Source organism: Musa acuminata, chromosome BXJ1-6 (genome assembly GCF_036884655.1).
Source record: "Musa acuminata AAA Group cultivar baxijiao chromosome BXJ1-6, Cavendish_Baxijiao_AAA, whole genome shotgun sequence".
Classification (NCBI taxonomy): Eukaryota; Viridiplantae; Streptophyta; class Magnoliopsida; order Zingiberales; family Musaceae; genus Musa; species Musa acuminata.
Window position 1 is genome coordinate 4,786,452 of NC_088332.1, and position 117,812 is coordinate 4,904,263.

General features: G+C 37.2%; 9 protein-coding genes, 2 long non-coding RNA genes and 4 other non-coding genes across 28 annotated transcripts; 12 read left to right on the top strand and 3 right to left on the bottom strand.

The window, feature by feature from the left end:
- Nucleotides 1-8,421: 8,421 nt before the first annotated feature.
- On the top strand, nucleotides 8,422-8,494 carry TRNAR-UCU (transfer RNA arginine (anticodon UCU)). The gene has a single exon. It is a non-coding gene; the product is annotated as a tRNA-Arg (tRNA).
- Nucleotides 8,495-9,931: 1,437 nt separating this feature from the next.
- On the top strand, nucleotides 9,932-20,901 carry LOC135675759 (uncharacterized). 8 transcript variants are annotated; one of them, XR_010513991.1, is made up of 12 exons: nucleotides 9,932-10,285; nucleotides 10,471-12,920; nucleotides 13,005-13,115; nucleotides 13,204-13,308; nucleotides 13,393-13,545; nucleotides 15,651-15,814; nucleotides 15,925-16,072; nucleotides 16,451-16,573; nucleotides 16,658-16,745; nucleotides 20,080-20,269; nucleotides 20,372-20,476; nucleotides 20,558-20,901. XR_010513991.1 is itself a non-coding variant. In XM_065186246.1 (11 exons), exons 2-10 carry the CDS (start codon nucleotides 10,563-10,565, stop codon nucleotides 20,244-20,246), a joined length of 3,417 nt encoding a protein of 1,138 aa, XP_065042318.1. In that variant the 5' UTR covers nucleotides 9,932-10,285; nucleotides 10,471-10,562; the 3' UTR covers nucleotides 20,247-20,269; nucleotides 20,372-20,901. The 8 variants fall into 8 exon arrangements, 4 of the variants coding, with proteins under 4 accessions (XP_065042318.1, XP_065042316.1, XP_065042314.1 ...); XR_010513990.1 differs by having other exon boundaries at nucleotides 20,570-20,901; XR_010513989.1 differs by having other exon boundaries at nucleotides 9,933-10,285; nucleotides 20,080-20,264.
- Nucleotides 20,902-21,134: 233 nt separating this feature from the next.
- LOC135675760 (diacylglycerol kinase 7-like) lies at nucleotides 21,135-49,942 on the bottom strand. Of its 2 annotated transcripts, none has more exons than XM_065186247.1 (12): nucleotides 49,520-49,942; nucleotides 48,110-48,232; nucleotides 47,712-47,849; nucleotides 47,558-47,643; nucleotides 44,115-44,202; nucleotides 38,622-38,712; nucleotides 37,631-37,713; nucleotides 36,013-36,083; nucleotides 34,841-34,918; nucleotides 26,463-26,550; nucleotides 22,298-22,414; nucleotides 21,135-21,512 (listed from the first exon to the last, which is right to left on the bottom strand). In XM_065186247.1, exons 1-12 carry the CDS (start codon nucleotides 49,862-49,864, stop codon nucleotides 21,354-21,356), a joined length of 1,467 nt encoding a protein of 488 aa, XP_065042319.1. In that variant the 5' UTR covers nucleotides 49,865-49,942; the 3' UTR covers nucleotides 21,135-21,353. The 2 variants fall into 2 exon arrangements, with proteins under 2 accessions (XP_065042319.1, XP_065042320.1); XM_065186248.1 differs by having other exon boundaries at nucleotides 21,136-21,512; nucleotides 38,622-38,697; nucleotides 49,520-49,940.
- A 3,221-nt stretch (nucleotides 49,943-53,163) lies between these two features.
- Nucleotides 53,164-58,526, top strand: LOC103986905 (UDP-galactose/UDP-glucose transporter 7). The gene is made up of 7 exons (XM_009405052.3): nucleotides 53,164-53,403; nucleotides 54,069-54,174; nucleotides 54,267-54,512; nucleotides 55,911-56,021; nucleotides 56,176-56,334; nucleotides 57,749-57,892; nucleotides 57,985-58,526. The coding sequence occupies exons 1-7, from the start codon at nucleotides 53,363-53,365 to the stop codon at nucleotides 58,153-58,155; spliced, it is 978 nt and encodes a 325-aa protein (XP_009403327.2). The 5' UTR covers nucleotides 53,164-53,362; the 3' UTR covers nucleotides 58,156-58,526.
- Nucleotides 58,527-59,672: 1,146 nt separating this feature from the next.
- LOC135675384 (tetraspanin-15-like) lies at nucleotides 59,673-60,670 on the top strand. Its single transcript, XM_065185537.1, has 2 exons — nucleotides 59,673-60,269; nucleotides 60,347-60,670. Exons 1-2 carry the CDS (start codon nucleotides 59,673-59,675, stop codon nucleotides 60,668-60,670), a joined length of 921 nt encoding a protein of 306 aa, XP_065041609.1.
- Nucleotides 60,671-68,587: 7,917 nt separating this feature from the next.
- On the top strand, nucleotides 68,588-71,184 carry LOC135675761 (S-adenosylmethionine decarboxylase proenzyme-like). The gene is made up of 3 exons (XM_065186250.1): nucleotides 68,588-68,788; nucleotides 69,335-69,489; nucleotides 69,627-71,184. Exon 3 carries the CDS (start codon nucleotides 69,816-69,818, stop codon nucleotides 70,944-70,946), a length of 1,131 nt encoding a protein of 376 aa, XP_065042322.1. The 5' UTR covers nucleotides 68,588-68,788; nucleotides 69,335-69,489; nucleotides 69,627-69,815; the 3' UTR covers nucleotides 70,947-71,184.
- Nucleotides 71,185-72,081: 897 nt separating this feature from the next.
- Nucleotides 72,082-72,749, top strand: LOC103986908 (probable steroid-binding protein 3). Its single transcript, XM_009405055.3, has one exon. It carries the CDS (start codon nucleotides 72,239-72,241, stop codon nucleotides 72,539-72,541), a length of 303 nt encoding a protein of 100 aa, XP_009403330.2. The 5' UTR covers nucleotides 72,082-72,238; the 3' UTR covers nucleotides 72,542-72,749.
- Nucleotides 72,750-74,665: 1,916 nt separating this feature from the next.
- LOC103986909 (uncharacterized) lies at nucleotides 74,666-77,952 on the top strand. 2 transcript variants are annotated; one of them, XR_010513993.1, is made up of 4 exons: nucleotides 74,691-75,403; nucleotides 75,804-76,055; nucleotides 77,187-77,357; nucleotides 77,455-77,952. It is a non-coding gene; the product is annotated as an uncharacterized LOC103986909 (long non-coding RNA). The 2 variants fall into 2 exon arrangements; XR_010513992.1 differs by lacking the exons at nucleotides 77,187-77,357; nucleotides 77,455-77,952 and having other exon boundaries at nucleotides 74,666-75,403; nucleotides 75,804-76,172.
- A 3,000-nt stretch (nucleotides 77,953-80,952) lies between these two features.
- Nucleotides 80,953-89,102, top strand: LOC103986910 (probable protein phosphatase 2C 11). 2 transcript variants are annotated; one of them, XM_009405057.3, is made up of 12 exons: nucleotides 80,953-81,201; nucleotides 82,045-82,084; nucleotides 82,177-82,294; nucleotides 83,009-83,072; nucleotides 84,841-84,949; nucleotides 85,117-85,270; nucleotides 86,952-87,077; nucleotides 87,195-87,318; nucleotides 87,399-87,475; nucleotides 87,600-87,652; nucleotides 88,354-88,408; nucleotides 88,697-89,102. In XM_009405057.3, the coding sequence occupies exons 3-12, from the start codon at nucleotides 82,178-82,180 to the stop codon at nucleotides 88,838-88,840; spliced, it is 1,023 nt and encodes a 340-aa protein (XP_009403332.2). In that variant the 5' UTR covers nucleotides 80,953-81,201; nucleotides 82,045-82,084; nucleotide 82,177; the 3' UTR covers nucleotides 88,841-89,102. The 2 variants fall into 2 exon arrangements, with proteins under 2 accessions (XP_009403332.2, XP_065042323.1); XM_065186251.1 differs by having other exon boundaries at nucleotides 80,953-81,196.
- Nucleotides 89,103-89,650: 548 nt separating this feature from the next.
- Nucleotides 89,651-91,300, top strand: LOC135581705 (uncharacterized protein At5g64816-like). Of its 3 annotated transcripts, none has more exons than XM_065186252.1 (2): nucleotides 89,651-89,811; nucleotides 90,801-91,300. In XM_065186252.1, exon 2 carries the CDS (start codon nucleotides 90,828-90,830, stop codon nucleotides 91,221-91,223), a length of 396 nt encoding a protein of 131 aa, XP_065042324.1. In that variant the 5' UTR covers nucleotides 89,651-89,811; nucleotides 90,801-90,827; the 3' UTR covers nucleotides 91,224-91,300. The 3 variants fall into 3 exon arrangements, with proteins under 3 accessions (XP_065042324.1, XP_065042326.1, XP_065042325.1); XM_065186254.1 differs by having other exon boundaries at nucleotides 89,656-89,811; nucleotides 90,795-91,300; XM_065186253.1 differs by having other exon boundaries at nucleotides 89,668-89,811; nucleotides 90,753-91,300.
- Nucleotides 91,301-94,568: 3,268 nt separating this feature from the next.
- On the bottom strand, nucleotides 94,569-94,642 carry TRNAI-AAU (transfer RNA isoleucine (anticodon AAU)). The gene has a single exon. It is a non-coding gene; the product is annotated as a tRNA-Ile (tRNA).
- An 864-nt stretch (nucleotides 94,643-95,506) lies between these two features.
- Nucleotides 95,507-101,478, bottom strand: LOC135675762 (stromal cell-derived factor 2-like protein). 2 transcript variants are annotated; one of them, XR_010513994.1, is made up of 7 exons: nucleotides 101,267-101,478; nucleotides 101,038-101,178; nucleotides 97,838-97,978; nucleotides 96,457-96,506; nucleotides 96,243-96,372; nucleotides 95,905-96,041; nucleotides 95,507-95,636 (listed from the first exon to the last, which is right to left on the bottom strand). XR_010513994.1 is itself a non-coding variant. In XM_065186256.1 (6 exons), exons 1-6 carry the CDS (start codon nucleotides 101,363-101,365, stop codon nucleotides 95,958-95,960), a joined length of 645 nt encoding a protein of 214 aa, XP_065042328.1. In that variant the 5' UTR covers nucleotides 101,366-101,478; the 3' UTR covers nucleotides 95,741-95,957. The 2 variants fall into 2 exon arrangements, 1 of the variants encoding a protein (XP_065042328.1); XM_065186256.1 differs by lacking the exon at nucleotides 95,507-95,636 and having other exon boundaries at nucleotides 95,741-96,041.
- A 1,493-nt stretch (nucleotides 101,479-102,971) lies between these two features.
- On the top strand, nucleotides 102,972-108,568 carry LOC135677642 (uncharacterized). Its single transcript, XR_010514721.1, has 3 exons — nucleotides 102,972-103,122; nucleotides 103,218-103,289; nucleotides 108,473-108,568. It is a non-coding gene; the product is annotated as an uncharacterized LOC135677642 (long non-coding RNA).
- A 1,677-nt stretch (nucleotides 108,569-110,245) lies between these two features.
- Nucleotides 110,246-110,319, top strand: TRNAI-AAU (transfer RNA isoleucine (anticodon AAU)). Its single transcript has one exon. It is a non-coding gene; the product is annotated as a tRNA-Ile (tRNA).
- Nucleotides 110,320-112,069: 1,750 nt separating this feature from the next.
- TRNAI-AAU (transfer RNA isoleucine (anticodon AAU)) lies at nucleotides 112,070-112,143 on the top strand. The gene has a single exon. It is a non-coding gene; the product is annotated as a tRNA-Ile (tRNA).
- Nucleotides 112,144-117,812: the final 5,669 nt, after the last annotated feature.

Sequence of the window (117,812 nt, forward strand, 5' to 3'; positions counted from 1 at the left end):
CAGCACTAACAAGATTCATTGAGCTGATGAATTGTGATACTTCATTTTGGTTCTGGAGCTGACTTTTCAGAACAGAGAAGAATCCAGTATGATCCTTGAAAGGGAAACAGTCTTGCTTACAATTCTAAACTTCACGCAGACTATTTCAGGTTGTTTGAGTCGACAAGAAGGTACAAATTATATATTTTATCCTCTAAATACTTGACAAACAAATTATTTCTATGACAGTTCTATTGACTGAGTAGGAAGGTTGAAGTTATCCTGCCAAAGAACACAGCCAACACAATGGCTTTTTCTACAAAGATAATCCAATCTTATTAGATTCATTTTTAAGTTCATACGATAAGATTCCAATGCTGAACTTAAAGTAAATCAGATACACCACCGCGGCCTAAGCTTCGATCACTAATCTAACCAATGGAACAATTGATTTATAAAATAGCATACCATAATATTTTTCTTTCTTTATCATCATTTCTCTTTTTTCTAATTCCTCTCTCTCTCTCTCTCTCTCTCTCTCTCTAGTATCCTTTTTTATTGTTCTTCTCTCCTTTTTCCTTTTTGGATTGAAGAAAAAGGAGAATTCTTATGTTTCCTCTGTTGGATGTCAGAAAGAAATCAATAAACATCAACAAAAAGGCTGCATGTGAAGAACTTGCCATATGAATCAGAAAACTGTAAAGTTCATATCCAATTTGTATTAAATTACATAAAAGAATCAATAAAACTTATGAAAAACAAATTATACTCACATACTTTTGCACACAAAAAAAAGAAAGAAAGAAAGAAAAAAAAACAAAAACAAAATTGGAAGGATGAAAGCCATTACTCTTCCATTGCCAATCACTGCACATAATCAATCCGAAATCGTCCTCTCCAAGCTCTTCTCCTTGCAGTATCTTAGCTCGAGAGAGACCTGCCTTTCCATCTGCAGCCGGCGGTAGAAGCTCTCGATGAACCTTTCCGCCCTCTGATCGACGTCTTCCCCGCAGGACGCGGCGTCGCTGGTCGACCTCAAGATCCCCGACACCGTCGGGCTCAGGCTCGTCGTCCTCGACACCGGCGAGCTCAAGCTCGCCGTCCTCGAGAGCGAGAACGACGAGCCGGCGTCGTAGTAGTCCTCGGTGCAGTCGAGCAAGCTCGGCCTGGCGGCGCGGAAGCTCAGCGGACGAGGCCCGAGCGGCGATCTCTTGAGGCGGGAGACGACGATCCACTTGGTGGCGTCGAAGGACAGCAGGAAGCTTACCCTCTGAATCGCCCCTCGGAAGCGGGCCAGTAGTGGAGTTCTCTTCTCGGCAGCCATGGATGAGGTGTCAGGTGATGAGGATGTGCATTGAAGTGCTTGTGGTTGGTAGCTTATAGATGCATCTAGGCGAAGGGAAGAAGAAGCTTCATGGGGCATGACAGACGTGTGTCGAAGGTCTCCAAAGATGGAGTCAAAGATTTCGCATGTCATTGGATGAAGTACGCAAACTACGATAAGATTAATACTCCAATAAAATATGAATAAAATATTTTATTTATAATCACTCAAGTCTTTTAATTGTTTTGGTCTTAAACATCTAATTATCTTAGGAAAATTCATAATTAGAGGATATGGATGGCATGATTGGGAGTCTATATCTTATAAGAATGACTGTTCAACGTGCCAATATATGTTCCTGGGCAACATGGCATTGGTCAAACTTAGGCAGGCTTCAATTCATCATGCTGCCTTAACGCGGCTATTCCATGGACCAAGTCATGGTTTCTTCTTTCCCTTGAAAACTATGGAAATAGTGGATTTGCTCCTACAAATTTTAGTGTTGTAGGGCTAACATTCATCCAAAAATAGTCATCAATTATTAGTTTAAATTTAAAACTAATATTTAAAATATATAATTTTTTTTTTTTTTATCGATTTAGAACTTGAACATCTACTTGAATAATAGCTTCTAACCATTTCCAATATCATATTTATAAAAAATAAATCATAAATTTATTATTCATAATTTATTAAAAAATATTTTTGAATTCATATCTTATTTGTATAATACTAAATATTTTTTAATAAAAAAATATTTTCTTAGTAGAGCTACAAGTAACAAAAAGTCTTCTCCTTCCGAGCCTTACATTTATTACAAAGTAGTATGTTACTATGGAAATAAATATAGAATAAAAATACATTAGCAACCATATATACTGATAAAATCTTCAAAAAAATATAAAAATAATCTTCAACACTCTTGAAATATATATATATATATATATATATATTTATATATATATATATATTTATATATAATTTAATATGAAACGATAACGTATCAATTCATTATGAAACTCATGTGTGAGAAAAATAATAATTATTATTATGTAATAAATAAAATTATACATTAGTTATATGTAACACATTTAGATGACATACATAATAGTCATATAATAAAGACGTATATCAAACCCGATAGTACATTATGCCAATAGCAAATGGAGAAATATACTTTTCGTGATAGATTCCTTCCGACAACAGATAGAAAAAATCCTTATCGCACTTCCAATAATAGATGGAGTGGTATCCATCACCCACTGGGGGCATATTCCTCCCAACAACATGTGAAGGAACTATCTAACTACTAGTATGACAACCCTATAATCCCCGAAGGGAATAACCCTATTTGTCCTCTACTTAGATATATAATCAACTATGATTATTTATTTATGTTTATCTATTTATTCATGCATGCATCCAAGAAGTAGTATGATAAATTATTATGAAAGGTCTTGATGCATGACCTACTAAACCATCTTTATTGGTAACTATAGACTATGATTGGCTCGTAGCTTTTTTAATATATTATACTTTCAATGTGGACCGCTTAACCTAATCACTTATACTACTTGCTAATAATCAAATCAATAGTATCATTTTAATATGAAAAATAGAAAAAAATCATTAATTATTTTCAAATAACACCTATAGATAAAGCTTTTAATTCATCGAATCATAAATATATGTGACATCAATCTCTTAGTAGTCCTCAATCAATGAAAATATTAATTTGAATAGCCCAATTGATTTGAATCAAACTCAATTCAATTGGGACCTAACAGAATCAACCTCAAATCCTTATAGAATTAGTCTATAATTATCCTAAATTGGTCTAATTTAGATTAATTAATTTTAATTATATTAAATGATCTTGAACTAGTTAAGTTAATTTGGAATCACTCTAAACTAGCTTAAATGGATCAAACATATTCAATTCAATCAACTAAGAAGCTCAAACCAATAAAATAAAAGGAAATTAAACTATATCATATAGTGCTAGCTTAGATCGAACCGACCCACCTAAGCCTCGGATGAGTCATGCATGCCGCAGATGCATATCCTATATAATAGGTTGGGCTGAGGTACAATGGGCTGGATAGAGTGGCGATAATGCGTCTAGTATCAATCACATAGTTAGTTGGGCCTAGCTTCGTGGGTTGTTCACTCACGAATTGAGCTGAGCCTTACCACTAAATTAGGTCACATTTGGCTTATGGGTTGGGTCGTACCTAACCACATGTATTCAGTCATGTTTGACTACATGGGCTCGGTTATGCTTAGCCGCATGGGCTAAGCGCGCTTGATCATATGAGCTGGGTCACATTTGACCATATAGGTTGTATTATACCTAGCTGCATGGGTTGGGTCATACTTAGCCATATAGGCTAAGTAATGCCTAACCATATGGGTTGGACCATACTTGGTCATATGGGTTGGTCGTACCTAACCACATGTATTCAGTCATGTTTGACTACATAGGCTGGGTTGTGCTTGGCCACATGGGCTAAGTGCGTTTGATCATATGAGCTAAGTTACATTTGACCATATATGTTGTATTATACCTAGCTGCATGGGTTGGGTCAGGCCTAGTCACATAGGTTGGGTCATACTTAGCCATATAGGCTAAGTAATATCTAACCACATGGGTTGGACCATACTTGGTCACATGGGTTGGTCATTTCTAACCACATGGGTTGAGTCATGTATGGTCATATAGTCTATATCATGCCTAAGCATATGGGTTGGATAATACCTAACCATTTATGCTAAGTTATGCCAGACCATATATGCTAACTCATACCTAACCACATAGCCTTGGTTATGCCTGATCACATTATCATGGACTTAGTTAGTTTTCCCTAAGTAAAGTAGTACCCATATATGTTTATCCACAAATAGTCAACCTCCATAAAACCTCTTATGGTTCCTTAAGGATTTGCAAAAGATAAGATAGATTAGAGAAAATGTTTAACTCAAAATCTCACAAGTAGACACTTCAACAAATACTTGATAGACAATATAAATTATAAATATAGACTTTATAAACTCTGAATAATCACGTAATAAAGAATCCAAAGTAATCGGTCACAATCAAAAGTCCCTATAATTGCCCACATAATATTACTGTGGAGCAAGGTAGCGAACCAACCTAGACACTACCCCAAAGGCCCATTCAATCATATACCACTTAGGTAACTCTAAGGTGTTGTATCGACTGACACTATACATTACTCTATGAACCTAGAAAACCCCCAAAATGATTACCTATATAGTATGTTTTTAGGTTATCTTGTCTTTGCACAATGACCGTATATAACTTATATTTACAAGACTAATAAGATTTTTAAAACCAACCAAAATGGGGCTATTAAGTATACTGCAAACTCTTTCCATAATGTGTAAAGTATAAACAAAATCGAAAGACACTAACATATACAAAAATTATATCAAACACTTTTTTATATAAATTTATCTATAACATTCTCTCTCACTTCTTCCTTTGACATCTTTATTGAAGCCTTTGTGGACACTATACCTATTTACCTTTACCGAGTCTTCAATCTTCTACTCCAATTGTAATTGCGGCTCTTAGCTCCTAGTTGCTCTCCAATGTAGTTATTAAGTAGTCGAATTTTGATCTACCAACGCTACTTTAACTTGTCAATGATTTACTTTAGTTTAGGGTCGTGTTACTCACCGAAATGGAGCTCACAATAACTCGTAATCATATATAGAAGACATTTTTTTATGGTATCATGACATTCACTTCTTAAATCTATAGTCTTTCTTGTCATCATGTTACTCACTAAAGTAGAATTCTTAGTAACTCCCGATTGTTCCTTTGTACAATCAAATCTCTCAAGAGGCCTTCCTCATATGTGTCGTATTATCTCAAATTATTTCACCATGATCCGCTACACTATATCGCCATATCTCTATTATATTTTAATTTTTATGAGATGAATTCGGACCGTGATATCTTCATATGTGGCCTCTGCTAACACATTACAAAGTCTTCGCTACCTCCGATTGTGTTCACTACTTTGGCAATCAACCTTCGTCAACCTACCCTCAAGCCATATATAGACGAAGCATAGCTCTAGGACATTCCTTTACCTATCAGCTTTTGAAGTCTATCGACCTCGCTAAAATTGATGCATAATTATTTGGATCCTAGGCCCATATCCTAAGTATAACCTCCATTATGTATAGTTTTCTTTGTGGTAACTCGAATTATAACACTGTGGTATATTCTTAAAGAGTACTTGTGAGATCTCGAGTTAAATATTTCTTTTAACCTGTCTTCTCTTTTATAGGTTCTTAAATGATTATAAAAGATTTCAGGAAGGCCTACCCTTTACGGACAAACACGTAAGGGTGCTACACGACTTAGGAAATGAGTATAGACTTCGCAGGTTAACGATTATATGACAAAGAGTCCAAGGTGGTTTATCATGATTAAAGTCCTCACAAATGCCTGCGTGATACTACTGTGAAACATGACAATGAAACCACCCTAGATACTATCCCAGAGGTATATCTAATCATATGTCACTCGAGTAGCTCCAAAATGTTGTATTAGCTAACACTCTGTACCACTCTATGGATCTAGAAAACCCTCTACTTGTATGACTTATTTTAAAAAATTTTGCCTCGACAACTATAAGCTCCCACATGCTATGTAATGCATAAACAAAATTAAAAGATACGGATATATACAAACATTATATCGAATACCCTTTGTATATATTTATCTGTGACGATATGGGCTAGACCATACCTGATCACATGGGTTGAATTATATTTAACTACATAAGCTGGATCATACCTAGTCACATGGGATGTGTTATACTTAACCACATGAGTTGTACTTGACCACATAGGCTGGTTTGGCCAATCAACTTAACTAAGGTCATAGCTCAATTTGACCCTTCTTATTAAATTAGATTTTAATATTTTTAGAAATATAATATATTATAAAATCATAATTAAATTAGATTTTAATGATTATAAAATATAATCTATTTTTTATAAATTAAATAATTTAGATTCATGATTTTAAATTTAAAACTAATTAAATCATAAAAATTTATATATAATTTCTTAAGATATAAATATACCTAATTAAATAAATTAATAATATTATTAAATTAACTAATCATTTTAATATCATAATATAATGATAACTACTTATTAATCATAAAATTTTAAAATTAAAATATTATTTTGTATCATACAAATTATAACAATTCTAATATCAAAAATTTTAAAATAGAAATAAAAATTGATAATGAAGAATCTTGCCTCTTTTATACTCTCCTCAATTCTCTAGCTTGATAAAGAATGAGTTTTTGTTTTGGGGTGGGCGGGCGGAGGGAGTAGGAGAAGATTAGATCTCCAAAAAATAATAATAATAATAATAATAATAATAATTTATTTTTTATTTTAATTTATTTTTATTTTATTTTCACATATAAAGGTCAAATTATAAGATTTATTTCTTATGGATCATACAAAAAAAGAAATTTACATTTTTTTACTTTCTTAAAATCACATCACTCATTAGGAAATAAATAAATTAATAATTTAATTAATGGATAAAATTTTTAAATTATCCACATATTAAGAAAATCGATTTTAATTATTTCTTTAACTATACTAAACAAACAAAGAAATTAATAATTTAAATAAAGGAACATATATTTTATGATAATTTAATATATATTAAAGGAGGAAAATAATTGTTGATTACAATATAAATACTCATTGTAGCTTCTATTGGCTTGGTGAATTGATTCTATCAAATAGGTTAAATGTGTCCTTATAAGACTGCGACTGGTGTTGTGTAATCAGTAAAAACATCATTACAAACATGAAAAATTCCTTGTTATGCAATGAAGGCTGTTAACATTAGTAATAAGAACAAAGAATTATGGACTTGAATGAATTGGCCAGTGAGCCATAAAATATTAAAGATTCAAACAGTTTACCAACTGACAATTTGAATTAGACAGTGAAAAAGGAAAATTATCAACATGATAAAATTAAAAGTAAAATTAAAATCCACGTTTTTGAGAAAGCTTATCACAACAAAATACTTTGTATTTTCCCATCTCCTTTTGTGCTTGTCTTTTTTTTCTTCCAAGTGTTCAGTACTTGTGCTGAAAGAGAAACACCATCAACTGCATAAAAAGCCTGCCAATCAACCACATGTATTAGAAGAAAATAGGATTCATGTTGAAAACACATGATAATTCAAATTCTATGTAGGAATTTTGACAAGTAAACACCACCAACAAAAGAGCAAGTGAAACATTGTTCTTACTGGTGAATCCTCTGGTTTTGATGCTGTGTGAACTGTGGATGACAAGCATCTCTGAACTTTCCTGCATCATGTCTCTGTACATCCAAGACATGCCCACAGATTTGGATTGCCATATCCAATCTTGACCAACTACAAGTTGAAGAAGAGATTGACTACAGAAGCACAGTAAACTCTGTGGATAAAAAGGATTAACCAAAAGCAACCTAAGCTACTATGTCAAGGCAGCACTGAATTCAGCTAAACAGAATCATTTGTCTTGAATTATTATTCTCAACCAACATTCCTGGGAAAACCATTTGCTCTGCTACTAGAAAGAACTATTCATATATATCAGAGAAGATGAGAAGAATGGTGGAAGTCTCACTACCCTCCTATGAGACTTCCTATATCTCATCTGGATAAATCTAAAAATATGTGATATTTGATCAAGCCTATTTTTAGTGGTTTATTTGTTATAATATTAAAATCAAATTTACTTGGTACATATAGCTAAAATTTCAATATGGTATACATGCTGAAGATGATGAATTATACTAATAAAGAGAGTAAAAAAAAATTGAGTAAAAATTTGACTGATCATTACGAATAAGTCAGATGGTATATATTGGACTTATGCTGATTGGGATGTAAGCCTTCCTTGATATCAAGTCTAATTTCAATTAGCTTCCTACCTTTGTGGGTTTGTACTAATTTCACCATATCATCTTTCTTGTTTATTAAGTGGGTAGCTAACATTTATTATTTTAATTATGTATATATATATATATAAAGAGAACAAACCATATCAGCGCCTGTGGCCTAATGGATAAGGCGTCTGACTTCTAATCAGACGATTGTGGGTTCGAGTCCCACTAGGCGTGAATTTATTTTCATTAAGTTTCACCTTTTAATAATATTCCTTTTTTTATTTCTTTTCAATTATTTAAAAGGAGTTTGGAAGTCATCTTTAATTTTGGAGCCTTTCTCTTTTAACCACTAATTTCCAACAATTTTGAACTTTGTCCAAATTTGAGGTCTTCTCATTGACCAAACATTTAAAATTAGACATATTTAACTGTTTATTTAATAGTTTAATAATAATTGATGATGATGATGATGACCACCAAACATTCTTTGAATTGTTTGATGCAAGTGTCATGGTCTTCGTTTACGATGGGTGGTGGACCTCCCCATTGTATAATGTTTGGGGTTGACCTCCACATTATCAATCTTCAACGTTGACCTCCAATAATGTGTATTGTCCTCTAATGTCTTAATTGTCGATGAATCAAACTTTAATGCTGGTATTTGACATGTCAGAATGGTCAATGGAGAGTCAAAAGTTTGACAGATCCTCTGAATGTAAATATATAAAAATAATCGATGAACATAATAAAAAATATTTTAAACTCACTTGGAATATTGTGATGTTTTATATGTACGTATATATCATATATAAATATTTAAAGAAAGATATTTGAAAATATCGAGCTAATCAATTCAATATGATCTGAACTCATAAAAGATTATCCGATCTGTCTCTAAGATGAAAATGTCAAACTCTCAAAATATCATCAGTACTCTCTTTGATATTTATATTAGTAAGTTGAAAAGTATATTAATGTATACATAAATAGTATAAAAAGGTGATCTCTCGTATTGATGATGACCTTTTATATCATCGTAAATGAACATAATATTTCATAGAATATTCTACAAGAAAACAACCTATAACCTTCTTCGATAATTTTCATATAAGCGACAACGATAATAACATAATCATTTATCTTGAATCTTAATCCATGCGAACGTACGGGTGGACAGTGATATTCGTATTCTCTATCAATCTCAGATATCACATGGTGGATGACTAATGACTAAAGTATATACTCCTTATATAGTATATTAAATTTTAGAGAGGTAAATATGCGCTCAAACGATATCATATAATTATTATACGCTCTACGTTAAAGAAGGATAGTACGATTATTTTTTTAATTAAATAAAATAAAAAAAAATCAGATCAACAACCTACAAAAAAAACAAACGGAATGATCTACACATAACGGAATGCACACGATTGTATCTCAGAGACAAATGCAAGCGTACACGCTACATATACGCTTCGATTGTACGTCAGTGATAATTAATTACGTTGATGGCGTGGCACCTGATGGACGACTCTACGTGACGTCGGTACGGACGGTGCATGAGCGCCGCATAGATATGGCCCACGTCGCGCGCGACGTCGTCCCCACCGGGCGGGCCCCGCCCCGCGTGATCTCTGCGAGGAGCCCCCTCCGCTTCATATGACGGCATTTATTGGCGAGGCGAGCGCCTCTCGATCGTCCTCGGGCGGGGCGAGAGGAGATATCGAGAGCGGAGGAGCGGGAGATCGCCCTCCTGTCGGACTCATCGCAAAGCGCCACGCGGCGTTCCTCGGCATCAAGGGTGGCCGCCGCAGCAGCATCCGCAGGCGACAGAGACGGGAGCGACGCGGTTCGTTCGCGTAACCCCCGTTCGTCGTCCTCCCCTTCTTTTCCTCGAAAATTTCTACGATTTCTCTCGCACCTCATCTCTCTGCCTGAAAGAAAGAAAATAGATTCGAGGAGGAAGAATAGATCGAGAGAGGAAACCGCGTTCGATTTTTGATCGGGAATTTTCACCGAAAGGTAAAGATATGATCTCACGATGGTTTTACCTTCTTCTCTTCTTGATTTTTATTTCCTGTTTTTGAGAGGAGAATTTTAATACCGATTTCCGATCTTTTGTGGGGTGAAATTCTGAGATTTTAGTGGATTTCTTATTAAATTCCAATAAAAAGTTCTTATTATGATGAAATAAGGTTTATTAATAGGTGTGAATCCATTATTTCGGAAGACCGGGCACTAGGGCAGACGCCTGACGATTATCGCAATCTTAATCCGGCGCATTCAGTGGTCGCCGGAGATGGAACTCGGCGCTACCGCCGTCGCGGCGGCGGATGATTCTTCCCCTCGTGTCAAGTTACTATGCAGCTTCGGCGGGAGCATCCTTCCCCGCCCGCTCGACGGGCGGCTCCGCTACGTCGGCGGAGAGAACCGAATTTTGACCGTTCCTCGCGACGTCTCGTACGAGGACCTCTTGGCTCGGATCCGGGAGCTCTTCGATGCGGTATCCATCATCAAGTACCAGCAGCCTGAAGAGGACCTCGACGCCTTGGTTTCGGTCGTGAACGACGATGACGTGATGAACATGATGGAGGAGTATGACAAGCTCAGCGCCACGGGTGATGGCGTCATGCGACTGAGGATCTTCCTCTTCTCGCACTATCCGGATCTTGATGTGGCTGGTGCCACTACTCACTTCGATAATGATGAGCGGGAGACTGAGCGGAGGTACATCGATGCCCTCAACAGCCTCTCCGACAACAAGTCCCCGTCTCCCCCTGATACCTCCGACCATTACTTGGGGCATCCAGGCATCGACGGGGGAATCCTCCACGGTCAACTTAATTTGCATCACATTGCAATCCCTCACCCATCTCACGTGCAAAGGTATGGTGAAATGGATGCTCCTTATAGCCCTGCTTTTTTCTCCCCAGGACGGCATGCTGTCAATGATCCACAGGAATTCCCATCTTCACCGTCGTCGGCAATATTTCACCTTGGGGCTGGGGAGTTAAGTGATAGGATTGCGGATGAGTATCTTAGGCAGGCAGGGGGACACCAACTATGTCAGTTTGACCATCAGTCTCCACCAACTATGGAAAATGTGATGTGGCTTCCTGCAGGGGCCATTATTCAGGAAAACTCTGGATTTCCAACTAATTTGGCCCATGCGCAAAATGTGATTGAGAGCAATAGGATCTGTGAGCATTGCCATATGACTTTCCAGAGAAGCCACACGACTGTATCAGATGCACGTTTCGTTGACACACGCTGGAAGCATGGACAGCCTTACATGGAGCAACCAAACATGATGAATGAATATGTGGGGCAATTTCCAAATTCATCAGCTGAGTGTTTTGGTGGCAGGGATCCATGCATGGTAAACCAAGACATGAAGATAGACCATGGTATCTGTGTCAAAGAACAGAATGAGCCTCACCATCCTTTCTATAATGAGTATGACCAGGGACGGGCGATACACAACCATCAGTTTCCTCAGAGACTTGAAGATTTGCGGATCCATCACAGCGGAACTGGGAGGGTGAATGAGCACTACATCATTGATGGCACTATGATGAATGTTCCATTTTCTCATGGAAATGTTAATGATGTCCATTCATTCCCTTCTAATTGCATTGGTCATGACAATGGGGATTATCTTCGACATGGTACTAATATTGGAAATGAAGTATTGCTTTCTCAACAGACAGTTGGAGGTGGTACCGGCACAAATGCACCTGGATTTGAAGACACTGAAGTTCAATATCATAATCAGCCTTTGGCATATGGAGTAGAGAGTCCTTGCCAAGCCTCAAACAATTTGCATCCGATTCAATCTTTATGGAGAAACAGACAGGCTCCTTCTCGTCCTGGAACATCATATGAACCCTCCAACATGATGATGCCAAATGGTGCGCCTGATTCAGGTTTTATAAGATATATGCAGGAGGGAAGTCCAACGTTGCCATATGTTCGGGTTGAGGACCAAATTCCAAATGCCCTGTCAAGCCAGAACAATAGTATTCCACAGAGGATGCTTGGCCTCGATGAATCTGCTGCCTCAGATTATCTTAATCGCTATGGTCCTATACAAAATCCTAATGTCACTGGTCAGGATGGTATGTTCTCAATTGCACATGATTATCCTGGTGAAATTAATGGTAAAGTTCCTACTGAAGCGGTACCTCTTGTGCACACACCTCCATACCCCGTTGAGAAAGAACTGATTGTTTCTTCTGCTTTCGCGATCAACCATCCCACTGTAATGGCTTCTAACCGAAGTGTCCAGTTGCAAGTTGCAGCAGAGATAAATTTGACCATTGATGGGCAGAAAATAAGGCATGAGGTTTCAAAGAAACCTGATGAACACAGAATCCTTTCTCCTACACGTAGACAAAATCTAGAATTTGCTAAAAATGGACCGCAGCTTTCTGAAGTGGAAGGGCACCCAAGGAAATCTTTTGATGCCGACATTAATGTTTCTCATAGAGATCGCAATATGTCTGAGGAGAACTTGAATTTCTTACCTGAGTTGATTGCTTCTGTAAAGAAAGCAGTATTAGAAGGTGCTGAGGAGGCTGTAGCCAAGGTCCAATCAAATTCTTGTTTAGATATTTATTCTCCTCTCGTTGAGAAAGAATCATTATGTGAACATGAGGTGACTTTGGTTTTGAACATTTTGTGACTGCTTCATTCTCAAAGTTGGTTGGTTAGACTTGTTGCTCTTTGCTTGTACTTGCAGAATGTCTATGCCGATGTTCAACCTGACTCCAAAGCAATTGATGAACATGAACAAATTTGTAAAACTGACCCCAGGACAGATGAAACAGAAGCTCTAACTAAAGGGTTACAGGTGCCCTTTAGTTAACATGCTTATTTTTGCCTTAATCTGTTAAATTTCTTCATATCTTGTTCTTATTGATATATTCTTCTATTTGCAGAATTCAGATGTTCAACTTGACCCGGAAGGAAATAGCGAACATGATAAACTTTGTAAAATTGAGCCCACAACAGCTGAAGCTGAAGCTTTGGCAAAAGGGTTGCAGGTGTCTTTTAGTTAGAAATTTTCTTCTTGCCTTATCCTGCCGAATTTCTTCACATCTTTACTTGAGCCTAAAATCTTTCTTCAGACAATAAAAAATGATGATCTGGAAGAAATTAGGGAGCTCGGTTCAGGCACATTTGGTTCTGTCTACTATGGCAAATGGAGAGGTTCTGATGTGGCTATAAAAAGAATAAAAGCTAGTTGTTTTGCAGGGAGGCCATCCGAGAGAGAACGCCTGGTAGTTTCTACTCTTTTACATCAAAATTTCATTATATTTGTTGGTTATATAGGTCTTGCGTGAGCAATATCCATACCGAATATAAGAGATCTGCCATTACAGAAAAGATTTTCATCCCTTTTTATGTTGTATTTTAACGGTATTTTTAGGTTTTCCCTCCATCCAATCAACTGATTGTAAATGTAACTATGCCTTTTTAGCAAATATCACCCCACTTCTATTGATGGTGGATCCAGTGCTTAATTGCTCTTGGAAATGTTCTATTGATAGAAACTTTGTGGGTTTGCCTATTGTTGCTGTCGATTTAACTAAGGTGTGAATTAAAAAATTATGGGTAAATCACTCACAAATCACTGTATCATGAAAGCTTGGCATAGCTCTGCTGTTTAAAGAAGTTAAACCGGAATGGTATGATCTCGTTCCAGTGAGTAGTATATGGTTATATTGACTTAGTGAATATATTTTGATGAGAGATAAATGCATGAAACCAGTAGAAACATAGTTTCATATCAAATGCTACACAAATGTTTTATTTTAGCAATAAAAAGGACCCTTTGAATCAACAAATAGATTGTCAACTGAATCAAATATCTTGAACTCACAGCTTGAGTTTTGACTTGATATGCATCATTAGGATCGACAACAACAATTATTAAATAACAAGCCTGATTTTTAGACCATTTCAATTGTATAGATGTTAGGTAACCAGATTGTAGTTTGGGTCTAGAATTTAAATAAATTGTGTATAGTCTCATTCTTTTGAATCGTGATCTAGGTATCCAAGCAGACAAGGTTCCATCCAATTTAAAATCTAGGGAGGGTCAATGTAAACAATTTTACCATTCAAATAGGCTATTTTCATGAATCAAACCTTAGTTATCTAGTTCAAAGGAGTAAGCTTAGCTTGGCACCAATGGTCACCCTCATAGAGTCTTGATTTAGTTTTCTTTTTTTTCTTTCCCTTTTTTTTGTTATACCTGGTAATCATTCAGTCATTTTTGACAATGTTGATAGTCATTTTTAATTATATTGGTTTTAAGTATTTTAATTCTTGATAGCATGGTTTAGGAAAGATTTTAGTCAGTAGCATTTTGAGTCTGGAGAGCTCTATATGTCTCTTTATGTGAATTAGGTAAGTTATTCATTGCATGCTGCATCAATTGGTATCAAATCATCCATGCTGGGCTTTTGCTACGCCTTTTTAGTCGATTTAAATACCACAATTCCGTGGTGAAAATTTCTGCATGCAACATGGCTACAAAATTTTATGCAATCCTAGAGGGAACACCTACAATGGCAAGAACAACTTCTAGGATGTTTTACTGTTGAAGAGATTGCAGAAACTGAGCATAATTGGATTTCTGGTGAATTAAAGCAGGATCATTGGTGCATATACATGGCATTTATTATCCAAGTCATGTCCTGCCACAATCCCACTACCAGATGGATGATCTTCCTAACCCTTGTCTCAGATGAACCGATTTCTATTGCCAAATAAAAGCTGTCATTTTGTGTTAAGTCTATGCTATGTAAGCACGTATTTGAAAATTGACTCTATGTAGTAAAAGATCTAGACGACATCATGAAGTCTTCATTCAGATAGGACCCATTTGTCTCATCATGTTTTTTTACTTATTATGTTTTTGCTAAAGCCACATAAGCATGAAGAGAGATTTTGATGCCTTATTTCTGCAAGTCATTTCTACTAATTTATTTAAGACTATATCATTCAATTGATACAAGGACTACCTCATTTTCATTTGGTCTCTAAATTCTTGCCATGACTGACCATTTTCTGTGCAACTTGAATAAGAAATGAATCTCTTTCCACATTGTCTTTGCCATACTTTTATGGTATACAATTTAGAAAAGGAATGATATGTGTTCTATGCTGCATTCACTGTAATCTTTGTGCCGGTCTCTCGGACATTCATGTTTATCCATGTTTTAGTCAATGTTTTAAGCTTTTACCAAAATCTGTAGAAGCCTCCTTTTTTGCTTTTGCTTTGAAGGTGAAGAATCTACAGGCCTAATTTCGTATGGAATTTTCTGCAAATGTATATGCAGTTGGTGAATCTGATTGAATCCTATTATTGCTTTTGCAGATAGCAGATTTCTGGAAAGAGGCTCTAATAATGAGTTGCTTACATCATCCCAACGTTGTTTCTTTTTATGGTGTAGTTCGTGATGGCCCTGGTGGCAGTTTAGCGACGGTAACAGAATTTATGGTCAATGGATCTCTTAAACAATTTCTGCAAAAGAAGGACAGGTATATTTTTGTATCAATTGTTCCAATAAGTTCCAAATTGTCATGTGAACTGCAAACTTTAGACAGAAATCATGAGAAGCTTCTGATCTCAAGCATTTTCTGTTGAACAGAACCATTGACCGCCGTAAAAGACTAATAATAGCCATGGACGTTGCATTTGGGATGGAGTATTTGCATGGAAAGAACATAGTTCATTTTGATCTCAAGTGTGAGAATTTATTAGTTAACATGCGAGATCCACATCGTCCTATTTGTAAGGTAAGAAACCTTTCTCGATAAGTCCCCTTGCCCCTTATTTTGCGAGAATCAGAAAGATCCTTTTTTTCAAGTTTAAATTTGTTCATTTGGAATCTGGGTTCTTCTATCTTCTACTTAAGGAATCTTTTTGGCAGGCTAAGTTATAAATGTGTGATGTAACTCAATTAAAAGGGGCAAATTGTTTGTATGATGCACCCCTTAGTCTGTCTTGATCACCTAGGTTATCTTCAAGTAAGGTCTTGTATATAACAGGTGCCATCACATTGGTTGCTGCTTGAGTTTTAGCTAATTTAATTACTAGTCGCTACAATTTTTCTAATAAGATCACGTTCTGATTTATAATCATGTGACTAGTACTAATCATTTCTGTACTGTCAGATTGGAGATCTTGGTTTATCAAAAGTAAAGCAGCATACATTGGTGTCAGGTGGTCTTCGGGGAACTTTACCATGGATGGCACCGGAACTTTTGAGTGGAAAAAGTAATATGGTGTCTGAAAAGGTAAGATTTCTTATACAAGTCTAGTAAAGCAAATGTTTTCTCATCCCTCCTGTTACTAAAATTTTTTTGGTTCATATGTGGTAGATTGACGTTTACTCATTTGGAATTGTGATGTGGGAGCTGCTTACCGGGGAAGAGCCTTATGCTGACATGCGTTGTGCTTCGATCATAGGTACTACTTTTAGCATTTAATTTATTATATTTTACAGCAACATCATAATTTTTTTTATCATAGTTGTTATTTGGTCACAATAGTGGTTATTAAGAATTGTAATGAGTTCATATTGGTTGGGTAAGGTTGTCATTCTTATTTACATTTTTTTGCATTTTAGGTAAACAAGATTACGAGACATGTTTAAATATTTGATTGACGGGTCATGGTTTCAAATACCAACTTGTATGGTGCATATAGACTATTATTTACCGGTTCATTGAAGGACCAGTATTGGTTGGCATTTAATTTTTTAATATTTTCTTCGGTTCATATCTGGAGGTAGGGTCAGAATACTGCTTGATGAACTGGTACTTACCAGTCCAATAGATATCCGAAACTGGTCCTGGATCGAGATTTAAAACCTTGGTAAGGGTAGTTTTGTTTATTAGTCACATGAGCATCATAAATCTCTTGCTATGTTAGTTGGAGGCCAACGTCAGAAAGGAGTATGACCAAAGACTCATTTCATGAGATTAATAATACTGAACAACATACCCAGATTGTATGACTATATTGAATATATGAATTTAGAGTCTGAATCATGTTTATGCTTCTCCACGAAACTTGGTTTTTATAGTGTCAGATATGGTTAATAACTTTGTTGGCAGATAAAATATGATCTCATTTAAAATTCCTCCTTGGATGATGCTCTGGTGCATCTAAAGTTTGGTGAGCTACCAAATGTGCTAAAAGTTATAGAGAACATGTTTAATATTTAGTATATTAAATCCATAGGTCCCAGAAGCCGAATCAGGATTGGTATTGAGATTGAGATTGTCAGTGATGATACAATTGGGATCCATTGGATTCCGTCCATTGGATTAGAATCATTTAAGAACAGGAGCCAAGGGTCATGCTAGACAGGAGGCAACAGGCAATGACAGGAGAGAACAGATGATGAATGGACAGTGAGTGAGTGTCAAGTTCTCAGTGAGCACACATGTGACAGGCACGATAGGATAATCAATCAATTGATATAAAGACCAAATTAACTAATCTCTTCTTTGCTCCTCTCCACCGGGTCTCTATTTTTCCATTCTCATTTGATCATCAACTTTCTATTCTTTTCTACTTTTTTTCTCTTTTGCTTAATTTTTTTTATTTCTCATTTCTGCGTTTGATAATGTTGGCACCCCACCATGTTGGATGATAAGATTGTCAGATTTGAACTTGCATCACTGGAATCAACTATCTTTTTTTTTCCCTGTAATTCACTGATCTCGATGGATTAGGACCGATAATGATCAATTTTAATTATGCTCAATTTATGATTTTATCCAAGAAACGGGGATTATTTCTCTGACCAGGTGGGAATAATCCCAATTCAAATCAGCCAGTCATGCAGCCAAATTTTAAGTCCATGATAAAATAATCGAAGTTGTAAAACATGTTCAAATTGAATTTGTCTGAGTTTTAGTTGGTGTGGTGTTGTTTCTCTCTATATAAGTAGAACCTTTGTTCACTGCAGAAATTACGTGTGGTTTTGTTAAATATTTAGCATGCTTTGCATTGCGAGGGGGATGTATAGAAAGCATCAGAGATTACTGCATAGATCATAGGTGCATCTAGTGACAGGGAAAATCTTACTAAATAATTAGAGATATATATGATGGTCGACGAGTGATAGGGCCCTTAACCAAGGTTTGAAGCCTCGGTCTGGTACCAATTTAAACACATTGTTGGACCAGTATGGTATTGTTATACCACGTGATAGATGAACCTATACCGCTTGGTATCACTAAGAAAAGTAATAAATGAACATCGGCAGATAGTTATATGGTTTGGTGATGGTCCTTGATTATATCAATAAATGCCGATTGGTACATATTGGTCCAAACAGTATCTGAAACCTTGTCCTCAACAAACTTAAAGTAGGAAAACATTTCATCTAGTGATCCCCACAGATGAAATTAAAGCTTGAGCTTTTCTGTTGCTTGTTCAAGTTAAATGTTGCGTTGCTTGTTTGGGGTATGATAGCACATCATTTTTACATCTTACCAAATTTCTGTACTAATTTTACGGTGTTTGTCATAAGCAAGTGATTAGTTTTACTCTGAATTCGAAATATTAAAATTCTTTCGCTTGTTGTCTTCCATGTTCTCTGGTATGCCTGTAAGTTTGCAAATTCATGAAGTACATTCATTGTCAATTTACAGTTTACAATATTTATAGAGATGAATTGATTTGTCATGCATAATTCTTTGAAAGTGTTCTTTTTGTGTCTCCTTGCTTATCTTTGTATTCTCTTTCTATATATATCGTTTACAAAGTTCAGTCCTAATTGTTTATACAATGATGACCAAGGTCTGTCTTACTGAAGCATACCGCCCGTACCGGTCCGACAGGTTACTGGTACGTGGACCGCTCGGTACCGCTACAGTGCTACAGTATTATACTGTAGCACTGCTACAGTATAAGAATATAAAATTGTTCGGTATACTGGTACCGTACCATATCGAGCCCGGGTCGAAATGCTGGTATGGTACGGTACGGCGAACCTTGATGATGACTATAATTGACTATGGTTATATTTCTTTGTCATTTAACTTGATATCTGTCGTTGCTTGTTTTGACTTAAGATCCTTCAAACACAACCAATTAATGTAATGTTTAGTGTCCCATGTGGTTGTGAACTGAATACTGTCTTCAATCTAGAGTTACCTGAGGATTAGAGAAGTAATGTTAGGATAAACATTTAAGATCTCGTGTCACAACCAATCAGTAACCAGATATGGATCAATGTATTGACACTCAGGGTCAACAGTGTTCATACTGGAGAGAAAGAGGAAGATAAGAGGGGAGGGGTAGACCAAAAAAAAGGAGGAAGATGACGAAGCAGCAATGAGGCATATTGGTAGGTGGAGGCAATGACCTGGATGAGGAATTGATGGACAGTGTGGCAGGGTGCAAGAAGAAGAAACAACTACATGGTGGAGAGGAGTCAAGAGTTGGAAGAGAGTAAGAAAGAGAGAGACTTAATGTGAGAAAAACAAGTGAAAATTAAAGTGTTCAAGTGGCAAATGACCTAAATGAGAGAGACTTCATGTGTCAAGTAATCATCCAAGGCATGAAATTATTTTAAGTGGGTCCAGAGCATGAGTGACGCAAATGTAAACATTTTGGGAAGCTTTCAAAGGTCAACTCTGAGTGAAGATTAATTTCAGGTGCACATATTATGAGTTGCAGCATATAAATTGCTCATTTTTGTGTTTATCTGTTTGTGACATTTTCTATTCACTTAGGAGCTAAGGGTCACACCTAAGATATGTTTTGATTGTTTTGTTCTTTCCAGGGGGCATTGTGAACAACTCCATACGACCTAAAATTCCTTCCTGGTGTGATCCCGAATGGAAGTCCTTGATGGAGAGTTGTTGGTCTTCTGATCCGGCATTGAGGCCATCGTTCTCTGAGATATCGCAGAAGTTGAGAAAAATGGCTGCAGCGATAAATTTGAAATGATGCGACATTTCAACTGGAGTAAAGTTTAATTCTTCTTTCTCTACAACTTCATCCCTTTCTTGTCGATAAATAAAATGAAAACATACGCACTACATTCTGAAGTGCTTGTACCATGAAACATACAGGTTCTTGGAGGATGGATCCTCGGGCTATAATCCCTCAAACTATACCTTCATATCATAGTGTACAGCGATCTCTCTCAAACCAAGGACATGAAGCTTGTCAAAAATGTAAGCAAAATTTTGCCTGCACACTCATAATTATCACCATGTATCAACTTTTTTGCAAAGGGTGCTTCTTAGGATGTATAGTTTTCTTTGCAGGTTCCCATCGTATCGAGCAGCGGACGACCTTTACCACCTCCCTAGTCGAGGGTGTGTCATTTTGTGTGGCCCTTTGGGGTGGAGATGATATGAAATTTATGTAAATAAATTTTTGTAGTCATACTACTGTTTAATCCACGCGTGGATGATGTCTTAAGCCTCGATAAGCAATTTTGTTGACAGGATGTCGATGAATAAGGAATGTCATTCTGTGTATCAGTCGATGCTTAACATAAGGAATGTCATTCGTGTATATCGGCCAATGCTTAACATGCCGATGAAGAAACCACAATCTTGTTCTTGCTTTGCTTTCTAAATTGATTTTTTGTCAATCTATGTGATGCATAAAAACACTAAATGAGATTGATCTCATAGGGTGATCTTTGGTTTCTTTGTCTTGTATTCCTCCCTCATTCTACGAGCCACAAGTAGAAGAATAAGCAGTACACTAATTTTAAGTGTGCTCATTCCACCCTCTGGTAACGAACAAGAAGGGTGCATGAAATGAAAATGGTTGGTTTTTGGCAGTTAACATAAATAAATAATGGGGAGATATGGACATATTGAAGCCATTGTTTGTGTTTGCTTGAAGTGAAAAGAAATCATTTGAAGGCTGAAATCGAGAGTTCGTACACATCATCATTTGCATTACTAACATGAATTAATTTAAGCAATCAGATACTTTTTTTTTTTTTGAGAAAATATTGATAACGAGCATTGGAAAGAAAATTATGGAAGGCACGCCATTGGAACTTATGGGCTTCACAGGATATGCTCATCGGCATCATTTTCCACTTATTATGCGTGACTGAAAAGGAGTGCTCTCTATTATCACAAAGGTTGGGTACTCTTTACTTATTGGTTGTTTCCATGGCTCTCCATCCATTTGCATATAAGCTTCCTTCGAGTCACCACCTTTGAGTCTCAACTTTACTGCAGCAGCCTGCAAGCAGCAATTGACTTGAGTTTAATTTTCGCTAATTTGATGGCTAGAATCCTAACAATACAAGTTCATCTTCATTGTCTAATTAAAAGAGAAGAGAGAGAGAGAGAGAGAGAGAGAGAAAGCAGCACATGATGTTGTTGAAATAAGCCAGCTGACAAAATTCTCTGCTTCATTGTCACGTCAATATAAGTCCAAGAGTATGGAAGAGTCTGTATGAACCCAGCTGTTCAAGGAAGAGACTGGAAGTACAAGAACATAATCTGCACCTCGATCCCAAGAAAGTTTGATAGGCCCAAAAAAAGAAATTGACCTGGGAGGAAACTGATAGGCTACTCCAGTTTGCCATGTGTTTCCTTTAACATTCTCATCTCTGTGCCCTCTAAGCTACATGGTGCGACTAAACTAAACAAGATAGCAATTTGCTTTCATCACATCATATATTTTTAGCACATTGGTTAAAGGATAGATAACTAAATACAAAAATATTTTATGCACCTGTTATAGCTAAGAGGTTTCACTATCTTGTTTTATATACTAATGACTTGTGTCATCTGGATCATGCTGTTTTCTGAGATCAAAATTTTCCATGTTAATTTCTTCGAAGAGAAGCTCCCTATCGAATTAGATGATGGACTAGCAAGTGGCAACGTGTGCATCATGAGTTTCATCCTTTCATATGTATACTAGGGGATTTCACTCGGAAAAGAAAATATTCCATACCAACAGATTTGGGTTCAAATAGAACTTATCAATGAGGTTAAGTTCAAATATAACAATGGTACCTGAGCAATATGCATGGCAGGACTAAGTTCAGCCATGACACAGCAAGCATGCCATGCGTGCTTTAACCCAAATATCTCAAGCAACCCATCATCCGGATGAGCTTCATAAAAACTTTTCTGAGAAAGTAGACCATAAAAATATTAGTAAGAATTCCCATAAGAAATATACATCAGTGCAAATATTCAGATACAACAAGTACAAGGCTTCTGTAAATTTTTAGAACATGTTGGTCAAAGGTTCAGATAAGACTCCCTTTCCCCTCCGCTCTCCCCTCTTTCATTCAATTTTTTATTAATATATTTATGCCAGTTTAAAAATAAATCTAAAATATGAATATTTGCAGTCAATGATTGAAGCAGCACAAATTTCTTTACTGACATATGGAATACTTTTTTATAAAGAATACTTCCTATACCGTTATCAAGCGTAGACAAGTAAAATGATGTCTTTCATGCTCATGCATTAGTTTTAAAGTCCAAAATCATGGTCTCAAGGCTCAAACAATTCTTGTTATCTCCACAGTGGTGAGGTCAGAAATGACTGACAATAGACAGGTAGTGCTAAAACTTGGGGGTAATATAGTCCCTACACAGGGGCCAACCTATCCAACTTCCCAGCATCAAAATACATTGGAGGCATGGATGATTAAACTTGAAAGGAATTGGCAAGCTCTAATGGGAGTTGGAACAGAATAATTGATCAATTTACAGCCAGTACAAAGGGGGTATTCAAGTCTACCAAAGCAGCCTATGAAGCATTGATTTGATAGAATGAGAGTGAACAAAATGAGAGGGAAAAAGAGAGGGGTTGAGAGAATGAGAGTGAGGGCAGATTTGAGGGGTTTTGGGACCCTTATTACAGGCTCTCAGAGGCCCCCCTAGTGGCTAGTTGGGTAGCCTCATCTCCAGGTAAGTTTGCCTGTACCATCGGTAAGCTTGGTACAGGGCCTACGCTGGGCGGGAACCAGCCTGGTACCAGTTTGTACCATGTATATCAACCCAGCTGGTATATCGTGCTCTGTGTACCAGTTCCTGCCGGAGCGGTAAAAACTAATTAGAAACACTAAAGAAGTACAGGCCCAGTACCTATCACAATTTGATACTAATTACAAACAACAGAAAACAGTGTATCCTAAAAGAATATGTTATTTTTAGTGTATAATACTTCAAATACTTAAACGGAAGTACTCTACGCATCATGCATATATCATAACCAGCAAATATCCAATACAAATATGGCAACAGGCTCAGTATTCTTGTCCCATGTGAGGCAAGTCAGAATCAGATAAGGCAGTCAAAGGCTACTAAAGAAAATTAACAAGAAGATGGCACAGACTTAGAGGCCAGCCAATTGCTCTCTATGGCCCTAGTCATTAGTTAATCAAGCTCATTTGCAGTTCGAAGGCCGGTCCTCAAAGCATACTAAAAAAAATAAAAAGAAAATAGTTATTGGCACAGATTTGGAGGCCAGATAGTTGCTCTCTAAGGCCCTAGCCACTAGTTAGTCAAGCTCATTTTCAGTTTGAAGGGTTAAATTTTTCCAACAATTATTAAATATTCATATCCAAAAACATCATTTTGTATCCAAAAGGAGGACTAATGCAAAGAAACTTAGAGCTTCCAAATGGGCTATTTCCATTGATGAATCAGCATAGAACTTATGGTCCAATGTATAATATCAATACAAGGCATTATTAACATTAGATTTATTTGACTCTATGAAGAAAAATAACATATTGTGTTGGCATAGCCATCTTGGGGATCCCTCAAGTGCATGTTCATCTTTTACTACCAAAAACATAAATGCTAGTCTCATCCAATGTTCAGTAGACTTGACCAAAGACCAGTACCTAAAACTGTATTTAGTTCAACACAACCCTCCTAAAAGTTACATATTTCAAGGGAATCAGATATTCAGATGTAAGCAACATCACCGGCACCCACCCACACACAAAATGTTTCTGCATTTTTAACAGATCCAAATTTTCTTTTGGCTTACAATGTTATGGTAAACACTACCACAAATGAAAATCGTATAGTAACCCATACAATTTGGAATAAATGCCAAAAGCCACTACTGCAGGAATGATCTAACAATCTAATTAGCATGACCCCATTCACAAATTTCCCAACTAATCTTTATCTTAACTGAATTAAATCTTTGAACAGCCTAGATTGACCAAAATTCCTAAACCCTTCATCGAGTAAAATATTTTATCTTCCTCTCCTTTTCACTCATCCTACCTGGTCTCACCTCTTTTCTCATCTCTGATAGTCCTGGGAAGTTTGTTCTTTGTTTCCCCCCTAATCATCCTTCATGACTTATGCCTAAACTGCTATGGACCATAAACCCATCAGTATGTATTGGTGTGAAATTATGAATAACATCTTGGTATGCATACCACAATTCCCAGGCTAAATCTCCAGCATTTCAGCCAATTTTACAGCACACAGCTCAAGAAAAATAATTTCAGCCATCGCACATGTGCTTGTTTTTCTGGTCCAATTATCTAGTATAAGACTTCCCACTAGTTTTCTTACTTTTTTTTTATTCCACCAACAGCCATCTGTGATCTGTTCCAGTGCACCAAATTACTCCAACTGATACTGGGATAGTCCAATATTATAATCACTGGCTTGAAGATCTATGAATTAAAATGACTGAAGTTCTTGCTATAAATATTTTTCTTTACCACTACTTTTCTTATTTTTATTTTATTTCCCCCAACAGCCACCTGTGATATCTACCAGTGCACCAAATTACTCCAACTCAGTGATTTAAAAAGCGCTAAGCGCCAAAAGGCGCCAAGGTCCAAAAACGCCCGAGGCGCTAGGCGCTCGCCCGAGCGAAGCGAGGCGCTAAAATATAAAAATATATAATATAATTAATAAAATAATATAAAAATATAAAAATATATAATATAATTAATAAAAATTAATAATATTAAAATTAAAATAATATATTATTAATCTATTAATAATATTAAAAATTAATCATTTTAAATAAACTTAATAATATTAACATTTAACAGTATACAATATACGTATACTGTTAAAAGGAAGTGTAAAGGGGTGCTGAGCCTGCTGATTGAGAAAAGAGGAAGCGGTAGCGGCGAGCGGCGACAGCGGGAGTGGGAGCGGGAGCGGCGAGCAGCGGGAGGCGGGAGCGGCGAGCAGCGGGAGGCGCGAGCGGCGACAGCGGCGAGCAGCGAGAGGTGCGAGCGGCAGCGTTTGCGAGCGACGACAGTGGCGAGCGGCGACAGTGGCGAGCAGCGGGATCGGTAGCGGCGAGGGTTAAGGTTAGGGTTCGTTTGTCACTTATATCAGTTTTAGTTGGTTCGATTGAACCAACTAACCATCATAGATCGAACCAGGACCGAGCCAAACCTAAAATCTTGGTTCGGTCGCCTTAGTTTCAGGCGCTTGCCCGAAGCGCCCAGCGCCTGAAGTGCGTCGCTTGGGAGATTAGTGAGGCGCTCGGGCCTCGCCTCGCCTCGCCTGAGCGCCTAGGCGAGCGCCCGAGCGCCTTTTTAAATCGCTGCTCCAACTAATACCTGACAAGGTCCAATATCTTAATTATTGGCTTGAAGATCTATAAATAAAAAGGAGAGAAATTCTTGACAGGATATTCTAAAACATTATTTCGAACACCTTTTCATTTTAAGATATTACAAGGAAAGAATTGGAGTAATTCAAGCATGAATTACAATTACCGATATATTTATAAAACAAATTCCAATTGTTCTTCCCGGAATAGCTTAATTTCTACATGCACGGAAAGCAATATACTCAACGTCTAAATTTTTTTTGGAGCCGTCCTTACCAAAATCATCAATCCATTTTAGTCTTAAAGCATGTTTAAAACCTCGTGGAGCAACTTCATCATATTTAAGCAATGAAACATTGCTAGGTTCAATACATCTTTCATCTATTCTTATTACGTTGCACCTTGCATTTGCCACTGTAATTCACATATCTATTGCAATGCCATATTGGAAACTTGGGACCACACTCAAGCCCACATTATTAATTAAAATAAAAAAGAGAACATCAGATAGAGTTAAAGGTAAAGCTAGCTTGATCTTTTGGGATTTTGAAATAATTAAATAATCTAAGAAACCAATCCAGCAATTAGAAAAATCTCATTAATAAAAGTAGTGCAAACCTTCTCAAGGTACTCAGGTGTAGGGTATCCCCATGGATGTCCTCCTCCTGCATAATTGTCAAGATTCAGAAGAACAATGGCCCTAACACTGCATCCAAAGAACACATTATGGAATTATTCTTGCAAAGAAGAATAAAAAGTAAGTTATGTTAGACAAGAGATATACAACATTCTATCAGATTATTCTTTTATGTTCAACTTATTTCTGACTATAAAATATAGGGTAAATCAGACAGAAAAACTGTGGGTCTTTAAACCATTCCCAAGATTTTCAAATTATGGATAATGAAATGTTGCACTCAAGAATTTCAAAAATTAATCTGCTTAATCAGGTATTGGAAGATTTTAGACTAACTGGAAATTCTAGTTGATATGAAGGTGACAATTCATGAGGCAAATCCCAAGATCGTTATTATGGAAGGCTGCTATAAAGCCAATTGTATTGATGTGCAAGTACCTAATACCACATAGATAGACTAAATTCCGTAAACATGGTTAGAAATGATCAATAGTGGACTTAGTCGACTAAATTGCATATTCGATGGCTGCTTAAAATTTTAAATCCAACACCAAAGTTGATGATGCCACTACTGATGATGGCTGTTTAAAACTTCTTAAAACCAACATGCATGGAAAATCACTGCCCGTCAAAAAGAGAGAATTTAGAAATGACATGGATAGTGCTTTCGCTCCTAAAAAGTGGTGCTCCTTGGAAAGTCATCAAGGGCAATGCCAACATCCATGGCAAATCACCACCTGTCAAAAAGAGAGAATTTACAAATGACATGGACAGTATTTTCGCTCCCCGTAGAAATTGGTGCTCCTTGGAAAGCATCAAGGGAAGCGCTAAGAAGTTGGTGCTCCTATTCCGATTTGTAATTTGGATGCCAACTCACTTCACCAATCGTAAATAGGCTATGTTTGCAAATTGGATGCCTTCGTATGGCTCAGACTCTTTCCAGCTTAAACCCGAGTCACTTTGCCTCTAGGTCTGCTATGAAGTCATGTGGCTGCTATGTTCACCAATGCGTGAGTCGCATTCTCACTAAATCTGACGCCTGTGAACATCAGCTGGTTGCATGTGCCTTCGGCTCTTTTGGTGTTATATTTGATTGCTCCCTCACTTGCACATGCAATGCATTCAGCAATTGCACCATCAATGCAAGGTGCACTTGAACCCGTTGTGATGAAATTTTGTTGCTGCTAAATTTCAACAAACTCAAGCTTAAAGATACAGTCTTCTTCTCTGGCCTCTGCTTAGGCTTCTTGTAGACTTGAGCATGGTAATGATATAGGTGCAAAAAGTGAGCATGGTAATGATGCAACTGATTCTTCATATTACGGCTCTTAATAATTGGGCCATGAATCAATTGATGAGAGCTCTTGAAGGAACAAATAGAAATATTCAAGTTAATGTAGTGGAATTTGCAGGGTCATTTAATCCCAAGGAATATTATGATTGGATTGCCTCTTTGGAAGTACTCTTTGAATGGAAAAATCTTAATGAGGTTCAAAAGGTGCAGTTTGTGGCAACAAAACTAAAAGGATATGCTCTGATTTCATGGCATTAATATCAACAAAGACATGAGCAAATAAGTGTTCTACGGGTTAACATATGGGCTAAAATGAAACTAAAATTATATGAGAAATTTCTCCCTTTGGATTATCCTCAAACTCTTTATTGACAATTCCACCAATTACACCAGAAGAATAATCAATCTGTATTTGATTATATTGAGCAATTCTGTAAGCTAATGCTAATGAGCCAAATTAGCTTGAATGAAAATGATGATAAACTTGTGGCTAGAAACAAAAGTAGGCTGAAATTCAACTTGCATGGTGAACTTTTGATGCACTCCATTTGCTCTCTTGAGGAGTCTTATCAAATGAAACTTAAGGTTAAAGAGAAAAGTAAATGGGGTCTATGCAAAAAGGTCGAAAACTCTAGAACTACAAAGGAGAAAATGATCTTTTAAGGGAAGAAGGGTACAACATCTGAACATCCAAACCCACATGTTGGGGGAGGAAATAAAAATTAGCAAAAGGGCGATTCTTCTTCAAGTACTAAGTTTTCAGATGTGGTGAAGCTGGCCAACATTCTTATGAGTGTCCTAGAAAGAAAACTAAAGTTATTGTGGAAGAGGAGCCTAATGAAGAGGATAATGAGCCCAACTATGACGAGGAATATGAAGATATCATTGAAGAAAAAAGCTGTGAGCCAGGTTTTGAGGGTGAAAATCTTGTTATTCAATGTATCATGATTGTCCAAGAAGATGATCAAGGGCTTAGAAATAATATTTTCAGGACATATGCTTGTCATATGGAAAGAAATATCTTCTAATGATTGATTCAGGTAGTGTAGAGAATACGGTTTCAAAGCTTATGGTGGACAAACTAAAGCTTGCATCCATACATCATTCAAAGCCATATAAGGTTTCATGTTCAAGAAGGGTGGAGAGATCTCGATGTCTCAAAGGTGCAAGATCAAATTCTCTATTGGGAGGTACAAAGATGAAATTTATTTTGATGTACTTTATTTTGATGTACTTATGGACGTATGTCATTTACTTCTTGGTAAGCCATGCCAATTTGATCAAAATGCACACTATAATAGGAGAAAGAACACTTATTCTCTAATCAGAGATGGAGTGAAGTTATTTTTGTAATCACATCAAATATTTAAGTTAGGAATTAATTTTTTCCTTACATGCCATTGTAATTTAAGGAAATCTTAATCTATTTCCTTGTTTGTTAATACGAATTAGGAAATAACTATTAATCATTCCAAATAGGGTGATATCATATTTGTTAGTATATTAAATAAAAATAATTTATATTAAATAAATACGAAAATTAAAATAAATTTCTTTTAATGGAGGCTCACTTCCTCCTATTTAAGGGGAGGGATTTCTCTCCTTCGTTCCTCATCTAGTCGAGCCTAGTAGCAGGAAAAACAAGGAGTTATACCCTGCTGACGAGAGGTAGGTTTCCCTACCTTTCTTGAAAATAAAAGTTTTATTTTTTATTTTAATTCTTTAAATATTAAAAGTTTTATAGTTTAAAAAATATTTATTAATTCTTTAAATGTCAAAATTTTTATTATTGCATTAAAGTCTATCAATTGAAGTTTTTATAATGTTCTTTGACCCATGTTTAAGGTTTTTATTTTTAGAGTTAAACATATTAAAAATTTAAATATTTTATGTATTAAATATATGATATTTCTTGATATTATAATTTATCTTTAATCTTATCTGGATTAGAATTTCTGTTAGATTAAAACATGTTATCTAAAATTTTGATATTCTTTTATCTGAAATTTAAAATATGCTATTCTGAATGATTCAAAATTTATTTGACTAGAATATGTTGAAATTATACATGTGTTAGAAAGTATGATTTCTATTTGAATTTAGAAGGTTATTTTCTTATATTAAAGCTTATCTCTCAATTTATCTTTTAATGTGTTATTATGCTTTTGTTTATATAATTGTTAGTAAATATGTGTTGTGGTATGAAATTAGATATAAATTTAATTGAAATTGCTCACAGGTCAGGCCCAACCCATAAGTCAGGCCACAGCCCACTGGCCAGGCCCAGCCCGTAGGCTAGGCCCAACCCACGGATCAGGCCTTGGCCCGTAGGCTAACCCAGCTCAACCATCATGGGCGGTCACATGTGATACACATGACCAGTCCATGGGCCAAGGCCGGGCCAGCCTTGTATAATGCATGCCTAGTCATGTATAATGCACATGACCAGTAGATGGACTGGCCCAATCTAACCCAATATTGCTATTGGATTTGAGCTCAAATATTGATTGAACTAAACTAGGCTTGATTAGTCTAGATCGATTTAGGGTGATTCCGAATTGATTGACTTATTAAAGTCAGTTTAACCGAAATTAAACATAATCTAGTCCAAATTATACTAGTCTAGGGTGATTTCAGACCAGTTAAATGAGGATAAAAGATCGGTTCAGTTAGGTTATAGTAAATTGAGTTCAATTGGATTGATTGAACTAGGGTTCAAGTCAATTGAAGGCTAATTTGTATTATTTGATATTGATGATATTTGAAAAAGATATTTTAAATGTGTTATTTCATCCCGATATGGACATGACCAGTGTGAGATGATGTTATTTCCCTACCGAGAGCAGGTAGTTTGATTCCCTTCGGGGATTAACGGGCCGTCAGACGTGGCGACTGGACGGTTCCTCTATCCACTGTTGGGAGGAACGTGTCCTCACTTTGGCGGGTGAGGGATACCACTCCATCCGCTGTTGGGAGTGCGATATGAGTTTGCCTCCATCCGCTGTTGGGAGAACACAAACTCATCCCGTAGGATACAACCTCTCCATCCGTTGTTGGGGGAGTGCTCCTTCGGGTATTTGATATACGCCAATGGGATGATTGAATTTTGATCATGTATTCATTTTGAGTTGACTTTTGGGGTTCCTACTCAGCGTTGCTGAATTTTTTTTGTTTTTTATTTTCAGAGCAACCTCCCTCTAGCACTAAATCGGGTTCCAATGGAGAGCGGACCTTCCTCTACCGCTACGTAGAGCCGCTAGGATGATTCTTGAAGTTAACATCACTATGTTTACTTTTATATTTGTGATTTGATCAATAAATGAATTGTAATAAAGGTTTATAAATGATGAATAAAGTGATGTTTATCTACTTGGCCTAAATATATGGAAAGATATTAAAAAAAAAATTTCGGGATGTGATAATTTTTGCAGCCATTAAGGGGAGCTCCTACCACTGTACAGTATAAAAATTCAATTGGTTTGATAACTTACAAAGACGGTAGGCAATCCTACATGGAAGGGAATGTTGCTTATGCATTCGTGGCTAAGGGAGATGACCAAGAGGGAGCCAAGGAGATTATAAAAGAAGTGAAAAGTATGTTGGCCTAGCTAGAAGGGTTGGCTATTAATGACCTTCCAACTGGTTTACCCCCTCTTCGTGATATCCAACATCAGATTGATTTCATTTCAGGTGCTACATTTCCTAACCTTCCTTATTATCGTATATCACTAGAAGAACATGTGGAATTACAAAGACAAGTAGAGAGTTTACTATCTAAAAAACTGTTTAAAGAATCACTTAGTCCTTATATTATGCCTGCTCTTTTAATACCTAAAAAGGATGGATGGAGGATGTGCATTGATAGCAAGGTTTTTAATTTCGATGTGTACCGCCCGGTACAGGCAGTACGTACATCATCTAGAGGACTTAAGAAATATGTTCAAGATGCTCCATGAAAACCAGTTGTGCATCAGTCTCAAAAATAATGTTTCATGACTGATAAAGTTGTATTTTCAAGCTATGTGGTCATGTGGCTTACAAATAGATGAGGAAAAGGTGAAGGCTATTCTTGATTGGCCTACACCAAAAAATTTCAGCACCATTGTCGTTCTCATGGTGAATGTCTTGAAGAACAAAAAAGTTTATATGGATCAACAAAGCTGAAGAAAGTTTCAAATTGTTGAAGAAAAGGCTTGTAGAAGCACTAGTATTAGCATTGCCCAACTTCTCTAAGACTTTTCAAGTGGAGTGTGATGCTTCTAGCGTTGGAATAAGGGCTATCCTACTGCAAGAGAGAGCAATTGTTTATTTCAGAGAGAAACTAAATGATGCCAAGTTGAAATATTCAACATATGACAAAGAGTTGTATGCGGAAATTCAAGTCTTGCGGCATTGGGAAGGTTGTCTTATTGGAGTAGAGTTTGTTCTTTATTCAGACCATCAAGCTTTAAGGTTCCTCATGGCACAAAAGAAGCTTAATACTCAGGATGCAGGATTGGTTGCTTACTTGGAAAAATTCAGCTTTGTTCTGAATCATAAGGCTGGTTCATCTAACAAGTTAGTCGATGCCCTGTGCAGGAAGTACAGTTTGTTGATCACTCTTTCTTATGAGATTGTCGGATTTGATCTTATACCAGAAAATTATACAGCTGACCCTTTCTTCTCTAAAGTCTTACAAGAGTTGGATGAGGAAAAAAATAGTAACTACATACTCATGAATAGCTATCTTTTAAAAGGAAGTCAGCTCTGCTTACCAGGAGGCTCTTTACGAGTATTTGTCATGAAAGAACTGCATGATGGTAAGCTTGGAGGACATTTTGGGCGAGACAAAACAAAAGTGATTGTTAAAGAAAGGTACTTTAGCCTAGGATGAAACAGGATGGTTCACTTTGTGCAAAGATGTTATATTTGTCAAAGGGCCAAAAGAGTGCAAAATACTAGTTTATACCAGCCCCTTCCTATTCCTAATGCTCCCTGGGAAGATGTTTCAATGGATTTTGTTCTTGGTTTGCCTAAAACACAGCATGGGTATGATTGCATCTTGGTGGTTGTTGATAGATTCTCAAAGATGGGTCACTTCCTACCTTGCAGAAATTCTCCTGATGCCTCACATGTGGCCAATTTATTCTTCAAAAAAGTGATTCGTTTGCATGGAGTTCCAAGGTCCATCACTTCGGATCGTGTTGTGCGATTTGTGAGTCACTTTCAAAAGATGCTATGAAAACTTTTGGGTACTAAACTGCAGTTTTCTAGTACCTACCATCCATAAACAAATGGCCAAACCGAAGTGGTGAATCACTCTCTTGGGAATTTGTTGGGAAGCTTGGTTGGTGACAATCCTAAAAGATGGGAGTTCATTCTTTCTTAAGCTGAATTTGCCTACAAAAGGCTCTTTTAACAGATCAACAAAGAAAGCTCCATTTGAAGTGGTTTATGGCAGAAACCTCAATCAAGTTCTAGACTTAAAGTCTTATTTACAAATCAGTCACATGTTAGCATGGATGCAAAAGAGTTTGCTGCCCACATTAAGATCATTCATGATCAAGTTCGTGAACAATTGAGGCAAACTTCCCAACTCTACAAGTCCAAGGCAGATGTGCATAGAAAGCATAAAGAATTTTAAGAAGGTGATATTGTCATGGTTTATCTTCAAGAAGAAAGACTTCCTTTTGGGACATAGTAAACTTAAGAAAAGGAAGTTTGGACCATGTCGAGTTTCAAAAAAACTCAGGCCAAATACTTACTGCTTGGAGCTACCGAATAGGTTGGTAATCAGTCCAATTTTTAATGTAACTTGAGTCCATTCTATGGGAATGAGGACAATTTTATCATAGAACCGAGTGAACTTGCCACCAAGTCTATGAGCTCTACAAGAGAAGCCCTTGATGTATTGGATGTTTGAAGTATTACAACAAGGCATGGCTCTTATGCTCAGTACCTAGTATATTTCAATGGAAAATCAGTTCTGAAGATGCATGGATTTCAGCTCAAGAACTCAAGAAGATTGATGAGGCACTTTAGAAGGAGCTGACTATGGATTCTAAGTCGAATTTTTCTCAAGCCGAGGAGAATGATGCAGGAGCATAATCTAATTTTATATTACTGCCAATTAACTATGTTTTAGAGTCTTATTGTTATGTGTTCTTTTATCCTGTAGTCACTTTATTGCTTTCATTAAGAGTCTTCTAGTAAGTAGTGTATTGACTACTTGGGAACTTGTGTTTTCGTTGGGATGTGTTTGTCATTATTGTAGAAACTCAAGGGCCTCCTTTGAAAAACATATACTTCCTATGGGAATGAAGGAATGCAGTTTGTTTTACTTCTCTAAAGATCTATGTATCCTTCTTAGCAAGCTTGCTTGGATTGAATTTTCCAATCAAACTTTTGGCTTGGTCGCATTGAGTGGCATTTGTTGCCCCCAGTTGAGCGGCATCCCAGGACATATCCTTATGGGTCAAAGTCTTTAGATTTTGGCCAAAAATTCACATGCCTTGGCCGGCATCGCTCTTAGACCTCACCTTTGCTCTGCCCTTCTCCTTAGGCTCGAACAAAGTTGTAAAGGCATTGAGTGCCTCCTTTTGTTGTGGGCATTCCGTCATTGCATGATTATATTCTAGTATATATTAAGTAATTATTATAATTTAAGTCAACAAATTATAGCACTAAGTGTTTCACTAAGCAACTTCTCTTGTTATTATTCTTTCCAATATCATGTTGGATATTTATATACAGTATAATCAACCCACAGGTACAGTCACCTTGTGGGTGGATCATGACAATAGAAGTAGAACAACAGATGATACAAAATAGCTGCCAATTATGATTGTAATGTGTGGTTCTCCAACATATTTGTGTTAATTTGAAGCAATTTCCCAGCATATTTATGTTAATTTGAAACTTTTTTTTAAAAAAGGAAAACAACTAATTTGAAACAATTTTTTCATGAAAAAAAGGAAAACAAGTCCAAAGCAAATTATAAAAAAAAATGCATCTGCTGAAATTTTCTAGCTAAATATGATTGAGATGACTCTCATAATAAAGTAGCAGTTGTTAAAGTAAACTTGCCTTGGAGGAACTATGATTTCCTTCCACGTTTTCTTGTTGGCCCTTTTAATATAAAGAGATAGAATGCTGTCAAGTCCCCTGCATTTGAACTCCAAATCAACAGACTGAACTTTTTGTGAACTTCTCTATTTAGATAGTGATTGGCATACATAAAAGAACAAACTATACATAAGGAGACCTTTATCCAATAATCATGAGATCAAAGGCCAATACTCACCAAGCTAAATTATTAAGAGAGCAAGAAGTGTGGCGCAACAGTTGAAAAAAAGTAATTGAAAAAATTATAAACATGAACTGCCTGAACTCGTCCATTATCTTTAAGCTAAGCACCTCCAGCTCCATTAGAAATTATGTTTGTTCATGTCCTGGCCTCTAAACAAGCAATTAATATATTACTCACTGTAATATAGGTTGTCCTGATGTGTCAAAAACAATTTCAAGTAACTGCACCTATCTAATAACTATATTATGCATATAAGCGTAACATCCATGATGATCAGATGATGCCATTAATATTAGCAAAAAACAACAATATAATTAAATTTAAACAACAAAATTATCAGAGCTTCCACATTGAGACATTGAATGATATTTTACTTATTGTCTTATTTACCTGAAAATCAGCAATAAAAAATGAACGACAATGTAGGTCAACCTTAACCAAACTGGAAACTTGGCAAGTCAAACTAAGATATACACTGGTGATGAGGATTAGAGGAATTGGTTGGAGTGGTTCAAAAGCCATAAGCCATGATGTAAAAGCAATAGGGCTTCACATAAGTCTATATTTTTACTAGTTAATAACAGCATCAATGCTGCAAAGAAAAATGGTCAGTTCTTTAGTCAGGAAAGTCATGCTTAGATCAAACTAACATATTACATTGCAGAAAAGCTGTAGGTTGGTCCATCGATGACCTTTATATAACTCAAGAACAACGTTCCCAATTATATAACTTCAAATTTAAGCATCCAGGTGAAACTTTAATCAATTTGACTTCTTTCTTCTAACAATATAAATGTAAATCTAGGTGCTTGTCTAGTTCCCAAGTTGGACATTCCATGATTATATGATAACTAAAGTAGCACAAATTTAATTATTTTTCCCCTGTACCAAAGAAAACCAGAAATTCAGGAAAGTAAACAATTATGACCGACAAGCATGACAGGCTAACCTTAATCCTGGGGTTTTCAGACATGGTGTACAGAACCATCCCTGTTTGCAGCTATACCCAGTGTAAATTAACTATAAAAGAAAAGAGTTAAATGATAATATACACAATTAATAAAACCAATGTCTGAGAAAATTTGAAGAGTACTGCCAAAAACGTCAAATGAGTAATATCTGGATATATAACATAAAATGGCAAATGAAGGAGACATTAATCAATTATTAAAATAGAAAATCAGTTAATAAGGAAACTAAACGTATATTATTAAAGCAGAAGAACTATGTCCCTCAGCAAGTGATTGCACCTGGTATTGGGTGCAACTTGCAAATCGTGGGCTGTAGGAACCATGAAACCTAGATATATTCACGCCAAAATTATGCTTTTTTTCCCAAAGGTGAGAACTAAGCTAATCTAATACAAGAATATCATCAGTTGCAATGAAAATTTGACTGGTAGGTCTTCGACTTTAAATATTCTACAGTTGTAAAAGAACCTTAAATCATGCACCAAACTTGCATCTCAAAAACAATGACATCTTGATTAAATAAGGCATCTTCTAGGTGATAACTTTTAACCAAAAAGAAATTATTTGGGTGATGTGAAAAAAAAAATCATTATTAAGTCCATCTAGAGGTTACATTCGCCCTAATTGTCAAATCACAAAACTTTGACTATCTGTTGAGGATAGGTGGAGCGAAAGCATCAAATTACAATGAGGCTCACAGGGCAACATGTGACAGCAGAAAAATGAGAACACAGCACACAGAGTCAAGCTGCCTACTATTAATTTAGCAGAAGATTATTCTGAAAATGCAACTGTGATGTATACTTATCTGTGAGACTTTGGGAGAAACAATCTCAGGAAGTCTATAGAATAAATGGGTTAGCGGTCACAATATTTGACCTCAGCAAGAATACTGATCTCCTTATCTATTGTTCCTTGTCCTTGTAACACTTCACACTGCTTGAGGCACTGAACTCCAAAAAGAATCAAGCTTTCAAGGTTTAAAGTCTCAATAGAAACTTTAAAAGGTTTTATTCATACAGACAACAAAGCCATAGAGTCTCAACTATTTGGGCTCGGCTAGAAGGTTTCATACAACAATTAGAAAAATCTATTCTGTGTTCAATTGATTGATAGCAAAAGAAAAACTTAATCTTGAGTTATGAGATATCTAACATAAGCTATTTTGGTTGAGACATTCCATTTACATAGTCCTAGAAAACTAGAAGTTTTGAAATCCTGGAGAAAAACTCAAAGGAAAGTCATTTCTTTCAATCATAGTTCATTATTCCACATTAATAACAAATACATTAACTAGAATGAATCAGAATGTAAAATAAACAATATATCGTGCTTAAAATGATCAGATTTTTTTTCCTGACTACTTACAGCTTCCAAATTTTATAATGTGAACCAACAAATAAAATGCAACAAAGTAACAAATAAAAGTTGCAAACTAGAATGTAGAAATTGTATCCTATTTTCTTGACCAAACACCTAATTTTCTATTTTTTTGTTAGTTTTTGGATGAACTATTATAAAAAACCACCATAACAACAGTTATTCTTTCTGGCTAAGCTACTGATTATGGATAATAAAGAGAAACTACGATCATACTTTATTTAAAGTAGGACCCTGGGCAATGTATGGTTTATCCTGCCGTAGATGGTGGAAGCCATATGCAATTTGAGCATCCATTCCTATATTCCAAAAGAATTAAGAATAAGGATATTTAAGCATAAAATAGTGGAAGAAAACACAATTGCAAGAAAAAAATTGACCATGAAAGTTTATGACAAGATTAAATAAAATTCATCAGTCTTTAGTATATCCCTTGTTTCTGGTTCATGATAGCTTTCTGCATAATTACTTCAGGTAATGCCATCGTCCATGCTTTAAATTTGGAACCAAGGTCAAGAAAAAGGAAGGAAAGACCAAACAAGACATTGTCAAAAGTCGAGAATTAAAGAAGATAATAATACCATGGTATGCAGTACCGAATGGTACTGCCCGGTACAGGTGGTATGTATTGGTCCAACGGCATACCGGTACACGGACCGCCTAGTACCGCTACAGTACTATAGTATTATACTGTAGCAGTGCTACAGTGCTATAATAATAAAGAAAATATATATAATTATTCGGTACACTAGGGTGTACCGTTCGGTTCGCCCTGGTGTACCGCTTGATACATCAATACCGTACCGTATCGAGTCAATCTCGAAACACCGGTACGGTACGGTACTACATACCTTGGATAATACTAGAGAAAGATAAACCCTAGAAAGGATGAATTATGAAGAATAAAAAAGTTGTAGATAGCTAGGGGTCTTCCAAACAAGCAAAGTGGAGATTCAAGTTCAAATAAATCATTTTGCAACAAATGACTCGGTCGTTAAACCTTAAAATGACCAAAAGAAAAGTTAGGGTTGGCCCAAATGCCAAAATAATCCAATGTGTAGACTGATGTATTTCATGGATAAAGAATATTAAATTGAATTGCTAGGATTGAATCCAAAAAGATAAAAAAACCAAAGAATAGCATAAAAATGTTAATAAAGCAATCAGATAGTTTAGGGGAAATATTGTAATAGCCTACAGAGCATACCAATACTAAAGTAGTTGTAGAAGACTCCTTCAGAGAAAGATTTAGTTTCAGGCAATTCAACTTGTATTTCCTCATCCTGCAACAAGGTTGACTTCCGCATAGCACCATATATAGCATAATCAAGTAGAAAAATTAAAGTTACTCAATTAGCTTTAACTAAGGACAGAAACTGCAAATTGAAACCAGATGTATCTTAAACATAATGCAAGTCATTATCTTCTTTTTCATGATGCAAGACCTGTTTGAATTATTCTTCTTTTGAAGTTTAGATTGTTATTTGCAAATTTATAAGTTGTCATATGGCAACATCTACTATGGTCCTACATCGGTTACCAAGATTGCCCAAGGAGAACAAGAAGAAAAGAAAACCAAATAAAAGATGGAAGGAGACAAGTCTTAGGTCTGGTTGAAGATTTATGGAACAGGAAAGGAAAAGGGAAAGCAAAAAATCCTAGTTTTGATTGAAGATTTCACTCCTACATAGAAGTTTCTTCTTGAATAAAGAATATACAGGGATGTCTATCAATTCATTTTTAATGACAAAGGAAATTATTTACTAAAACAAATATGGAAATACCTTTCTTGAAGGAGAGAAGAAATCATTGGTACATCTCAATTTATGGGATATAAATTTATTGAATTTATTCCACCTTAATTTGTATTTTTATTACCTACTGTCCTAAACTCAATTTACCTATATCATGAGGCACCCTAGAACCCTTGCGACATCCATTCGTATAAAGGGTCAATTGACATGCAACGCTATCACTATCACTACTGTCGTCGTTCGCTGATGGGAGGAACTCCATCGTCATGAGAAACGCAGTGGGGAAAGGACTTCTACGTTAGGGCACTCGTGAGTGGTGGTTTCTATGATAGATACCTCGTTCAATCGAACCAGATAAGTGTTTTGGTTCGACTCAGGCTCAACCTAGCTTGAGTTGAACCAGGCAGGTGCCCAGCCCGCCCAACACCTAGGCCATGCCTGAGTCAAGTTGCCCACCCAGCCCAATAGGCGAGCACTCAGGCCTCGCTTCGCCTTGCCTAGGCGAGCAGCCGGGCACCCGGTAATTTCACTGATGCGATCCCCAAAGAACAATAAAATAGAGAAGTTGATTAATTTCGAAAATGAGCAACAAACAAATCCTAAAGTTTCGAATAAAATCCAATAATAAAGCAATTTAACAAACACTTGAAAGGCAAGAAAAAATAGAACCTTAAACAAATAAAAAGCCATCCACAAGTCCAACAACGATCACTCAATCGGATTCCACATCTCTTGACAAGTCTATGCTCCATTTGCATACAAGCTTGTTTTCATCCAAACTGATCATTGACACTACCCCAGAGGTCACTGTGCCACCCAAGGGTTCTAAGGGTCTTAGATGGCAGACACTCCACATTGTAGGGTAGCCTATTTGAAAACAGGCTGCTACATATGGAATCGAGGTTGTTTAGGCCCATTCGGCTCGATTATAGTAAATCACTGTGCAACCCTATGAATAGCCTTGGACTGCTAAAACTAAGGAAAAACACATAAAAACTAAGCAAAACACAAAGTAAGGAAGCTATATAAGGAAACAAAAGCAAAAAACAATGAATAGTCCATTGATTAAAGTGTTATAGGTATATTGTCCATGACATTCTCTCACACTTAAATTGTCGTCACCCTCATTGATGCCCTTTTTATGTCATACGATATCTTTTGGCTCTCAATTAACTTCAATTGTAGGAAGTTTGTGCCACTTTACTAAGTACTCAATCTATTTTACTTTGTTTGGTAGCTTTGTCTTGTAGGCCGCTAGGATGACTTTGACTCACCTTTCATATGACACTCGTGTTGGGCTTGTCGAGCTGAAATGTTCTTGGAGGCATCTTGTAGATCCAAGTGGTAGGTTGGGAACTGCAGCTTGTAAGAAAATGTTTACGCTGTCAATGATACCAAAAGGTCCTTCGTATCTTTGTACTAGTCCTCAGTGCACTTTATGCCAAAAGAAGTGAATAGATGCTGGTTGGCGCTTTACCAACATCTTGTGGCCAACTTTGAATTCTTGAGGCCACCTCTTCCTAAATCCACTCAATTTTTCATCTTATTAGTTGTCATCTCCAAGTATGCTCACATAATATATGCATTTCGATGTTATTCCATTGCAAAGTGATATACAAACAGACTACTTCTAATGTACATGATAATCGAGGTATGAGGAGTTGATGGCTAATGTCCAATGATGATGTTAAAAGGGCTCTTGTTTGATACAAAGCTCGGTTGCTAACTATAGGAGAATTGAGATATGTCTAAGAGTTCTACACAATTGCGCTGATTGGCACTCACATAATGCCTAAGATATTGCTTCAAGAGGGGTTTATGTTTTCAATTTGGTTATCCGTCTAGCAATAGGCTCGTGAAGAAGTATAGCTCGCTACCTCCTTCAGGGAGCCATATGAACCACACAACTCAATCATTGATCATGTTGTGTGGAACTCCATAATGCTTCACCACATTCGTCATTAAACGCTTCGACGCCTCCTCTAAGGAGTGTTGGAGTGCAAAAATAAATATTGCATACCTGAAGAATTGGTCATCTACCACTTGTCTGATGTATCATCCCGTCCCCTATCATTGGCAAGCTCGATATAAAGTCCCGTCATATACTCTCTCACGACCTCTCTAGTACACTCACAGGATTTTGTTGCTCCACATTATCATGTTGGCACATAAAGCTAGTCTGTACTCATTATTCAACATCAACCCCCATTTTTCACCAATAACTTTCTCCATTAGAGTTAAAATTTCTATGCATGTCCAACTCAATTGCCCCAAAAATAGGATTTTTATTTGATCAAAGTGGCACTTCTCCCTCTTTACAAACAAAGCATTCTCTAAGAATATTGAAAATTGTTCGAAGGTGTTGGATGTGCTCCTCCATAGATGACAATGTCCTCCAGATTGACAACCATGAACTTATCCAAGTATTCCTTGAATATTTAAGTCTTCAAAGTGCTTAACGTGGTTGGAACATTCATTAAACCAAAAGGAATCATCAGGAACACGAATTCTCCATACCTAGTTATGCATGTCATTTTGGCTTTACGACCTTCAGCAATCTGCACCTACCAATATCCAGATCACAGGTCGAGTGTTGAGAAGTATTGGCTTTGGCCCAATCGATAAAACAAGCCCGCAACAAGTTTGCCCAATTGATTAAACAAGTCAACTGATTAAACTAGCAAGCAATTCACAATGATGAGGAGGTCATTGCTACCATATTAATAAATTAGTGACATACTATTTAATAGTATCAAATATCATGGGAGAATTTCACACATGGTTGCGACAAACATGCAATATCGATTTATATTTTCATCATATTGAGGACCTCAACCCACCCACTATGGAATCATGCCAATCATTTTAGTGGTAGGAACAGGGATATAATCTTATTATAGAACCATTTATTGTAATTAATTGCTTAAATGAATCTTAATTTGTTTGTACATGACAAAGAATTCTTTATATACCATCTTTGCTCCTATTTCGACATGCATGTCAATGCTATATATATTGTTCTATAGATTTAAACCACTTGAATTATATGAATCTTGTTTTTATTTATCATTAAAAGGTAGGAAACAACGATACAATAAGGGTTTTTTTTAAGTTTTGAATGGCTAAAACCTTAAATAAGTCATGTCGTGATGTATGCCAACGAACCATATGTTAGGATTCTGGGGTACTAAACACATATCAGTTTGATCCTGAACCTACACAGGTTTGGTACCGGAAACTATAAGTCATGGTTAAGATAATGACAATGAATTTAAAAATATTTTCTTATAATTATGTTTGAGTGGTGCAAGACCATAACTCTATTATAAGAAGTGTGTTTCCATTTTCCATGTATTGTCACGAACGATCATCGTGCACCCACAACAACTCCGTTCACCGAACCATTCGTCACTCTAATCTACATGTACAGCTGCTTGGCAGTATGTTTTGGCTTGGTTTTAAGTCCTTTTGCTTGTAAAAATGTAAGTTCGGACAAGTTGCAGCGCTACAGTACGACTATTCACCGAACCGAGCAAAACAGCCTCAAAACAGCTCCGTTTTCGTATGCCATGGGCTGATTTTTGCAGCCCGTTGCTGCACGCGAAACTTCAACCATCTCAGCACCCTAAAGCCACCCGAGTGGCACAGGGCTGGATGGGGCTTCAGTATAGTGTCGGGCGTTGAACACTCTTTCGCAAGTTCGCACGTTACCTTGACGGGAACTTGTTGTCGCGCCCGGCACTCGGTGAGCAGCTGTTTGTGGACTTGTAGCTATTCGTTCAACCTTCTAAAGTCCTTGTTTTCCCCCTCTCCCTCTTTTCTCTTGTGCACGCAAGGTGCTCGCTGAATTGCTTGTAAAGCTTCCCCTTTTCGCGAGACGTTGAGACTTGTCCGTCGCTTGTTCTTCGAACTAATCAACTTTCTCTTTTACAGGTCCTTCAGGACCTGCGAGAGGTTGCAAGTGGGCTGATCTTTATAGACGCAAATCGCAAGAGCGAAGCCCAACTTAGGTAACGCAAGCTAAATTCGCGTCTTTGCCACAAGGGTGCCTCGCGACTTAAGAAATGCAAGCTAAGTTCGAGTCTTTGCCACAAGGGTGCCTCATGCCTTTGGCAATTCTAACTAAGGCCGTGACAGTATGGGGTTTGGATTCTTCATTATAAGCATTAATATTTGAATCAAAACAAGTGTCATGGTTATTTTTGTTTCCATTTACCTTTTTTAAAATCTTATATTTCTTTGTACATCTATTAAATCTTATAAAAACTATTTTCATAGTCCATCAATGGTTTCATCCTACACAATATCTATATTTTTTTATCATAAATTTGAAGAAACACCATGTTTATAAAGAAGCATTGGAGCTCTTCTTATAAGCATGTCCTGAATATTTTTTTTCACTTTTAACATATTCAGCTATATAAGCATCTTCACTAGGACTGAGTTAAAACTTACAACACCAGAAAAACTAACTACAAAAGCGTTCCAATCTGTGACATGAGTTTCTGATTTAACATTAACGAATTTTCATAGTGATAAAGAAGTAATAACCCATCAATGGAGATTGTCCATAGAGAAAGTTTGTTGTCTGATGTGAACCTCTGGCATCAGATTGGTGGCCACTTGCCTATTACTGTCTTAAATTTTATTCCAGAATATTATGTTGAACCTAACTTCAATTATTGTATCAGTGACAAGAAAGCATCATGGCAACCAAGAATTATCATGCCCATACATTGGAATCTTTTATGTTGCATTACATTGTCTTGTAATATTAATGTCCTTCGTAACATCATCCAAGATACTTGTATATAGTTATGTTTTATGTCATTTGTAGGCTGCTGGCATGAGTTTTCATTTATCAAGAGAATTGTACAATATAAATTCACAAGAGAAGATACCATAAATGCAAATTAGCTGCAATAAGCTCTTATTCAACATCATACCTGAGTTAGATCATAATTTTGCAAAGTGTTAAGCAAAGATGACCGATTTCTTTCTTTTGTTTCATGCATCATGAGTATAACACGCCAACTGCAAAAAGATAATTGAAAACTTGCATAACAAAAGTTTCTCAAGAAAGATTGGAAGCAAAGAACTAGATTACTAGGCTTGTTTAATATTTTGATATTCTATTATCTATACAAGGTCTGCAATTTCGTACAATACCGGAGTTTCGACGTTCGCTCGGTACGGTACGAAACTGTATACCAAGCGGTATACCGTTCGGAATATTGCTCGGTATATGTACATATATATATACATATATATATATAACTCGGCAACGTCGCCGAAGCGACGTCGCCTCTCTCTTCTCCCAGGCGGGAGCGACGTCGCCTCGTTTATATATATATATAAATTAATATATATATAAGATTATATATATTTATATTTTTTATTTAAAAGGCGACGTCGCATCGCCTCGACGACGTCGCCTTTTCCTTCCCCACGCAGGGCGACATCGCCTCGTTTATTTAAATATATAAATATATATATATATAATCATATATATATATATATATAATCTGAAAAAGGCAACGTCGCGTCGCATCACCTCGGCAACATCGCCAAACGTCACCTTTTTCTAAAATATTTATATATAAATATATATATATATTATTTTATTATTTTTTTCGTTCCGTTCGATAGCGGGCGGTTCGCGTACCAGTATGCCGTCGGACCGGTACATACCGCTCGTACCGGGCGGTATTATTCGGTATTGCCTACCTTGATTCTATATGCTGCAGGGAAGTCATCTTGGGGAGGCTGTCTGCTTGAATAGCATGGATGTTATTATAGATAGTGAACTGAAAAAGGAATTGCACAAAAGTTGTTAAAAAACCTAAAGAACTAAAGGTACTATTACAAATAAATGCAGATGAACCTAACATAGATCAGGATCTCTGATTTATAATATAATCCCAATAACATGACTAAATACCTAAATACTCTTAGCAAGTGGTCCATGTCTATGATTGCATGCACAAAGTGTTACCCGAAATGCGTCATTTATTCACCGACAATAATTAGCAAGCAAAAGAGACTAGACTATAGCCAACTGCAAGCAACAAGGATATCAAATGATGAATTGTTTTGAACATATCAAGTGCTACTTCCATGACAACACTCGGTCATCATTGATTCTGAACTATATCACATATGTGTCGAGAAGTGCATTTTTTAAATGTTTTCAAGGCATTAAAACATTTGTTTAGTTTTTCTCAGCTCCCAACCTGACTTTTGAAACTCCAGCTTAATATATTCTGAACCTGAACCATTTTTCATTTCTATTTTGTTTTCTTTTATCCATGCTTTTATGATGCCTCTCTTGTACTTGCCATATAGGCAAGATCAGTGATTTAAAAAGGCGCTCGGGCGAGGCGAGGCGAGGCCCGAGCGCCTCGCTTCACTTCCAGGCGGTGCGCTTCAAAGAGGCGTCGCTTGGGCGCTCACCCGAGCCCAGGCGCTAGGCGCTTCGGGCGAGCACCTAAAGACAAGATGACAAGCAATGTCATTTCTCACGCCATCTCTATCACACTTCTCCATGGTAGCTTTAGACTTAAAACTTCTACATACTACTGGCAGAAATGAGTTGATAAGAAATGTTCATCAAATCAGAGTTAGAGAGGTGAGGAAAATGTATGCCAGAGGAGATATCTATGGTTCTATTTCGGTTGAATGAAGTTTCTTGAATTGTGTGTCAATTTTTTTTCTATCCATGTAGGAGAAAACAGCCCCATAGAAGTGGAAGACCATCTTCAAGACGAAGCACCATCCGAAAAATCTGTGGAGATAATCAAAAGTGATAGCATTCAACGGTTTAATTTCTACCAAGTATATAAGTTTAATTTGAAGGTTGTGGCAAGGGATGCCCCTATTAGCTTATGTGGCTTGATAAGGAGCAAGTAGCAATTAGTGCAGGGTTAACTTTGAAAATATTTTTTTCTTCACGCAAGAAAATTTTGTATAACATGGTCTTAATGACCACTTCACGTACTGGCAATACAACCAGAACCAAGGTATATAGTTTTAAATGATACCGTACAGTACGAGTGGTATGTACCAGTCAGACAGTAAATCGGTATACGAATCGCTTGCTACCGGACAGTATTTTTTATTTATAAATTATATATATATATATATATATATAGGCGATGTCGCCTCGTTTTACTACGACATCGCACATTTTTCTAAAATTTTTATATATAATATATATAAATATACAAATAAATAGATATATAAATAAAAGATTAAAATATTATAAATAAAAGATTATATATATATATATCGGCGACGTCATCTCGTTTTTTTTAGTGATGTCGCCCCACCTGAGGATACCTATAACATTTTTACATTTAAATTTTCTAGTATACCTATAACATTTTTACATTTAAATTTTCTAGTATACTAAATTTTAAATCCAGTGCTATCAATTTCTTTAAATTATTTCCCTAGTCACTTAGTCACCCTAAGGTAAATAGTGTTAGTTCATCTTCTAATCGTTGTATCTACCGATTCTAGTCTTTATCCTTAAAGTGCCTCTATTCCTAGTGCTAACCTAATCCTTTATTCTTGAGCTAATTTCTTTACTTGCATTAGCCTAAAACAATACAAGAACCCTTATCTATCTTGCACCACAACCAATTGTCAATGTGATGGGGCTCTTCCGAAGGACTTCCTAGCCCATTTTTCACACTTCACTGCACCTAAGTGGTAAAGGTGTCTCACGTCACTTCAATTGTACCTATATTAAAGGTGGTTAAGATTCATGTTTATGAAATCTTAATTTTATCCTAGTTGGTAGTGAGCTAACACAACCCTCCAACTTTTTTATTCGACTCAGGAACTCGTACTACAAATGTTGGTTGTTTAGGAACCAAATTCACTAAAGTCCTGAAGCACCAAACACAAGTTGGTTCATCTTTTAACAGCAAGGGAAAAAGAACAACCAACACGTATCACAACAAATGGCTCTCAAGAAATACTCTTTTTGACAAGCATAATAGAAGATGGCTTGGTAAATGATGATCCCACCAATGCTGCGAAAAGTCAACGTACACAAACTTTCTCTCGCAAGTAGAGATATTGTTCTAGTGACTTGAACCCTACTCTAGTGACCAAGGGGAAATGTTTTATCCAGTTATGGTCCCTATTATCCGTAATGTCAACTTATAGTGAAGAATAAAAATGATTTCAATATCAATCATCAGCCAAATTCTATGCATAATTTCTAGCTCCTTTTTATGATGGGTCAACCATATAATGATACTTTTAAGTAAAGAAATCAAGAGATCAGGCAAATGTGGCTATGTTACTAAATGACAAGCTTAGGTGTCAATGAGATAGCTCATATTAACAATATTATGATTAAGATAGAGCTCATGCTCACCTATCAAGGTGTTTAACACCATTTGAAACCGCCTTATGAAGAAACTGTTTGAATGCTGACCTCCATGCAAAAGGAATTGAACCACCCTACAAATATATCCATATAAATTACTGTTATCTCTATGAAACTGCAACAATCAAATTAAGCTCTTTACCCAACCAAAACTCCTTGAAAGATCATTTCCTGTTCCAAGTGGAAAAATGCCAGTTGGAGGAATTGGCTTTTTATTATGTACAGAAAGTTCTACCAAGCTTTTCAATACCAAACTTACGGTACCATCACCTCCTGCAACCTGTGCAACAAAATAATTAATTCATAAGAACATGTAACTATTAACAATAACCCACCAAATGGAGAAAATATTATGAAACCAGACAAGGGAAAAGAATGGTTGACTACCACATAAGTCTAAACTAAATTAGCGTCAGTAGCAAAGGATATTCTTCACAAAGATTTATGATGGTAAGAACTCAAAGCGAGCATGAATGGACAAGATGGCCCACATTAGAAAGCATAAAAATACTATAATGTTATCAGTTCCACTAAACATACCATGATTTTTAAGTTTTGACGAATGGCCTCTGCACACTTGTCACCTTGGCTAGCCAAGTTTTCTAAGCAAGTCAAACCATGCTGAACAAAGTGAGAAGGCTTTGTAGCTAAAAGATCAAAGACCTGAAATAAATGAGAGAAAGAATTAGAGCCAACGTAATTCAATTAGCTAAGGTCCATTTCCAGATAAAAATTTTCCTATAACTACAGGAAGTTCACGAAAAATATGTAACTATCAAGAAAGATCCTGATTAGATACTCCGAATTAATCCTGAATTGACTGGAACAATTTTCCAAAACCTACTCTGGAATAAACCACCCTGTGCTGCATACTGCAACAATAGTGTCATCCAACTTCCACCACTAGAACAAATGAGAATCAGAATATATTTGATGCACTCATGTCAACTACAGATTTTTCATGGTCTATTATAAACTGGCACAAACCTCCTTCCAGCAAAGCACAGCAGTAAAGCAACATCCTAGTAGGAACCTATTGGAAGGTCCGTTTTCCTTGACTTGGATGATATTAAACAAAGAACCACAAATTACAAGCAAAGAACCTTATTGCTAGTCAAATCACAAATCACAAACTATCTTAGATCTCTAAATACCAGATTAAACAAAAGAATAACATAATACACTTAAAGTCATCACAATTAGCATCACAAGTTCACAAATCTAATTTCATAGTTCGTTTTTTCCTTCTTTTTTTCTCGAAATTGACAGGTCAAGAAAGGACATCATACTGAATATTCAACAGAACATAGAGATATGGATGAGTCAAGGAAAAAAGCTATCTTATACAAAGCAGGAAGAATAAAGGAAAAGGGAGCTATCTTATAAGACAGGCTGATCATCTAGGTGGTAGTAGATGCCTTCTCTTAGATAGGAGACAAAATTCTCCTGAAGAATGTAAGCAGCAAAAAATCAAAACAACCACGTAACTTTCGAGATCTTTTCTGTGACGAAAGCACCAAACAAACTTTGAGTATAACAGCCTTTACCTGAATTTAAATTTCCCATGTTTAGCCATTATAATTTATGTTTTCGACCTCCAGAAATGCAAAGTGCGTCTACCACAGATAGTTTGCTGCTATACAAACATTGCGAAATATAATGTTCAACAAAAGCAAGACGAGCCAAAATTGTCACCAAAAAAGAAAGATTTTTAAACCTTCAAAGTAATGCTTAAAGCTCGATCAAGAAACGCAACCGACAGACTAACATCAGGAATTTTATTGTGCATCAGAAGGAATTTAAAAAAACGAAAGGTCACTTCAGAAACTCACTACGTGAACCGAAAAAACACTAAGCTGGCTTCGATATAAGACTTCAAGAATCTAAATATTTGAAGAAATGCAGTAGAAAGTACAGGAGGAGAAAGAGGGAGGCGGTTTCTATCTTGACCTGTCCCTTGCTTATGAATTGTTGAAGCTGGCGCATCATCTGCTGGCCGCGGTGTTCGCAACTGCAGAAGTCCACGAACACCACCAGCGGCGCCTTCGGCACCTCCGAACTGCCACTGGGCTCTGCGCCTGAGGAGGGGGCCACGATGGTGGCGTCCCTTCTATCGATGGCGTCTTCCATCGCCTTGCAGAGGTACTCAGGAATCAAGATGTCCCGCCTCAGCTTCTCCTCGTCGATCTTGATTTTTCTGGGGATCCCGCACCTCTGGATCGAGTCCCACCGTGACGACTTCACCGTCGCCTCCGCTTCGTCCTCCGGCGCCATCCCCACCTTCGATTTCGACATCGCTACCTTTCGCTCGCTCCATGCCACTATTTACGCACTCGCGTCCGGTCTTCCCCAAGAAAGCGAAGCACACGAAGCCGAGAGGAAGAGGAAGGAATAACTCTGGCGAAAGGGTCGACAGACCGAGCCTTCGGCATCCTTATTTTTCGAATTCATAATAGTTTATTTATTCTTACCCTTTTTCTTTTGTCTTCCCATTTGCTTTATTAGAATTAAATATATGACACGACAACTGCGAGGAGCGCGGGAAGGGGAGGAATTAAATATATTAATTGCTTTATTTGAATTAAATATATTACCTTACCCTGCGCAACCTACCCGAACCTGTACCACCGTAGTGGATGGACCCCACATTTGACTCTTTGAAGCTGCGGACCCCACATTTGACTCCTCGATGTAGAGTCAGAAATATATACAGCTATTAATCGCTGAATTATTATAAAATTAGGAAAAACAAAATTATCCCTCTAAATCAATTATAAACCCTAAAAGCTTATAGTTAATCTCTTTTCCTTTCATAAATTAGTAATCTGATATAGGTGGAAATTATTGGGGGGACCAAACTATATTATTCTCAAAAATCTACAAAAACTATAAACCACAATAGCAAATAGTGAGATATCCACGTCATTCAGCACTATTTTATTTTTTATATAAATATTTATTTTAACATAACTGTTTGTATTTAAAAAAAAATTATAATACAAAGATATAATTGTTTAACAGATTCATCCATATTATCAAATAAATATGTATTTTTCTTTTGGAAAATAAAATTAAAAAAAAATAATCAATCTACTTTAGTATTTCTTTCAAACTAAATTCTTTTGATCATCGATTGGGTTGATTTTTATGGTCCTATATTTAACAATTTTTGAATTGCTTTTTATTGTGGATCATCAAAATAATCAAAAATACTATGTTTTGAAATCTTAATCTGATATTTGATTGTTGATTTGAATTACATAAATAGAAGGAATGCTCACTTTCAATAGTTATAATATACAATAATCAAAATTTAAATTATTATTATTATTTAAGTTGTCATCCATATCAGCCTATGTGAGAAATTATTGTGGCAAGGCTTGTGATTCTTTACGTGCTGTCTTGAGGCAATAATCGATAGAAAGTAATAAAGTGGAGATTGCATCTGTGGAATTTTACTTTTGTTTATTGCTTACTTTCTTTAATGGCCATCACAATTGAGTTTTAAACTTTAAATTAAAGAATAAAGTTCATCATACTTTTAAACTTAAGGAAGGACAAGTATATTTCAAAATGAGATATTGTGGAACTCTAATATCGTGTAAATCACATTAGTGTTAGTTTCTAAATCGTTCGTCAATTCGAATTATGAAGACACACTAAATAGAGCTCCTCATTAATCATAAAATTTTAGTCGTAAATATTAAAACTTGCCATCAAAATATGATTTATTGAGGATATTATCATTAATTTCTTAACAATAACAAATATTTATCACTAAAACATATTCACTTAATTATTTAAGTGTATGAATTTGATAATAATATTATCATGAATATTTTAGATTTTGTGATGACAACTTATTATTGTGACAAATGATATTTTAATCGACGGTCATTATTATTGTTATCACTAAGACTAATATAAGTGACAAATCATATTTTTTATTATTTTTTATTTAAAAAAATATTTGAGTTTGGTTTAAATATATATTGAATTTAAATGAATGAACAATTTGGACAGTAGATTAAAACTAATATCAGTGAATTTTTCATGATATGCTAACTATTAATAATTAGATATGAATACTAAGAGTATTTATAATTTAATAGTTCCCACCTTGAATATGCTAAGAAATAGTTTGATGATTGTTGCATAACACATATAAAAATTATTAGTTCATCCTAGAATTCATGTATCTTTTTATTTTTTAGAGATCAAGACATGATAAATGTAACAACTTATCCCCCTCTTAAGCCGCACCAAATAAGATAAGATCTATCTCTTACCGAACGGGTCATAACTATAAAATATATCACATGTAGTCACATATAAAAATAGTGCTAAAAATTAGATAAAATTATATTTTTTATTCTCACAATCCAAAAATATTAATTTCATAAAAGAGTAAAAAAGATTCGCTATCCTCCATTCAACTTCGTCCTCTCATTCAGTTTCGCTATCCTCCTAAATGACTTATCTAATAATGATGTCAATGGCGATTCTTATCTCTTGTACCTAATAACGATCCTTATCTAACGATCATGTCAATGGCAATTCTTATCCTCCTCTCGAGCTTCGCTACCCTCCTGGATGGCCTACTAACTATGGAATCAGTAGTAATCCTCATCTCCTACACCATCTCATTTCTCCTGCTGCTGCGCTATTCTACCCAATGCATCTAGTTTCATGCAAATCCAATGACTTTCTACACTCTATATATATATATATAAACCTTCGAAGAGACAATGATTTGTTGTATTTCAAGATGCTCAGCTATTTTGAAGTCTATAGAAAATAAAAGGATATATATATTTTTAGAGATTCTAAAAGGGTTATCACATGCATCATATTAGGAAATACTATAATTACATACTTTAATATAATTTATCATGATCCGATTGGCCAATTAATTTTATTGATCTTAAATTATTAATAATATATCCCTGTATTTTTATATATAATATCAAACCGGAGTACTATGGTGAGCTCATCGACTCGCATGTCGATATATTTGACCACGAGGTCAAAAGTCAAAAGAGGACGTAGCAATTCATCCGCGGCGACTCCGCTGACTTGCTTGAACTATGGACGACTGCTATGGAACGGCTGATTCTTTCTCGGCCACCGGCCCACTCCTCTTTGCCTCACCGGCGCTGATAAACTCGGCCCACACAAATCACTTTGCCGAGGGTCGACGAGGCGGGTAACACCGGAGATTTCCGGCAACGAAATAGGGACCCAGGAATAAGATCTTACCGCGCCGCCGCCGTCAAACAAGTCCCTGAATTATTATACCTTTATTCTGATAAAATTACGCATATGCCCCTCCTGAGTTGGGGAAATAAATTTGAATTTAACATATATCCTGTAAAATCGAAGCACATCGATGCATATTACAGTATATATATATATATATATATATATATATATATATATATATATATATATATATATATATATATATATATATATAAAATCACGTATTATCCAGAGAAGCACATGAGGGATGTATGTGGAATATTGATATCATTAGGGGTATTTCATTTAACTCGAAGGATGGATATGTAAAAGGGCCTATGTATGGGTTCGCATCGTGGAACCGACGGGTGGATCCAGAAACCACGCCATTTGTTCCCTCTCTGTTCGCCTCCGCTCCTCCTCTTCTTCACCGACTGGCTTCTCCCCTCCTCTTATTCTCCTTTTCCAGCCCTAACCCTAACCGTGCACAACCAAGGGCGCAATCAACGATCTCGTGTTTCACTCTTCAAGGTCTCCTCAATTGGGATCGCCATGGAAGGCAGGGTTGACCTGGAACCCACTCCCTTCTTGAGGTAATCTGACTCACCTCTTAGTTTGATTCTTATACCGCATAGTTGAAGAATTTAAGCGAGATCTGGGACACTACGGTCCGGGAAACACAAAGGAAATGGATTTTCTGTTTTTATGAGTGAATTAGCATAGATTAAAGGCTCGGTGACGATTAGGAACAGAAAATTGCACCTCTGTGTCATGAATTACGCCAAGCTGGTGGCTTTGTGTCGGTCGGGCAACGAATTATATTTAGTGCAACATTTAGCATGGTAATGCTAATAAATGTGTCCATCGTACCGAACTTATTGCAAACGCGAGAAAGATGTAAAGCGAGCTTTATTACGTTCCTAAAGGTGTTATTTTGCGCACCTGGTTATGAGATATAGACTAACTGCTGCAAATATGTGAGACGCGAAAACTACCTGTTGATTGTTATTATAGCCTGAAGAAGCTTTAATGAGTGAAGTTTCTTAATCAGCAACCCAGAATCTAGTATCACACTAAGGGATAAGTTTGGTTGAGAGAGTATTTCTATGTAAAGTCGATGCACTTAACCTGAGCACACACTGTCCCGCTCCTCTTGGATTTACATCTTTCTTTAATATTTTAGCATAACTGCTAATAATAGATGAATGTGATGTAATTCCTTATAGCTTTCTTTCTTATTTTGCTATTTACGCTGCAGCTTGTTTGCTGCCTTTTCCTATGGAATAGCATCCATGGCTATGGTTTTCATCAATAAGGCAGTTTTAATGCAGTATGCATACTCTATGACTCTTCTTACTTTACAGGTATGTTATAGATCTTGAGCATATGTTATATTTTTATTGCGGTAAGGCTCTGGTGTTTTCTCTTGCTTATATTTATTTATACACTGTATTAGCAATTGGCTACAACCCTTCTCATACACTTTGGCAAAGTTATGGGGTATACAAAAGCCAAAGCAGTGAACATGCCAACAGCTAAGAAACTTCTTCCAGTGTCAGTGTTCTACAATGCAAATGTGGCATTTGCTTTGGCAAGCTTGAAGGGAGTCAATATTCCAATGTACATTGCATTGAAGAGGCTCACACCACTTGCAGTATTGGTGTTTGGATTTTTCAGAGGAAAGAGTAGGCCCTCAACTCAGGTAACAAGTCTATGATTGATTGCCCTTGGAGGTTAAGTTGGATGTCTTTTTGTTACTATTATTCTATGATGTATGTTTCTCTTAATTTTGGCAACAATCATAGTGCATATCTAGCAAATTTTAGTCATGATGAAGTATGCTAGTATTCCCTACTATGGGTTTGTCTCGTTCAGGCTTAGTGGTAGAATCTCTTTCGTAACTTGGTGTATGCCTTGCTTATTTCATTGGCTCTAGTTTATGCTTGCTTATTATTGAATCAAACTTTAATTAACTGACTAGTCTAAGTTAAAGAGTATTTTGACTTGAATCTAAAGCTTATCATTGTGATCAGGTAATCCAACTTCTCTGGAATTGATTTGGTTGAAATTAATTTATTGATTGAGAAATTTAATACCCAAGGTACAGGATGCGAACTATATAATAGTCAAATAATAGTTAAACTAATAAGTTACCGGGGATCAGCCGCACATTCATTATGATGAATATCTCAAAATATCTGTGCATATATTATTTTACTTTAATACATTACCTGGTAGTTTGTCTTGGTTCCAGAGCTTCTTTGTTCGTTTTTTCATTCTTTTTAGATCGCCTTCTTTCAAATGTTTTCTTCTGAGTTTTTTTATATATTATCTTTTTCAATGAAAGATGATAAAATGGGTCTTTCTTTGTGTCTCTCTGTTTTCACATTTTGTTGTGCTATAAGTCATTTGCTTAAATACACACTACTCTCTCTCTCTCTCTCTCTCTCTCCCCTCCGTGTGTCTCTCTCCCTCTCTTGCAAAAGGAGACAAATTTGAATATGGAACTGTGTGATAGTGATCCTATATTTCAAATTGGTGATTGGTCAGAGAGTGAAGGCATCGATTTAATTGTAAATAAATGATGAAGAGTGAGCATCTTTTGACACAAAATAGTTACCTTTTTTCTTAATACCAATCTCTTTCTTTCTGCTTCTTCCTGAGAAGTGCTTTTTTATGTTCTTTAATCCCATTCTACTTTTTACCACTAATTTTTTTGTACTTCATTGCATAACTTGTGGTGTTAAACTTTTATCTGTATGAGAATTATGCCGAAGAGGAGAGAGCAAATTAGTTATGGTTCGCGGGCAAAGATAGTCTAGCCTTTGTACTGGTTAATTTGCCGATGATACTAAAATTAATGGAAACAAGCATGCTTTCATGTTTCTGTTTCAGTTGAAGGAATGCTAGAGTTATATTTACAGAAAGATAGTGATAAATACCATTGTTTCTGAAGAAAAATAATGTATTCAGACTGTTTCAAATTAATTTCATGGAGTTCATTATAATTGTCTGTTTGCAGAATATGGAACTCTTCTGCAAATTAGCAGTTCAGTATTACTTAAGTTTCTTACTATCGATGTTTTTAAGCAATTTTCAGGTATCACTTTCTGTCATATTTACAGCCATAGGAGTCGTCATTGCGGCACTTGGAGATTTCTCGTTTGATCTCCATGGATACACCATGGCACTTACCTCCGTTTTCTTCCAGGTAAACAAACATATTCCATGTTCTCCTTACCATATTTGGGAAAGTTTAATCATTGGAGTTCACTTGAAACTATTGCTGATGTCACATACTTGTTTTTAGCTGTCCTAGCTTTTTGCCCCAGTTTTGTGAAATTAACATATAGTTATAATTGTAGACTATGTATCTAGTGCTTGTGGAGAAATCTGGTGCCGAGGAGGGACTTTCTTCAGTTGAGATAATGTTCTATAATTCCTTGCTGTCCCTACCTTTTCTGTTGTTTCTCATCATAGCAACAGGAGAATTTCCACACTCTGTTGCAGTTTTGTCCGGAAAGGTCAGGATCAGCACCCTACTTATTAGGGTTTTTGTAAATTATACTTTTGCTTATGTTGCTTTCCCCTATTGTTTTTGACATGTAACAATATTTATCTGTTGGGATTTTGTAAGTTATACTTATGCATGTGTTGCTTTTACTAATCAACTTTTATCTGCATATGGTGACTTTATGCGTAGACTATGCTTCACTGCATTCTGGCCAGAATATGCATATTGTGTTCATAACACTAAAATAGAAGGTAAGCCTTAACTTATGAATAATACACACGAAGTCATGACTTTATAGACTGATGTTTAATGAGCATGATGTATATAATAATAAGTTAATAACCAATCTGATAAAAACTGAAAAATTAATAATTGGTGAGTAAAACTAGAACAAATTAAAGTGCATGACGTGGTAAAGTTTGTGTGATACAAAATAAATGAACTTAATCTAAGATGCAACCAAAGTTAAATTAATAATGCACACAAGATGATCTATTTTATATGCTGAAATGATGTAGTGCTCCTAGAGCATAATGGATATAATAATAACGCATAATGGGAAAATATTGAAAAAATTGATATCTGGTGCATAAAATTAGAACAAAAATAAAATGCATGATCCAATTTTGTGATCTGTGTAGACCTCATAGGAAATATTCACATAGGTAGTGCTGTGTAGAATTCGATGCAATATATAGTTTTAAATGCAACAGGTGTCTAAAAGTGCACTACAACTTATAAAATGCCACTATGAGGTATCATAAGAAAAAGAAACATTAATGTTGGGAATGTGGAATCATAAACTAGACTATATGACGAGTGTAGTCAATAGAATTTAAAGCACAATAAGCACAAAAGCTTCATAAAGAAATAAAGCAGAGGAGTATTCATAACAAGATACTTTTACAGACTATTTCATAAATTGATTGATAATCATGGGATATAGTAGATAAATTTAAGAGAGACTTATCAGGACATGGGTAGACTTTACAATAAGATTTTTCAATCCTTTAGTGACATAATTGCTCCTTTTATAGCTGAAGTTTGGCACCAATGTCAGAGTACTCTTTTACAACTTCGGTATCCACAGTTAGATTCACGTAAACAACCTTTACATTGCTAGTTAGGATGCGTACATTGATCTGCATCTAAAATATCTGGCTTCTAAAGAAATATAAAAACCTTGCAGTGAACACTTCAAACAAGTATCAGTTTGTGACGTAATTATAGAACCATGGATCATTTATGAATTTTTTACTTAGCCAAATGACTTTTCAGATGGTTCTTCAAAATCAAATGTCCTGAATTAAATATCGGTGATATATGTGGCTCTTTTATAATCCAGTATTTTATCAAATAATCATTATTCATGTTTGCTTTCATTCTTTATGTGTTGGGAAACTGATGCAATTTTAACATGACAGGCATATTCTTTCGCATTCTTAGTGATTCTGGTCATATCATTGATAATGGGCATTGTCTTGAACTACACAATGTTCTTGTGCACTATTGTTAACTCTGCTCTAACAACTACAATCGTTGGAGTTCTCAAGGGTGTTGGGTCCACAGTAAGTATACTTTCTCAATTTCTTATCTTCTATTTCTGGATGAGTAAATACTACACTTGTTTGAGGTTTACTCTCTGTATATCTCCTCCCAGACCCTTGGTTTCGTCCTGTTGGGTGGTGTGCAAGTACATGCTTTGAACGTGACTGGGTTGGTCATCAATACAGCTGGTGGTGTGTGGTATTCATATGCCAAGTATCAGCAAAAGAAGAAAATACCACGGAAAGTTCTATCTGAAGAGGAACAATTAAAAAACACAAATTGAAATAGATCCATTGAATGCTTATCAATCTTCTGTGCCACTCGGTACCTGCTGTAAAGAAACTTTGCAGCAAGAAACACATCCAAAAGAAAATGATGATTGCACACTCCCATGAAATAGGCTGATGGAGGACCGTCCAAATTATTATTTGATTTTAATAGGAGGGACCAGAATGGTCTTTCTAATTATTTCAAGTATTGCTTTCTTTAATATCACAGAAAGAAGTTTTTATTTCCAACAGTATTTTCAGTTGTTCCCCAGGCAGACAACATGAACTGCATCAGTGCTGAAAATAACAGTTAAATGTAAGCATTTTCATTTGTCTCAAAAAACAGTGTAGCCATTCTGTGATATGATTTTCTCCTTCACTGCTATGGATCCTTTATTTTCCATGAATCTTCAATCTGCAGCTGTATTGAAAAAAAGAAATCATTATTAGAATACTGTAACAAAATATTAACCTGGCAATGCAGCATATGGGTCTCATATTTCCTTGCTTGCTGTTGTCTTAAATTTGAGAAGGCAGTATGTGTTCCTTATAAGGTGATAGATATGGTTCCTGAGGTGTTCAAGTTTCTCCTTGTGAAATTTGTGAAGTTACTGAAGAAGGGTATGCTGCCATGGTGTACTTTCTACCACCTTTTAACTGAGTTGGGCATCTTAGCTCTTGTTGCATTCAAAATGTCATTTCAATCCTTGTATGGCTGTCTGCATCTCATTATAGATGAAACCATGATTTTAATGGTCTGCGCAAATTCTTGGAGGTCGATGCTTCCCAAGTTGAATGGTGTGCATGTTCTTCGACAACTTATTGGAAGCAATCCAATTCGGGTGGTGACGATCTTTCCTTGTTCTCAGATAAGGAAGAAAATATAGATTCACAACTCCAAAAAACCTTGACGACATGGTTCTTTATTTCATTGATCTTACAAAGAACTCATTTTAGTCCCTTAAACCAATTTGTTTCTATGTTTCTTTTTGAATAATTATTCGACTGCTCGTATTTTTTGACTATAAATATCAAAATTATATGCTTAATTTATCTTATATGCATATATATATACTTAATTAAAAAAATCTTATGCTTAATAAAATGATATTATCATTTTGTGTTGTAAGCGTAATATTTGTTTCGCACACGTTGTCTTCGTCCTCACAGGTTCTTTCGCACTCGTTGTCTTCATATGGGGAGAGAGAGAGAGAGAGAGACGTCTGGAAACTGAGGGAGGTCAAGATCTGGGCCGTCCAATTTGAATGAGCGACGGCTTCACGGAGACTGTTTCTGCTCGATCGAGGGAGAGAGAGTTAGCGGACTGCGCATGCATGCTGCGACGTACGTGAAATCTACAAGAGAACACACAAGAAACACTCGACTTCTCCCTGTTTGTTAGAAATCCTTAGAGATCTCAGGAAGAATATTAGGTAACCAACTCCAGCACTGAATCCATCTCCACCTACTTATATCCCACTTTGTCTTCCTCCTCTCGACTTGCACTCCTCTCTCCTTCTCCTACTACTTCATGGCCTCCGAGGCTCCCAGCGACGCCCCTCCTCCGCCTGCAGCTCCCAAGTCGCTCCCTGATCCACCACCCCCTGCTCCGCCTCCTCCCCTGCCGCCTCCTCCTCCTCCTCCTCCTCCTCCCTCGAGCAGCATGAAGAGAGCTCTCGGGCCCCTCGCCATCGTCGCCTACCTCCTCACCCTCCCGCTGCTCGCCTTCGGCATCTGGCTCGTCAGCACCCACGACTACGACTGCGAGGACCTCCTGCGTGCGCCCAACGTGCGCGTCGCCGTCGGCGTCGGCCTGCTGCTCAGCCTGCTCATCAGCAACTTCGTGGTGTACTATGGCGCCAAGGTGCTGATGCCCGGCCACATGGTGCTCTCGGTGGTGCTCGTCATGATGCTCACCGCGGGGCTGTCCCTCGTCGGCTTGTACGAGATGGAGGCCCGAGGCCTGCCCGAGACGCCGCTGTGGCTCCGCAACCGACTTCTCGACGTTGACACCTGGAACGACGTCAAGACCTGCCTCTACGACGACATGATCTGCCAAGACCTGACATATCGAACCATCCAAATGACTTCGAACGATTTCAACATGATGAAATTATCCACCATCGAGGTAATCTTTCAATCTCGTATATCTTGGATCGCACAATTATTCCAACTCATGTTCATCGGTTCTTGCTGGCTGAAAAGTCGGGATGCTGCAAGCCATCGGCTGTGTGCGGAATGGAGTACGTGAACGCCACCAACTGGAGAGTGGTGAGGAACCGCACGAGGGAGAGCACACCACTGACAAATCCAACCGCATCATTTGCCTCCTTCAATGACTGCCGTGCTTGGAACAATCAACCCAACGTGCTTTGCTACGACTGCCAATCATGCAAGGTTGCGTTCTTGAAGGTGATCACCTCCAGGTGGAGGAAAGTTGGTGCGTTTCTCATCGTCATGTCCATGCTATTTCTTGTCGTCCATGTCATGCGCTTCATCGTCTTGCTGTTGGAGAGGTACAAATCTTAGACGCTGTGATCGTAGTAGGTGTTGGAGGCTCTTTCGCTTGCTTCCCCACTTCCATGAAACTTGTGCTGGTTAGTCTTAGGTGTTGTCTCTTAGTTTGGTCCTCTAAGAAGTTGATCGAGCTGTAGCTACTGATATCTTCCTCAATAACGGATATAGTACTACTTCTCGTGTTGATTTAGATATTTTCCTTCGTCTTGCTTCAGAATGTGCAATAATCTCATCTATGGAGAACTACATGGAGAAACCTAATTCTGATATAAAAATGAGAAACCGAACACAAATGATTTTGCAATAAATATTATCTCGAAAATTATAAATATCAATAAAGATCTTAATAGTTCATTATAAGATGTTGGGCTCGAATTGCTCATATCAGTGATGCCCATCAGCCCACGGCATCACAGGGTTGCTATGAACACCATCCACCACTGTGTTTAGCCTCAATTTATCATGAATATTTCTGGTTCATATCATGTAATAGAATAGGAGAAGTAGACTTATTTGGGTGGTGCCAAAGCCTTTGAAAGTTGGTGCAAGCTTCCAAGTTGCTCTTGAATGCTTCCATATGAAGACCCCATTCCATCTCTTCTTTCTTATACCAGGTTTTGTGGAGCCTACGACTGTGAGAGGCTGAGTTGCTTGCTTCTCATCCATCGTTCGATCTTAACTCTGGTTTGGGAAAGAAAGCTACCTTGGAGAAGAGATGTATCTGTGAACTAGTGAAGATAAGGAAGGTTGGAAAGCTTGTATATCCATCACACACTGCTGTATTTTACACACCACCACCACCACCTGAAAAAACAATCTGATTAAGAGTGCAAGTTGCAGGAAGAACAGATCGAATCATGCTTGTCTGAATTCTCTCGATCACAGTCGCAATGACATCATAAATATATCAGAATCTCCTCCATATGCTTTGAAGGGAAAGAACACATCTTATCTTCTTCCCTTGCTGTCATGATAATTTAAGAACATGAATCAGTGTGTTTTATGACAGACCAAAGGTTAAAGATGGATTTATCATTTGTGATTTAGTTTAGGTTTCTGGACTAATCAGCCCATGGTTTCTCCAACCTTCCCTCAGCATATTCCACCTGCAACTTGTGAATAGATGGAAAGAGCATCATATATTATTGATCATGGAAGGCAATGCACACTGACAAAATCTAATTATGAATAGCTGACAAAGGTGCAAGCAAACAGATGCACACAATGGGGACAAAGCCCAAACATCAGGGTCAACAAATAGAGGTAGCTTTTAGTGCAAGCAGCATTCAGATAAGAACACAATGGTTCATGCTATAAACAAATGGAGGCTTCTCTTCAGTGCTTGCTGCCATGGTTGAATGAGAACCAGAGAGAAGGCTTCACTCTTTTCTTTGTTTTCTTGGGTGGTGGACATCCATGTAGATCCATCCAAATGGATCCAACTCTCTCACTTCACATGTTTTCAGATCAATATTATAATCATCATGATCAGAAGATGCAAATTTGGCTTGTGTACATTGAGTCAACCAGAGGACCACATGCCCATGTTTCCTTCCTTGTGTCTAGTGTCAAAGGATCTACGCATAGATAGTATAGGGAAAGTGATATTTTTGGAGTGTGTTTTGACCAATTAATTGCAAGATTATTGTATTCGATGTGATCTTTTAACACTCTCTTCTATGGAAAAAATAAAAACGAAGACAAGGAGAAGAACATAAAAGCTTAATCCACTCATTAGTAATCACCCAATAAAAAATTGTTTGATAACTAATAGAAAATTCTATTGCTAGTTTTCTTTTATTGCATAAAATGCTTAAACTAATCGAATCATATCTCAAAACAAGATTATGTCTGCAATGCGACAAAGCATACACCTAATAAGACAATGACAAATCCATTAGGTCAAAGGTAGTTGCTGTATATGATGATCTCGATCTATGAAGTAGGAGGGAGACATGTATATATTGATGCAATTAATATAGCCATCCTCCTTAAGAGACAATGTCAAGCTCTCCTTTCGTCACCTCGTCGATACAAGAATTTAATATCGTACCTCATTTTTATAACCCTAATGTTGTCTTACCAACGTAGATATCGAAAGATATATATCAAAAGCAAAATGTCACTGTAACCTTCAAATATAAAAATTTATATTAATATACCAATAAAAAAAAGGAAAAGAACAACTTATAATCTTACATGCCAACGTTCAGAACTTATAAAATGACAAATAAAATTTTTATTATTTAAATATTATTCATGTGAGCTAATAGAATTTTATATGGGATAGATTAGATGGCAATCAATATGAAAGGATTTTTTGAAAGTATATTTTTATTTAGAAAAGGATAGTTTGTAATTAAACCAAATTTAATGAGAAATAATTGAGGAATTGTTTAGTTATTATTGGCATGCAATATTAGGCGCAAAACATGGCAATTGTCAGCACGTGCGGAGCGTCTCCTTAGAACCAAATAATTGGGGGGGTGGGGCGGGGAAGTCGCCGCAGGACGCGCACGTATGAGACGCATCCTTTTACCTGCTGCAAAAGGCTGCAAAGATTCGGGTTCACGAGGGCGCAGAATCCGATCCTTTTCGGGGTGAGCTGTGATGCGACCCGCGCGAGAAGGTAAGACCTCGGAACCCTCACCCCTCTCTCCCTCTCCGTCCCAATCAAGGACGAAGAAGAAGAGCGAAGCCCCTCTCTCTCTCTCTCTCTCTCTCTCTCTCTCTCTCTTGTTTGCTTCTTTGAAGCCGCCCGTGTACTCCTCCTGCTGGCTTAGCTGTCTTCCATCGTCTCGTTTCTGCTCTCCATCGATCCCACCAACGCGACTCAGTGCGTGATGCCTTCTTTCTCCGTGCTGAGGAGGCTTCGCGCATCTCCGTGACGTGCAGACAAGGTGCTCGCTATATTGCCTCCCCCACAGATGCCAATGCCCGTACCTCATGGTCGGGCTCACTTACTTACTGGCAACGTGGCAGCTAACCAAAAAAAGAAGAATAAGAAAAAGAGCTGCTTTACATTCTGATTTAAATCAATTGAAAAATAGGCTCCGTAGACGAACCGATGGAATAACATAAGAGGCTTTTCATATTTATCCTTATTATATATATATATATATATATACACACGTTTGTCTCTTTAAAATTTAATATTATTATATAGTCAAATTACATCATTAACTCAACGTCATAAAATTGGTTCGCGTTGACCTTAGGATAATGTTCGAAATGAAAAGATAGTTAAGGATTCAAAGATTAGACAAATTTTTTTTTCGAAAAATGAAAAATATACGTATCTCATATTGGTAAATTTTTTTCTTATTTCATATCTTGTTTATTACAAAATATTGCGTTAAGGTTTATCCGCAAAATCTGAAGTTCATGTTAGACATCAAAAGTCTGTCAATAAATTGTCTAGTAAGTTTAAGATAAAAATATACCAATAAGATTATTTATATAATCATCAATTTAACAAGAAAATATACTTTATTAATGTCTAACAAACTCTTTCTCGTTTTGATAGTTGTGATGACGAATAAATAGATACTTATTATATTTCAAATTTTGATTGATCGAAAATAATAGTCATATCAATATCTTTATAAATAACCTTACTATATACATTATATATATATATATATATATATATATATATATATATATATATATATATATATTCTATATTTCTTACGAGAGAATGTCACATAATTTGTGGAGATGATGGCTACGTTGTCTTTAACGAGCAGCAGTGGACATCACCCGATTTCGGGACGCTAACGTCCTTTTCAGCATATATCTCATCAACATCATGCTCAGGATTTGAGCTCTAATCGTTCTCAATTCATATGATAAGATCAGCTACCGTCACTATAAACTTCGAACACCACCAAAATATACTCAGAAAGCCTTGAATAAGATCATTTAGTTTTATATTGGTTGAGGAGTATGGGTCATAAGTCCGGTCAGATCTCCCCTACCCTCAAAGGTACCTTTTAGAGCTCACATACTTTGAAAGGATAAAACCGTACAAGTACGTTCATCGTTCAAAACGAATAATTCCTCGTGAGCCTACGAGCTACACCAATGACCGACCGACTAAATGATCCCTTATTAGATTGGTACTAGAGGTAGGGCCCAAGATCTGCACCTCGGTCAAGCACACTCACTCCCGAGCCGTGATAAAACTAATTTATTAACTAAAAGAGGGAAAATATGAGAGGACACAAGGCAAGGAGTTTTTGCATCAAATTGATAATTACAGAACTAATATTACATAAATCAGTCTCTCCAAATATATTTTGGTTCTGAACTTATAAAATGAATGCTAAGCTTCTCACAAGCATTTTATGCTCGTAATAAATAAATAAACAATACTAATTTATTTGAATGAAATATATAGTTCCTCATTTGAATGAAATAGTTAACTTTTCATAATATATCTCTTGCCGGAAGCAAGACTTCCTCAGATCAGTGACTTTGCATCTCCCTACTGACTCTCAGTAACGCATGTACACTAATCCTTAGATTTGTGTGTCCTCTCTAATTGATCTCGATGGCACAGTTCGAAATCCTGACGATGGATCTAAATATAGCAAGATATATAAACTAAAATCCCTTCTCTAAATCTTATGACCTCTTTGAGCCTTCTCTGACGATAAATTTTGCCTAGAAATCTGATGATAGATATGCAATAATACGCGAGGAATATGATATTCTATTTTACAATACCATATAGACTCTTATACCATCTACCCTTACACAAAATATTATCGGGTATAATAAGTTTTTCAAATTAAACGAAACCCAGATAGATCTATCACTAAATATAAAGTACGTCTAGTGGTTAAAGGATTTTATCAATGATCAGTGTTTGACTTCATAGAAACTTTCAGTCTAGTTGTTAAACTGATGACAATTTTACTTATCTTGAGTTTTACTTTTACTAACATTGTCACGTATGATAATTGAGTGTTAATAATATTTTATTTTAAGAAGTTTTAATTAAAAAGATTTTTATGTAGTAGCCTTGATTTCATTCATTTTTAATATTGTAATTATGTCTATAAACTTTGAAAAGGTTTTTTATAGACTTTGTCATGCTTCCAAGAGTCTAGTATACTAAACTTTACTCTTTTTTTTTATGTTAATCAATTTTATTAACTCTAAATTTTACGATCATTTATTCCAATAATGATAAAAGAGATATAATATATACTTATCGATAATATAGATGTTATCATCATCTCATGCCATAATTCCCTAGAGATTAAGTAATTTATCAAGTAATTATGATAGGTTGATTCTCTAACGAAGAACTAGGTAAACAATTTTCTAGGTGTAGAGGCAGTAATCATATCTTATAATTGTTTTCTCTCTTAAAAGAAATACATTCAAGATCTATTATCAAAGATAAATATGTAAAATGTTAAAAAAATTATTACTCCACTCTTCTCTACTGGAATTTTATATTGATAACTCTATTATGAATCTCGCACGACGTCGATAAACACTTGATTCTCTATAGTGCTTACCTTTTACTTGATGAGATATTTTCTTTGTAATCAATAAATTATCATAATTCATGCATCGACCCTTCATCATTCATTAGCTTATGCTATAAAATATATTATCTGATATCTTAAAACGACTCTAAATCATAAACTTATTCTTTATAAATACACATCACGTTATTTGTATGCTTTTGTTGATATTTATTGGGCTAGCAATACTAATGATAGAGCATCTATTGTGACATATATTATCTTTTTGGAACAAACTTGATATGTTAGAATTTCAATAAGCAAAACACAAATCATAAGATTGACCACAAAAGTTGAGTACTAAGTTATCATCATTATTATTATAAAACTCAATTGGGTCATCAACTTAGTATATGAACCTAGCATCACCTCATAATCTACTCCAACATATATTATGATAATATCGATGAAACTTGTCTATTTCCCAACCCAATGTTTCACTCTCATATGAAACGTATTGTCATTGATTTATACTTTCTCAAAGATCAAACTATAAGATGTAAGCTATATGTATCTCAGCCCATATATTTGACCAATACCACATTCATACTCCTTCACAATACTCATTTTATAATTAGCATCCATGACAAAAGCTCAATTTTATGAGGTGTGATAGAGGATCATGAAAGCAAATTAATAATAAAAAATTTGACTAGCAATTTTGTATTCCTAATATGTCATGATTCTTAAGCATTCCATAATTTGAGGATCAATCACTATGATACATATGAGGGTACTCTCCCTCTTTAAACCTGTATAAATATACGGTTCCCCACATCAATAAAACAATAACTCTTTAGAACATATCTCTTTAGTCCTCTTTTGTTCAAAGTTTTTTTTGAGACAAATCGAGACTTGATATACCATGCTCAATCAACCAAAGTCACCATATCATCATGATTGAGAGATGAAAATGTTCCTCTTTCTAGTGGTATTCTCTCGCCAATATATAAACAACAAGAGCTTCTCATGTATGATTCAGGATAATTTCAATCCTTGCATAAAATCTCGAACAAACTTAATAACAAAGTGATTGTGCCAAGTATGCTCCCACCATTAATTTTATACCCGACGACTATGATGCAAGAGACTCATAAGAGAAATCATCTTAAAGGAACATCCATCCAAAGATTCCATTCTCAAAACGAGAAGACATTCAAAAGGTTTGCTCAATCAACTTGAACACGTGACATGAATCAAGATTTGATTCTGCGAGGATCTTCAAGAAGTTTGCTGGATCAACTCAACACCGATTTTAACACTAACATAATATATTTAAAATAAAATTTTAAACTCTTATTTGAGCTTGTAATTTTATTCTTATGAGATTTTGTTGTCATTTAAGCTCCCATCCACCGAAAGACGAAGTTGCATATACATTTGCCATCAAGTTTTACATAAGTAAACTCGTAATTTCTTAATAATGTTTGGTTAGTTATGATAAGGCATATTTTGGATCCAAGACACTCGATGTAACATGTCATGTCAGAATCCGTACCAAAACGTTGCTCGATACATCTTGTCTCGGGAATCCCGAGCCATGCTGACTAATCAGTCACGGTATATTTGTTCATCAACAAGCCACATCCAACGTTTTTGGTCATTGTGATTTACCTAAAATGCTACTTCTAATTCGATCACCTTCCACCAGTCTTATACTACCATAATAATTGATTATATTTGATGAATTGAATCCGCACAACCCAATGCGAGTGAATCCTCTGGTTCAAATTTAAGACCAATAATTAATACCCATCGATGGTTCCAAGCAATTCCCCAATAGACTCTCCTCTCCTATCAAAAGATTCGCTAACAAATATTTAAATCGTAAATTAACATAATTCATCCTTTAATAATCATATATTAACAGAAATTATCATTAGTGGACTCTATCAACATCGCAAAACCGCATGTGAACTAATTACCGTTGCTTTTCCCGGAAGTTGTACACGGCAACTTCCACATACGTTACCCTCACAAATACCGGGGCCCTTATTGTGGGACCCTTTTATCTTTCCATTGGTCGAACGAGTACTTCTTAGCGGTACAAGTAAAGAGTGACGAAAGCGTCGTTCTGTTTTGCTCTTTATCACGTGAGCCGGAGCTGACGCGGAAAAGGATCGTACTCGGCATCCAATTCCATTTCACCCGACGTTATACCTTCACGTTCAGTAGACCGATGTATGTTGCCACAGCGGGACCCAAAACATTTTGGAATCGTGGCGGAAAAGGAAATCGGGTAATCCGAAACTGGGTACGAAAGGCTAGTGTAGGTAACCGATTAGAATTAGGGGACGGGAGATCACAGCTGGCCCTAATTCCCGTAACACGCGGCTGCATTCCAAAATCACCCACACAAGGAAGAGAGCGCTTCCACCCGTCCGTCTTCCTCCGCTCTCCTATTTAAAGCCCGTGCGCTTCTTCCTCCACGCATCTGCTCGGCGCCGCTTCCTTTGGGATCCCCTGGTCTCTCCATCTCCACATACCTTCCCTGGTTTCCTGCAACAAGAATACTAGTCTTGCCTTTTAACGGATAATACAGAACAGATCGCTCGCCGCTGCCGCAGCCTCTTCTTGCCTTCAAATTGTACGTTTTCTTGCAATAGAAGAGACAACCTTTTTTTCCCTTTAGATCTTGTTCTTTAATCATGGAAACAAATATGACCGGCGTTGTTTCCTATGCTGCAACGCTTTCTTGCTGGTGTTTCTTTGAACGTGGTTTGGCACGGCTTGATTCTTTTGTTATTTGTATATGGATATCGAGAATTTTGTGGGATGGTTCCCCTCTTTTGGATTCTATTTTGCTTTATTTGTGTTTGAAACAGGTTCATTGGAGAGATTCTTCGTTCTCTGGATTGCCGTCCGCTGTTGTTTACCAGATTCTAATCTCGGAACGAGTTCTCGTTCGTTTCTATATATCTTTAATGTTATTTTTCTTATTTCGGGATTCTATTTTTCCTCTGGTTTATCTTCCGTTCGTTCGCCATTTTTTTTTTAATTTTATTTTGTTTGTATAATGTTTTGTTAGTTTATGCTCTGATTTCTTTCATCTTTTTTGGGCCGAAAAATCTCCTTTTCGAGCTTTATTTCCTGTCGCTCATAAGAAATTGTGGTTTTGTTTCTCTTGCTGCAGAAGGTGTGGATGAATTAATGGAGTCTAAAGGCGGGAAGAAGAAGTCTAGCAGTAGTAGTAGTTCATTACACTACGAAGCTCCCCTCGGCTACAGCATCGAAGACGTTCGACCGCACGGTGGAATCAAGAAGTTTCAGTCCGCTGCGTACTCCAACGTAAGAACAACAGCCAGAATGAAAAAAAGATTGAATCTTTTGCGTTGTTTCGGCTGTTTTCATGTCAATTCAAATGTTTTTTCGTTGTGTCTTTGTTACATTTTTCTGATTTGTTGCATCACTTTGATCTTTTGCAGTGCGTGAGGAAGCCATCCTGATAGCCCTTCATGCCCTCTTCCGTAGAGTAGGATTTCCGTGCATTCTGTGTTGTTTCTCTTGCGTTTACCAGTCTTTGGCTAGCTGCTTTCTGATAACCGAAACTCTCTCGTTCTCTCTTCTTGTCTCCCACTGCAATCAACCCTCACCGTTGTTCTTGCACTCACTCAATGGCATTCTTGATGGATGATTCCGCGGCCCCTCCCCTGGTTTCGCCAATTGGGTTCGAGGGGTACGAGAAACGACTAGAGATTACCTTCTCTGATGCTTGTGTCTTTTTGGATCCCCGTGGCCGGGGACTGCGTGCCCTCTCTCGGGCGCAGTTAGATTCCATTCTGGATCTGGCACTGTGCACCATCGTATCTCAGCTCTCGAACAAGGATTTCGATTCCTATGTCCTCTCTGAGTCGAGTCTTTTTGTGTACCCCTACAAGATCATTCTAAAGACGTGTGGGACAACAAAGCTCCTTCTTTCTATTCCTAGGATCCTTGAGCTTGCAGCAGAGTTATCTCTTTCTGTTCACTCTGCAAAGTACTCGCGCGGGACGTTCATTTTCCCGGGCGCTCAGCCATCTCCACACCGCAGCTTCTCGGAAGAAGTCTCTGTCCTGAATGGCTTCTTTGGCAGCCTCAAGTCTGGGGGTAATGCTTTTGTGATTGGTGATGCATCGATGCCGAGCCGGAAGTGGCACGTATACCATGCTACCGAGAAGCCCGAGGCGCCTATGATTACTCTGGAGATGTGCATGACCGGACTGGACCCTGAACGAGCATCAATCTTCTTCAAGAACTCGGTCGACGGCCACGTTTCTTCTGCCAAGGAGATGACAAAGCTCTCGGGAATCTCTGATATTATCCCGGAGATGGAGATATGCGACTTTGATTTCGAGCCCTGTGGGTACTCGATGAACGGGATGCACGGCCCAGCATTCTCTACTGTCCATGTGACACCGGAGGACGGCTTCAGCTACGCCAGCTACGAAGCCATGGGGTTCAACCCCGACTCCTTGTCGTATCATGACCTGATCGAAAGGGTCCTCAGTTGCTTCGGCCCATCTGAGTTCTCTGTCGCAACCACTGTTCTAGGAGGAGGCTCCACTTGGGCGAACAAGGTCGATATCTATGGCTACAGCTGTGACAACATGGTGGAGCAGGAGCTGCCAGGTGGTGGGCTGTTGGTGTACCAGACCTTTGCTGCGTCCTCTGTGACTCCAATGTCACCTAGGTCGATCCTGAATAACTGGCAAGGAAAAGACGACAATGGGTTCTCCTCGGAGGGTGAGGTGGTGATGGACGACTGAGGAGAAGATGAGAACGTGGGGATGATTACGAGAAATCTCGCTGATCTTTGGTCAGTTGACAATGGCTTTTAAAGCAAAGCAGCCTGCCAGGCTAGTAGTAATATTTGCTTGTGTTATATGCTTTTGTTTTAGCTCAGAATAAATGTTCTACGTGGCTTGCTGTGTCTGCCACAATGAGCAGTGCTATGCTATCTTGGTGTTGGAAATTCTGATAAAAAAGCTTTCGAACTTGGAATTCTGATGTGTGATGTTTACTTGTTTGTGTGCTGTGTGGCATTGAGTAGTCCCTTCTCTCGGCTTCGTGATATGGGGAGATGCTTGTGAATCCACGTTCAACGACAAGGGTGGCGTCCGTGGAACAGGCGATTAGGCAAGAGCCATGGATTCTGGATGTCGCCATTTGACGTTGGACTGATGTGCCACTCGCTCCATGCTTCCTTCGGCAACCTCATCCGCTGCTACAGTATGTTTTATCGAACACTGCTCCCTGGAGAAGTTGCCATCAAGCATTCCCCCACCCAATAAAAGTGACCAAAGAGAGCGTTGGGTTGACTCTCCTGAATGTGTTTAAGACTGTCTGTATACGTTTGCTTTTATTACATACATAATAGATGAGACAGACATGCGCATGGCTGAATTCTCACCGAAAGTGGCGATGACTTTGACATAAATGAGATGGAAATCCACAAGGGTGGAATCTTCTCTCTCTGCGTGTGTTCTACGGTCCTGAAATAAATGGCTGCGTTGCTGATATTGAAATGAAATGGATGTTGAAGATGGATGGATTCTTCTTGAATCCAATCTTTGCCTTCTTCCATACACCTAATTCTGATCCTGATGACTGGTAGGATTGCTGTGGTTGTAAGGATTTTGATGTGCTTTCCAACCCAATTATGACCGACCAATATCTTGTGATCATAGGCGTTTATTGTTGCTCTCCACAGCCAGTTGCTAATGTATTGCAGGTTGTAAAGATAAATTTGGTAGCCATACAATGAATTCATTGCTGAATATATATATATATATATATATATATATATATATATATATATATATATATGGTGTTATACCACGTGCACATCACGTGATTGTTGGGTACCAAAGGAAACCCTAGAACAGATGGATTCCCACCAACCTTCCGAACCAGGTGCGTTCGCGTCGCCACCCGCCCTCGCATCCAATCCCCGTCTCACAATAAACAAAAAAGAGGAGGAAAAGGAAAAGAAAACAAGCAGCCTCTTTCTTCTCTTCCACTCTCGCGCAGGTCCACGAGCTTATTTCTTCGCTCAGAAATGGAGCTAACGGCGCAGCAGCTGAGGGGTTTTGATGGCTCGGACGAGAGCAAGCCCATCTACGTCGCCATCCGCGGCGCCATCTACGATGTCTCCTCCGGCAAGGGCTTCTACGGTCCCGGCGGCCCCTACGCGGTCTTTGCCGGCCGCGAGGCCAGCCGTGCCCTCGCCAAGATGAGCAAGAGCGAGGAAGACGTCTGCGGCGACCTCGACGGCCTCTCTGACAAGGAGCTCGGTGTCCTCGCCGACTGGGAGAACAAGTTCCAAGCCAAGTACCCGGTCGTCGGCCGCCTCGCCTCTTAGATAACCAACCCAACCCTCCCCTTCCCTCTCTGTCGCTTGTCGTAAAAAATCTGAACTTTATGCCGTTTACAGGTTAGATCTGTTGGGTCCTCTGTGAATCCAACTAAATAAGTGTTGATTGTCTGAGGGTGTGGTTAGATGCTATGATTGCTTCTTGAATCCCTCAAGTTTATCTACGCGTGCACTAAAAATGGGAACTTTATGCTTATTGAACTGTGTTTGTTTGTGCGTGAAGTAGGTAAAATGCTTAATTATCTAGATGGTGTCATGCCACTTTAAAAACAAACCACTCTAATCCATAAATTCAACCAAGTTAAGTGAAGAATTTGTGAGGATTTACTAAGATTTGCCTCTTCAATCCCTCAGGTATATCACTGTATGCACTAGAAAATTAAAACACCTAATGATAATTGAGCTTGATTTGTGCGGCTATATGTGGCTGTCAGGTTCAGTGTAATCAAGTTAATGGGTGAAGAGTCATTGAACTTAGCTAGACCTTACCATGCTTCTTTGTTCCTGAGTAAAACATCAGAACCAAGTTTTGACTGGAGCCCTCGTGCACAATTTTCACTGGATTTGTTATGAAACAAATAAATGTGTTCTGTGGTTTTGTTGTTATATGCTTGCCAATTCTACTAGTCTATGATTCAACGATAACAACTACAAGATGTCGTAAGTATTTGGGGTTGCCACATTGATCTTTTTAGGCCATTGAGTTTTGTATTTAGTGACAATCTTGGTTAAATCAGTAAGTATGTAAATCATTATTTGAAGTTTTTGTAAAACTCTCTTAGCTGTTTTACCTCTTCTACATGTTCTTGCATCAACAATACTAATTGACATTCTTTGTCTAACTACATGTTTTACCTAATTGTTTTTTTGGCAAAACTAACAGATGACTACATAAGCAAAGTTTATAACTGAAATGAAGGTTCTTATATTTAATGAGTTATTATTAGATACCATTAGTTCTGGTTCAGAATATGTACTTGTCATCGTTCTTGTTGATGATTTAGCTCTTCTACCTTAATTTTTTTTTCTTTCCTCTTGCTTTGTTGGTTGCAAATGGAATCATAAGGAGGTAATTAAGTCTAAATTTTATCTTTCAGCTTTCCGATCAATTTTCATTTGATTTTTCTGGATTTATGTCTGTCAAAAGTAGGTTGTTCGGAAGTCCTTCCGAGATCATGGATTCGGCATTGACTGTTATATTTTTCATGGTTGTTTCAGAATTGTCTTGTTACTGCTTGCCAACAAAAGCATACTCTACTCAGCTACATGTCCTATGGTAGCTTCTAAAAGCTCAAAAGTATTGTAGAAAATTTTAATCAGAGTACTTAAACATGACATATTCCTTTTAGTTTTTTGTCAATGGACTCTGTTTTAGATGCTTTCCATCTTTAAAGCTTTAATTCTCTGTTTTGGATGATACTTGTCATTTTTAAGTATGGTCTTCGCCACATGGATTGTTAAAATGAATGTGATGCTTTGTTTCGATGGATATAATTCATTCTCTCGTTGTCTCTTTATCTGATAAATCATGGCTCTTTTTTCTATTTTCATGCAGATGAACCTTTTATTTGATTGGTCTTTTGGTCTCTTTGCATCTTTTTCATAAGTCACTGAATACATTATGTTAAAACTGTTCAGTTCCTGATACTTGAAACCTTAAAGATTTAAATAAGCCTCTATTAATGAGAACCATCAGCAAAAGCCAGATTTATCAGATTTACAACTTCGAGCAAAATTTTCTATGTCCAAATAGAAGACACAGGTCTGTATGGTGGCCTCAACCAGAAAGGGATCTTCCAAATTCCTTCTCTCTAAAGATTGTAAATTTGGTGGTGTTTGTCAAAAATTGTTTGCTGCAGTGTTTACTTGTGATGAGGAAGTGGAAACAGCTGCTCATCTGATACTCCAGTGTAGACTTGCAAGAGATACTTGGCAAAGCCTGTGCCTGACTACACTCTTCGTTGCAAGCCTGTGCCTGACTTCAGTAGGCTTTCCCTTATAAAAAGCTGTTCTGTAGACTTCTTGGTTATTGTTTACTGTGTGAGCCTGCTGGTTTTCATGGTTGAAAAGAACGCAAGAAGATTTTGTCAGGTTCTTCTTTGAAGGTAAGTTGAGATCAGTAGCTTGTGTTTCTCTCTCCAGGTGCAAGCAAGGTCATGCATGATTTGCTTCTCCTTTTTACATTTGTTTAAGCAAGGTCTTGTAAATTCTTCTGATTCCTTCTCCTTGATCTACTTCCTTAGCATAAAATGTGTTCAAATACATAATAATTTCTTGTGGGATCATATAATTTCTCTCCTTTAGGACTAAATCATATACATTGGTCCTTTCTACACTTTGCATTAATGAAATATTCTACACAAAACCCTTTTTTTTGTATTATAAAGTGTAATCAACAAACTCAAAAATCAAAGGAATAATGAGCAGTCCAAGTTGCAAGTTTTAGGTCTTGTGGGATCCACTTTGCGGGGGCTACGTCACCCTGGAAATGTGTCGGGGTGGTTCGGTCGAGCTAATTAGCGGTGCAATCATCCGTTAAAATGCGCGCAAAGAAGACTTATCGCGGACTCACGTGCAATAAGCACACCGGCTCTACGTTTCGGTCTTCCTCCACTACGCGGGTTCTCCCTCTCGTGTCGTCGATTCCTGGTGGGAGGATTAGGGTTAGGAGAGAGATAGAGAGAGTGGGGGATCGTGATGGCTCGGTTGCCGAATCAAGACGAGCTCCGGACTTGTTCCGGCTGCTCAGGTGCGGCGTCGGCGGCGGTGAAGTTGGAGACCGAGGATCCTTTGGATGACGAGCTCGGCCGTCTTAGCAAGAAGTTTAAGACCGTGGCCCGTCATCAACAGGTAGCGCCGATCAATCTTTGTTTGACTTCATCGTTTTATGGTTCGACCTCACGTTCTCTGTCCGTTCTCTAACCAACTAGAAGGGCAAAAGGACGTTTTTTTGTGTCACAATAGTTGGTTATATTTGGTTTGCTGTTCTAATTACAAACTAGGAACTATTTGGATAGAGCTCAATGGCAGAAAGAGAATCATGTAGCTAATAGTTGGGATATTACTACTAGTTGTTGTTGTTGTTCTAATCATGAGAGGTAGGCTTTATTAATTTTGTTCTATTCATTTTATTTATTGATGAGCACATATTGTAGAAGAGACTCTCTTTGTTGCAATCGTTATTTTTGCTTTGTACTGTGCAGAGTTTGTAAAGTTGGTAGCGTAGGTTTCTGATGTTTGTTTCTTGCAGGACGCGATGTGTAACTTGCTTGATGAACTTAGTCCTTTGGGCCTACATCTTAGGAAGAGCCCATCTTTGGTTGATTTGATTCAGATGGGGCTTTCTCAAACAAATTCTTCTGCTGCATCTTGTGGCTCAACTTTGAGAGCTTGGGAGGTGGAAGGAAGAAAGAACTGATGTCAGCACCTGTTTCTAGCACAACTGAAAAGATGAAAGCCTCAAATTTTCCTTTATCACTTTTGAGGATTGCTACATGGGGAGGTGAGAAATTATGTTGCTCATGTAATTATTGTTCGATTTGTCTTTCAATTTCCTTTTCATGTTTGATGCCGTTTGGAAAGGTATCATATTCAATAATGCAAAGACAAATTTCTGTCACTGCTTCTCGTCATCTGATTGATGTGATTGATTGTTCTTGGTTGTCCCATGTATTCTGACTACACCACATGGTGAATGCTTGCTCTAATTTATTTCCATGTGATAATTGATCTGAGGGCTAAGAATCAGTGTATGTTTGCTAATCTTTGTATTATTGTTTATGAGTTTTGGTGTAAACTGAATGCTTTAGATTCTCAATCGTATCTTCGATGGTAACTTGGATTTAGCTGTTAAGGAAAGAAGAAGGAGCTAACTTTCTTCTAGATTTTCAGCAGATTCTGTGCATCAACTGCACAATATCAAAGTTACTCTTCATTGCATTGGGTAGATTTGTGGCATGACTAATTTGATGGCTGTTGTGAACAGCGTATATCAAAAATATGAAAGGTGATTTAGTGGCAAAATGCTACTTCGTCAGACAAAATCATGTTTGGGAAGTTCTGAAGGCAGTCTCATGAGCAAGATGGAATTCCAGTGGTCAGACATTACTGATCTTAAGGCAACATGCCTTGAAAATGGGCTTGGAAGTTTGGATATAGTGATAAAATTTATTGCTCCGAGAAGTGTTTAATTTCTGACATGTTGTCTATTAACAAGCATATGGAGTTATCATTCAGTTGGCAAGACCACCTCTATTCTTCAGGGAGATTGATCCCCAACCTAGGAAGCATACATTGTGGCAGCCAACTCAAGATTTCACCAGTGGGCAAGCAAGCATACATAGGTGTAACTTAAAATTTCTTTTGCTGACTGACAAGCTTTTCTATTTTTTGTAATGTTGAAGTTTCATGATATATTATGTGGATCAGAATGCAATTATTAACAGAGCTTGTTTTCTAAAGTATTGAAAATTTTCCTGCACGAGGCATTTTGTTCAATGTTCTCATGGCTCACGAAGCAAAATTTTTGAGAAGATTATCCAATGTGATCCACGTCTAAATTCTTTGAGTGAACAATCAAACATAATTCTGGAACCTCCTCATGTTAAACCTCAATACTTTATATCTGAGGCAGGCTTTTCTGTACTGCCCGAGTCGGTATAGTATGGGCTGTACATACCAGTTCGATGGGCAACCAAGATGTGAACCGCCCTGTAGGTCCTATGAGTTTCTGTAAATGCTTGCTACAACGAGGCTTCCAGTTGCAATAAAGTACACTAGGCATTACTTCAGCAGACAGGACCAGGTAATGCAGGATATAATTTGGTCTACTGCATGAGACAGATGCGATATTTAAAGTTAATTCTTGAGTTTATGTTTTTTACTGAACTTTGCTGTTTCAGTATTTGAGTCTTGGACAATGGAAGAAAATGCTTTCAAGGGGGTAGAAGGAAGATGAACCTGATTATTCACCATATGATGAATCAGTTGAAAGAAAGCCACTTATGCCAAGGAATGACTCATTTGGCGAGCTTCTAATTCTTCATCGCATAGCGTCGATGCCCCAGTTCTTGTTCAGTATCCAAGAAGATGCAGAGGGTGGATACCTTTAGCCCATCTTCGAAACTTGTGCATATTATCATCTCCTCTCGGCAATACTCATATTTGATGAGCTCTGGCACAGATCAAGAATATGCAGTTACAGATTTCTCATCTTAGCATGACTCAGGCCAGACTCATAGTGCAGGTATTGTTTTATGACCCTTGTAATTACTACAGCAAATCCTCACTATGTTAAAGAGAAGTCTATACTCCTTTTCACGCTGATGTTGCTACTGAAACATTCTTTGTAGTGAGAAATTGATGATGATAATGAAATTGGATTTCACACTCATTCTTCCTATTCTTTTGTAAAGGCTTTGTTTTTACATTGAACTCTTTGCTTTGATACTCTACATGCTTTTCCTTCACATTAATCACAAGCTTATGCTTCTTTATTTGGATATGATCTTTCATCAATGCCCAAATTCAGCAGGTAAATTGTTTATTTCCTGTTGTGATGATATCATCAATATAAAAATGAAGTTTTTTTTTCTTCTTTTAATCACTACTAGATATTGAGGATATTATATTACAGTTGCTGAAGTAAAGATTTGGTCGAGTTCAAAGCTCATGTATACTGATAAAAAAATATTTATATTCCCTAGAATTTTTAAATCTAATCGGTGCTGGCCTCCATTTTAACTTAGTTCACCATTTTTTTCTCTTATGGAAATTGGTGACAATATTTGCATTGTTCATTGACATAGCTTAATCATGTAGTGGTATCCAATCTCATTTTGCAGCATTAGAAGTTGCTACCAATGGTTAAGCAAATGGATATGAAATGTGTATCAAATGTAAGTTTCTAAAGTTTAGGCAGAAAAAGATGGATATGAAATGAATCTGAGATGAGAAAGAAATGTAGCAAACTAAAGAGAAGTGTATTGTAAGCTTCTAAAAGGATGTCATGCAGCTCTGTGTTCTCTTTTATAGGTCTTCTTCTCAAACGTTGAGATACTTTTGTTCTTGAGGAGTCATAGCATCAATTTCATTATTCTTCTTCCTTTTTTTTCTCTAATTACTTATTATTTTCTCCCGAGAGAACTGTTTTTGGTGTTTAAAGAAGCACATCTATTATTTGCTTCAACTCAATAATGTTATTACATAATTTCAAGAAATATTTTTTATCTATTATTTGCTTTCACATAACAAAAGCATGTCGTACTTTCCTACTTATTTCAGATCGATAATGCAAAATCTCTAATCGAATCAACAACATTCAGATCTTTTTTATTATGTTCTTTTTCATTTTTTTTCCTCGTACTATTAATATTAATTTCTATATCCATAGGTCTTTCATGAATATAATGTTTAAATCAAATCAAATTAAATATATATTAGGTAAAAAAGGACAAAAAAAAAAGAAAGGAAGAACTTTCATGAACATAACTGATAGGACACATCTTGGGAACCCACCACTATTCACGATCACATAAGCATCTAGGACAGCACGCCTCAGTCAACACTATTCCCGCGAAGGTAGCGCAGGCGCTAACCCAACACAGCATCCACCAAGTACGACATCATCCCGCAAAGGTCGGGACGGCACCGGTCGTACACAGCGCCGTTCCGCAAAGGTCGGGACAGCGTCGTCCTGCAAAGGCTGGGACGACACCGACCATGCACAACGTCATCCTGCAAAAATCGAGACGGTGCCAACGAAGTACAGCGCCGACGATAATAAACAGCTCAGGTACGATAGATTCCCTTGAGGGGAAGATAAAAACTCCTGAAGGGGTCTTTCAACAGGAGTTTTCTCTCCGGTCACTTAACGCTAATAAGATCTTCGGAGGGATCAAAGTTGGGAGCCCCTTCCTGACCCTGACTTGTGTGTAGGAATCGGAGTCCGAAGAGTAAGCGGTCAGCCCCAGGGAGCCCCCGACTTGGAAGCCAAAGCTCAAACCCGACCCATCAGAGATAGACGATCTTGCACATCCGGAATCGAACCAAACCGTGCAAGCTCGCTCTGCGTAAAGGATCACTAACGTTCAAATCAAATCAAATATACGTTAGGCAGGAAAAGGACGAAAAAAAAGAAGAAACGACGAAGAAAAGGTTGGGAATAAGTGTCATGTCCCGCTCACCGTTCATGTCTCATTGTGAGTCACGATTTGATGCCGACAGGGACGAGCACTCGACACGAAGGGGCCGAGAAAAGTGTGGGATCGACACAAATACAAAACACTTAAAAGACTCGTGACTTGAAGCACTTCTCTTACGAGATTTGTCCTCACCAAAGGGTGACATTTATTACACCTTCTTGCAGGAAAACTATGTTGATATCCGTGCATCATCCCAATCGACTCAAACGCACGTCTCGATCCATGTTCCTAAATCAGGAACCTTATCATCTCCATCCACGTAAAATATCGATACGTGTTCAGAGCTCATTCATTAATTCTGCCAATTATCATTCAAACAAGAACTTGCGTATGGCGTGTACACGTCTTCTTTTCTGAGTCATTTATTATATCAATTTGATCGATTACTTATCATGATTTGATTTGATGAAATAATTTACTAATTAGATCGAACCATTGACCAAGTTTAGTAGATTCCTCTGATCCTTATAAGTCCATTAAATTATATAAATTAATGATACTAAATCAGATATTATATATTATACATAAACAAATTATTTCCAAGTGATTTGCTACACTTAGACTGCACCAAAATAAATAAATAAATAAATAAATAAATACACCTTTAGTGAACTAGAAGTGCATCACAACCCACGTCAACAATCGTGTCTCAGGGGTTACTCACACCTCGCCGAATGCGCAGCTGCCACATCATCCGTAGAGTTATCACGGGTGACTTAGTCTCTTATTTCTCTTGTCGCCACGGTGGCGGATAAGCCTTGAGTGCTCGACAAGTTGAAAGTAGGAGAACATAAAGAATTCCGACGGCCGTCCGCATAAGTCAACGGGAAGAGAGAAAAAATAATGTGGCGAATTTCGAAAAAAAAAACAAAAAAATCTATTATTTTCATAATTCTCTAATAACTTATATGGTACCTAAATATCTTTAATTCGATAGCTAAAACCACCTATTATTTTTTCTTTCCTTTCTTTTTTCTTTTTTTTATGGATCGATTCATGAATCGATCTAATTATAATATTTTCAATAGTACCTTATATTATTTTTTAACATTAAATTATAATATTTTTTTATATATTACTAAAAACATTATAATTAAATCAGTTCAGACCATAAAAAAGTCCTTATGCGCAATTCTCCTAATATAATTAATATAATATAATATAATATAATATATAATTCGTCGGTGGACTTCACATTCCTCAATTTCTCCGCTGCTCTATTTACTCCAACCTTTTCCTCCCCTTTCCGCGCCGAATCGTTTGGGTCCCCAAAACCCTCTTCGCCGTTCTCATCCCCACCGCTACCACTTTTCGTGACTACATCTCGATCGCATCTCCTCAACTTTACTTCCCTCGGTTGTTCTGGGAATCGGTTCTTCGCTGGTCGCCGCGGTCGCACTCCTCCGCCAGATCTCCTCCTTCCGTTAAGTGTATGCAACTGGTTAGGTATATTCTGCTCCTCCCTATTTATTGTCGGTTGTATGTCTCTTCTGGATATTCTTGGTGTAGGTAGCTACTGCCGCTGAGCTGTACGAACGGGACTTCATGATGAAGTTTTTCTTGATGTTGTTGTATGTGGTGGCGCTGTGGTTAAAAAATTTTTGCACAAGTAATGTTTCTGTGGCTGTCAAATGTGGTCGATTGAATGGTCTTTTGCAATGGTGCATATTGGAGTTTGTGTTTCTGATGGTTTATTTAGATAAAAGTAAAGAAAAATGTCGGCTTTTGTGTCATTTACCTGTAATTAGTTATCTATATAGAACTAGCCTTCTACTGCGACATTTTTGAGCTGACTAACATGAATGGTCGCGAATCTTAGTGTCCTTTGTTTCTGTAAGGTTGATATTAATGTCTTTGATTGTATATTCGAACTTGTTCTTTTGTATCACATAAATAGAAAGATAAGGCGAAACAGATAGCAGAAGGAAAAACACTCGTAAACATCAACCGATCGAAGTCTATATTTATCCATGAGAGATCATTGCTATCCTGTATGACGATTAAGCACACATGAAATATGCAATTCTGTTTTAAGCAAAGACTGTAGAATGTATAGTAAGTCAATACCTTAAGCAATGCTTTGTTTAGTCCTCTGTGTTTGGCGCGTGGCTACCCTGTTTATTGAGGTTGTAGGCCTGATATGTGTTCTTGACCTCTATATGGGATTGTACTACACATCTCCTAAGTGTCAATATACCTGAAAGTTCACTGTTTGTTGAATTATTGTCTTATCTATGCTGACTTGATCTTCACCGCCATTGGTGATTTCTTTTTTATCTTTTTCTGCAGTAGCTAGAAATTGTCTTGAGAGAAGTCACCCTGGAATCAGGTAAAAATATTGGCATGGTGTGATTCTTTTATATTGTTTTTTCTGTGATGCTCTATTGACATTAACTTTTATTGGACTTACCTGTCATGCAGCATGGGTATCTACCTAAGCAGTCCAAAAACTGAGAAATTTTCTGAAGATGGTGCCAATGCCAGGCTTAGGTTTGGTTTGTCATCTATGCAAGGATGGCGTGCAACTATGGAAGATGCGGTAAGTTATTTAGGGTTATGTTAGGAGTTTATTTGCAATAGCCGCCATTATGAGCTATGTATTCTAACATGCCAATTTAAATATTGAGTTATATTTTCTGCATTACTTCTTTGCATGTGCAGATATCGGTCAATTAATTGTATGATGTTCCACTTCAGAATGTTTTTTATCAAACGTTCAGTTTCGTTCTATCTGTTTCTTGTCCTATGCAAAACGTTCATTGTTTTCAGCTTTTCATATTTTGGAAATCAACCTTTGCAAATATTAACCAAAGTGTCATTCACATTAGTTTTGGCAGTTTCCACAGGTAAGTTTATATTAACTCTTGCTTACATTTATATCGTAGTAATTATCAAATATCACAAATAGTTGCTGTGTGCCAGCGGAAACTTACAGTTAAATGTGCCCTTCAAAAAGTATGGAATTTTGGTGCTAGAGTCTAAACTAACATGTATTTTATAACTATACTTCATATAAAAAGTACGAGAAACTTAACAAACTTGGTAAGAAATTGTTTGAAACTAGCTCACCTGGTTGTGTGCATGAGAAGGATAATAAGTTAATGAGTTTTTGTTGATGCAATTATAGAGTATTTTGCTCACTTGATTGGTAAGAATGTGTGTCTCCCCCTATCTTCACACCATTGGTGAGACATCAGTTCATATTTTGATATGCTATGTTGCACACTTATTTCTCTAACACTGCATGTCCCAGCATGCTGCTGTGCCGGATCTTGACAATTGCACATCATTCTTTGGCGTTTATGATGGTCATGGAGGTACTGATTTCAATTATGCTCTTATCAATTTTCTTAATGTTTGTTTGTTTTGCCATTACTGCATCCAGTATATGTCTTTGGTCTCCAAGCCTGATTCGGGTGAGAAATGTGCTTGAACACATACATAATGTGCTTGAACATTAATGTGCTTGAACACATACATAAATGAAAGGAAGAAAAAACCATGATGTAGATGGCCACAAAAATGAAAATGCCTTGTATATGGTGAAATCATGAATATCTGATAATATAATGTGTTTCCTTGGCTGCTAAATGAGAGGATGAATTTTTGTTTTTCTGGTGAAAGTTTTGCACAACTCAAATAGTCGAGCTGGTACTATTAATGACATGAAAGATGGAAAACGTGGCTGGTTTCTCCCATCCAGTTATAAAAGGATTTCTTTTATTGCCCTGACACGTCAAGGAGAACTTGGCTTATCATATGCCCTGCCCCCAGGCTAAGCTTGGTGAATATATTATTTCCAATTCTTTTTGGAAAGATACATGGGTTCATATGCTCCATCTTTTTAAGGGTGAGAGTTTTATCTTTGGTCGGGACCTTATGGTTTCTTGTTGTTGTTATGTTGGCATTGTCATTGTTGTCTTTGCCATAGTTTTCTTTGAGAATTGGGTTTAGTCATCTTGAACCTGATTATTAATTGGGTTAAATTGGTTTAATGGTTTCATGTTCCTGAATCCCATATAAACTGATTTATGAATGGGGTTGTTTATCTCCACCTTTCGATGACCCAAAACCATATAAGCCAAACTTGAGTTTCTAATCTCTTGTTGATTTTCAGGTTGTGTCAAAAATTGCCACCCCTGCCTCTGTGTTTCATACTTCAATGAAACAAAGACTTCCTAGCTCGTTCTCAGAAATAAAATGAAATATATATAAAACAATATATAATTTTGTCGTGCTCTACCCGACTGGTCCTTCGTGTCTATTAATTTCTAAATAGGGATGAATTGCCACCTTTACAATTAACGAAGTCTGAATATTCATGCTTTTTTTAGTTCCCTATTATAGGCAAGAAAGCTTTCACTGATAGATAAGTATAGTGTTTGTTCTCCGTGCATATGAACACCAATGATTTGCCGTCTCTACAATTTTGTGAACATCGGTATGTGATGCTGTTGTCCATATCATAGATTGTATTTTCTGTATTGTCCACTACGTCTGGTGAAAGGAACGCAATGTCATACAAAATTAATTTTGGGCATTTAACATAGCTATAGTAGAAATGCTTGACAAATATGGTCTATAAATCAATAAATTGTAGTTACAAGGATTAGTAATCATGGTACTGCTTGTATTGAAAAATTGGCTAAACTAAATTGTTATTACTTACAACTTTATCAGAATAATTGCTTATATTTACTTTAGAGAGCTCAAACTTGACTGAAAATGCACATCTGTAATCCAATTCACTATTATTGCTTCACTTTTCTTTACATTTGAGACACTGGTGACATTTTCTGACATAATTGAATCCTCTATACAAGAGCCTAGATGACCTGAAAACTAATAGAATTTGTCTACACAAACAGTTCCTTCTATGTTAAGGTTGTGATTGTCAGACTCATATTGTCCTGTTTCTTGGTGCGTGTTGTTGTATTTTCCTCACTACAAGATATGATTTTCTATACTAGAGTTGATTTGTACAGTGACTCTGCTTCACCACTTGTTTTCCTTGTCTTTTTTATCTCAGATGTAGTAATATTGCAACTATTAACCAATTCTTACTGAGGTAATATGTTGTTTCAGGAAAAGTAGTAGCCAAATTCTGTGCAAAATACCTGCACGCTGAAATTCTCAAGTGTGAGCCTCAGTTGGGTGGTGATTTATCTGCTTCAGTACAAAAAGCATTTTTAAGGTAACATATAATGCTACGTCTTCCAATATCTGTAGTTTTGAGTTGAGATCAAAAATTCAGTTTTAGGCCACATATGGTATGTCATAAAGCATGTAATGTGACAAGAGAACTGAATAGATTAATTAATGTATTAATTTGTCATACATATGATTCTTGTTTTGATTCAGGATGGATGAGATGATGAAAGGACAGAGAGGATGGAGGGAATTAGCTGTACTGGGGGACAAAATGGACAAGTTCACAGGTTTAATTGAAGGATTGATATGGTCCCCAAGGGGTGGTTATTCCAGTGAACATTTAGATGAATGGGCATATGAGGAGGTGATATATTACTCTGATGATCTTCTTTAAGTTTGTTCAAGATGTTATATTGTTTCATTTAATATGCTGGGGATGCCATATCTTGAATACTTTGCTTGTTTTGTGTTTTGAAGGAATGTCTTTTAATTATGTGGGTCTGAAGTTCCTTTTGTGCTGTAATATATGTGTCGAATGAAGAATCCAAAAAAAGTACACTGTGGAGTTTGTGAAGGCATTTTTCTTTGTCATCCATCTTAGTTGTATTTTATATAATGGTTGAATTGTTCTCAGGGAAGCCAAAGTTTCAAGAATTTTTTTTTAATCCCGAAATGAGCTGTTGAAGCTATAAAAGGATGGGAAAGTATTTTAGGAGATTTTGGCTGAAGCCAACAACTTTTCAACAGTAGTTTGATTTGTTTGAGCTGTCTCAGCAGTTGACTAAGTGTTTTACAATGTTTAGGGTCTTGGTTGTCAAGGAATTGTATGACATGTTTTTCGGATGAAAATTTAAAATGTTGTGCTGTTGTTGAAGATAGAAATACAAACTTTGAGAAACGAGGGGCAGTACATTGGGAAGAGAGATAAAAGGAGTGAAAGAACAGAGAAAGAGATTGAGAGATAATTGAGCTCTAATTTTCCCACGATATGTCACACCTCAAACTGACTTCTGTGGTTTGTGATATTGCTGTAGGTCACTTGTCTGGGTTTGGCCTCTCCTAAAATTGAACATGTCCATTAAAGTTGTGCCTTTGGCCTATGATTCACTTGGTCTAAGTGTCTGATGAGTCCTTGTTCATCAGATTTCCCTGTTTGGAAGTTGGTTGCTTTTATATGTCCAGTATAAGTGAGAAGCACAAGATTATGCATTTACTTATTTCACATGAAATTTCTGAATTTCGTTTGGACAGAGATTTTATAAAGCTAAAATATTGTGACGGTAAAGATGTAGAAATGAGATGCTTCGTAGAACATACATTTTAGAAAAAAGGTCTATGTCTGTATTGCAAACCCAGATTTGTCGGGTAATTTACCAGAACAGTGTGATGCTTTATAATATACTACATGCGTATACTTATGTTAACTTAAGACGTACTAGTTTTGGTGTGTGCCATGTATGTCACTTCAATTCGGGTTTCATGGAACCAAAATTATTATTCAAAGTTAGGAGTATATGATGCATAATAGAGGACAAAGGAGACTGATTCTTATTGGCAGGTGCAGAACTTAAATCGTATATCATCTTTGCATTATATTCCTAAATTTTGTTAGAAGGCTTATACTTATGTACACAAGGCTTCTATACAGACTGAGGCAATTTGTATGTTATCTTGCACTACTAATTTACTATGGTATGTACACTCAATATTTGGCAAAAATGGTAGAAGAATTTGGCAAGTGATTGTTTGTTGTTTTTCTAATTTTCATATGTTCCCACCATAAATTTTCTAAATATTACATACATGCTGAATATAAATTAGAGTGGTAGAAAATGTATTAGTATTAATTACCTTGTCCTAGTTTCTAAAGTTTTGTCATATTGGTTCCTTTTTTTCTGTCCATTGTCCTTGTGCATGTTTCATACTCAAGATCTTGTTCTTGTCAGTGCTAGTTGTTAGACTGAATCTTGAAAAGGCGTAAAGTACTATTTGCAAGTTAAGTGGATCCATTGGGAATCTTGTCACTCAATAGAAATCTTTGTCAGGGACCACATTCTGATTTCTCTGGACCGACATCTGGAAGCACAGCTTGTGTGGCAGTCATTAGAAACAACAAACTCATTGTTGCAAATGCTGGTGATTCTCGTTGTGTACTCTCGAGGAAGGGTCAGGTTTGTCACTAAGAGAATCTCTTTCTACTGATTTGTGTTTTCATATGCTTCAAGATTACATCATAGACAAAAAATATGCCTCAATTGTGTAGTCTTACTTCTGTTTGTTCTCTATAGGCAATTAGTTTGTCAACAGACCACAAACCATATCTTGTTGAGGAGAAGGAAAGGATCGTAAAAGCAGGTGGTTTTATTCAAGCAGGACGAATAAATGGAAGCTTAAACCTCACTAGAGCAATTGGTACTTCCTCAGTGTTTTTTAATAAAATTTGTAAGCTGCCTTATCATATGTTTTACTCTTGAGAAGCAAACTTATGGCAGGCGACATGGAATTCAAGCAAAACAAGTTTTTACCTGCTGAGAAGCAAGTTGTGACATGCAATCCAGACATAAACATTGTGAGTATACCACAGTTCCGCTTACAATAGTGATTAAATTTAGAGCCATTTGAACTATGATCCACCATATTATCATGAGTTCTATTATAAATCTCGGTATGTCATTTGTTGGCCTTCGCTGTAGGTGGAGCTATGTGATGATGATGAATTTCTCATTTTAGCCTGTGATGGAGTCTGGTATGCCTTTTCAGCACCTCTTTAGCAATTGTAAATCCAAGACAACTAAATCTACTATAACTATTCTTATAATGAGATTTCCAACAATCATATATATTGTGTTTCAATTGCAACATTGACATTCCTTCATTTAAATAGTTGATAGACCGAAAGCCACGGTCATAATGTTATCAATACTCTAGTGTCCATCCACAATTTTAAGAAGATAGAAATACTAGTGTCTTTCATGTTTCTAGCACGTCAAAGTATCAAACTACTCACACTAAATTATATGTTTATAATTCATAATAAATTTCTCAGCTATTTGTGTGCCTATGAATTCTCTTCTCTTACAAATAGAACAGTCGATGTATATTAAATTAGAGCTCAATAGCGGCAAAAGATTCATTGGATAGAATCTGTCAAGTGTTTGTGTTTGAACATTTAGCATTATTTTGTCTATGTACTTCAGTGGACGGTAATAAATTTCTCATGTTTGGTCATTACCTGTTGTGCCGTTATCATCATGATCTACTAGTTCAAGAATTATCCTTCATTGTGGCTTATAACATTTATAACCATAAGGTGTGTTTCTACATAATTGAGTGCTCCTTGCTTAGAGCTTCTAATAGAATCAGATTGAGAACTCATGCTTGCCATAGTTTGTGTCCATTTGAAATACTTGTGTACTTATAGGTGTCTATTCTGATACTTTTTACCAGGGATTGCATGACAAGCCAGCAACTAGTGGATTTCATCAATGAGCATATAAAAACGGTGAGGACCTTATTCTATGTTATTTTTTGATCACTTTAAGAGTATCTTTCTCGGAACCTTATGTCCAACATAAACCAATTATCCGAAGCTGTAACGTCAGTGACCTTGAGGCTAACTTCAACACTTGATGGTCTCAGTAACTGAGCTCATGAAATGGATTTTTTTTTTTTTGCCAAAGATTGTATCTTAGGCTTTATATATAATGGAATAAAGCAGTTTTATTTGCCAGAAGTATATTTTGTTTTATTTATCATAATACTTTTTCTGGTGCCTATGTTGCTAATGCAGGAGAGCTGCCTGTCTGCAGTCTGTGAAAGAGTGTTGGACCGGTGTCTGGCCCCATCCACCATTAGTGGAGATGGATTGGACAACATGACGATGATACTGGTGCAATTTAATAAGCCTATCAGACCTGATGCTCCTCATCCATAAAAATGATGATGCTGGGGTGAGACTGAAGCTCCAAGTGATCCTACTATCCTGCTGTAGATTTTAAGTGTGTTGTACATAGCAATACATCATCTTGAAGGTTATAGCGTATACATTTGGACAAATCATCATATGGCACTGAATTAGTTGTGGGCGATCCCAAAGTTCCCATCCTTAACCCGATAGTTAGTATCGAATGTATAAAGCAGTATTCATTTGGTTTATGGAGTGCCTTAGAACTAAATGGTTGACTTTACTCTTCTCAGATGACATGACCTATGGATAGAATCGCATGATGTGTATTTTCTTAAATTGCCTGACCATGTGTTGACTTTCTAGAGATAAGTGGGCTGGTTTTTGTGGACACAAAAGTCAGATATCTTCTTTTCTTTCAAAATGCAACCTTAGTGAGGAAGACTTGATTCTCAAGACCTTAAAATAAATACAATCACAAACCTTACCACACATTAGATGTGGAATTATTTTTTTAATATTATAATATATTCACTGGTGCAAAAATTTTCATTCACTGGTAACTTTTTTCATCATACGTATCCTCACACATGCAATGGCAGTCCTATGTTTTATGAAAGAAATATGAGCAATAGCAATTACACAAGTCGGTAGCCTACTTACCTTCTGATTGAAGGCACACATGGGCCCCAGCTGATCGCACTGCGACCACCAATCACGAACATGTACGTGCGGCGGGTACCAGAGTCGGGTGGGTGAAAATAATCAATGCAACTCATACATTGTAACTTGGTATATAGCCGTCATAGTGGTATAAAGCGTTCACGCTACATACATAAATACCAGGCGAAGCGACGAGGACCGTTACAAAGTGAGTTCCGACGGCTGCGGCCCTTTCCTGACCGGCCCAAATAGGGGCGAGTGCTAAAACCCTAATCCGTTTCCGTCATCGACAAATCCTGTTGTGCTTGCTTCGGATCGAGAAATTCCTCAATTGTCAGGTGAGTTTCCGTCGAAGATTGATTCTTTTATATCTTTCTGCTATCGATCTCGCCTACTTTAGTGGAAATGTTATTAGAAATTCCCGACGCTCTGCCATTAATTTCTTCTTCTCGTTCTGTTCGATGCTTCCTGCGTTTTGCTGGTCTCCAGGATTTTGGATGGGGTAATAGGGATTCCCCGCCTTTGTCAAGGGGTTGATATGAGGATCTTTAAAGTTTGTTTAATGGTGGGATTTTTGTTATTGGATCTTTCGATTAAACCAGAATTTTTGTGATGTGATAACACATATTGAACTTTAGAGGGTCGTAGTAAGCATCCTATTTTGTCCTTCCTTTGGCAACGAATTGTAAAACAATATTCTTGTTTGTTGTTCTCGATTCGATATTCATCAAGAAATTGGTAGTTATTGTATGTCACTCTTACTCCTCGAAATAAGAGAAGTTACTGCTACTCGCTGCACCCATTCACACAGTTATCCTTTTGTTGTGCGCGTGCGTTCCTTTTTGGCTTGAATTGTTTGATCATATTCATTTCCCCCTTTGTTCCTAATGATGTTTCGCCACAAATAGGTTGAAATCTCTTAGCATAATGCATTTGAATTAGTCTTTCTTTTCCAAGTTATTCCAAAATAAGAAATGATTTCATGCTGTCCTGCTAATTTTTTGTCTTTTATTTGATGAATATCTCTGATGGTTTGCCACTTATTTTTGTTATGTCATGCTACTGTAAGCATTTCGTCACAAATAGGTTGAAATCTCTTAGCATAATGCATTTGAATTAGTCTTTCCTTTCCAAGTTATTCCAAAATAAGAAATGATTTCATGCTGTCCTGCTAATTAGTGTCTTTTATTTGATGAATATCTACTTAGCATTGATTCGCATCAACTTGCTTGGATATTTAGCTCCATTTTGTTTCATTAAACTAATTTGAAATGGGTAGTACTTGTGTTTGTTGTTTATTTGTTATCCATCAAATGGGAAGGAACAGAGTCTACAGCTCAATAGTTGTATCGCAATGGTGGATATGTGGTGGTCCTTATTAGGAGCTGCAGTTCCAGTCATCATAGCAGGTCATAGGATTAGGGTAAAAGGAAGACATGCCGAGGAACAAAGGCTCAGAAGTGCTCAAGGGCGTGAAAAGAACTCGGATGAGATATTTGTTTGTGAGAGAGTGTGTACTTCGAAGAGAATGCTGAACAAGCTTGGTGCATTTTCAAAGGATCCAATTCTTGATACATGCGTCACTGTGTGCGGTGTTTCTGAGCTCGATGCTTGTACTGATGCTTGCGCAAGGACTGTTTGTGTTAACCAACACCAAGTTCCCAATTGGAATGACATCTGCCTTAAAAGATGCCAGAGCGAATGCCTTCGGCTCTCTTCACTGTCATCATCATCAACAAAAATGCCTTAGGCATTTTTTCTGTTTTGTATTGGAAACATTGCACGTTGTTTAAATTATTGTTTTATGATCAATGCTTGAATTTTTTATCCCGTTTTGTTGGGTTGTATCTCATGCAGGAGTTGCAGTTAGCCATTGTATTGTTTTTCTAAATCTTTTTTCCTGTTATTTATTACCTTTTAATGTCTTGGTATATGAAAATATATGTTCCTTTGTGGTGATTTATACTGTATTTTGGGCTACCATAATAATGTTGTGGAACTTGCTCTCCAAATCAAAATTACATTTCATGCTTATCGTTTTCTCTTATGCTTATTGTGTAGGAAGTTATGCGGTAGAGAAGCTGGTGATACATTGGTTGAAGTACAACCCAAAAATCTTAGTAGCTTGTTTCACTATCTTTCCTTATGTTCTGAATTCTTTTGGAGTTACTGCTCTATGATGGACGTGGAGGATAGGCTTTTTTAGGGGATCGGTTCTCAGCAACAGAGAACCATAGAGTCTAAAAAGAGAATGCGATCCAACTTAGATCTTTTTAGCATTTGAGTCTTTGGACTTAAAAAATTTAAATGTTGTCAATTTTATCGATAGGATGAAAGAACAAAAACGATGAATAAAAAGATAATTTTAATATTTAAATTACGTTTTCGACAACGACGGACGATGATATCGTTGGGGGTCGTTGGTGGCTATTGTGGATGTAGATGAGAAGGGAGAGCAGTGACGAGAGGTGAGGTGGCAATGCAAATGTCGACACTCGGCAACTGCGTCGACACAGATGTAGAGTGGTGTCGATACAGATGCAAAGCGACGTTGATGTAGATGTCGAGTAACGTTGCATTGCATCTGTGTCGGTGTCGCTTAGCATTTGCGTCGGCATTGATGCAGATGCAAAAAGCATCGATGCAGAACATCGCTTTGTATATGTATTGGTGTTGATGTTGATGCAAATGCAAAGCGATGTTGATGCAAATGCAAAGCGAGATTCCTTTGCATATGCATCAACGTCAATGAAGATGACAAGTGGTCTTTTTATCGCTCTGCATCTACGTCGGCGCTGCTCTGCTTCTACATCGGTGTTGATGCAGTTGCTGAGCAATGCTGACACAGATACAGAGCGTCGACATCTGCATCGTCGTCTTATATTTCGTCATCGCTCTCCCTCGTTATCCACAATAATCACTTGTGACTCAACAATGTCGTCATCTACCACCACCGAACACATAATAAGGATGTTGAAAGTATCATTTTGTCCATTGTTTTCGTGCTTCCATCGATAAAATTAACGGTGTTAGGGTAAATTGAGTTAGATGTTTCACTTTCATAATTATTTATATTTTAATATTTTTTTTTTAAGTCTATAGATTGAGATGTTAAAGAGGTCTAACTACAGGGATAATTTATAATTAGCCAATAACGAGGATAGGTTTTTTTTTTTTTGTGGGGAGTGAGGAAGGGGAGGGGCTAGTTCTCAACACAAAGAGACTAAAAGGAGAACTTACAAGTTGACAAAGCATCTAAAATATTTGTATCGCAGTCATATATCAAGGATTGAACTTGGAGTTCACATTTGACAATAGCAAAATATTAGCGAGCTTAGTTGCTAAGTACTTTGATTGATAATAATATTAATTATATATGTATGTATGTATAGAATGAGATATATACATTTATATTTAGGAAACATATGACAATGAAGTATGCATAATACTACTAAAAAGATAACAACTTTGATGTTTTCTTCACAAAATATTTATACACTTTTACATGTATGTTAAATGTTTTGTATTGTGTAGATGTCCAGCTTAATTATGTACAGAACAACACAATATCCAGCTTAACCATCTCTCTTTCCACCTCACCTGTATTTGATGGGAAATGGAACATTTTGTTCTTAATCATCAGAGCTAATATTGGGTGAACAACTCTCTCTTGCTGTTCTTATACCAAATTAACTATCGTAACATCTCTCTCTCTCTCTCTCCCATCAATCACCACGACTCTCCATGCCTTCGTGCCGGAAGGTGGCAATGACCACATTCGTCATGTTAGGTAATGCTAATAAAGAGTTCACTTGATCTTGACATCATATTTTATCTAAGATTTTTAAGTTTTAATTGTAAATTATAAATAACGGTGTAGTCTTCCTTCCCCCTATGAGAGCATAAAATGAGATTAAAGAGAGATGCATGCAACATGTGGACTGTATAATATCAATAAAGCAACTGTAATGTAATCCGATTTATCTATATTAATGCCAGTAGTCTTTTTTGCATTGATGTCTGCCACATTGCTTTATGATTAGTAGGCATGTCTGATATGCTCAATTGTTTAATTAGACCAAAGTGAGACAACAACAACAAACCATACATCATTGACTCTGAGACAAGTTAGGTGGTCACGGGATGCTTATAATCACCCAAAGAAATTGTTCGTCCATTGCAAGTCAATTAGTCTTTCTTGGTCTGAATTATGATGTTAATAATTGGCACATTTTTTATTTTTTTCATAATAGTCTAAAAAATCTTCCTTATATTGTATTATCACCCTAATCTTTTTATTTGCATACAATTCCCAACAATCTAAAATTTGATTTTCTAGAATGGTTTATTTCACTTGATCGATCTCATAATCCGTATGATATGATCAGATTTAATAAGATAACTGATATATTTAATAAATTGATATTTCAAATACAAATTGATATTTAATAAATTATTTTAAAATGCTGATGCTACTTCACAAAAGCATTAGCATTTCAGTATTTGTAGGATGCTAATATAATTTTTTTTTATTTAAAAATATATTATAACTTTATCTAAAATTACAACATCACCAAAATATTTAGCAACAAACTAATAAGATTTATATTTTCTATAATATAAAATTTTAATTATTTTTTAAGGATTATATTTTATATATGATTATATTTTAATAAAAATACATTAAAAATACAAATGTGTTCCCAAGTAAAATTAAAAAATTACTTTTGTAATCTTATCGTAAAACTAAATCTAACACATAAATACTTAATCGTAAACCTTAAAACCCAAGTTTATCGTATCGCATAATAGGCCTCACACTTTTTTTAATTGTACATTAAAAATATAAATATATAACTTTAAAATACAAATGTAAATATCTTTTTCTAAAAGCACATTAAAAATACAAATGTGTTCCCCAACACAATCAAAAACTTACTTTTCTAACCTTATCATAAAACTTAATTCAATACATAAATGCCTAATCATAAATCTATAAAACCCAAGTCCAGAATTATGCCATACACTTTTTTTAATTGTACATTAAAAGTATAAATACGTAAATTTTAAATATATAAAAACTTAAATATATAAATGGCCCATGCAGGTCTCGAACCTGCGACCTTCGCGTTATTAGCACGACGCTCTAACCAACTGAGCTAATAGGCTTTAATGTTTATAAATATTATAAACTTGTAATAAATATCTAAAGTTTAAACATATAACTACGTAAACATAAAAATCACCTGACCTCATAAACCTCACTAAATTAATTATGATAAAGTTATAACTTAAAATATATATACTTCTTAATACCTAATAATTAATTACGCTCTAATCAACTGAACTAATAGACCTCACTAAATTAATTATGATAACTAATAATTATACATTTTTTTTTCTGAAATAGGGAAAAGGAAAAAAAGGTTAGGGTAGAAATTTGCTTACTTGAATCCTCCATCCACTCGTGGTTGGTCTCCACTAGAATACCGCCAGACCACATCCACACGATCGTCACACTTCTACAAACTCCTTCGTTTGGTTTCAGGAAGATGGGGAAGCAAAGTCCAGAAAGCGAGTACTGAGATGAAGGTTGAGGCTGTAGGAACAGAGAGAAGAAGAACTATTACGAATGATGTGAGGATGAGCAGAAATCAAGCAAACACAGAGACGAAGAAGGTTACTGCTGCAGGAACAGAGAGAGTAGAAGAATTGCTACGGATGATGTGGAAATGGACCAAAAATCAAGTAAAGCAAGGGAGTGGGAGCTTCCAATGTTTCCTGCCTTCATAGGAACGTATTAGGGTTAGATTGAAGGAAGGATGTGCTACTGCTACCTCATCATCTTGCATTCCCTAAAGGTGTACGCAAGCAGAGGTATGGATGGACCAAAAGTACCGATCCCAACTTACGAGTAATCCAAATAATTCAAAGAAGTATATTCATTGGAAGCTCTCTCTTGCTTTTTATTCTATGCAATCATGTTCACTAATTCATTAATTTTTATTGCTATTACCACTCTACCTCTCTCGACATCATAGTTATCATCATTGCTGCAGGAGGAGCTAAGGGTCTCAGTTGACTCCACGGATGATCAAAATATAGTTTGTTAGATCGGTGAGGGCTCAGAGTTTTCTTTGCTTTCCCATGAAAGTGTTCTCACCTGCGACACAGGTTAGCTTCTTGTCATAATTTAAATTATCTTGGACGAGAAAGACATACTCCTCACTACGAAAAAAGTTGAAACTTCTACTTTGCCATGCTAAATATCAAAAAGACTATATCACGATTAGTTCAGTAGACTGATGAAGATGGGAGGATAAGCCAAGTTGTTCTTATGGCCAGTTTCCACTACTATATCATCATAAGCCAAAAACAAGTAAGGATGTAAGTTACGGAGCAGAATTTGTGACACAAGACATCAAAGAGACCTCGATGAGATTATTGCAGCAGTGGCTCGTCAGCTATCAACAGAATGCGTTGATCACTTGCTTGCATTAACTGGGAGGTACACACCCTCTGCTGCCAGCCAGACGTTATCGGCCCGTTTGTCCCGAACACCACATACCTGCAGGAGAATTCAGAAGTGAACTTGACAATCAAAGGACAACGGAAACAATGGATACGATTGATCGAAAGCATCAAGAAAGAAAGAAAGAAAAAAATTAGATTCCACATTGTCGAAGTTGGTTCAGAGAAAGCCTACTCGATCAAAAGATTCTACGAGGAACCAAAGATGAACGAAGACTCTAGGAGGTTAATATATTACCTCTTGCTGCCCTCCTGCTATCCTATTGTACTTTTTGTCATGGCTGTGTAGGTAACCACCAGTATCAACATGTCGAAGCCTTACTCTCTGGTCCTTCCTCCATGTTTTCCCACTGCCCTCGATCTCAAGACTGAACAAGGAACCCATGCATAAATCAACTTATTAGACATAAGATGGAAAATATGACAGACTTCAAGCAGCTTGCAGCTCTCACCGCCAAAAATCACCAGTATCTGATCGGTCATCCCCCCCATAGCAGCTTACCTACAGGCAAAGCATACACAGCAAATCAGTAGGGATCGAAAATTTTTTTTGCAAAAAACACTATTACATACTTACAAGCACAACTTTGTGCACCATCTAGGTTGTGGAAAATTTACTTGAACAAGCAGCATATGCAAAACAGCACTAGAACCCTAAACAAGGCTTTCATGCCTCTTCCTCATCAAGATCTCTTTATACAGCATGTTTTCATGATCAATGAAACATCTAATGCACTAATTTCTGAAAAATCTCTAAGATCCATGTTCACTTCAGTTCTATGCCAAGAAACAACAGTTGCTCTCAGATTTTAAAATCTGTTTGTGCTCAAACAAAAGGCAAATCCCAGGCAAGTTGTCAATTGTGAGACTGCATAATATGAAAGTAAAGTCTAACACTGTTAGCTGAATGACAGTCGCAGTCATCCATGGGGCCAACACTATCAGCAAAGGTTGTTAAATAAATGGACCTGGGACATGGAGATGATTCAATATGGACATGCTGAGATACAAATTTACAGAAGTAAATGAGACATGTCAATGATACAACAGTTCAAATTTACTATCTTGACAACAAGAAAACTTTAAGCTAATCCATAAAATAATGAATATCAAAACAAGAGATTGAAGAGTGAGATGAAGCTAGTGATTGCAAGCTAATGAGTCAGAAGGGAAAAGAAATTAACAACTAAAGATGTTACTTGATAGAATAAAGTTGAAAAACTAGAAGGACAAATTGCACATTGCTTGGTGGCTCTTGAAGGTTAGATTAAGGAAATTCAAGTATGAAATTAAGAGGCAATTGAATATAGGGGGAAGTTTTGAGTCTTATGACAGTGCCTTTCATCGATAGTTTAAAGTAATAACAAAAATGCTTAGTTAACATAACTAAAGAAATGAAAACATATGTAACAAGAAAATTGCACAAAAAGGTCAAGGAAAAGGGACTTTTAAGTAAAGGCCATTAGTAGAAGAGGGTTTTAGAAGATTTCTAATATTAAATTACTAATCATGCTGGCAAAACAACTTAGATACTTACTAAGCCTATGGAACCGAGTGATTGCTCTGGCCTCTTACTCAGAGGTCCAACATGCTTCAAAATTGACTATATGACAATTTGGTCCAGAGTTTTCAGTGTATGCTGAAAAACTGAAAGATGCCATTCTCATGTATTTCAGCCAACAAAAGAAAAGGAACAAACATGACTGATCTTGTCAAAAATCTGAACAAACTAAAACTTCATCAGCTGTCATTTGATGCAACAGACATAAAACCCAGAAGTTCAAAACCCTTGTCAAACATTAGGATCCAAGTAAAAACTAAAACCTCACTGACCTCAAGGTTACCAGATAATGGAGAAGCATGCAAATGGCTATGAAGCCATCTACGAGTTTTCATGTGTTGTAATCGGATAATAGCTCCAGTCTCGATGATGTCACCTTGTCTGGCAGATGAATCTGGTTGAGGCCTCACAATCTGTAAGTAATTATCTACATGAGAAAAAATGTCCAATGCAAAAACAAAAGGAGCTGCAATTTCCTAAAAACCAAAATGTCAGTCAAGACAGAAATGATGCTAAATCACCGTAACTTCCTTTTAAGAACTTGGGCCCCTTTGTTCTTAGAGCAAATGTCTAGTTGGCCAAATAAGTGTTAAAGTCCATGACCATTTGAGACATTTTTTCTTCAAGGCTGTGCATTCACACCAATGCAAAACCAGATAAATATAATTTTATCCAAATTAATCAAAAAACACAATAGAGATTATGGATGAAACTAAAGGTTCAAGGGCCAACTAAAGGTATCAAGAATAACCCATCTTCCTTTAGACTAGCGGCCATATAAATAAACTAGCCAGGTATTAATTTTAATTCTCAAACACTGTCAAAAGAACAAAGTTAAGCTAAACACACCTTTTTTATTTCTCATAGCTGATTCCAACTTAGCCACATGCAAAAGATAATTTAAATGTGGCAGGATGGCAGATCACATTTTATCTTGCAAAATGGAGAATCAGCTAAGAGAAATATTTTGTACAGAAAGTTCCATCCAGCCATGTATAAATTACCTTTTGTACAGAATATTCATCATCACACAACCAAAAAAATTGACTAAACCCAGTGTACATGGCAGAATGGACTCAATTTAATAAGTGAGCAACGTATATCTGCTGCTAGGTAATTTAGATAGCATAACGGAGAGAAGCAGCAGAAAGAGACAAGAAGAAAGAATAAGAAAGAAAAACTGCAAAACAGAGGAACCAAATTGAGGGAAATCAGGAAGCCTAAAAGTTATTCATTTTCTTTATTAAATATCACATGCATCAAATGACGCATGCTGTATGTCAAAGGAGGAACAAATAACCATTTTAATTACAATGACATATCATAAGAGAGTGGAATTGAATCACTGATTCAGCAGAAGAAAGGACATACAACCCTGATTTTGAGAAATTGCACAAGGAATATTCACTTGAAAAGATCCAACATTCTTTACAACAATAAGAGTAACTGAAGCAGCCCTAAATCCTAGTTACTTCCTTGCAGGAATACAAGTGCAAAAATTAGACCTTTGTAAGAAATATTGTGTCTACCTAACATTATTTCAAGAATTCCACCATAAGATGAGTATGATCGATGGTTTAATTTGTATTGTATGGTCCAAAACTGAGCTTTTACCATAGTAAGCTTACCATACCAGGTCCACTTTTCTCTTTTTTACAAGTCGTCAACAGCTGTCTAATCTCTCTCTCTCTCTCTCTCTCACCCCTCCTCCTCCTCCTCCTCCTCCTCCCTTTCTTCTGCCTGCTCCTCTTTGTCTCCTTCCACCACCAGCACCACCTCCTCCTCCTCCTCCTCGTTTGCAATTGAGAATTCCATCTGCAAGTTGGATATAAAGTGTGTTTTGCACTGAAAGTCGGGTGAGTAATGCATAAGAACCTAACCTTGCAAAGGAACAACTCGAAAGGGATGCTAGCATCCCATAGCTTAAGTTGGGAGTAACAGGGAAGTTTTAGCAGGTCAAAATATGGAGAACCAAACAGAACAGTTCCCTTGTCCATATACAAGAGGAGTCCACCTAATACTATGCTATTGGGTTATTTTCCTTTTCTTTTTCGTTTTCTGACAAAATAGAACTAAATTATGCCAGCAAAGAAATGGGACAGACAGCAAGGAACTACCAATCATAGTTGTCAAATTTCCCAAGAGAGCCTGATCATTGGGCATACATTATGATAGACATATAACTACTGTCTGTTCTGCTACATAGTCAAATATATAGCTAATGATGAATATATAAATACATATGATGTTGGTTATATAGAGAAGATGGTCCAAACCAGAAAGACCTGAGCATTCAAAAGGTTTTTTTATCACGAGGTAGTAGCAAAGCACCTAGGTGTTTGCCCAAAAGAACAAACCACTTGTCATGAAACTTAGAAGAAAAGACACTGAAGATCCACACCGACTATCAAAACAACAGAAAAATCATCAAGCACTGTTCAAGTCACTATGTTGAATTGCATGTGCCAACCATGGCAAACTTGACTCCACAACAGTGTGATAAAAGTAAATATAGCTTCAGAGTTCAGACTAATACAAAACTTACATTAACCCATATCAAGATGGATGCATGTGAAAAGGTTAAAAGTTTTGGTGAAACCATATGGGTAATACTATGTATAGAAGTGATAAAAATTGCTGAAATTTTATCTAAAGCATATATTATCAGCCACACAAAGATAGGTTATGCAACAAAACAGATGTGCTAGGAAGCCATTTAATTTGTTGTAACTGCAGAGACTGAAGTACATTTCAAGTGGGTTACATCCACAATTTGGATCCCCAAAGAAAATAAATTCCCAAGTAAAATTCCAAAATGTATTCACTTCTTAGCACTCAACTTCAATGGGTAGGATCCAAGATCAACTTCTAACAACTAAATGTTTTTGTCATTTTTTATTTTCTTATTAGGAGTAATGTGAAGTGATATAATTTCTTCAAGTAATAGTTTGGATCAAAGCTTAACAGTAATACTCATTCCATTTCTTGAGTTTGATCCCTCATTTCCTGGTAAAAACAATATGAATTGGAGTACTTCATGAATCTTGCGTTCAGCAGACTTATAATTCCGCACTTCCAAACATATTTGCACAACCAACCACGACAACAAAGAGAATCTTCAGGATTACTTAATTATTCTGAAGACTTTAAGAGGATGTCATCCACAAATAACAAATACAAAATGCTCGAGAACTTTTTGATGGATCAGAGAACTTCAAAACTACTATAAGATATATCAAAATTAGCAAGTATAACTAAGATGCACACGATTGGACATCTCATTTTCCATGGCTGTCACTTTTTAACCTACACCTTATCTATGCAGGCAATTTTCAGCTAAAAATCACTCAGTTTTTTCATCCTACCTCTGCGTGATCCAAGAAATTAGTTAATAGGAGTTCCACTTGTAGGGAAAAAGGGCTAAAGCAAACAGATGACATAAGGTTTACAGAGGAGATCATCATAGACGCACCCAGTAACTATTGGAATCGTCCACGTCGGGAGATCCAGTGACCGACTGCTGCCCGCTCCCTGATCCATATGGCACATCGTGCGAGTGCAACCGGTACTTCGTCTTCTCGTGCATCAATTTGATAACGGACCCATAAGTAATCTGCCCCAACAAAAAGAACAAAGAAATTAGTGAAGAAGAATCAAGAAACCATTACAGATCTGGAGAAATGGGGTTTGTCAGCAGAGACCTCGACGACATCGGCGGCGGCGGAGGCAGGGCGAACAGAGACCTCGTCGAGGCCGAGGAGGAGGAGGGCCGAGAGGGCAAAGAGGACGGAGAGCGCCATGGCGAGGAAGTAAACGAAGATCCAACTCCGTTGTTTCTAAGGGGTCCAGGCGGTGACGGGATTCTATTCCATGGCTCTCCGGCGCGGAGGACCGGAATGGCCGGGGTTGCGGTGTCCTCACCGCTCTCCGCGTAGGCCTAGTCTGGTCTGTGTCTTAGCTCGACGGGTCCTTTGGGTTGCCATGTGCATCGGGATCCGGTGAAGGGTTCCCGTACGAGACATCATCTTTCCGCCAACTAAAGATGGACACATCGGTCCAAGTGAAGCTTTCATTCTTCCTAGGCTAGCTATACTTAACGTTGTACCTGCGCGGTTATTGGAATATGATGAAGGAGTTCTATGGGCTCCACTACGCCTTCAATCATTAGGCGGGTCCATCGATCACATCACAGATGAACGGTGAGGATCTTCCTTTTTCTGGTTTCCGCACGTTAATATTTTTTCATCGCTTTTCTATTTGCTCTCTAATGAATAACCAATTATTTTTCGTATTTTATTTTTTGTTGTATTTTGACTTTTCAAATTACATATATATATATATGTAAAAAATCACAAATTTAAGATTGGTCAACATAAATAATCAATTTTCTTGTTTCTCGTGTCTTTGCCACCATGTTTGATGATTTTTTTCTCCATTCATACAAAAGGAATTTATATTTTATGTTGATTTTTATTTTTATTTTCACCTGGATATAACAAGATGATCATCTTGATCCTGAAGCCTCTCTCTCTCTCTCTCTCTCTCTTCGTGGTCCAATCAGGAACAGTGGTTAACAGTCAACAGAATCTTACCATGCTTTTCCCTCTCCTTAATTTCTCCCGGCTCATCAATAAGCTTAGAGCGAGAGACCATGTTGGTCTTTCTACCTCTCATCGTGCGCTTTCTTATCTCATGGTGGGGAGCTTGGTGACACGTGCGAGGCAAGAACTGGAAACCCTAGGTGGAAGCTCCTTTATATAAAGACGAAGATAGAGGAGCAAAGCAAAAAAAGGGGAGGATTAGATTTGAGTTGCTGTCCTCCTCTCCTTTCCTCTCCTCATCCTTATCTTAGAAATCATCAGTCTCTGTTCTGGTTCAATCTATCGTTGTTTATGGCATGAAAGGTTTGTAGGTTGACAGAAGAGAGTGAGCACACGGCGGCAATTGCACCGATTTGATGCTGTCTCTGTTGCGTGCTCGCTCCTCTTTCTGTCGGCTCTCTCCACCTCTTTGTCCCGCGCCTGTAACATGCACAGGAGTTGCAGTAAGACGAGCGTTGATGGGAAAGGTGTGCAGGTGCATCTGGGGAGGCGACCACGCGTGTGAAGGTTCGTCTCTTCTCTTTCTCTGTGATCCATTTGTCACTTCTATCTTATGTTCTCTGTCCCATCTGGCCCGGGTACCCATGGAGAGAAGGGGTGGGTTGCCGTGGTAGTGAGGAGGCCCTCGGTGAATGAACTATTATGGTTTGGTAATGGTACTTTGTTTCCTGCTCTCAGACTACGGATGCTTTTAGATCCGGTTTGCTTCTGATTTCGGCACAATTAATCTGTGGGATTCATGTCCATTGAATCGAGATGGGAAATCTGAGGGAAGAGATCATAATAATAATAATGATAAGGCGTGGTGGAGGAAGCGTGACTTTTGAGAGATGCACTCGTTCTTAGGGAACCGATATGTTTAACGGAAATCATTCTATCACTTCTCTCCATTGTTCTCACTTTCCCTCTTCCAACCTTTGGCAGACATCCATGTTCCGCATCTTGAATTTTTGCTGGTCAGTGAGATCTCCGTATGTTGTTCTACACAAGTGCAGCTTCATGGCGGAAGATCGATCTCTTGTTTCTAGCTAAGGTTTTTGTTCTCTTCCAGAATGCGTAGCAAGAACTGGATACCCAGATCTACATTCCATCTCAGGCTAGATTCCTTTGGCTTCTCTTACTTGTTAGTTCATGAATCTCTTATTTCTCTATATATTCTTGGCATGGATTCGAGTTCTTTGCTTCAGATCTTACTCGGGTATATATGACTGGATCCATAGCTACTGCTCTCATTCATCCTTGGAGTTTTATGCTCTCTCTCTCCTCTTATCTCCTAACTATACTCAGATGTAGCTATATGTTAATCAGCTATCTTTTCTCACCATTTTATGAGTCTGATTGCTGGTTTCAATCTCGAATGGTTTCATGCGTTGAATGGCCTGTTTACTCAGCTGATCATTTGAGCTCCAAAACAAAAACTCATTAATTAGTTTGCACTTTATCCTACACATCTTGAATTTGCTTTGGGTTCTTTTAACTGAAATGAATTTGAGGTTAATATCTTATGATCATTTTCGTTTTTTTAGCCATTTGTGAGGTTTACAACTTTTTAATGTCACTTACTATCGATTCATCTCTACAGCTGGGAAGAATATTTTGAAGTTTGTATATAAATAAAACATTAGTTGTTTTATCAAAGGAGAAGAAGTGATCAGTCATTAGACATTAACTGCAAAGGAAAATGGTTAATGTCGATGGAGTTTATCTCAAACTCTCGATCACACACACATATGGGATACAACCATATGATCGGTAAACTTGAACTCAACGTGTCTCGTTGCATGGATATTGTCCTTCCTTATCTGTGCCAGTTCTCTTCTCTGTTACCCTACCCTGACGTGTGGACATGCGCCATAAATTCCCTGTATACACTACAACTTGAAACTTGTTGAACTTTGTATACGCTGCTCAGGTTTTATCACAGCAGAAGGATCGTGGACAGATTTGTAGAGACTTTATCGTGAAAGGATAATTTTATTCATTGAGCTAAATGTATATTTATACGGGTTTGATCGAGAGATTTTTTTTAATCATGTGCTCAAATCATGCACATATATATTAGTGATTGATTCTCAAATTATATATCAATTAAGGATTCGAGTAGGTAAAGAATATAAAGTTATCATTTCATATTTGTTTATATTATTATCTTTTATCATGCTCTTATAAGATTTAGTTTTCGTTAAGGATGCTAATCTTAAATCGATACAACTGAAATATCCTACGAGCAAGATGCTTTGTGAGAGACTCAGTTAGCTTGTCAGAAGTATGAACATATGAAACACATAATTGATGTCTCATAACTTGATCTCTAATAAAGCGAAAGTCGATAATATGTTTCATACGAGAGTAGAATACCAAGTTAGAGCATAGGTAGGTGGCATCGATATTATTGCAGTACATTATATGAGTGGATTGAAAGATGATGCCAAGTTCATGTAGCAGATTGATGACCTAATTGAGTTTTGAAGTAGTGGTGATGATAGCTCGGTGTTCAACTTCAATGGTGGATCTTGTGACTGTGTTCTATTTTTTGAAACTCCAACTAATCAAATTTGCTCTAAGAAAAATAATATAGACTAATGTAGATATTCTATTATCAATGTTACTTGCCTAATTAACATCGACAAAGACATAAAGATGAAGTTATGAGTGTTTACGAAGAAGTCCATAATTGAGTTTTTTTATGATATCACAAGATACATTTTAATGCAAACCAATGCATAGTGGACGATCGATGCATGAATTATGATAATTTATTGACTGTAAATGAAATGTCTATACATGTTAGAGATAAATACTATATGAAACCAAGTACTTGTCGGTACTATGTAGGTTCTGTAGTAGAGCTATCATCATATAATTTGAGTAATTTAATAATAGAGAGTGGGATGGTGATTTCTGTGATAGTCTGCATATTCGTCTTTGATAATAGATGTTGAATGTATTTCTTTTGAGATAAAAAAATCTAAAAGATGGAAATATTGTTTCTACTCTCAGAAAATATCTTAAGATTCCTAAGCCTTTGAAGAATTAATTTATCAACTGCTTAAGGAATCTTTTAATTTTTACGAAAGTATTACTTGTGATAATAATGTTACCCACATAAACCAGTAGATATATAGTATATTTTTGTTGTCGTAGAAATAAAGAAATGTAGTTGATAGAGTCGGTTAACATAAAAAATGAGCCAAGTTTGATATATTTAGCTCTTGGAACTTGGTAAAGTTCATAAATAGTTTTTTGTAATTTACAAACATGGTTTAGATATTAAGGGTAGATAAAACTATGAGGTTGCTGCATAAAGACATTTTCAGTTAAGATCTTATGTAAGAAAGCATTGCTAATATTTAGTTGACATACATGCTAGCCTTAAGTAATAAACAAACTCAGGATGAGTCAAATTGTCATCGATTTTACAATTAAACTGAAGATCTTTATGAAATCAACACCTGGTCATTGATGAAATCATTTGGCCATTAGATATGTTTTGTATCTAGTAATGTATCAATCTGAGTTTCATTTAATTTGAAAGATTCATTTACACTTGATGACATTTTATGTGAATTGAGATGGTGCAATGGTTTATATGACATTATGGAACAAGATATTATATTTCTCACACATGACCTTGCACTAGTGTGGAGATTTTTAGGCTTAGGTGATGCTTGTGGGTTCAATAGGGTCAGATGGAGAAATTATGGTAGCATAAAGATTAAAGATTTGGTGTAGTTTGAAGATGTCTTTTAGAAGTGTATTGGCATGTAATGTCTGGGCTCAATGGTGTTATTGGGTTGTGTTGATGATATACGAATTGATGAAGAGTTAGTGACACGTACCTAATCAGGATGATGCACTTTGGTGTCACTTGGCCGAGGAGAAGACAAAGACATCATTTGTGGAAAATATTATGTTCAATGGAGTGTTTGATGAAAATACAAGGTTTATATCTTTGTGTTGACTTGTAAGAAACATACGGGCATAGTCAAAGATAACATAAATAACCAAATATTTTAAGTTTTTGAAAATTTTGGGTTTTGTGAAATAGTTTTTCAAATAGTAAGTAGTGTTGTAGGATTGGGATGAGCATGCGGTTAATGAGGTAGATCGCAGTTTAAATGTTGCTTACTAAAAGAATATTCGCTCAAGAGATGGAATTCAACATCATCTCGATCCTAGAGATCGCCTTCGGCAATCGAAGGCTGGCAGTGAGGTCATTGGCGAAATCGTTCTTATGTAAGAGCGATAGCTTTCGGTGCTTCTTCACATTGTACGAGAGAGTGATGATGACAAGGATGAAAGGGATGGAGGCGAAAGGCCAAGTAGTCATCGATGCCGCCTTTGGTAGCGAGTCATCGAGCTTGAGGACGTGGTGCTTCGGGGAGGTGTAGCCATCGCTATCGTCGACATCGTAGTTGTGATCATCGCCGATGCACTTGAAGAGCTGGTTGAGGCTAATGAACTTTTAGTCGTTGCTACCGAAGTCTTGCTTGACATTAGCTCGAGGGCTGTTGTGGCCAAGCAGGTTGTCATGATCGATGTCCTTGACCTTTGCCATCGGGAAGGATCATCAATCGAACAAGGATATCTTATCCATGAACCGGGGCATGGTATCGCTTCACTATCTCCTTTTATCTTGTTGGGGTCTCTTGTTGGTCATCGATGCCGGTGAGTGCTGGAGCTGATGGCAGTTGAGTTGTTGTCTGCAGCTAAGATAGTAGTGTCGTCTGTTAGACTAGCTAGGGCAAGAGCGAAATAACAACTTGCATCATGTCCATTAGCGTATGCACCTATCAGGTGAGGTTTAGGAACACCTCAGTGGGGATCAGCAGGTGGCTCAGGTCAGTCTTGCTTTCTTCATTGAGGTGATCTCACGGTCGGAACCAACGGTGATCACTCCTATCGCAGCCTCTTGCGCGTCTCCTTGCGCTTACTTGAGACCATCGCCTCAGTTGCTTATGTATTGGTTGGTCCTCTGGAGGACCTCAGGTATAGTCACCGATAGCCTCTCCACCAATAGACAAAAAAAGGCAAGAGGACTTGAGCTCCATCATGAAGGCTTGAATCACGAGTGATGGATGGGCTTCTTGCACACCTCAGATTTCGTTGGTGAACCGAACGACAAAGTCAGAGAGTGTCTCTTCCTCCCCTTGCCCGAGTCCGAGCAACATTATCACCGATGGTCTTGAGCACATATTCCTAAGGTGATGCATGCGAGATGATGATTCCACATTATAATGTATCATCGAACTCCATCCACTACTAGGTTAGACTATGAGACCAATTCTCATGGTCCATAGGATAATTGACCTATTAATTTTATTGAGTTTGAATCATTAATTAAAAATAATTAAATTAAAATTAATAATAATACTCAATGTATTCATTATAAGTTAATTTAGGTCTTAGTTCACTTCTCACACGGACTAAACCGGAATTTTACAGCATGTGTAGAATTTTCATAATCTTTCACTATCACTAATATCTCACTTATTTTCTTAATTTAATCTACGCTTATCATTTAAGTTGGATTTTCTTTTTCTCCTCAAATGTTTTTGATTCGTTTTCAATTACCCTAAAAGCAACCCCCATCCTCCTGTTTTGGCAACGGAGTTGGTTCTTCGTTTACCTCCTCGCGATGGCGCTCTCCGTGCTCTTCGCCCTCTTGGCCCTCCTCCTCCTCAGCCTCGTCGAGGGCTCTTGCCATCCCGCCTCCGCCAATGTCGTCGAGGTCTCTGCTGACGAACCCCATGTCTCGATATCTATAATGGGTTCTTGATTTTGCTTCACTAATTTCTTTGCTCATTTTGTTGGGGCAGATTACTTAAGGGTCTGTTATCAAATTGATGCACGAGAAGGCGAAGTGCCGGTTGCACTCGCACGATGTGCCATATGGATCAGGGAGCGGGCAGCAGTCGGTCACTGGATCTCCCGATGCGGATGATTCCAATAGTTGTTGGGTGATCTCCCATGCGAACCTTATGTCGTCTGTTTATTAGCATGTTTTAGCCCTTTTTTGCCCACAAGAGGTAGTGGACTATAGGATGAAAAAACTGAGTGATCTTTAGCTGAAAATTGCCTACATACATAAGGCTTAGGTTAAAAAGTGGAAAGCCATGGAATATGAGTTGTCCAATTATGTGCATCTTAGTTATGCTTGCTAATTTTGGCATATCTTATAGTAGTACTGGAGTTCTTTGATTTATCAACAAGTTCTCAAGCATCTTGTATTTGTTATTTGTGAATGACAGCCTCTTGAAGTCTGCATCATAATAGAAATCCTGAAGTTTCTCCTTGTTGCTGCAGGATTATACTCTGCTGAACTCAAGAATTATGAAGTATTCCAGTTCATATTGTTTTTACTAGGAAATGAGGGATCAAACTCAAGAAATGGAATGAGCATTACTGGTAAACTTTGATCCAAACTATAACTTACTGAAAGGAATTGTGTCACTTCACATTACTCCTAATAAGAAAAGAAGGAATTGTGTCAGTTAGAAGTTGATCTTGGATCCTACCCATTGAAGTTGAGTACTAAGAAGTGAATGCATTTTGGAATTTTACTTGGGAATTTATTTTTTCTGGGGATCCATATTGTGGATGTAACCCACTTGAAATGTACTTCAGTCTAGTACATCTGTTTTGTTGCATAACCTATCCCTGTATGGCTGATAATCTATGCTTTAGTGAAAATTTCAGCATTTTTTATCGCCACTTCTCTACATAGTTAGGTGGGACTCCTCTTGAATACAGACAAGGGAACCATTCTGTTTGGTTCTCGATATTTTGACCTGCTAAAACATGCCTGTTACCCCCAACTTAAGCTATGGGATACTAGCATCCATTTTGAGTTGTTCCCTTGCAAGGGTAGGTTCTTATGTATTACTCACCTGACTTTCACTGCAAAACACAATTCGTATCCAACTTGTAGATGGATTCTCAACTGCAGAGGAGGAGGAGAGGCGGTGGTGGTGGTGGAAGGAGACAGAGAGGAGCAGGCAGAGGAAAGGGAGGAGAGAGAGAGAGAGAGGAAAAAACATAAGACTGCTGTTAACTACTTGTAGAAAAGAGAAAAGTGGACCCGGTATCTGGTATGCTAAGCTTACCGTGGCAAAAACTCAGTTTTGGGCCACACAGTGCAATTTAAACCATGGATCATACTCATTTTATGGTGGAATGCTTGAAACAATGTTAGATAGACACAATATTTCTTACAAAGGTCTAATTTTTGCACTTGTATTGCAGCAAAGAAGTAACTAGGATTTAGGGTTGCTTCAGTTACTCTTATTGTTGTGAAGAATGTTGGATCAGTGATTCAGGGTTGTGTGTCCTTTTCTTCTGCTGAATCAGTGATTCATTTCCACTCTATGATCATGATGATATGTCATCGTAATTAAAATGGTTATTTGTTCCTCCTTTCACATATAGCATGTCATTTGATGCATGTGAAATTTAATAAAGAAAATGAATATCTTTTAGGCTTCCTGATTTCCCTCAATCTGGTTCCTCTGTTTTGCAGTGTTTTTGTTCTTATTCTTTCTTCTTCTCTCTTTCTGCTGTTAATTTCTTTTCAGAAATTAGTGCATTAGATGTTTCATTGATCATCAAAACATGATTGTTAAGCATGCCAAGTGAGTGCTGTATAATATCTTGATGAGGAAGAGGCATGAAAGCCTTGTTTAGGGTTCTAGTGCTGCTTTGCATATGCTGCTTGTTCAAGTAATTTTTCACAACCTAGATGGTGCACAAAGTTGTGCTTGTAAGTATGGAATAGTGTTTTTTGCAATTTCTTTCGATCCTTACTGATTTGCTGTGTATGCTTTGCCTGTAGGTAAGCTGCTTTGACGGGGATGACCAATCAGATACTGGTGTGCTTGAAGTCAGTCATTTTCCATCTTATGTTTACTAAGTTGATTTATACATGGCTTTCTTGTTCAGTCTTGAGATCGAGGCCAGTGGGAAAACATGATGGACCAAGAGAGTAAGTTGATACAGGTGGTTACCTACACAGTCATGACAAAAGTTACATTCTCCTTTTTACTTTTAAGTTCATTTATATTTTCTTCTATTAATCATTGAGGCCTATTAGCTCAGTTGGTTAGAGCGTCGTGCTAATAACGCGAAGGTCGCAGGTTCGAGACCTGCATGGGCCATTTAAAATTTTTTTTTGTCTGACTTGGCCTTTTTGGGTTGAATTGGGTTTCATGGGTTACGAAAAACTTGGGTTTTATGGGTCTCAGGTGAAGATCTTAAAGGCTTCACTTGGGTTTTAGGGGCATACAATTAGGTTTTAGGGGTTACGAAAAACTTGCATGGGCCATTTAAATTTTTTTTTTTTTGTCTGACTTGGCCTTTTTGGGTTGAATTGGGTTTCATGGGTTACGAAAAACTTGGGTTTTACGGGTCTCTGGTGAAGATCTTAAAGGCTTCACTTGGGTTTTAGGGGCATACAATTAGGTTTGTCTGTGTTGGATTTAATTTTTTTTTTGTCTGACTTGGCCTTTTTGGGTTGAATTGGGTTTTATGGGTCTCAGGTGAAGATCTTAAAGGCTTCACTTGGGTTTTAGGGGCATACAATTAGGTTTGTCTGTGTTGGATTTAATTTTACAGAGGTTTAGATTTACTTTGTTTGACTTGTGCTTTATGTGGAGCGATAAACTTATGTTTCATGGGTGGGCTCACAAAAGATTTGGATCTAATGGCTTGATTTTGATTTTATGAGTGATGGGGCCTCTCTGTGTCGCTTTTAGTTGATGAGGTTATGAAATACTTAGATCTCTAACCATGTTTGAGAATATATTTATATTTTTAATATGTAGTTGAAGAAAAAGATTTATATTTATATTTTTAATGTGCAATTAGAGAAAGATATTTGTGTAAATGTGTAATTATGTAATGCTTGGAGTGCTTGGTAAATAATAGATAAAATTATATTTTTGATATATTGTTTGGTAAATTTATATTTTAAAATATCTTGCTTTGATATTCATTATTTTCTGGATTAGCTTAAACTTTTCTTCTTGTCAATACAGTAAAATTGAACTGTTGTATCATTATCATGCCTCAAAATATCCATATTGAATCACGTCCAAGTCCATTTATTTAACATTCTTTGCTGATAGTGTTGGCCCCATGGATGACTGCGACTGTCATTCAGCTAACAGTGTTGGACTTTACTTGCATATTATGCAGTCTCACAATTGACAATTTGCCTGGGATTTTTTGCCTTTTGTTTGAGCACAAACAGATTTTAAAATCTGAGAGCAACTTTTGTTTCTTGGCATAGAAATGAAGTGAACATGGATCTTAGAGATTTTTCAGAAATTAGTGCATTAGATGTTTCATTGATCATCAAAACATGATTGTTAAGCATGCCAAGTGAGTGCTGTATAAGGAGATCTTGATGAGGAAGAGGCATGAAAGCCTTGTTTAAGGTTCTAGTGCTGCTTTGCATACGCTGCTTGTTCAAGTAATTTTTCACAACCTAGATGGTGCACAAAGTTGTGCTTCTATGGAATAGTGTTCTTTGCAAATTTTTTCGATCCTTACTGATTTGCTGTGTATGCTTTGCCTGTAGGTAAGCTGCTTTGGCGGGGATGACGGATCAGATACTGGTCATTTTTGGCGGTGAGAGCTGCAAGCTGCTTGAAGTCAGTCATTTTCCATCTTATGTTTACTAAGTTGATTTATATATGGCTTTCTTGTTCAGTCTTGAGATTGAGGGCAGTGGGAAAACATGGAGGACCAGAGAGTAAGCCTTCGACATGTTGATACTGGTGGTTGCCTACACAGCCATGACAAAAAGTACAGTAGGATGATAGCAGGAGGGCAACAAGAGGTATTGGGGTCAGTCTTGTCCTTTCGATCTTAAGTTCATTTATATTGTCTTTCATTTTCCATTCAGGCCTATTAACTCAGCTGGTTAGAGCGTCGTGCTAATAACGCGAAGGTCGCAGGTTCGAGACCTGCATGGGCCATTTAATTTTTTTTTTGACTGACTTGGGCTTTATGGGTTAAGATCTTAAGGCTTGGCTTGGGCTTACAATTAGGCTTTTCTGTGTTTGATTTAGTTTTACAGAGATTTAGATTTTGTTCGCATAATATATTTATATTTTTATTATGTAGATGGAGAAAGAGATTTACATTGGTTGACTTGGGCTTTACGTGGTGCGATAGACTTGAGTTTTATGGGCAGGCTCACAAAAGGTTTGAAAATAATAGATAAAAATTATATTATATATATATATATATATATATATATATAGTTTGGTAAAATTATATTTTAAAAAATTATTAAATATTTATAATAAAATTATCCTTCTAATATTTTTCAATTTTTATTTAAAATAATAAGTAAATAAATAAAAATAAAAAATGAATGTATGAAATCCTATAAAAAATTGTACTGCTCAAATATATAATAAATAAATAAAATTTTATCTTTATAAAAAATATAATTCATATTATTTTCTCACTAAATATTTTAGTTATATTGTAATTTTAGATAAATTTACATGACACGTTCAAATTTTAAAAAATTACAGTAGCATCTTACACATGCTAAAATCCTAATATTACCATGAAGTAGTATCAGTATTTAAGTATTTTCAATACAATATTAAGATCAAATATGATTTAAAAAAAATCTATCGAATACCAATTTATATTTGAAATATACATTGAGCTCTTAATACACAATTCTAATGTGTTCTCAAACACACTTAGGTGGGTTCACAAAAAGTTAGGTCCTGATGGATCTTTTGCTCTTCTGAAAACTAGTTTATTTTGGATCAATCAGTAGTAATCCGTATCAATCTAACTTATAATGATTTTATTTTGATCCAAAAAAAGATATCATTATGATCGCGAAGGCCCACCCAACCATGACAAATGGGTAAGTAGTTCACATGATATTATAAAGACAGGTACAAAGGGTACAATTATTCTATTGATAATTCCAAAATGTTGAGCTTCTGTGACATCTCCCTAATTGAGTCAACAAATGATTTCATTGATTTTGCACAAAATATACAGTTTAAAAGAAAAAAAAAAAAAAGAACATTTTAGTCTCGATGGAATATCCTTTAAGTATATTTACAAGGACTCAATATGTAAATAGTATTTTTAGATTAGGGGGATAAATACAATATAATGAATTTTTTTAGACTAATTTGAAAAATTGCCAATTATTAATATCATAATTCAGTCCAACAAAAAAAGACTCACTGACTTGCAGATGGGTGAGTAATTGCTTGGGTAGTTATAAGCATCCCGTGACCATCTAACTTCTCTCTAAGTCAATGGTATATGGTTCTCTTGTAATTTTGAACATGTCAGACATGCCTACTATTCAATATTATCTTATCTTACTCTCTTCTACTTAATACACAAATGCTTGCTTGATGATTCATATATCCATTTCTTCACCTCACTGAATCCATTATAAATAGGGAGTTTAATGCAAAGCATGTGTGCATGACTGATATCTCACTTTTTTTATTTATTTAAACCACGCTTATCATTTAAGTTGGATTTATTATTTTTTCTCCTTGAAGGTTTTTGATTCTTTGTTGACCTTTCAATTATGCATCCACATCAACATGATTGAGCATATGTTGGCGTACATATGAGCTTTAGGTCAATGATTTTTTCAGATCGGTCAACATAAGATATTTTGTTTTTTTTCTCTGACTTGACTTTTCGAGGTTTTTATATGAACTAATCATACGTATAAATAAATACAAATACCAAATATATCATTAATGAAAATAAACTATAATGTGAATTAAATTCAGGGAAACATGGAGGGATATGAATGTAATTTTGAGCTTTTGCTGGAGTGAGTGAGTGAGTACTTGAGGTGGGGTGGGGCCCGCCGAATTGGCCAATGGGAGAATCGGTGTGCTTGTTTCAGTTAGATATCTAATGCTCGACAACACACCACAGCACCCGACCACATCCAGTAACCATGGTTAGGTCAAGGGAACCGTGGTGGCACGATGGGGAATCCAATTCCCACCTCCTCCACTGTACTGCCATGACATAACGCAGCTCAACTACTTGCATTAAAATGTGAGGTTTGGGGAGGAAGCGAGCGGCCCAAACCGCGGGTTTATCGAATCCAAGGTTAAGATAATGACCAACTAATCCTCCGCCCTCCTATTTCTACACGGGCAGCTCCCCAGTGAACCACCCACCGCTGCCCGAGCTGCCCGTTCTTCCCCCGTTCCCTTCCTCCTCCTCCTCCTCCTCCTCCTCTGTTGCTTCTGTTGGCCTGCCCTGCCCCTCCGGCCGTCTACGAACGGGATCCCGCTGTCGGCGATGACCGCCGCCGCTTCGAGCTCGGTTTAGCTCGCCGGATCGGCAGATCCGCCCTTCTCCTGCTTCCCTCTGCCTCCCAGGTACCCCTCATCTCCGAATCTCGAGTCTCTGGAGTCGCCGGCCAGGTTTCTCGCCCAAAAAGATGGGATTTTTCGCGTTCTTCGTCTTTTTTTTTTTCTTGTCCAAATCTAGATTTTGAGGGATTTTGCCTCTTCTAAACGCATGCTGAGAGAATAGGATAAAAATTGGATTTTTATCCCAAAAGATGACGCAAAAATCCAGTGTTTCACCCTTTCGCCGTCGATGAAAACAGACTTGGCATCTCAAAATCTTTCTTGTTCTCGTCCCGCCTCTCTCTACTAGAAAAAGCAAGTGTTCTTGTTTCTTATGGAAAAGATTTAGTGTTTCAGTTCTTCATGTTTTATCTTTTTTTGAAGTTTTATTTTCTTATCTCTTACTGACTACCGACAAACGTCGGGCTTTCTGTTCGATTGTTTTTTTTTTGGGTGACTATGCGTTCGGCATCTAACGGTTTCCATCAGATCTGACGGCTCCTTTTCCATCTCCCACCACCTCCTCTTCTGTCGCCCCTCTCAGGCCATCCCACGCAGCGAGATCAGATCGCGGCCGCCCAAGAGATGGACGCGGTGCTGCCGACGCCGTCCCTGGTCCCCCTGGTCCCGCTACCCTGCGCCGCCGAGGCCCTCGCCGCGAGCCTCCTCGCCACCGCCCTCGCCCTCGCCCGCGCCGTCCACCTCCCCCTCTCGGTAAGCCCCTAATCCCTCCGCAAACCCTCCTCCTCGGTCTTCCTCGCTTCCCCCTCCTCCCACCACCAAAAGGTCGCCCCTTTGCCGCCCCTTGCTATCCTGCGCCAGCGGGCCCTCCCTTCCGGACCTGATCCCGCATCTATCAACCGCAGTTTGTAGTCCGCTTTCGGGTCCGCCGCGGGGCCCACTTACGGGAGGCTGGCTATTAAAGCCGGAGTTTGTTTATTTGCGGAGTGCAGTATCGGAATTCCGCGAGAATCTATCGCGGAATATTCACTCCTTACCTCCGTTGTACTCACGTTACATTTCCTCTTGCGACATCTTATCGGTGATGCTGCCACGTGTCGTGCGTTAGAACGTCAGACAGCCCAAAATATCTTAGGGTGGGGTGAGGTGGAGTGGAGTGGGAATTTATTTCCCTCGACAGGATTTAGATGGAAATTAGCTCTCAATATTCTCAGACGCCTCCTATATTCATACTTCCATCAAGAATATATATCTATCTATATGTGTGTGTAATAGAATGGGTTACAAAGGATGTATTGATTCTAAGCTCAAATTTCTTCGGTACTAATTGGGCAGTTTCCTTTCCATTTGAGGATTTCATATGATTTTTATAAACCTTGATATGAAGTCCTTAGAGAAGGAAATCCAAATGCTGAACAATATTTTTGATGTCAATTAGGTAAAGTTTGTAGGTATTAGTAAAATGCTTGAGGCTGCATTTCATCTTGCTGAGGTGATTGTCTGATGCATATTTGCTGGGATTGTTCTCTTTTACGTGTCTTTCAGTGCCAAGATTAGCTTAGAATATTTTGCCCAATTTGTTGGAAGCCATCTCTCTCACATCATTTACTGTGATGTAAATTGTTTTTGTTGTGATTCTTATGCTGGATGCATATTTGTTTATATTGCTCAGGATCTGATTCATGACGTGCATAGTATCCAAGTGTTTGGAGAGAAAAGTGAAACGAGCAAGCCTGTCGACGGTGATGATGAAGATGGCAATGAAGATGGGGATGGAGAAGAGGACGGTGCTGTCGGGGAGGGTGACGAAGAACCATCCGAGGATGACGGGGAGGGATACGAGAACCCCAATAATAACAGTGGCAAGAAAGCCCCTGGCGACGGTGCTGGTGGTGAAGAAAACGGAGAGGATGATGATGAAGAGGCCGAGGATCCAGAGGACGGGGATGACGACGACGATGATGAAGAAGATGAGGATGACGATGATGGTGGAGAGGACGAGGACGAGGGTGTGGAAGACGACGAGGAGAATGAGGATGAAGAGGAAGACGACGAGGAAGAGGAGCTTCAACCTCCTAAGAAGAGGAAGAAGTGAGCGTGGTCGAAGTCGGGCTCGGTTTTAGTTGTAGCTTCTCTTGCTCTTTCGCAGTTCAGTCCGTTCGACCTCGCCGTGTGCCCTAACCCTTGTTTCATTTCAGGATTCATAACGACAGACCGTTGTGGTGTTGGCCTATGTAGGAGTACTATTTCCTAATGCATCAGAGAGAACTTTGTCAAATTTTGATTTGTCTCTCTCAGTTATTTAAGCTAACAAACTCTAAACTATGCTGCTTCAATTTGGTATCAGATTTTAACAATGTAGTCAAATGCAGCTCACTTTTCCCTCCTTGTTTGGGTCCATATGCATGCATGTCTCTTATCTAAACTTTTATGTGGTTGAAATCTGGTGCTTGTGGCAACAGGTGAAACACAGCTTGAAGATGAGCTCAAACATGGTATGTGGTGTAGAATTCAATCATCATACAGGCCAAGACAATCATGTTTCTGCAATTCTTTGAATCCTGTAAAGAACTTTGTGTTTCTATCAACAGATAAATTACTGGAGACTATACAGTATTTGATCAGTAAAATTATCTGGACTGGACTGAACTGATCTGTTCCTATTTTCTTCTGATCTTGGCAAGAATGTACACTGAAACTACAGCTGAGGTTTTCTTCTCTCATTTAGCTTTGTTCTGAGTCTCAAGCCTGAGATGCTCATCTCTTGAATTCCTCACTCAAATGCCTTCTTTGAGGTATTCTCCTGATGTCTAAACTCACTTTCTTGACTCATGTTCATAGTTTAATGAGATCCTGTAGCAGATAAGTATGAAGATACTGAATCAAAGACAAACATGCATAGTGATTTGTGTGGTTAAAGCAAAATCAATTAGAGTAAAGTTGGAGAATTGATACCTCCCTTGCTTTATAAATGTGACACCACTACTAATGGACACTCGCTATTAGATTCTTTGAATGAAATAGCTCAAACACTCTTCCTACTATAAAGATAATTAGGTTCATTAAGCTCTCAGAGGAGGATCAATGTATATATTATGAAGAAGCTTGTTCATATAGACAGCAATAATTCTGCATCAATGTTCCTTGACTTGAGAAGGAGAGATCTTACACTAGAAAGTCCACCTTCCTCTCTCACAACAAAATCCCCTATTTCTCCATGAACATTCCTTGACTTGAGAGAGAGAGAGAGAGAGAGAGAGAGAGAGAGAGAGAGAGAGAGAGAGAGAGAGACCGCATGCCCATGACCATGT

Bases quoted from the DNA above. Each gene is read 5' to 3' on its own strand.
- LOC135675759 (XM_065186246.1), top strand. From the start codon at position 10,563: ATGGAACTCGGCGCTACCGCCGTCGCGGCGGCGGATGATTCTTCCCCT. The intron at 13,309-13,392 runs GTGTCTTTTAGT...ATCTTTCTTCAG, and splicing joins CTTTGGCAAAAGGGTTGCAG to ACAATAAAAAATGATGATCT. The intron at 13,546-15,650 runs GTAGTTTCTACT...TTGCTTTTGCAG, and splicing joins CATCCGAGAGAGAACGCCTG to ATAGCAGATTTCTGGAAAGA.
- LOC135675760 (XM_065186247.1), bottom strand. From the start codon at position 49,864: ATGTCGAAATCGAAGGTGGGGATGGCGCCGGAGGACGAAGCGGAGGCG. The intron at 48,233-49,519 runs GTCAAGATAGAA...CATTTATTTCAG, and splicing joins AATTCATAAGCAAGGGACAG to GTCTTTGATCTTTTAGCTAC. The intron at 44,203-47,557 runs GTGAGCATGAGC...ATCTTTTTGCAG, and splicing joins GGTGTTAAACACCTTGATAG to TTGGCGTGTTATACTCATGA.
- LOC103986905 (XM_009405052.3), top strand. From the start codon at position 53,363: ATGGAAGGCAGGGTTGACCTGGAACCCACTCCCTTCTTGAG. The intron at 56,022-56,175 runs GTAAACAAACAT...TTATAATTGTAG, and splicing joins TTACCTCCGTTTTCTTCCAG to ACTATGTATCTAGTGCTTGT. The intron at 57,893-57,984 runs GTAAGTATACTT...ATCTCCTCCCAG, and splicing joins TCAAGGGTGTTGGGTCCACA to ACCCTTGGTTTCGTCCTGTT.
- LOC135675384 (XM_065185537.1), top strand. From the start codon at position 59,673: ATGGCCTCCGAGGCTCCCAGCGACGCCCCTCCTCCGCCTGCAGCTCCC. The intron at 60,270-60,346 runs GTAATCTTTCAA...CTGGCTGAAAAG, and splicing joins TGAAATTATCCACCATCGAG to TCGGGATGCTGCAAGCCATC.
- LOC135675761 (XM_065186250.1), top strand. From the start codon at position 69,816: ATGGCATTCTTGATGGATGATTCCGCGGCCCCTCCCCTGGTTTCGCCA.
- LOC103986908 (XM_009405055.3), top strand. From the start codon at position 72,239: ATGGAGCTAACGGCGCAGCAGCTGAGGGGTTTTGATGGCTCGGACGAG.
- LOC103986910 (XM_009405057.3), top strand. From the start codon at position 82,178: ATGGGTATCTACCTAAGCAGTCCAAAAACTGAGAAATTTTCTGAAGAT. The intron at 84,950-85,116 runs GTAACATATAAT...GTTTTGATTCAG, and splicing joins GTACAAAAAGCATTTTTAAG to GATGGATGAGATGATGAAAG. The intron at 87,319-87,398 runs GTACTTCCTCAG...AACTTATGGCAG, and splicing joins AAACCTCACTAGAGCAATTG to GCGACATGGAATTCAAGCAA.
- LOC135581705 (XM_065186252.1), top strand. From the start codon at position 90,828: ATGGTGGATATGTGGTGGTCCTTATTAGGAGCTGCAGTTCCAGTCATC.
- LOC135675762 (XM_065186256.1), bottom strand. From the start codon at position 101,365: ATGGCGCTCTCCGTCCTCTTTGCCCTCTCGGCCCTCCTCCTCCTCGGC. The intron at 97,979-101,037 runs GTGCGTCTATGA...AATTACTTACAG, and splicing joins ACGATTCCAATAGTTACTGG to ATTGTGAGGCCTCAACCAGA. The intron at 96,042-96,242 runs GTAATATATTAA...ATTCTCCTGCAG, and splicing joins TAGCAGGAGGGCAGCAAGAG to GTATGTGGTGTTCGGGACAA.